At 42.2% G+C, this 144179-nt stretch overlaps 3 protein-coding genes across 21 annotated transcripts in view; 1 reads left to right on the forward strand and 2 right to left on the reverse strand.

Moving 5' to 3' along the window:
* The first annotated feature begins 232 nt into the window (after window positions 1-232).
* LOC112250186 (adhesion G-protein coupled receptor G6) lies at window positions 233-54613 on the forward strand. Of its 14 annotated transcripts, XM_042321692.1 has the most exons (31): window positions 233-538; window positions 4764-4852; window positions 18169-18519; window positions 20751-21353; window positions 22573-22620; window positions 24812-24877; window positions 26166-26234; window positions 28150-28215; window positions 28331-28399; window positions 28802-28870; window positions 29208-29285; window positions 39141-39229; window positions 39404-39456; window positions 39585-39623; window positions 39837-39979; window positions 40287-40398; window positions 40700-40788; window positions 41089-41290; window positions 41521-41686; window positions 43110-43256; window positions 43580-43696; window positions 45021-45066; window positions 45160-45266; window positions 45376-45503; window positions 45672-45940; window positions 46115-46217; window positions 46440-46741; window positions 47055-47156; window positions 47581-47736; window positions 48021-48058; window positions 52239-52375. In XM_042321692.1, coding segments are annotated over exons 1-30 (3897 nt in total). In that variant the 5' UTR covers window positions 233-536; the 3' UTR covers window positions 48038-48058; window positions 52239-52375. The 14 variants fall into 14 exon arrangements, with proteins under 14 accessions (XP_042177626.1, XP_024275879.2, XP_042177621.1 ...); XM_024420111.2 differs by lacking the exon at window positions 48021-48058 and having other exon boundaries at window positions 52239-54613; XM_042321687.1 differs by lacking the exon at window positions 48021-48058 and having other exon boundaries at window positions 46440-46723; window positions 52239-54613.
* A 17937-nt stretch (window positions 54614-72550) lies between these two features.
* Window positions 72551-84602, reverse strand: LOC112251717 (endothelin-1-like). Its single transcript, XM_024422670.1, has 4 exons — window positions 84359-84602; window positions 78071-78236; window positions 73641-73769; window positions 72551-73533 (listed from the first exon to the last, which is right to left on the reverse strand). The coding sequence occupies exons 1-4, from the start codon at window positions 84417-84419 to the stop codon at window positions 73404-73406; spliced, it is 486 nt and encodes a 161-aa protein (XP_024278438.1). The 5' UTR covers window positions 84420-84602; the 3' UTR covers window positions 72551-73403.
* Window positions 84603-110758: 26156 nt separating this feature from the next.
* The window catches only part of hivep2a (HIVEP zinc finger 2a), a 103534-nt gene continuing 70113 nt past the window's right edge, over window positions 110759-144179 (reverse strand). For all 6 annotated transcript variants that reach the window (XM_042321705.1, XM_042321702.1, XM_042321701.1 and 3 more), the window contains 8 exons: window positions 138161-138342; window positions 120922-120990; window positions 115689-120813; window positions 115274-115425; window positions 114262-114437; window positions 113913-114014; window positions 112525-113465; window positions 110759-111728 (listed from right to left, as the gene is read on the reverse strand). In XM_042321705.1, coding sequence (XP_042177639.1) covers window positions 110862-111728; window positions 112525-113465; window positions 113913-114014; window positions 114262-114437; window positions 115274-115425; window positions 115689-120572 — 7122 coding nt within the window. In that variant the 5' untranslated portion in view covers window positions 120573-120813; window positions 120922-120990; window positions 138161-138342 and the 3' untranslated portion in view covers window positions 110759-110861. The remainder of the gene's footprint in view (window positions 111729-112524; window positions 113466-113912; window positions 114015-114261; window positions 114438-115273; window positions 115426-115688; window positions 120814-120921; window positions 120991-138160; window positions 138343-144179) is intronic.

Below are 144179 nucleotides of genomic sequence, written 5' to 3' on the forward strand. Positions count from 1 at the left end.
GAAGTAAAAGTAAAAGTTGTCATAAATATAAAACAGATACCAAAAAAAAAGCTACTTTAGTAATACTTTCAAGTATTTTTTACTTAAGTACTTTACACCACTGGACTAATAAATGTAAATGTAAATGTAATTTGTCCATTTTCAGTGTGATGGAGAAGCAACGTAGAATTCTAGGTGATTCTGAGCACATGTTCTTAAATGTTCTTAACCCTCGGGACTTTGGGGTGGGGCGCCAGAGTGAGAGAGAACGTCCTCCAGCTGTGTGCAAGGACACGCTCCTTCAATGTTAAAACTACTTTGCTGCTGTTTCAAGCATCTTGCGTGACAGGAACAGGGTCAACAGTCGATTTGAGGTTTCGACTTTGTGATAAGCGCGTGTTTTGCGTTTATACACTGAATTAAGTTTTGAACCGTCGGCGTGGCACGAATTTGAAGAAGTTGCCAAAAGTTTTCAAAAACAGAAAAATCCAGTCGGAACGACAGCGGAGTAGATAATATGATCCTTCAATGAGACCAGCTCCCTCTCCAATAAGAGGATGTAAGTTATAAATGTTTTTGTTGTTGCTCATGAAGTTATTGTCAGACGCTTTACTTTTCGATTGTCTTGGAGATAATTGGCCTGAGTGTGACCAGAGGATCAATGAATGTCACATTGTTGTCAGTTTATGTGTTTATTTACAACATTAGCGGATTGACTTTGAGTTTAGCGGATTGACTCCTACAGTTTATGAATTAATCTTCTATAGCAGTATATCAAGACATGCTAAATTATTACATGCTAAATGTATGTATGATATGACATGAGGTAAACTCGACTACTTTTGAGGTAGGCCTAGTGAAAATAGTCTACATTATAGCCGAGGAACGCTAAACTCTCTTATCTCAAATCGAACGGAGTTGAGCGTTCCTCAGCAACCTACATTACAGAGAACAGTTTTTAAAAAAGTGATTTCCCCCCTAGCTCAATTATTGAAGACACTACTGAACACTCCATTTAGTGAATTGCTTGTTATTCCATCTCTTTGGCTGCTGTGTTGGTGTGGAGTAGCATATACCACATTTTTAAGTATCATTAAGCACTTTTAAACAATATTTTGTGTCTTCATGAAGACTATGCCATGACATGTATTATCTTCTGAAGTGCAGTCAGCATGTGAGAAATTGTTATCGAAAGAGTGGTCTTATTATGTGCTTACTTACTTGTTACACAACCTAGAACACATTCATCCAAAAGTTGAATGATTACAGACTAAATTTACAGCTGCCAGTCAGTTCCACCAGGTCCTAAATGTGAAACTTCTGACTGGACAGAACATTTTAGGAGATGTGAGATGAAGTCATAGAGAATCTGTTGAAAGGAAGATGAATAGTCTGTACCTGTCCAGGTGACTGACATCAGACACACCACTAAATTGGGGGATTTAATGATAAATGAAAGATCTAATGGCCCTCATATTCTGAGACCAGCAGCTCTGTGATGACACTATACCATGATAAGGTTGAGAAAGTCAGGCCTTTACATATCATCAAGAATGTGTCTGAAGATGGTTCATGACTCCAACCATCTTAACAACTAGATAGTTCTCTACAATGATTAATCAGTCTTGATCATTTTTGTAATCCTAGTTTGAATATTGGTAATGGTGTAACAGTTTTAAACTTTAGTCCGTCCCCTCGCCGGATTCGAACCAGGGACCCTCTGCACACATATACAACTGAAACTCACGAAGCATCGTTACCCATCGCGCCACAAAAGCGAGTGACGTCACCGATTGAAACTCTATTAGTGCACACCACCGCTAACTAGCTAGCCATTTCACATCGGTTACACTGGCATATTCATTTACAACTGGCCATTTGTTAGTATGGCATCAATGGGTTTGATGGATATGCAGTACAGTCCATCCATCCTCTCTACCTGATGATTAGAAGTCTTTATGTGGTCTCCAAGGGACGCAGAGAACTGACCTCAGCTTGTTTTGCGTTCACATTAACATATTTTGAGAGAAACAACTCAACAAAGACCAAATTTCTCTAATGTCAGAAATTGCATGAATATATGAATATGAATGTATGTAATAAGTGCGCAATTTATTGATTTTGTTCGCTCAGCCCTAATGCTATAAATGATGTATAAAGATGTAATTAACTTCCTTATGCAAAACAAGTTCTACATTGGGAAATACTGTTGTCTACTACACTGTTTAGGCTACTGGCAAATTAAAAGAAGCAATTGTTAGAAATTGAAAGTTTCAATGTAATCTGTCTGTCTGCATATTTCAAGACAAGGCATATGGGTATGTAGTGCCATAGTCAATGGGCTGGAGGATTCTCAAACAAAGAATGCAGGCACTGGGGATGGGGGTGGGAGCAAGTGAGTCTGGGCAGATGAGATGCAGTCATTGTTTGTGCGCATCTGTAAGTTGTTGTTCGTGTGTGTGTGTAAGTTTGTATCCAATGTGAAAAGAAATATGAAAGTTTATTTTTTAAGGTTTCCGTCGTCTGTAGAACACACAATCATTTCCAAAACCATATTAGTCATCTATTTGAATAGTCCAAGAAACAATAGATGAATTTACAGTTATGAGGAAGTATAGCCTATCTGTGTCTTTTTTGTGTGAAATGTGAATAGAATATATATTGCTGTATTTCCATTATTTATACTGTGTGTTTAGCAAGAATAATTACTTTGAGATAAGGTTGTGAGTCATTAGGTCGTGGAGTTGCAAACATGCCAGTTCTTCACTACAGAGTGTTGTTTTCTGAATGACTATAGGATACGATTTTCCTTCCTTATCTCCATGAAGACAATGTAAGCTGGACTCGGGTATCTCTCGATGAGAGCACCTCTCTTGATCTTTGTTTCCTGACAGCCATGATGAACATGATGAGCTAAAATCCTGCTGTTGTCTGAATAAAATATGACTAGTGATCATGGCCTTTGTGTGGGTGGCCTATTCATAGCTCCATATCACTTTTCTCAGTTCTCCTTGTGCTTGCGAGGAAGTTGACGTTGAATTGCGATACTCATCACCTTGTCTAAGTTCATGAACTTGGAAGGGCACACGGTGAACAAAACAGAACTGGGATCAGACATATAGACCTCTCATTATTTAATGGATGAAGTTTGGTGAATTGAATGATATTATTAAAAAGTCTGCATGGAGGATAGGGAGAAGGTCTGGTATTCTTCCATACTCTGACACTGTCACTGTGAAGATGCTCCGAGTCATCAGGTTCACATTGTTGTCAGCAAATGACCATCCCTTGAGTACAGTGATTGTTTCTCTTCAGGAATCATTCAATGTGGGAAACCTACTACCTTCTGAAAAAATGCAAATCAGATAGACTTGGAAGCATTGAAATGTTATTTTGAACCTTCCTCCAGTACCACCTACACCTCAGGCTCAGGCAACACCTAGAGTAATTGGTATCAATTAGGCCCAGACCAGATGTGGCTATTGGCTAATGAAGGTAGTGTTTGCTGAAGTGGAAAAGCCATCCATCCAGTTCACCGCAGTGTAGTGGAAATGAACAGAGGAGGCTAAGAGGCTCTATTCTCTAAGATGGAAGAGGAGAACAGGGCCTCTTGGCAGACTCTCCATCCAGTCCATATAGTTTGGGCCCACAGCAGCACAACCATATGATTTAACTAATAGTAGCTAAGCCAGCTCTGTGAAATGACTTGGGTTTGGAGTATACTGCAATTTCCTGACTAATAGGGTTGTTTATGTGTGTGGCCTTGAGTTGATTGGGAGACCACAATTACATTTTATACAGAAATGTTAGAACAAATTACTCTTTTGATTGAGAAGCAGATTCAGATGGGGGTCATGATCACGTATGAACTCAGAGGGAAATTACACCTAGAAACCAATGACAAGAAGTTGATGAGGTTGATTTTGTAGTATCTGTAATTACCCCACATAGATGCATCTGGACTGCAGAGACCCAGCTATAGAAATGTGTTGATATGAGTGGATTGACTCTGGCTGCTATTTTTGTCTTCTCTATTCCCATCACATTGAATTTGTAATTCCGTATTCTTGCTGTAAACCTGCTTTTATATTTGTACTGTTTGATTGTCTTGTAAGTGATTTATCCAATTCACTTGCGTACAGGTTAGATAAGATTACAGGGATCTTATCCTGACTGACTTCCATGTATCTATGCTGAACTCCTCCCAGACAGAATTGTATATCAGACAATGTGGATTTTTCATATCGTAGACAAGGCTTTTATCCAAGCCTAGTCATGTCATTAATCAAATTATATTCCTGGAATGTAAAGTCTACAGGCGATGGGGTTGTATATATTTTCCCAGTGATCAAAATGACCACATTGGCTATTATGGAGGCATGACTAATCGTGGTAATTGGTATATTTTCCTTCATTATAATTTACATTTTTATGTTAGATTCAAACAAGGAGCATCTCTTACGTTATTGTATGAACCACACTGATGTCGTCTGTCGGATACTCGCCACTGGTGCCCTCTAACTCTGGAAGTCATTACAACTGACATGAAAGAATGATTTATCATTATATAACAAAACTGCATTTGCTTCGCTGTGGTCCCTCTTTGTGCTGAAAATATGTTTCCATACCACAAATACATCATTCAAACTTTTAAAGTGGACCCAAATTGCAGACACATCAGTATGAATAAATGTACTGTATTTGTGTGCTTGTGTGTACTGCATGTGTAAGACTGCACTATCAGACGATGCCTAGTATGTCTCCATCTTAACTGTGATTGACAGGGAGTCTTACGTCTGTGGAGGATGGTGGCGATGGAAGTTCCGTAACGTCCTGCCAGTTGCCCTGCTGTGGATGTCCCTGCAAAGACAAGGTACACAGTCTGATTTAACTATTGGCATTGATTGTGTTTTCTTATGTTTAGAACAGTATGAATCGTGAAATAAAAAAGACAAATGGATATTAATTGATCATTTCATTGTTGTACTGTATGCCATTGCTTTCTATTCAACATTGCCCTTCTTTCGTACTTTCATTCGTGTCTTTTTTTCTGTTTCGTTGATTGTGCTTGTTGCAACCTCTGCTTTCTCATGTCTGTGTTTCAGTTAACACTAGCACTTATTGATTTACATATGCACATTCAGAATGATTGAACACCTGAAAGCGATTTGTTGTCCTTAAGTACAATAGTTTGATATCAAAGTAGACCTACTTGATCAGTCTTTGGCAAGTGGAACTACTGGTCAGAAATATTGGTGTTACCTTTTTATAATATGTGATTTTGTGATACCTGATGGTAGATATAATGAAGAACAAGACCATCTTGATATCTGCACAAGTGATGGCTTTACAGTCCATCAGAAATATATGTAGCAGTCAGTACCAGTGATGGATAAATGCATTCAGTGTGCAGAACTGGATAGAATCACTTAAACAGCGATGACCATCCATTTTCTATTTACCACTACCAGGTAATCACGAGAGGGGATTTCAAATGTGTTTCCTTACACCAACAGACTCTGAAAAAGGGTGAATGTTTCCCAAATTGCATCAACCAAATCATTTCTTACTGACTTTGCTTTAGTGAGTGCATTTCCATTTTTCGCCGTGTGCCATTTTTGACGTCAAAAAGACAAACACATTAAACAAGCACACGGAACCAGAAAACGTTCCATTTTTATAATGTCGCCCAAGGGTGCCATAGGATGTTCTGCTAAGAGAGTTTTTAGGCTCAGCATGTGTTGTATGTACTGGGCTAATGTGTTTACCACAGGGACTAGCCCTCTTGAAGCCAGGAAAAGGCCTCCACTCTGGTCCAGTTCATTCTTCATAAAGCTCACACCATTTCTCTCACCTAGGAGTTATAACATTGCACGTTTTGTGCATGTTCTATGCTTAACTTCATGTTGTGGTAAGCCTGACTGACTGACTGTTCTATTTTACACTGTTATGTAACTGATGTATGTTATGTTAGTTTATTTAGAAAGCATAGTCTTTTTTCAGTTTGTGACATGCCGTAGCTGGCTGTGTTGGTCGGTATTGGCAGGCAGACCTGAAGCAGAAACATTTATAGTTCTGGCTGGTGTTCAGATAAGGCTTGGATCATAGGAGATTCCGTGTTGGGAAACAGGGCATTTTTTAAGTGTATTTAGTGCCAGAGAGAGAATCAACAGAGTAATCTCACACTCTCATAAAAATGATTCTCATAAAATGCTGCCTCATTTTGACAATTAACAATAGAGCTTCTTATCACAAGAAAGAGGGCAGGTATGATTTATGAATCACTGAGTAGAAGATCGAGATTGCAGGAGTGTCAATACAGGACATTAGAAGGGGAATCCTCTTGACTCAGACATGTCAACATTTTCTGATTAAGTCCACTTGGGTATGTGGCACCACAGAGCAGAGAACTCACATTTCTGTTGTGTTTTTATTGTGATAGGACGCTTCTTCCAAACACAAATGAACAGAACGTCAATCTTGCCCCCCCCCATCAATTTTCATTCCACAAAAATATAATATAGGGGCAAGATTGACATTCTGTTCATTTGTGGTTGGAAGAAGTGTCCTATCACAATAAAAACACAACAGAAATGGGAGTTTTCTGCTCTGTGGTGCCACAGATTCCCCTTCTAATGCCCTGTATTGACACTCCTGCAATCTCAATCTTCTACTCAGTAATTCTGATTATGATCTAGTGTTACGCAGGGAGCAGCTTTGACACTGTCATAACATGTGTAGTTGGGTTCCTAGTGATGAGCCATGGTCTCAGCAGACCTTTTGGAAATAAATAAAAATACCTTGGCAGAGGTGTTCCGTCCTCCGCCATGTTCCAGCAGCATAACTAGGGCTGCTATGGTGACTGTATTACCACCACACTGGCGGTCCCGAGTCATGATGGCAGTCAAATTCGGCGTGACCATTTAGCCACAGTAATTAGGCTTCTCCAAGCTCTGATGCGGCTGATGGTCATTAGTACCCTACCAAACTTGCTAATTGCCTGGTACTCAGCACTCTATTGTCTCTCTACTCACTCTGACATCAATGCAAATGTAATCGAAAATCGAATCAAACACTTCATGAGAGCCAATGAGCTCATGTTGCGCAACATTTCTATAGGCTATGCAATTGCGTGAGAAAACAGAGTGATGGCCTCTATTAAAAAGAGGAGGATCCCATCAGCTTTCAATAGGCTAGGCCTACTATATTTATTTATCAACTTTCCTAATGTTAAACACATTGCTTTGCTTTGCAACAGGACTATAGCCTACCTGGCTGGCATGAAAATGAACCACAGAAAAAGCGTCTTTGTAAAGACAAGATTAAATCAAGGATAGTCTGATGGGGGACAATATTAGCCTATCGCTTGTGAATTATATATTATCACTTGTGAATGATGCCCAGTGTAAGGCAAGAACCAGCGCATGCCTTTTTTTGGGTCACTTTTTCAAATCACATTCGCACATCTCATGTAGCCTAGCCCACAGGCCTATATATTTTGATAAGGTTTGTATCACAACTAAAGTGGCCAAATAACTTCTTAAAATTAAGCACATTAATTAGCTTTACAAAGGGTGTAGAGCCTAACTGGCATACATACGAAGCGAGTGAGTTTCAAGTTTGGGGAAGATCATTTTCACCATAAAAATGCATTTGTGGTCACATTTGAGAATTGTGTTTTCCTGCTAATGGAACATTCGCTCCTATAGCCTACTGCCGTGTGCGCATTGCTGCGCTTATGTGAAGAAATAGCCAAATAGTTTATCAACATTTTAAGCAAAGAGTTCTGTTGTATCAGGCTCATTGCTCAAAACAGGGTTTTTTATGCTAATGGTTGTATTTATTTGGGATCTATCGCGTCCCACAACTGTCCCAGACTATGATTGGAATATTTATTTCTCACACAGAATAGAATAGGTCAACTTTTGTACTATGGGGGATAGTAGATTGACAGAGGCTAGTGCTTTTGCTGTTAGTAAGGCCTACTCATCTTGTTGGCTGACGGAAAGTAAATGTGGACAGTTATTCCAATATCTTCAATATTCGCCTCAGACTTGGATAAGGATGCATGCAATTGCATCCCAGATGTGTCTGTCTTCACTTAGCCTGTGAAAAAGACCCGATAATTTCATGGAGAGCCATGTGAGTGAGAGGTGCTTCAGCAAGCAGCTAGGAGAAGGTAATTCTAATTGTTATATTCAGCCCAAGGGCACAACGGCCACTGGCCACAAAAGGCATGGATTTTTTATGGGGCTTTACGGCAACACAAAGGGGATGCAGCCAGGAAATTGGAGGCATTATCAATTACTTGTCAAATTGTGAATGAGAAACTGATGAAGTGTGTACAGTCTGTGCAAAAAAAACAAAGCAGAGCTCATGCCATTCATACAGCTGTTTTCAAATCATCATTAGAGTCACATCGTGCAGCCTTAGAATGTATTAAAAATCTAAATATACAGCCCAACGTTTGTAGAACAACAAAAGTTACATATCTCTAAATGAAGCATCTAGGAGGATCTGTGTCTTTGTAAACCGCTCAACACAGAATAGCCACATGTGCACACTCCCTCAGATCGTTTGGAGAAAATATCCTTTCCATTTTATTCAGCTATGTTCAATTGTATTATTCATACTATAAAATAATGCCACCTCATTCTAAGCGAGTCTTGTCTGCTAAATGAACTAGTGCAGCCCACAGCCATATGGCATAGTTAGATCAGGGCCTAACATAAGGAAAACTCAGACTATGCTAATCTGATCTGAAATAGACTACATTTTCTTCACATTATGTTTCTTTAAAACTGTTTCAAATAAATCATGGATTTATTGTGATGGTGTAGGCTATATTATATGGATTTATTAGACTTTTTAAAATGTAGATGTTCTTACGGTCTGCATCAGTGGCTTGTAGGCTATGCGTGGAAGCCAGGAGATGCTAAATGTGTTTATGTTAAGACCAGCAGTTATTTGCTTGACAATCACCAGCTGACAACATTTTGACTGCCATAGCCCTAAGCAAAACTCCTGTCTGTTAAAAGATAGGGTCATATGCGATTAAACTGCATGGGTCATCACAAGCCCGCCCCTCCCTTGCCTTCCCTCCTCTCCCCTCTTGAGGTATAAGCACTTAATTAGCCCTCTCATTAAAACAGGGGTGGGGCAGATACCAGCTGAGATACAGCTAGCTGGTGAGCTGCCAAGAGACCAGGAGAGTAATCTGGAGGATTACACCTTCTCAGAGATCCTCTATCTGAAATAATCTGTTTTTAGGCGGTGGGGGTATCAGTTATTGTTTAAACCCCTTTCTTCCCCTGTTTTGTATCTGGCATTCCATCCCCTGGCACCATTCCACTGCTGCCCGCCCTGCCGCCTCTCAAAGGAGTTATCTGAACAAACCCTGTTTTTAAGGCACTCTCTTCCCTGGCACACTTCACATTTTCAGTCATGCTACAGTAACAACAACGTGCGAATTTCTTTACAAGTCGGCGTCTTGAGGTTTATACAGCAACAATGGGGTTTTGTGTTCTTACGTTAATGTGTCCTTCAAAACGTTTAATCACAGAAATGTATAGTTTTCCCTCTCTTTGACAGTTAAATGTATACACATGTTGCTCTTTTTCAACACTGTACTGTACACAATCACTTTTTGTAACCCACAATTATTGAACACTTCGCCAGTCAGATGGAAAAGTCTTTGAACATTTTTAAACAAAATATGTATTTTTATTTAACATCAAATAACTTCCCAGGAGTTGCTGAAGCCAGTTATTCAACATGTACTCTCACATGTAATTGTCAGAAATCAGTTGCAGTGATTATATGTATTAACTTAAAATGAGATACTCCGATGTGGGTCTAAGTGTGTGTGCGTGCGTGCGTGCGGCCGTACCAATGATGTATAAGTGAGCTCCAAATGTATTGTGACAGTGAAAGAACATGATTATGGATAATCCCCCCCTTATTGTAATGGTGAGAGGTTAGCATGTCTTAGGGGTATGATTATCAACATTATTATTCATTCAGGACTATCTGTAAAAATGGTAGCATCCACATTAGCTCCCGAGTGGTGCAGTGGTCTAAGGCACTGCATCTCAGTGCAAGAGGTGCCACTAAATTCCAGGCTGGGCAGAGACGCAAGAGATTAAACTTCAACAAATTCGCCCCATTAGTTTTCACGATATAGATCATCGTTTTTTCTGTGATTGAATCAACATTATATCCGCCCCTTTTCAATGCAACAAACTAAAAATAAATCAAGCTTTGTAAGATTGAGTCTGTGATTTTGTTGTCACCCAGTAAAAACCTATTTGAGATAAAGTTTTAAAGTATTTGGTTTTAAATGTAGTTAAGTATCAAAAGTAAATGTAATTTCTAAAATATACTTAAGTATCAAAAGTACAAGTAAAAGTATAAGTAGTTTCTAATTTCTTATATTAAGCAAACCAAGACAACACCATTTTCTTGTTTTTTATTTTATTTACGGATAGCCAGGGGCATGCTCCAACAAATCAGAGGCAGTAGGGATGACCAGGGATGTTCTCTTGATAAGTGTGTGAATTCAACCATTTTCCTTTCCTGCTAAGCAGTCAAAATGTAATGACCACTTTTGGGTATCAGGGAAAAAGTACACTATTTTCTTTAGGAATGTAGTGAAGTAAAAGTTGTCAAAAATATAAATAGTAAAGTACAGATACTCAAAAAAACAACTTAAGTAGTACTTTCAAGTATTTTTACTTAAGTACTTCACACCACTGATTCTCTGTTTGGTAATAATAATTAATTGTATTTTGCAAAGTGGTTTCTTGCATCATACAACACAATACAATGCAATTTACAGACACCTATTTGGCCCATGGTATTACAGACCACATAAAAAATCATGAATTAATGTCTAGCCCTTTATCATGTAAAAACTTTTTTTAAAGTCTCATTCAATGTAGGCCTTCATTGAACACGACATATAGGCTAATGTAGGCTATATCTTAAAAATCAAAAACTATTTCCATGTGAAAATGTTGGGATTTGCGCCATTGGTTTTGTTCGTAGGCCTACATTATGCTATAGCCACAATAGCCGCTGGCTGCTGTCTAAAACTGTAAGGGTACAGCCTCAGTGTTAACTGTAAACGCGTGCTGGAAGTTGCACAAAATTCTCACAACGTTCAAATTTCCACTCACAAGACCTAAAATTTGCTCAGTGCCCCAAAAAAGTTGAGGGAACATTGGTCACAAGCTTGATGTAATCATTACGTGCTAGGAATGTGGTACCAAATTCTAAACTTTTAACTCTTTCAATATCATATAAATTAATTTGTCCCAATACTTTTGGTCCACTAAAATGGAGGGACTATGTACAAAAAGTGCTGTAATTTCTAAATGGTTCACCTGATATGCATGAAAATACCCCCAAATTAAAGCTATCTGGAGTACAGAGACAGTGCTGGAGTACAGAGCCAAAACAACAAAAGATGTGTCTGTCCAAATGCTTTTGGAGCTCACCGTAAGTATATAAAGTGTGTGTGTGTGTGTCCGTCCTCTCTGGGCCATGTGAGTGCAGGGTGGTTCAGTACACAGGGGGCTGGTCAGGCCCATGGCAGCGGTCAGGGCTTAGTGGGTCTCAGAGGGATGTGAACAGGGACATACAAACTGAGTAAACATCATTTGGCATGTTGTTTTTCCTTTTGCGCACCACACACACCACACCAGTGGCTGACAGCATCACACACACACACACACACACACACACACACACACACACAAAACTGCAGGGTATTCCAGTAGCATGATTCCGTCCAATAGTGATTTCACTCTCCTTTGCAAAACAGACCCAGTCCAGTTGTCAAACGTTGATCCCATTACTTGTTTATTTAAATCCTGACCATGAAGGGAGTTTGTTCCTGCTGTTGTTTTTTCTCTGGACCCTGCCAAATATTATATGAAATTGCCACCATTTTGTTGGGAGGGATTCTAGTTGACTCCGCTAAATGGTAACCACAGCAGCACAACCACAGTTCTGTTGGTATGCAAATGCTGAGGCATCACCCTTGTTGTTGTCTAATGTATCTCAATGTTGTGGAAGTGAAACGGCGATGGACTGACTGTCTGGACATCCAGTCGCACTTTCCAACGTCTGTTCACATTTTCATTACCATGATTTAATAACATGGAGTGTCTGTTTTGCATTAGCTCTGTTAATTCCTTATAATTCATGTTCAGGGTCTATTCTCATAACATGGAAAAAGGGGGGAAAACATGTTCAAAGCAGAGTGGATCGAGGTAAAGTATTTTATGTAAAACCACTGTATTAGAATTCCTTACTGGTCACAGAGTCAGGAAAGATTCAGACTTTCCAATGTGCTAAGTAGTACATTTAGGAACAAAGGGTAATAAAACAAATGACCTTTATTCTCTGCAGTAGTGCAAAATCCGTCCAAAATCAGTATTTTCATTTTTACACACATTGCTTTTCTAATTCAGTCGTATTTTAATCTTATACAAGTGCCAGCATGACATGCTGAAATAAATCGAACTAATACTGCACGTCCAAATATATTATTACAGTGGGATGATTCTCATTGGCCGGGCTCCTATTGCATAGAAATGTATGGATACAAACTGTTTTTTAAAGTATTTAGACACTGACAAGTCCAACTGCTTTGTCCAATTGGAACCACAGCGAATGCCAACGCCTACATTCTGAGAGTACATTTGCTAGGATACATCATTGATAATTGTTGGATTAAATGCTTGTGGGAGGTAAGACAGACATTTACATTTGTTTGGTTTACCAAAGAGATTATGGAATTTCATAGGGTTTAGAAATTAGAATGGAGAACTAATACTTGTCATGACAATGGTGTTCCCTAAACAATTACCTGCAGACACGGAGCACACTTTTGTTATAGCAAGTAATAAAAAAAATACAGCTCTGCCACCAATGATGCTTAAAAACTCTGTTGTTTCTCCTTCGATCAATCTGGAAACCGGACCACAGCTCCTGAGCTCACAAGTGCGCACCATTGTAACCTTAATTCCCTTTTGACATGTCTCCTATCAATTGTTATCATGGTCATCATTTGCGGTGGTGTTACTTCCTCACCAGTGTTTGCTCAGAGCCTCTCACCGTTCCTTTTGTCTCTGTTTTTCTCATTGTAAAACCATACACATGTAGGATCTTAATTTGATCACCCTGTGGCAGGATAACTTTTCTGCAACGCAGGACATTTTAAAACGTGTAGTGTATTTGAGATTTTAAAAGGCTTCTAAAGTTTGTAATTTCCATTTAGAAATTTCAAACTTGATTTTCACTTACGAAAAATGTATCAACCGTTACAAAAATGTCCATTTAATTATAATCCACATAATAATTCAAATTTCCTCTTGTTGCAGGATTATTTTCCTGCTGTAGGAGACTGGCTCAGATTAAGATTCGACATCTGTATCGCATCACAACACCCAACGTCCTCCCTCGTATTTCTCTCTGTTTGCACATAGATGGTAAATCACTAGTGATTCTGACTGGTTAAAAGAAGATACCCAGTCTCTTTATTACACCACGTACCTTATATTTGACCACTTGTTGACCTGGGGTGTAGAAATGTTCTCTGTGTCTTTTATGGGACTGGACTATGGCCCTGATAAATCCTAGAGGCAAATGAGAGGGGCTGTCGCTCACTCTGCGTTTCATCCTCCACTTAGACACTCCAAATGAAACCAGCGCACAGCACCAGTATGCCACAGTCAATTATGTCTAGGCCATTAATTGGACTGTTTGGTAATCCCTTACATCAATAAGAGTTTAATAGCTTTAACTATAATTATATCAATCTATGTTTATTTTGAATAGAAGTGTGGCTGTTACTATTTGATGGATTTTAAAAAAGACAAGTGGATAATGTGTGCAGTTAGCTTAATATTTAGATGACAGGTGATTTGGCATGTGATTTAGTGCAGCCTGAATAGAAGACAGTGCTGGTGGGATGTTTGCAGTGGTGGAAAAATTACCCAATTATCATACTCTAGTAAAAGTAAATATATCTTAATGCAAAATTACTCAAGTAAAAGTGTAAGTCACCCAGTAAAATACTACTTAAATAGAAGTCTAAAAGTATTTGGTTTTAAATATACTAAAGTATCAAAAGTAAAAGTATAAATCATTTCAAATTCCTTATATTAAGCACATTTACCGATAGCCAGGGGCACACTCAGACATCATTTACAAACAAAGCATGTGTATTTAGTGAGTCCACCAGATCAGACGCAGTAGGGATGACCAGGGATGTTCTCTTGTTAAGTGTGTGAATTGGACCATTTTCCTGTCCTGCTAAGCATCGAAAATATAACGAGTACTTTGGGTGTTAAGGAAAATGTATAGAGTAAAAAGTACATCATTTTCTTTATGAATGTAGTGAAGTAAAAGTAAAATCTGTCTCAAAATATAAATGGTGAAGTACAGATACCCCCAAAAAACTGCTTAAGTAGTACTTAAGTAAAAAATACTTTAAGTACTTTACACCACTGGATGTTTGGATAGTTGACCTTTAAATTGTACACTGTCTCCTTATAAACGTTCAAGTTTGTGATGAGGACAGATCAGTCATTCATACATTGCTATGATCATTGATCTCCTGAAGAATATATCGCTTCTCCTTTCTTTCTGTTCCCCCAAATGTTTGGATATACTTGTAAAGTTACCAGGTTGTTAGCTAACTAGCCAATGAGGTAACATGACAGAACAAGGTGTAAACAAATGGTTAATGACATGTGAGTAGTTTTAGAACGGCCCATGACATGGTTTTTGAAAGTAAAATGCAGTCCTGGCTATCAGCTATAGGAATATAAAAATGTTGCGCTGGTAATATTGGTCAGATCGGTTGACCTGGTTGGGTTCGAAGCAAACCATTTTCGTTGTTATAATGGTGCAATCTTGACGCTATCAAATCTGCACTCTTTTTTTTCTTTAGGGCACAAGGAAACAAATGTACAGCGAACCTTATCATTACAACAATAATTATCTGAAAACTCCTGGTCACACAGCAATGTATTTCATTCATTCATCCCTGAATATGTATGATAATGCTTGAGACTCATGTTGCTGGCAGTAGTAGTTTTTTCTTTGACTGGGCCTCACAGTGCATTCGGAAAGTATTCAGACCCATTCACTTTTTCCACATTTTGTTACGTTACAGCCTTATTCTAAAATTGATTCAATTAATTTATTTCCTCATCTATCAACATAAAATACCCCATAATGGCAAAGCGAAAACAGTTTTTTAGAAATGTTTCCAATGTGTAAAAAAATTAAAAACAGAAAGGCCTTATTTACATAAGTATTCAGACCCTTTGCTATGAGACTTGAAATTGAGCTCAGGTGCATCCAGTTTCCATTGATCATCCTTTAGATGTTTCTACAACTTCTTTGGAGTCCAACTGTGGTAAATTCAATTGATTGGACATGATTTGTCTAGTCTAATATAAAGGCACATACCTGTCTATATAAGGCCCACAGTTGACAGTGCATGTCAGAGCAGAAACCAAGTCATGAGGTCGAATATATAGTCCGTAGAGCTCCGAGACAGGATTGTGTCGAGACACATCTGGGGAAGGGTAACAAAACATTTCTGCAGCATTGAAGGTCCCCAAGAACACAGTGGAAGAAGTTTGGAACCACCAAGACTCTTCCTAGAGCTGGCCACCCGGCCAAACTGAGCATTCGGGGGAGAAGGGCCTTGGTTAGGGAGGTGACCAAGAACCCGATAGTCACTCTGACAGAGCTCCAGATTTCCTCTCTGGAGATGGTTGTCTTTCTTAAAGGTTCTCCCATCTTTGCAACACTCCACCAATCAGACCTTTGTGGTAGAGTGGCCAGACGGTAGCCACTCCTCAGTAAAAGGCTCATGACAGCCCGCTTGGAGTTTGCCAAAAGGCACCTAAAGAACTCTCAGACCATGAGGAACAAGATTCTCTGGTCTAATGAAACCAAGATTGAACTCTTTGGCCTAAATGCCAAGCGTCATGTCTGGAGGAAACCAGGTACCGCTCATCACCTGGCCAATACATCCCTACGGTGAAGCATGGTGGTGGCAGCATCATGCTGTGGGGATGTTTTTCAGTGGCAGGGACTGGGAGACTAGTCAGGCTCGAGGGAAAGATGAATGTAACAAAGTACAGAGAGATCCTTGATGAAAACCTGCTCCAGAGGACTCAGGATGTCAGACTGGGGCGAAGGTTCACCTTCCAACAGGACAGAGACCTTAAGCACACAGCCAAGACAATGCAAGAATGGCTTTGGGACAAGTCTCTGAATGTCCCTGAGTGGCCCAGTCAGAGCTCGGAGTTGAAACCGATCTAACATTTCTGGAGAGACCTGAAAATAGCTGTGTAGCGACACTCACCATCAAACTGACAGAGTTTGAGAGGATCTGCAGAGAAGAATGGGAGAAACTCCCGAAATACAGGTGTGCCAAGCTTGTAGCGTCATACCCAAGAAGACTCAAGGGTGTAAATATTGCCAAAGGTGCTTCAACAAAGTACTGAGCCATGGGTCTGAATACTTATGTAAATGTGATATTTTATTTTATTTTAAATTTTTTGGCACAAAAAAAAATAAAAAACTGTTTTTGCTTTGTCATTATGGGGTATTGTGTGTAGATTGATGAGGGAGAAAAAAACTATTTAATTCATTTTAGAATAAGGCTGTAATGTAACAAAAGTGTGGAAAAAGTCAAGGGGTCTGAGTACTTTCCGAATGCACGTTAATAGGTGTTTGTGGACCAGGAAAAGGAACAGCCACTTAAAGCTGTAATGTGGTCGGCCTGAGTGAGTGGATTTAGTTTTTAGGACCCTCTTGACCCTCTCGGCTTAGAAGAGGGCACATGTTGGCAGGTATAACAGGGCCACAGTAGGACCAGGCTGTAATCTGACCCTGCATCAGCCATTCACTGCGGGGTACATAACACTTCTAATGAGTCATTTTTCTGAAGCAACGACAACTCTGGACTGGAATCAGGCGATAAACAAAAACGTGTGGTTTTGGTAGTATTTTCCAGTGGTTAATTTGCTCTTACTGTTCCCTCGACCCTCTCCAATGGTAGAATTCTCTGGATTGTTGCCTTCCAGGTTTCCTAATACCTGATTTGATTCAGTTTGTAGAGAAATCACACCTCAAAGGTAACATGGCTCCTTCCTGTAAGTCATCAGGATCCAGGATCAGAGAGTTAGGCAAGTAAACGAAAACACCCAACATAACAACTGCTGATTTCCATTGTATGGGTGTTATTGTATGGGTTTGGCTTTTGAATTGTAATATAAATGTTCCTGAAATTTCATAGAGAAAGACTTACAGAAGATACACTGTTGCTCACAATCAAGTTAAGTTAAAAAGTTGGATCAATAAGCTAATGGAGAAGAGACAAACACGATTACTGGCCATATTGAGATTGTTGTATTTAATTCTGTCTTATTACAGTTCTAGAAGACTGTATTACATAACCGTGTTAAATGACTTTGAACAATTCTGAAAGCGATCCCATCATTATGCCGACTTTGAGTGTCTTCTGACTGTACTAGCTACGTACAGTCCTTGTTTGAGTTGAGCCTATGTTTAGATGTCTGCAGACCACTCTCAACACATTTAATGTTTATTTATGCAAAATAAAATAGACGGTCTTGTAACTTGTGTTGAATGCCGATCAAGAATGGTACTTGATAAATTTGCCTTGCTTTTTGCAGTGGTATTTTGCTCAAATGTTTCTGCCAATAAACAGAAACATGGTTGAAGTGAAGGAGTGAAGGTTTTTTTCCAGCCCAATACATTTTTTATCCGTGCATAGTCTTTCGATGACCTTTAAATCATAGCTATGGTATTTTATTATCTCAACATATATTTTTCAACTGCATAAGTAGTATTAGTGTCTTTTTTCACTGACTGACTCTTGTCTCTTTGCTACTCCTAATCTAAATCTCCTGTAAGTCTAAACTTGAGATGGTCCCTGTTGTCTGACTCTATTGGTCCACTAACACAGTCTCTCTGACCTCTGACATTGGCCTTGCACTGGCCTTGCACTGTTGCACTACTGACCTGACTCCTCCTCCACTGCCTTACCTGTCCTGTCCTGGTGTCCCCTGGTGTCTTCCTGTACTCCCTGGTGTTGGGGTATAGTAGTGACAACATGTCCATGTTTTGCTTCAGCAGTGTTGAGCTGTAGTAACTCCAACTGCGTTGTGGTGCTCACGGACTCCCAGGGTACCTTTACCTCCCCCTGCTACCCCCAAGTGTACCCCAAAAGTCAGGCCTGCAAGTGGACTCTGCAGGCCCCGGCTGGATTCATTGTGCAAATAACCTTCTTCGACTTTGATCTCGAGGAGGCTCTGGGGTGCATCTATGACCGCGTCATTGTCAACACCGGAAACCAAGATGTGAAATTTTGTGGCTTGACAGCCAACGGACTGACGCTAAACTCCACCAGCAATGTGATGGAGATGTCATTTAACTCAGACTTTAGCGTCCAAAAGAAAGGATTCAATGTCAGTTACAGACAAGGTATGTTTTAAAGCAGGCACATTTTTACAGGTATATTTGAATGATTATGATTTTTATGGTTATTATTGTTATTATGATTCTTCTGTTTTATAGTTTGAATGTTTTTACATGACATTTTATTTTCTGTTTTGAACGTGGTAGTTTAGATGTTAGTGTTTAGCCATGCTCTATGACAGTAAGCTTGAGGTATTTATAAGTAATTCCCCACGTCATTTTAGAGGGATTTCACGTTACACAAACATCAAACATCTCCGCCATTATACTAACCAAACAGCAACAACATGGCTTAAGGACAAACATGTCTTCCATCCATTATGCTTAAAAAATTACCCTTTTTCTTTCTTATTTCTGACACACGGCAGTGCTTCGGCCTTTAACATACTCAGTTCCTTTTCCTCGAATACCAAAAGCTCTAATAACTCAAATGTTGTATTCTCAATGTAATAGTCAGAGAAACCTATGATTTCTAATAACATTGATTGTTTTATATTGTATAGCCTATAAATGGTGTATGTTCGGTCTATAGAATCCTAGTCCCAGCCTTTTATTTAGGCACCACATGTAAACCCTGCACATCAAAGAGTTACAGTAAGTGTAATATGCACATAGTTCCACCCCCCCCCCTTCCAGTAACCTTTTAAAGAGCACTAATCCATCAAATTCACTCCTAGCTTGAATAGAACCTCCGATATACATCGAGTCCAAGTGCGAATCAAGTGTCAGGGACTGGTGCCGTAGCTGTTCAATGCCTTCACATTATTAACATTTTCACAAAATTCTGGAGACCAATTTTACTGTGAGAGACCACAGGACAAAAAGTTTCAGCCAGTCAAGTTGGAACATGGTATGCTTTGCAATATGCAAGCAATCTTTCTGTTGCTGTGAAACACCAGGGAGGCCAAGGAAACCCTGCTTTGGGGGGTTTCCACAGTGCTTGGTTCTGGTTGGCTCCTTTGCTGTCCTCAAGCATTGGGTATCAATTTAACGCATGGCTGTCTGATGAGCTAGAGTTGTCAGCATCTATCATTTAAATTGAATAATTCATACAGTGCATCACGAGTCTTGTGGTCTAAGCTCCTATTGGGTTTAAACTCAAGGTGATATCCCAACCGGCAGGCAACCTATTGAACTTGGTTTTCAATCTGTTGGCAGTCCAACGTCCTGCCTGGAGCCCTGGAATCATATGACGGTGTCACAGTAAGCTCTGGCCTTTCCGTATGGCTTGCAAAGCAGATCGGAGATCAACAACACAAACAGAGCCCTGCAGGATCTATCAAAAGGGCCTCTCAACTGTGTCAAATCCTGATACCACATTCAAAGCTGAGTTTTTCCATTCCAAATTGGCTGTCACTCTGGCAGTGGGGATGGCCAACAGCAACAAACCAGAGCTTCATTAAAATGAAACGTGTCAGAAAGTATGGAATGAGCGTACAGTACATTTAAAAAGGAACAGAAAAAACGTTTTTCTTCCTTAACCTCATTTATTGGTGGGAACGGGGAATGTGGAGTGATAGTTGACATTTTCATCTTAGTGATAAGAGGAAGGCCTGAGATGTCACCTGCTGACTGACACTGTTCATCCTCTGGGCTGTGGAACACTCTGCAGTCATATAACGATGATGTGGAGATGGTGCCTCATTAAATTAAAAAATGTGAATAACGACAGACAGCAGGAGAGTGACATATGAAGATTATTCAATCGGTTAGCCTCATCATCTAGACGTGGTAATTTATGTAGTGCCTCACATTAACTTTTATTCTCCCACACTCATCAGTCAGTGAATTAGCCTTTTAAGCATTCAAAAGTCAGAGTATGACTGAATAGCAGTAATGGCCGGCATTAGTCAGGTAAATGGTGAGTTTACCAAGACATATGGATTATTAGTTGTGTAGTTATTCAGACAAGATGTTCTGTACAGTTTCATTTAGAGCCCCTGGTTCTACTGAACATCTGACAGTCATCTAATGCCGTGGTTCTCAACTTCAATCCAGGAGATCCACAGTGCTGGTTTTTGTTCCAGCCCAGTACTAACGCAACCGATTCAACTGATCAAAGGCTTAATGATTAGTTGATGACTTGATGAGACAGGTTGAATTTTTAAACTTTTGTATTGGAGGCAGCTCTGCCCCGCAGGAAGAATGATTGTGATCGGTTGATTCGGCAGTTTAATTAGGCCTGGAGGTGAAACACTTTGTTCTCTAATGCTCTTCTTTCTACTTGTGTGCTGTAGTTGCCGTGGCGCTGAGGAACCAGAAGGTCATGTTGCCGAACAGCAATGGCAAAGTGGTCAAGGTCTCCAATTCAGTGACCATACCGAACCTTCAGCAGTTCACCGTGTGCTTTGAGGTAGCCCGCTCCAACCAAAAGAACAAGGAAACCATCTTCTCTTACACCCGGCAAGAGGACAGCAGTGGTGATGAAGCCCTAAGTTTCGGAATGAACCAGGATGGAATGGCACTGGTCATGAGTAACGAGACATGTCTGGTAGACTCTATCCTCAATCCCTCGGACTTCACCTCCACCATGAAGCCGTTCTGTCTCACATGGGCCTCCACCACAGGCAAGGTGACCCTTTACTACAACAGCAACTACCGGACCAAGACCTGCCCTAACACAAGTGGGCGCTTGGTGGGGGCCGGGGGCCTCTTCAGGCTAGGGGGCAAGAATAGCTTCGATGGGACCATCTATAACTTCCGCCTCTGGGATAACGCCATGAGCATGACACAGTTGGCCGCCGTTACCTGTGACGCCGTCGGCAACATCATTGACTGGGACAACAGCTTCTGGGACATCCCCTCTTCGCTGGCACAGACAGACAGAACACTGAGCTGCAGTGAGTATCCAAATATAGTCATATCCTTTGCACACTGGTATGTTCTATTTATGATGACTTCTTTCCCGTCAGCAGAACTTCAAAGGTGTTTGACTGACAGAAGTCTATATATTGTTATCGGGACAATTTCCTGGTTCATTAGTAACAGTTCATGCAATATTATTCCAAGTGATACATTAGTTATGAGAGAACCTAAAATGGCATCTAAATCCTAAGTAACTCAAACAGTCCAGTGTTATCCAAACTGCTAAGGAAGATGAAAGCAGCAGCAGCAGGACAAAGATATGCTCCATGTCTCTACCTTTGAAAGTATTAGGAATCTGTTTGTAGCGATAGGAGCGTAGCCACAGCGAAAGGAGCCAGGGGTGTCGGGAAATGTCTGCCGATTGCCCGGTGCCCACTAGAGAATGGTGCTGTGTGTGGTTTAGCTGTGGAAAGTACGAAGTGCAGAATCATGCATTTCTCCTACCCGTTATGAGTCTCACAGAACACACACACAGGCCCCATGGCTGAGGAAACACTTTTTTTTAACTTAGCCCCATTCCCGAAACACTATCTGCTCGGCTACAGCTTGGGCCTGAGAGTCTGTGAAAGAGAGTTCAGCTCAGAGGACTTTTAAGATCAAAGTGTAGGAGTTCCCTTCCCCCACCCTAAGCTCTCCCTTTCACAGAGCTGCACAGAGAAAGATGTCAGTCTCTCGGAACATTCCCCTAACTCTTGTGTTAGCCTTGAAACTGCTCATGGGTGTGGATGATCTGGAACATCCAGCTCTCTCTTTTGTACTCCGAGCAATGTTTCTCAATTCCATAACCCACCACACCGCAGTCGGAGTTAAGATCTCTGCTGCTGCTCCAGTCCAGAATCACACATACCAGACGTGAAAGCAGATAGAATCTCGCGCTACTCTACTGTACACTATTTAGAAGAGGAGTAGGGTAGGCAATATACTGTTGTTCAGAAGTATATCAACTCTGGTGTATATTTAAATGTCCTTGTGTCCTTGTTCGTCTTTACATCAACACACCTCCATGTGGCATTGTGGTCCGTTAGATTATTACATGTTAATTCCCTTATTAATAAGTACATATGTTTGTCAAGACAAACAAATGCTTTGCTTTGCCCACAGGAGTTTGTTTCCATGTCACTGGCTCATGCAGCTGCTGCTAGTTAAATGGCTGACTGTTGTGATACCTACTCATGTCAAGTTCTCTCTTTACAGTCTGTTTCCCACATTGCATACACTTAACAACAGCTGTTCCATCTAGTGGTGAGTGTGCTGCTAACAACTTGATTGCTTTGTGAAAGTTGCTTGCTTGAGTGCTTAGTGCCATGGGAGATGATTGTGAAATACGGTGTTAACTAATGTAACGTTTAAACTAATGGTTCCAGGAAACGGAGGGTTGCGTTAGTTATATTATGTAGGAACTTTCTACCTCGACTCTGGACGTAACATGTCAATGATAAATCAGGTCCCAGTTAGAGTCATCTACAGTCAATATGCCAAATCTGTACACCGATAGATGATTATTAGTCTTGCGTCATACATCGAAAGCCTCAACTCAAGATCAACCAGGTGAAGTTCTAAGTTATTTCTCTGATCCCAGACTTTGTGTCGTGACAAAATGAGACTCTGCATGATGCGATTCTGTCCCTGCTTTGAATAACAGCAATGTATCTGCCAGCCTCGTCTGTCCAGGGCTTCTAATGCAGGAAGCACATTAAAGACCCCATGCTTACAGAGCAGACAGTGACTTCTTAGGAACTAAGATGTAACAACCAAACCCCATGTACACTGATCCACAGCTGAGCCAATGATGTTGTCAGGAGGCTGAGGGGCTCAAACCTTAGGTAGTCTGGTATGTAGTCTGGTATGTAGTCTGGTAGGTAATCTGATTGGTAGTCTGATTAGTAGTCTGATTAGTAGTCTGATTAGTAGTCTGATAGGTAGTCTGATTGGTAGTCTGATTGGTAGTCTGATTGGTAGTCTGATTGGTAGTCTGATTAGTAGTCTGATAGGTAGTCTGATTGGTAGTCTGATAGGTAGCCTGGTTGGTAGTCTGGTTGGTAGTCTGGTTGGTAGTATGGTTGGTAGTCTGGTATGTAGTCTGGTAGGTAGTCTGGTTGGTAGTCTGATTGGTAGGTATTCTGGTAGGTAGGTAGTCTGATTGGTATTCTGGTTGGTTGTCTGATTGGTAGCCTGGTTAGTAGTCTGATTGGTAGTCTGATTGGTATTCTGGTTGGTAGACTGATTGGTAGTCTGGGTAGTCTGGTAGGTAGTCTGGTAGGTAGTCTGATTGGTAGCCTGGTTGGTAGTCTGGTTGGTAGTCTGGTTGGCCAAAAGTGTATGGCACGCAAGGCTGTAGCTGTAGTCTGTCTGGTGTAAACTAGCTCTGGGCTAATTATCAGGCTTGTGAAAAGGACTGGCCCCAGTGAAGCTCTTTGGGCCTTCTTTCATCTCTCTGTAAGGTCAGTGGAGGAGTGAATGTCTGCATGGCTAAACTCTGTCAGAGATCCACTATTCACTGAGTCCTCACAGTCCTGACCCAGGCACGATGGGGTTGTTTACTCTTGTTGGTCTGCTAGTCTAGATATATGGAATAGCACTAGCCATTCATCCACATCACCTAAGGCAAAAGGCTTTTTGAGTGGGAATGATGGGTACTGGCCTGGGAGTGACAAGATAGTCATTTCTGATGTTTCACATCTATGTGGACTCAGCAGTGCATGAGGTAGTTGTTGAAGACTGATTATTGGAGTCCACCAGCCACCAGAACGATGGGTCAGTGGACCATAGAACAGTGTCAGTAATGACAACTCACATCCACTAACTGATATTAAACATGGCCTCTCTCTCCTCTGACATGTCATTACTTTTCATTACCAGTGATTATCAAATTGATTAGCCATGTCCATCAAGTCCAGGTGGGTCTGTCTCGCTGTGTTCTCCTCTGATCGCTCTTCTGTTTAAGAACATTAGAAAATATGCGAGGGGTGCACGCAAAGCAGCATCATCCCTGTATCACAAAGTGCTGCATATTTTATACAAGAGAGGAAGTGTTGGCGGTTGGACTGGGCACAGCTATAGACCAGTGAGGAAAATATCAAACTCCTCGCTCTTTTCAACAAGATGATATGTATTTAGGCTTATGAAATTCCAACATTTATATGGCAGATCATTCTGATTATTTATTGACATTTCTGGGTCCCATACCAGCCTGAGAGCATGTAGCTAGCTGAGCGGCTGCTGGGAAACTGTCAATCATTTTACAAGGGCGGTGCTTAATACCCAGCCCGAAGTCATGCCAAATATAAATGTTTGATGAATGTATAATGTGTGGGCCTGTACTGAAATTAACATAATAATGCATAAACTTGTTTGTGTTCTTTTTAATCACTCACCATGGGAAATATTGTTGATTAAGGTGATTTAACATGTTTATTTCCAATCCACTTTGAAGGTACCTCTGTACCCATCTACACATCACACACCACCAGCTGTTCCTCTCCTGGACTGAACTGCCCAGGTAGGAAACCAATGACTGTTACGCAGATCAATAATTTACAACAGACAGTACAATGATTATCAAACATCACACAATAATCAATTATTAAGTGTGATTGAATATTGATTAACATACTTACAGACATACCATTTGACCCTTCTTCCACATGTTTGTGTGTAAGCTCCCCGTTATGTTTTATTCATCTTGTTTTAGTTTTTTTAAACATATTTGACATATTTACATCCTGCCAGCATTTTAAAAGGCACACAGTGCTTCACTCTTTCTACGTCACTTTGCATTGATGGCCACGGTATCGAGTCAATGCAGATTATGACGTAATTTTATGGAGCCTCTGTGGAATCACATTGAAATGGGTCCAGTTTGACCCCATGTTCTGGATAAGATGATGCAGGGTTAATATGGCCTCTCCTTCCCATAGACATCAGCCAGAGCTAGATGTTGACATACAAGCGACACTTTCCAAAATGTCAGTTCTCTTGCTGTGAGTAAATCTATTAAGCTCTGTCTATGGTGCATTTATTCAGAGGTCAACTCTTATATACTTTGCTTATAAGAAACACCAGTAGCACTGTGCTGGAGATTCAACAAGGTGATGAAAATAAATGAGACAAGGATGAAGCCCATCAAAGAATGGCCTCTGAGGGTGATTTTATTATTTGGCCTGCCAAGTTTTTTGAAGAAAAAATATGGAAATATTTAGACATAAAAGACTGTAAAATCACCAGGAAATGATCTCAACGTGATTTTAATTTAGGAAATCTGTCCAAGAATTCACATGCATAAATAGAGACATATGCGATCGTATCCCAATGTAATCAAGGTTTGATGATATGATTCTGTTTTTCTCAAATACTATATCTGATTGAGATTCTTGTGGTCAATTTGCAGTGTACAAATGATTTATAACTATGTTCCAGCCCCCCGACCATCTGCTCAAGGAAAAATCGCCCTACGGCTGAATGTAATTGGGGACCCCTGACTTTGTGTATGTTTTACAGAAGAAATAAAGTTCAACTCTAAACCTGTTGATCCTATCCTAGTAGAAACCGTATGTTTACTGAGTAAATGTTAAAACTGTCTTTCATAGACGTGCTAATCATCGCTTCTAAAGCTACTGCATCACACAACTGGACAAGATTTCTCTGCATATTTGTATTTACATTCCTTATGCTATGCTTCATTGCGCTCTCAGTCATCTTTTGTGGCTGGTGGATGGTGCATTTGTGTTGTCTCACTTTACATCCAATTAATGCATATGTAACCTTTCTCCATACATCCCTGCAACCAGCAACATTAACTCCTACCAGCTCATCCATTATCACCACTAACATGATTTCTACTAATTCAACAACCCACGGTAAGCATCCATCCCTCCTTCACGTTGTTTGTAAAGATCACATGTTATTTTCAGCCTATCTGTTGTTATGAAGGTAAGCCAATACGATCTACTTAAAGCTAGAATCCTTAGTTTGGACTTTTTTGGACGTATAAATGAATGATACAGACCCATTGATTCTTGAAGAAAATAAGTTGGAAATGCATCAACTATCATACGCCATCAGAATCCAAAATGTAAGCTTATTTTACTCCAATGTTTGTAAACAACGTAAATGTAAACACTGTATAGCCCCAAAACATTGTTGAAACTATAATCTTGATATCATGGATAATCAGTCCTTGCATTCATAGCTCTGTCTATGAATTTGAGAGCGATTACATTTCTCCAGGCCCATCCCTCAGCTTTTTACCAAATCAGAGGCGGGTTGATGGCTTTGTTATCGTTTTAATTAGGGACTCTAGCTTTAATGCAGTTTGCAGCTGATGGATCACCCCTGTTTTAATCAATATGTAAAATGTCCACTGACTGACTTAGGGGATATTTACATGTGGCCCATTAAACTAGAGAGATTTAGGTCTTATCCCAAAGCCTCTGTGATTGCTCCGATGGTTCCCTCTGAAATACCACACAGCCAATTCCAATCTATTAAACCCACATAATACTGAATCCACTGTTTGAGGAATGGAGGTGCATTCACATTAACTTCTATCTAATCTAATCAAATGTGTTGATAAAGGAAGTTTATGATTTGATTAACTGTCAATGGCTCATATGAAACGCTTGGTTAATTTTTGAAATTAAATTAATTTCCCAGCCCAAATAAATAAAGATTTGTGAAAAGCAGCCACCTGTTTTATCAAGTAGGATTCTGTAATGAGGGAAGACTCTTATTAAACATGAAAGATGAAGACTTGAAGAACAGCTGTGTTTGAGTTATTTGGCAGTTTGGTGGGTTGCAGGCCATGCAGTAGGTAAACACCATGTCTCTGATACTGTACTTCAGTGGAGGCTTGTGGGAGGAGCTATAGGAGGGCAGGCTCATTGTAACAGCTGGAATGGAATAAATGGATGGTATCAAACACATCAAACATATGGAAACCACATGTTTGACTCCATTCCAAAAAATACCATTGCTGCCTTTACAATGAGCCTGTCCTCCTATAGCTCCTCCCACCAGCCTCTACTGCTGTACTTACAACCTAATGGGTTTAATGCAGGAGACATTTCATCATTTTCTTATCTGACCCATTTTTGAAGTAACGCAAACTAGGTCCTGGGTTTTCCCTTTTAAGTTTGAATCCACTATATATTGACTATATATATTTAGACATGACGTCAATTGGATGGTTGAACAAGATTGATTTAGCTCACTGTACACTCTTGGAAGATAAGGTGCTATTTAGAACCAAAAAGGGTTCTTCGGCTGTCCCCATAGGAGAACCCTTTGAATAACCCTTTTTTGGTTTCAGGTAGAACCCTTTTGGGTTACATGTAGAACCCTTGCCACAGATGGTTCTACATGGAACCTAAAAGAGTTCTACCTAGAACCAAAAATGGTTCTCCTCTAGGGACAGTCAAATAACCCTTTTGGAACCCTTTTTTCCAAGAGTTTTGACTGTCCCCTATCCAAAACAGAGTACAATGGTTCACTTGACAGTCAAATGTAACTGTCCTGTCCTCAGGCTGTATCACAACCAGCCGTGATTGGGAAATCCCATAGGGCGGCGCACAATTGGCCCAGCGTCGTCCTGGTTTGGCCGGTGTAGGCCGCCATTGTAAATATGAATTTGTTCTTAACTGACTTACCTAGTTAAATAAAGGTTATATGAAAAAAATTACCAACTCATACCCATCTACGTCTATGATCTCAACCTCAGCTCTCAATACTTCACCATCTTTTATTCATCTCATACTGTCTGCTGTCCATCACCAGTTCTCTCTGCTACCACTTCAACTGCCACCACTACTAGCATGCCTCTAACTACCAGCTCAACAACTGGTAAGACCATCTTTACTTCTCAACATTATTTTCCCTCTAGAGATGAATGCCTCAACCATTAACCACTTTGCTATTATACCCTCCTTTTGCTGTCTTGTGCTGTAAATGTCACCAGTTCAAACCACTACCCCGACCACTCCTGCAGCTACAACTAATGTTCCAACATTACCCAGCACAACCACTGGTAAGGTATCTCTCCCAATGGAACTGATCGCAGTTTATGCAAATTGTATCTGATTATAGTTATAGTGCGAATTGCATTTTTCTGAATGTGTTACTTATAAGGCCTTTATAAACACTTCAATTTTGGTACATCCATATAATATGTCTACGTAGTTTAGTCTGATTTCCCTCTCAGAACATTTAGCAAACACATGACATTTGGCAGTAACTACATTGTCATTTACTTTCAGGAAAAAAGGTAAAGATGAGAGATCTTGCCAGTGAGGTTGTTAATGGCATGGCCACGTGTTGACCCATATAACCCCATGCATACTCTCTAGTGCATTGCTTATTGTTTGTGTGTATGTGTGTTCATTTCACTCTTTCAAACAATTTAGTTCACATTTGCTGTCCTTGTCACCAGTTACTCAAACCGTTATCCCACCTGCAGCAGCCGCTACTAACACAACTCTATTCTACAGCACAACCAATGGTAAGATTTGTCTATTTGTTTTTTCTTGTTTTGTACTCGGCTTGTGGCAGGTGCCTTCATGTGTCGGGAATGGGTTTGAAAGCAGTGCTATCCTTGACCAACTTGTAACTTTCCACATGGATTAAGCTGGGAAAGCAATTGTCATGGCTTCTCAGTAGGAGTATGTTTTCCCATGTTACTTCCTTTTAACAATGGACTCAGCAGTGAATACTGTCGAAGTGGTTCTTGACATTTTGGAAACACCTCTAGTAGCCCTGTATTGTGTGTTTTGCCATTATTGCCTTCCATTTTATTTTTTAACAATTCTTTTGACAATTTTCCACCCATGTTCTACCAGCACCGACGGCTTCTGCTACTACTATTGTTTCAAACCCAGCTACGACTAACTCACCTACCACTAACAACACAGTGCATGGTAAGACAGCCCACTTTCCCTTTTGCCTGTTAGTGACTATGGACTGATTGGGGAGAATTCAATATCAACTGTCTATTTTGATCCCTTTTGTCTCAAATGTGTCTCTCTTAATTGTGAATTTCATTTTCTATCCCTTACTCTTACTAACAGTGACAAATCCTCCCCTATTATCCCTTACTACCACTAACACACCAGCTAACATCACTACTACCACTAACACACCAGCTAACATCACTACTACCACTAACACACCAGCTAACATCACTACTACCACTAACACACCAGCTAACATCACTACTACCACTAACACACCAGCTAACATCACTACTACCACTAACACACCAGCTAACATCACTACTACCACTAACACACCAGCTAACATCACTACTACCACTAACACACCAGCTAACATCACTACTACCACTAACACACCAGCTAACATCACTACTACCACTAACACACCAGCTAACATCACTACTACCACTAACACACCAGCTAACATCACTACTACCACTAACACACCAGCTAACATCACTACTACCACTAACACACCAGCTAACATCACTACTACCACTAACACACCAGCTAACATCACTACTACCACTAACACACCAGCTAACATCACTACTACCACTAACACACCAGCTAACATCACTACTACCACTAACACACCAGCTAACATCACTACTACCACTAACACACCAGCTAACATCACTACTACCACTAACACACCAGCTAACATCACTACTACCACTAACACACCAGCTAACATCACTACTACCACTAACACACCAGCTAACATCACTACTACCACTAACACACCAGCTAACATCACCACTACCACTAACACACCAGCTAACATCACCACTACCACTAACACACCAGCTAACATCACTACTACCACTAACACACCAGCTAACATCACTACTACCACTAACACACCAGCTAACATCACTACTACCACTAACACACCAGCTAACATCACTACTCACCACTAACACACCAGCTAACATCACTACTACCACTAACACACCAGCTAACATCACTACTACCACTAACACACCAGCTAACATCACCACTACCACTAACACACCAGCTAACATCACCACTACCACTAACACACCAGCTAACATCACTACTACCACTAACACACCAGCTAACATCACTACTACCACTAACACACCAGCTAACATCACTATCACCACTACCACTAACACACCAGCTAACATCACCACTACCACTAACACACCAGCTAACATCACTACTACCACTACCACTAACATCACCACTACCACTAACACACCAGCTAACATCACCACTACCACTAACACACCAGCTAACATCACCTACTACCACTAACACACCAGCTAACATCACTACTACCACTAACACACCAGCTAACATCACTACTACCACTAACACACCAGCTAACATCACTACTACCACTAACACACCAGCTAACATCACTACTACCACTAACACACCAGCTAACATCACTACTACCACTAACACACCAGCTAACATCACTACTACCACTAACACACCAGCTAACATCACCACTACCACTAACACACCAGCTAACATCACCACTACCACTAACACACCAGCTAACATCACTACTACCACTAACACACCAGCTAACATCACCACTACCACTAACACACCAGCTAACATCACCACTACCACTAACACACCAGCTAACATCACTACTACCACTAACACACCAGCTAACATCACTACTACCACTAACACACCAGCTAACATCACTACTACCACTAACACACCAGCTAACATCACCACTACCACTAACACACCAGCTCACTACTAACACACTCACTACCACTAACACACCAGCTAACATCACTACTACCACTAACACACCAGCTAACATCACCACTACCACTAACACACCAGCTAACATCACCACTACCACTAACACACCAGCTAACATCACCACTACCACTAACACACCAGCTAACATCACCACTACCACTAACACACCAGCTAACATCACCACTACCACTAACACACCAGCTAACATCACTACTACCACTAACACACCAGCTAACATCACCACTACCACTAACACACCAGCTAACATCACTACTACCACTAACACACCAGCTAACATCACTACTACTACCACTAACACACCAGCTAACATCACTACTACCACTAACACACCAGCTAACATCACTACTACCACTAACACACCAGCTAACATCACCACTACCACTAACACACCAGCTAACATCACCACTACCACTAACACACCAGCTAACATCACTACTACCACTAACACACCAGCTAACATCACTACTACCACTAACACACCAGCTAACATCACCACTACCACTAACACACCAGCTAACATCACTACTACCACTAACACACCAGCTAACATCACTACTACCACTAACACACCAGCTAACATCACTACTACCACTAACACACCAGCTAACATCACCACTACCACTAACACACCAGCTAACATCACCACTACCACTAACACACCAGCTAACATCACCACTACCACTAACACACCAGCTAACATCACTACTACCACTAACACACCAGCTAACATCACTACTACCACTAACACACCAGCTAACATCACCACTACCACTAACACACCAGCTAACATCACTACTACCACTAACACACCAGCTAACATCACTACTACCACTAACACACCAGCTAACATCACTACTACTCCGAGTAAGGCTTTACAGAAAAAAGTATACTGTATACCTTTGTTCAGTACACCTTGCCTCTATCACTGTAACTTTCAAGCACTTTGTGCAAAAAGACCTCAAAGTGTAGTCTGAAGACATGGGGCCTCTATTTTTCTATGTTTGGTATCCAAATGACTAATTACTAATATAATCAAGGTAGACTAGACGTCACAAGGTTTTAGGATGTGTTTATAACGGTTTCAGAAGTAGTTACTATACACAGCTTCAAAATGAGACACTTGACTAATCACATACTATTTCTAGCTTCCACTTCTTCAGTAGTTGAAGCTTTTACTTGGTTCTTGGTTTCTTCTACTATCATGTCCTCTGTCAATGCTCAGATTCTGCCCAGCTGGGTAAAACATACACATAGGAAATCTTGAGATACTCTCCTTGCTGACTTAGTTGTGCTGTCACTCTTGCTAACATTGTCTGAAGCCACTACTACACCACCGTCCTCGACTAACCTGTCTTCTACTGTCTTGTCCACCAACATCATTACCCTGGGTAAGACACACACATCTCCTTGACTTGTTTGTAGTGAGACGCAGCAGCTTCCTTTGGCAAACTGTTCTCTCTCTCAGCCTGCCTCCACCTGTCTGCTTGCCTCTCACTCTCACTCTATCCTGTCCTCAGCTAAAATGCATTTGACAATATCTGTATCTTTTCTGTCAACTCAAAATGAAGGTCTAGTTAACTGCCATAAATCTAGGTGATCCTAATATTGTATTCTTCCATACAGCGGCTACTATTTTGTATTTGTTTATTCAGCTACAGTATATGCTGGATGTCAGTCTGTATTTAAAATATGTAACCTGCTTTGACCCCTCTGTTTTTACATTGACTGGACTGGTGCGCCACAGACAAGGAGAGAACAGTGTATCTGTGGTCTTTGCTCTGGCTCACCCTCTGGCCAGTGGCCTCCTCCACCCCCCCCCACACCAGGCCACACGTCCTGCCTGGTCCCCACAGCTCTATAACCTCACTGGGTTACATCTCTACCCCCCTCTTCTGGCCAGTGAGGAAGAAACCTGAGGCCACCATCAGACCCATCCTCTAGCCGACCAAGCCTCCTCCTGTACCGAAGGTGATCACAACAACAACAGCGCTGGTGGCCAGTAAGACACGCCGTATCCAGGGCCACGACCAGTCCCCAGGGGTTGTTCCCAGGGCGACCGGTGGATGTTGGGAACAGTAGTGATGAGGAGGACCTGGAATCTTTCCCAGCAGCGGCATCAGCATCACTCAGCAACCGTAAGAAGAGTAAGCCCATGGCCCCCACCACTGGGTGCCACTGAGTCCCAGCAGAGAGAACAGCAGCAGCACTGTGAACTGGACTAAGCCCCTGGTGGAGGACACATCAGGCTTTGAGACATTCATTTACGACCTGGACCTAGGGGACAACCCCTTCAGCCTCTTCCAATATGACTCACCCTACTCCCTGGATGAAGGCCTGGCTCTGGCTGCCTCTGGCCCACACAACTTTTCCCACACTGGGGCTGGAGTCAGCACTGAGGGCCCAGACCGTGTGACTATGGGCGGCTCTGTTACTGCCGGGGAGGAGGGGAACATTTACACAATCAATCTGAGCCCAGTTTATCCTGGGAGGCGTTGGCAGGAGGCGTTGGCAGGAGGCACTCTGGCAGAGGCTGGAGGAGAGGCTGGGACTGGGGAGCAGGGTGGGGTGGTGGCAGCACACAGCAGCTGGACTCAAATCCCTCCTTTCAGCACGGCTCCAGACAAGACAGGTGTGCAAATGGATCAGGCCCCGCCAAGCAGCGGCTTCAGTGAGCAAAAAGCAGAGAGAATCACACAGGCCCACTCAAATATCGCCACACAGTCTCCCTCATTATTAACAATAGCAGAGCTCAGAGTCTCTATGAGGGTCAAGATGATCTCTGAAAGTGACCTCACAATGGAGATCTCCAGACCAACAGTCTACTACACCCTAACCTACTCCCATACCTACCGTGTCTACTACACTGCAGCAGCTCCAGCCTCCAGATAGCCTATGGGCAGTTGTGATTACAGATTTATCGGTCCCTAACTCCCTCCACTCCAACCATACCTCACCCCACCTCTCCCTACCCTGCGTTCTCCTCCTTACCCATCCGCAGGATGGAACAAGGTGATGTTAGTCATTCAGGACACGTCAGGCTAGCTGCCACTGAGACTGACCCGGTGCTCTTGGAGAGTTCACAGGCGAGTGTGCTGCAGCCTTCAATGGAGGTTCAAAGTGATTTATTGATGCGGGAGGGCACAAGGCCCAGTCCACTGTCTCTGTCAGTCCTTAAAACAGCTCTAACACCTGTCCTTGAGGAAACACACCTCTCTTCCTCTGACAAACACCACAGTGACCTGGTTTTACCCTCTTTAATATTATGTGTTTTATTTCACCTTTATTTAACCAGGTAGGCCAGTTGAGAACAAGTTCTCATTTACAACTGCGACCTGGCCAAGATAAAGCAAAGCAGTGTGACACAGACAACAACACAGAGTTATACATAAATAAACAATAAACAAAAATAAACAAGTCAATGACACAGTAGAAAAAAAGAAAGTCTATATACAGTGTGTGCAAAAGGCATGAGGAGGTAGGCAAGAAATAGGCCATAGGAGCGAATAATTACAATTTAGCAGATTAACACTGGAGTGATAAATGAGCAGATGATGTGCAAGTAGAGATACTGGTGTGCGAAAGAGCAGAAAAGTAAATAAAAACAGTATGGGGAGGAGGTAGGTAGATTGGATGGGCTATATACAGATGGACTATGTACAGCTGCAGCGATTGGTTAGCTGCTCAGATAGTTGATGTTTAAAGTTGGTGAGGGAAATAAAAGTCACCAGCTTCAGCGATTTTTGCAATTCGTTCCAGTCACTGGCATCAGAGAACTGGAAGGAAAGGCGGCCAAAACGACGTGTTGGCTTTGGGGATGATCAGTGAGATATACCTGCTGGAACGTGTGCTACGGGTGGGTGTTGTTATCGTGACCAGCTGAGATAAGGCGGAGCTTTACCTAGCATAGACTTATAGATGACCTGGAGCCAGTGGGTCTGGCGACGAATATGTAACGGGGGCCAGCCGACTAGAGCATACAGGTCGCAGTGGTGTGTGGTATAAGGGGATTTGAGGAATCAGTTGAGTTCCTTCTCAACTAACTCTCATCCTGTGGACAGTAGGGTAGCCAGTATGGTACTAAGTGAGAGTATTGCCAGTGAATGAGGGGATAAGGTTAGATTCACCTCTGGCTCTGGAGCAATCATCAAATTTATGAACAATGTGTCAGACAGCAGTATGTTGGGCTGCACAGACAGGAAAGAGGGCTTTTATCCACTCAGTGCTAATCTGAGAGGTTTGTCACGTACATCCCATCTATTTGTCACTCCTATCACAGAACAACTACACTACCAGGCGCTCCTCCCAGCCACCATGCCAGACGAATGGGCCTCCTCTCAGTCCTCAGCTCCTAATACAATCTCCCCAAGCAGACAGGAGTGGATGGATGTGTTGCCCACCACATTCAGCTTGGTCTCTCTCAGCTCTGACCCCCTGTCTGAGACAGCCTTGCCAGAGAAGCTTCATATCACCAATTTTACCGAATGGGAAAGTAAAGATGGGATGGAGAGACACTCGGCTCCAGAGTAAGGAGAGGAAGTCCACGTCACCCGTAAGTGGCTCTTCCTCCTCTCCATCTCCGATCTCTCTCTTCCGCCCCAGCACGCAGAGCAACCCATCTGTATCCCAGCTTGGACACCATGGGACCTTACACAACTATGATGATGGATCTGAATATGTCTCCCAGACCAGCCCTCTCCTCCTCCATGCTAGCTCCCTCTCCCTCTCCAGCCCTGCCAATGCCATACATCAGCAGCACATCGTCAGAATATGGCAACGTCGTTACCCATGAACCGCAGCGGCAGGCATATATGCATGAATTAGGCTGGTCACGGCCGGTCAGCGGTCTTGGTTGTGTGATTCACACAGACACACACTCTCCACCATGACCTCCAGGTCAGATCAGCTCATGTCAGATGCTTCTGAATCTCCCGTATTCCACAGACCGATGACAACAAACGCTCCTCGTATTGGAGAGCTAGCGCCTCACTGCCCACCAGACCAATGGCTGCATTCCGACAATCCTCTACACTCACTGGCAGCCAGTCAGAGCCCACTCAGCCTGCTGGAACTGATGGAACACTGGCCTGGCCTGAAGAGAGCAGAGAGAACACAGCATTGTCCACTTCCCCAGACACACTGCTCACTGCTGCTGCCTCTGTTAACCTCACCATTAGGCTGCAATTATACAGCCCACCACTGTTACCACAATTATGCAGCCTCCTTCTGCCACATACACACAACTCACCACTGCTAATAAACAGCCAACTGTTTCTCCAAATATCCAGTTCACCGATACCCTCACCAACCAGCCTCTTACGTCCCTAAACACCTACCAGGCTGGGGCTAGCCCTGTATCAGTCTCCTTCAGAGCCAACCACAGTGAGGACACACAGGGTAATAGACATGGACCGGCCCTCATCTAACACACACCCTCCACTGCTGCAAGCACATCAGTAAGCAGATTGGGCCCTGGCAACAATGTGACTGTGAATCAGAGCACCGTCACAGACAAAGAGACACAGACCACTCCCATGCCACTAGCCGTCATTGACGTGGATCATCAGTCTTTTGTTCCTACAGAGAGCCCCTACTTTCCTCTTACCACTCCACATGAAGTGCTGAATGCAGGCAGTGGCACGGTGTGTACCCCACACGCCATCGCACGTACCACAGCCTGCATCACGGGCACCCCTGTTCTCGCACCATGCCATTGTAAAACTCGATTTAATTTTTCATGTCTGTGTGGACTTGAACTGGGAACAGTATGTTTTGCAATAACAACTTATACAGTGCGAGAGTGTTTGACGAGTAACATTTTGTTATGTTACAGCGTTATTCCAAAATTGATTACACAAAAAAATATCCTCAGTAATCTACACACAATATACCATAATGACATAATGTAAACAGGTTTTTACACATTTTTGCAAATGTTTTACAAATAAAAAAACAGAAATACCTTATTTACATAAGTATGTATACACTTTGCTATGAGACTCGAAATTGAGCTCAGGTGCATCCTGTTGTTTCTACAACTTGATTGGAGTCCACCTGTGGTAAATTCAATTGGTTGGACATGATTTGGAAAAGTACACACCTGTCTATATAAGGTCCCTCAGTTGACAGTGCATGTCAGAGCAAAAACCAAGCCATGAGAAGAAGGAAGAAGGAATTGTCCGTAGAGCTCCGAGACAGGATTTTGTCGAGGCACAGTTCTGGAGAAGGGCACCAAAACATTTTCTGCAGCATTGAAGGTCCCCAAGAACACAGTAGCCTCTATCATTCTTAAATGGAAAAGGTTTGGAACCACCAAGACTCTTCCTAGAGCTGGCCACCCGGCCAAACTGAGCAATCGGGTGAGAAGGGCCTTGGTCAGGGAGGTGACCAAGAACCTGATGGTCACTCTGACAGAGCTCCAGAGTTCCTCTGTGGAGATGGAAGAACATTTCAGAAGGACAATCATCTCTGTAGCACTCCACCAATCAGGCCTTTATGGTAGAGTGGCCAGACCATGAGAAACAAGACTCTCTGGTCTGACGAAACCAAGATTTAACTATTTGGCCTGAATGCCAAGCATCACGTCTGAAAGAAACCTGGCACTATCCCTACGGTGAAGCATGGTGGTGGCATTATCATGCTGTGGGGATGTTTTTCAGCGGCAGGGACTGGGAGACTAGTCAGGTTACCGATCACTGCAGCAGTATACAGCCCATCTGTAAATAGCCCATCCAACCAACTACCTACCTCATCCCCATATTTGTTTTTGTTTTCTGCTCTTTTGCACACCAGTATTTTCTACTTTCACATTCTCATCTGCACATGTATCACTCCAGTGTAAATTGCTAAATTGTAATTACTTTGCCACTATTGGCCAATTTATTGCCTTACCTCCTTACTTCATTTTGCACACACTGTACACAGATTTTTCTATTGTGTTATTGTTTGTTTATCCCATGTGTAACTCTGTGTTGTTGTTTTTGTCTCACTGCTTTGCTTTATCTTGGCCAGGTCGCAGTTGTAAATGAGAACTTGTTCTCAACTGGCCTACCTGGTTAAATAAAGCTGAATAAAAAATCTCTGCTTTGAATGCTACTGTAGTAGTGGTGGGATGAGGTTGACATAGGAAAACTGGTGAAAATCAGGCTGATGATTGAGGTTGTGTTGTGATTTTGGATGGGCCGTAGAACATTAACATTGGCGTGTAGTGTAGGTGACAAATCACTGAACTCTAGAATGGCCTCTTCTCTGCTGATGGGGCCCAGCTCTCATCTTGTGATTTCAAGTTTTTAATAATACATGTTTTTTGGGAGACTTCCAATACTGTTATCATTTGATTTTAGAGCAAATAACTGCTCCTCTAAATGTAATCTGTTATTGCTCTACGATAGAAAATCGATGAAAAAAAGAACACTCTTGATCAACAAAGATAAATATATATATATATATATCTTTTGAATACTTCAGAACTTTCTGAGGTGACCTATCTACCGAATCTCTAATTACTGGAGTCTCCGAAGAAAAGTTTTGATATGGATTAGAAACAGCATTGTACTGTACTAAGATCAGCAGTAACAACAGAAGAGGCTTGGGAGCCATCTTGTGATGGCTGTGAGGCATAGCAGCAGATCACCAACACGGTCAAACAGAGTGATGTACTACACGGTACATGCGCTCATTTACAATCAATCATTTGGGCACTGAATACAGATCAGTCATATAATGGCGTGTACTATATCTATTAGTTCTATTTTGATTACTGTCATCTAGGATGATAACAGAGTATTTTAATTTAGCCTCTTCCTTATGAAAAACCCCCCAAGTTTTTTATTCCGTGGAGGAACAGCTTAGCAACATCATTTGTCGTATGAAATTGGATTTTACTTAACTCAATTGTGTCTCAACCCTTGCACTCCTGCTATGCAGCACAGACACGTGTTCCATCGAGAGTTGTAAAATGAACTGCGTCAAATATAGATTGATGTGTTTTCTTTTCAATTGCAGAGGGTCTTTTCTACAGGATCTTCTTTCTTGTCCGTGACAAGGAGGCCGACGTAAGAGAGTCTGATGTTGAGAAATCTGTTGCACAATGGGTAAGGCTTCTGATCATGTTCAATTCATCTTGTATCAAATCATCAATAGAATACAAGATGAACTGAATTCATTCCATTTACATTTAGCAGATGCTCTTATAGTGCATTACAATTAGTGCAGTCATCTTAAGATGGCTAGGTGAGAACTTCACTGTTTTACTGGTTCATTTACAGCTCAATCAAACATTCCAAAACTGGACACACGTGGTCTATGTCGCTAATGTCAGGTAAGCAATTAGATCTTTGTACCATCATAAAATGCAGCTCCATGTCCATTCTATGTAGTTTTCTTTAGAGCTGTATTACAGATCAATAATGTTGATCGCCCTCCATTTCCCTTTTATCTTGTTCCCAGTGTCCAGCCTTGCAGTGACTTACAGCTAGAGAGTAAAAGGTAAAGACAATGTTTAATATGGTATAGTAGGTAGGGAGTTGTTCCTGACCACATCACGTGACTCGGGAAAACTCTGTGCCCTTACAACCCTAATCCTTAAAGAAGAATGGTAATTCACTAGGTCTGCCTTTCCATGTGAATTAAGTATCCTGCTACTCTTCTTCCCTCTTCATTCTTCCCCACCCGTCTTCCTCTTCGTTCTCCACCCTCCAGATACACCTGCCGGGCCCTGCTGGTCTACAAGACCACCACCAACGTGACCCTGGGAGAAGCTGCCATCTCCACCAGGATGGGCCGAAGCGGCACCAGCATCAGCAACAGACTGGAGCTAGACACTGTCGCCGTGCAGTCTGTCGGTAGGACATGATCTCACCCAGACCCATTTAAATCACTTCAATGCCTCCCTTCTTACTGCAGGAAGTGACTGGGGCAGCGATCCTCACCAAGATCACAAAAACATGACCCTCACATAGCCCAGAGAAAGAACCCAATTTCACAGCGCACGGTTACACATCGACTCTAAAGCACCTCCTAATTAGATTAGGTTTGAAATGTGAATGCCTCGAAGGTTTCTGAACATCTTATTGTAGTCATTGGATCTTAATATATTGCTGGTGTGCAGTGTTAAAAATGTTCTGCTGCATGCTTTTCTCTGTCATTCAGAGAACTGCACGGGGGAAACTCCCCTCCATTACATCTGGCCAGAGAGCAGACCAACAGTCACTCAGTACATCCCCTGTTTCCCCAACAAAGACCAGACTGCATCCAGAACATGGTGAGACTGACACATTCACTGTATCAAATGATGTCCTATCTTTATACAAACAATTAGCAAGTTCATTTTCATTTCCAGGAATATTACATCACCCATTTCCAGGGATATCAGTGGGATATCAATGGGATGTCAATGGGATATCAGTGGGATGTCAATGGGATATCAATGGGATATCAGTCTGCTTTTAAAAGATCTAAGAACTTGACATTGCTGATATTCTGACAATGAACGCGTTCATTTGTTGAGGTAATTTATCTTTCCTCAAAATACCAGATTGCATTCTGTGTTTGTTTATCCCCAGTGTGATCAGCCCCCTGAATTACACAGCGTTTTGGTGCGCCCCAGACCTCAGGAATTGCATTGCTATCGATAACATCAAAGTGTCAGCAGGTAGGCCACAGACATCTTCACGCTCTCTCAAATCACTTTAATGACTCCACAGCAGACGAAATCAAAATGGCTGCCCGAATGAATACTTGAGATGTATTTGATCTCAACACACTGCTCTTAGAGACATAGAGGGACAGAGATGCCCACTGAGATGCAATTTTAGAGATAAAACGTGTGTAAACGCCCTCACCGTGGCAGACAGTGGGCAGTCATCAGACAGCTGATAATACGTGTCTATTGACAGCCCAAGGAGAGCTCTCTAGTTGTTTATCCGTCTCCCTTCTAACTGTCTCCGAACAGAGAATGCTGCCGAAGTCGCCCTCCAACTTGATAACATCACCAACAACGAGCTCTCCGCAGACGAGGTGTTCAAGGTGGTGGGAAAGGTTAAGGAGCTGGTCAAAGTGGCCAAGATCAACACCCATCTGGCCAAAACCATAGTTAGCATCCTCTCTAACGTGATGACCAGCTCCGTGTCAGCCCTGGTTACATCCTCAGCGTGGTAAGATACTCCTCTCTGCTCCCATTGCGATTGTCTTTCCTCTCCTCAGAACCCACCTCTTACTGAGTGTCCAGCATGCTGGGAGGGATACATACATGAGTGATGACTATATCTCGCAGGTAGATCTACTGTATGGGGTCTGTGTGGTCTCTTTGTACCAAAGTACTGTGATACACTAGTGAAAGTCCATTTTTGTGATAACCCCTAAATGTCTCTCTATCTATGTGTAGCACATTGAAGACGGTGGATGAGCTGGTTCAGAAGATAGAGTTTGATGGGCCTACAGAAAACATAACCTCTAAAAATCTGGCTCTGGGAATTTCAGCCCTCAACTACAGCAAGTTCAATGGGACCTCCTTCAGTGCCTTCATACACCCCAACTCCACAGACCTCCAGGTACTCACTAAACAGTTAGGGTCAGTGTTATACACTAGAGTTATAGAGATTAGTATTATCTGCTGCACTGTACTGTATTATGATAATGAACTCATTCCACATAGGTAAAACATGTTTTTTTCTGTTACCACCCAGTTGATGATATTTGATTCCTACTATATATATACTTCTCTGCTGTGCACAAAGCTCATAACATCCATACCTGGCAGTTGTTGTTTCATTCACAGTCAATGTGCCCTGAGAGTCAATAGGGGTTGTTATGCCCCACCACTACTCCTACTGTGTGTGTGAGCCAGTCAGGCAGTCCACCAGTCAGGCAGTCCACCAGTCAGCCAGTCCACCAGTCAGCCAGTCCACCAGTCAGCCAGTCCACCAGTCAGCCAGTCCACCAGTCAGCCAGTCCACCAGTCAGCCAGTCCACCAGTCAGCCAGTCAGCCAGTCAGCCAGTCAGCCAGTCCAGTCAGCCAGTCCACCAGTCAGCCAGTCCACCAGTCAGCCAGTCCACCAGTCAGCCAGTCCACCAGTCAGCCAGTCCACCAGTCCGCCAGTCAGCCAGTCCACCACTCCACCAGTCAGCCAGTCCACCACTCCACCAGTCCGCCAGTCAGTCAGCCAGTCCACCAGTCCGCCAGTCAGCCAGTCAGCCAGTCAGCCAGTCCACCACTCCGCCAGTCAGCCAGTCCACCAGTCAGCCAGTCAGCCAGTCCACCACTCCACCAGTCAGCCAGTCCACCAGTCAGCCAGTCCACCAGTCAGCCAGTCAACCAGTCAGCCAGTCAACCAGTCAGCTGGGGCTTCCAGGAAAGCCTTCCTGTGGAAACTCTCGTTCAGTGTTAAAGGTGACTCACAACCCATCAGACCTGTTGAGTCCATGTAACATAAATGGGAGGATGTATATTTGTTTAAGTCATTAACAGTATTTTCTGTACATTCATAACCTTGTGCTGCACATGGAGTCCTGTTATTCAGAATTATGCAAGGATCATAGAGTTAAGCAAATATGATTCAGCTGACTAACTAGCAAGCCGAGTCCACCACAGCCTTCCCTCTCTCTTGATTTCCTGTGTTGTCACTTTGGTTCACGTGTTTTACCCTATGCCTTTGCCTTACGTGTCAATGCTGTGTCAATGCTGTGCTAATGCTGTGCTGGTGTTGTGCTGTGCCAGCAGAAAGGGCACACTTTAATCATACTCCACCACATGTTGTGAATCATGTAAATGATGTGACAAGACACGTGTGGTGGCATGTCAGGGCACGGGGACGCCAGAGGTTTGGAAAGGACCTCCAGATGGTACAGCAGGGGACTCGTTATATAATCAGCATATTAGTCAGCAGGCACCTATCTACATTGGCAAGTCAAATACTGTCACATAGGATTGTCTATTGTAAAGCCAATGGTCTAACTAGCTTCTCTGCCACCAGATTGCCTTTAAGTCGGATCAGCTGAACCCCCTGGCTCAGGTCACACTGCCAGCTACACTGCTCAACAACCAGACCCTGACCAATGAAGAGATTGCTGCTGTCTCCAGGATCAACTTCATGTTCTTCCGCAAAACAGGACTATTCCAGGTTTATACGTCTTTTAGATGGAATGTATCTGATTTATGTGTCCTTTCAGCATATAACAGTATGTTTTCATTTCTCACGCATCCTTTTCATGGATGGTGACTCATTTGTCTGGTATGTAAATCTATAGTTATGAGTGACATGTCCAGGTTTATAGCTCTTTTTCATGCAACTCAACAAATTTGGTGTGTCTGTACAGTGTGTTGTACTTTATTTTATTGCTTCCTACTAATGCATGGTGATTCGTATGCCTGGTTTGTGAATTTACAGTTTTCAGTGGCATATTTTTATATTTCAAAATGGAACTTTTCTTTGATCATTCTCAGGATAAACAGGACGAGCTATCTCTTAACAGCTATGTTGTGGCCAGCAGTGTCGGCAATTACTCCATCAGTAACCTGCAGGATCCCGTGGAGATTGAGATAGCACACCTGAACTACCAGGTAGTCTACCCGCTCTCCTCACCTCTACTCTCCTCACCTCTACTCTCCTCACCTCTGCTCTCCTCACCTCTACTCTCCTCACCTCTGCTCTCCTCACCTCTGCTCTCCTCACCTCTGTTCTCCTCACCTCTGTTCTCCTCACCTCTGTTCTCCTCACCTCTGTTCTCCTCACCTCTGTTCTCCTCACCTCTGCTCTCCTCACCTCTGTTCTCCTCACCTCTGTTCTCCTCACCTCTGCTCTCCTCACCTCTACTCTCCTCACCTCTGCTCTCCTCACCTCTGCTCTCCTCACCTCTGTTCTCCTCACCTCACCTCTGTTCTCCTCACCTCACCTCTGTTCTCCTCCTCCCTCTGCTCTCCTCTCCTCTGCTCTCCTCTCCTCTGCTCTCCTCACCTCTGCTCTCCTCACCTCTACTCTCCTCACCTCTGCTCACCTCTACTCACCTCACCTCACCTCTCCTCTCCTCTACTCTCCTCACCTCTCCTCACCTCTGTTCTCATCACCTCACCTCTCCTCTCCTCTGCTCTCCTCTCCTCTGTTCACCTCACCTCTGCTCTCCTCTCCTCACCTCTGCTCTCCTCACCTCTGCTCTCCTCACCTCACCTCTGTTCTCCTCACCTCTGTTCTCCTCACCTCCCTCACCTCTCCTCACCTCTCCTCACCTCTGTTCTCCTCTCCTCACCTCTCCTCTCCTCTCCTCTCTGTTCACCTCACCTCACCTCACCTCTCCTCACCTCACCTCACCTCTCCTCTCCTCTCCTCTCCTCTCCTCACCTCACCTCTCCTCCTCTCCTCTCCTCACCTCTGTTCTCCTCTCCTCACCTCACCGCACCTCTCCTCTCCTCACCTCTCCTCACCTCTCCTCTCCTCTCCTCACCTCTCCTCTCCTCTCTCACCTCTGTTCTCCTCTCCTCACCTCACCGCACCTCTCCTCTCCTCACCTCTCCTCTCCTCTCCTCTCCTCACCTCCTCTCCTCTCCTCTCCTCTCCTCTCCTCTCCTCTCCTCTCCTCTCCTCTCCTCTCCTCTCCTCTCCTCTCCTCTCCTCTCCTCTCCCTCTCCTCTCCTCTCCTCTCCTCTCCTCTCCTCTCTATATGCTCTGTTCCTCCTCTGTTTCTTCTTTTTTTCTCCCTCGCTTATTTTTTTCCTCCCCTTATTTTGATAAGAAACTCATTCCTCAAAAATATCATTTCTGTTACCACCCAGTTGATGATATTTGATTCCTGATGGTACTTCCTCAGCTAAAGTAGTAGTACAATACAAGTTGCCACCTGGAACGTCTGCCTGTTGTCAGACGGTGATTAAGTGTGTCGGTGTCTTTCAGACAAAACCAAAGCCAACCTGCATGTTCTGGGATTTCACCATGAAGAGTAAGTCTGAACAAAATATTTTGATTTTATTTTAAAGAGAAGATATGTCTCCAAATACAATTGTAGAATGTACTGTATCTTTGTTTCCACAAGACGGTACAGGTGGCTGGAACAGTAAAGGCTGCAGGGTTAGTCCCATGTCCAATAGAAACAAGACTATCTGCCTTTGTGATCACCTCACACACTTTGGCATCCTAATGGTAAGACTAATAAAATCATGTAAATGTAACTCTGAATAATTTAAAACAGTAGTGTTTCCTTGTATAAAATGGGCTAGTGTGTCTAAGATTTTTTGTATACTCTGTGAAGGATATCTCTGGATCCGCTGCACAGATTGATGAGAAAAACACCAAGATTCTCACTTTCATCACCTACATCGGATGTGGCATATCAGCCATCTTCTCTGCTGCAACACTTCTGACTTATATTGCCTTTGAGTGAGTGTGTTTCCATCCATATTACATGTGACTAGGAAATACTCCTATAACTAGTCTTCTGAATCTACGTCACCTGGACTCTTGGTCCTAGTCATTGGCCATGATATTATAAGAAAGACAACCAGAGCTGTAGTCGTCACAGTGTTATTCAGTGTATGTCTTGTACAGGAAGTTACGTCGTGACTACCCCTCTAAGATCCTGATGAACCTGAGCACATCGCTGCTCTTCCTCAACATGGTGTTCCTATTGGATGGCTGGCTGGCTTCCTTCGATGTGGAGGGCCTGTGTGTAGCCGTGGCCGTCTTCCTCCACTTCTTCCTGCTCACATCCTTCACCTGGATGGGCCTCGAGTCCATCCACATGTACATCGCCCTGGTCAAAGTCTTCAACACCTACATCCGGAGGTACATCCTCAAGTTCTGCATCGTCGGCTGGGGTAAGTGTCACTAAAGTTGGATGAACTAATTGTTATACAGTATGCTGTATGTGTCATACTCTTGCTTCCTATTGAAATGCATGGTAGCATGAATTATCTACGCTCCACACGGCATTTTCACATTTGTTTGGATCGTGGTGTACCTGAATTGTTGTTACCATGTCTCACTTCCAGGTCTGCCTGCTGCGATAGTGGCCATAGTGGTAGCTTTTGACAAAAACTCCTATGGGAAAATGCAGTATGGAATGGGGGAGACTGGACAAGGCTCTTCTGAATTGTAAGTCCTGCATCAAGCTCAAGAGATAGGATAGAAAACATAACATAAGGTATGTAGATGGAGTCTTAGAGTTGAGTAATCCAAGTGTATGTTTCCCATATGGCCGTCATAGGACCAGGACTAATGTATGTATACAGTATGTTATATAGATCCAGCCTCCCAGCTAAAACATTTCAGTTAACCTATTGCATCCAATATTACTAATCTCCCCCCTCCTTCCAGCTGTTGGATCCGGAGACAGGTGGTGTTCTATGTGACGTGTGTGGGCTACTTCTCTGTCCTCTTCCTCCTGAACGTGGCCATGTTCATCGTGGTTATGATCCAGATCTGCGGTCGCAATGGGAAGCGCAGCAACCGCACTCTGCGTGAGGAGGTGCTGAGGAACCTGAGGAGCGTCATCAGTCTCACCTTCCTCCTGGGCATGACCTGGGGCTTCGCCTTCTTCGCCTGGGGACCCGTCAACCTGGCCTTCATGTACCTCTTCTCCATCTTCAACTCACTGCAGGGTACAGGGCCTCCCTATGGTGCGCTGTGCACCCTAAAGATAATACACAGTAGTGTTGGTTACTAATTAAGGATATGTGAATGTTTGTATTTTTGTGTGTGTATTTTTTAAATAAATATTTTACAAAGCAGGTCTGTATTGTATTATATGTTAAGAATTATAAGTAGTTTCTTCACTGTCATGTTATGTACTATTTGTTCCACCAGAGGGCTCCTTAGTACAACATCTGGTAGCTGAAAGCCGAACCAACCCAAACTCTTTTGTTTGTCATCTCTGTCATCTTCGTTGTTATTTAACAGCTTTTTCCTTTATTGTCCTTCTCTGGCCAACAGGTTTATTCATCTTCATATTCCACTGTGCACTGAAAGAGAATGTCCAGAAACAGTGGAGGAGATACTTGTGTTTTGGCAGATTCCGCCTGTCAGACAACTCAGGTAAAGATCTGACAGGAAACAGACAAGAAATAGACTCTTCTTACTCTCAGGAAAAGTATCTGGCCTGATATACAGAACTGTTATCATACTACCATCATATCAGGCTTTAGATGAGAGGAGGGAAATTACTGTACTTGTATATTGCTGATAAAGACAAGATAATAATATTTGATTTAATATTGTCCAATGTTAATAGAATTCCTATTGAAATTAAAGTCCTGTGAAACTCCTGTGCAGCAAGTTAGACTCCAGATTTCCAAAGTAACAAAGAACCGTGGTTATAAAACCTGAGAAGTCTTAGATTTATAGGCAATCAAATAAACAGAAACTCCATAAAACCCTGCCCTAATAAAATGTCACTTCACTCTTTATATGATTTTTTTCCCAAATAAGCATTTGTGAAATGTGTCTTGTTGAATGGCAGACTGGAGCAAGACAGCCACTAACAACACCAAGAAGGCCTGCTCGGACACCGTGAGGAAGTCCCTGTCCTCCTCCTCTTTTGTCTCCAGTACAGCAAACTGGACTTCCAAGGCCAAAGCAACTCTAAACCCCTTTGCAAAGTGCAGCAGGAATGCAGGTAAGACACTATGGGAGGGTCTAATATTGAGCCACACACAGCCGTTTGTCTACTTTCAGTTGGTCTTTTTCATTGACCCACATTTAATTTATACAAAAGTTTACATTTTGTAGTTATGAAAAGAAGGATACTTTACTTAACTCTGGACACTTTTCCTTTCTCCTCTATTTGTATTAGCTGGACTGTGTGAAACATTTATTTTCTTGCTTTTCTGTTTACAATATGTCATTCCTGGGCTCCGTGGTGGCTGATCTCCTGTATGTATTTATGTTTGTGGTGTGTAGATGTAGCCCACCAATAGCACGAAGGAGAACCTCCTGAGGTAAACTGAACTGCATCAAAGCCAGCCTGACTCCATGCTTTCTTACAGTGTGATGTAATGTTGTGTTATTGACCTTTCACCTTTAGAACATGAAGGCCTGGATTCAACCTAACAGCTGATGGTTGCACTTATCCTTAACACTGGTGTGTCTAACAGAACAATGAAGCATTTAATAGTTTGAAATATAAATATTGTGTGACATCTTGGATTTAACACAACATGTTGAGGATAAAAATTGGCATGTGTGCATTTGGTGTGTGCAAAATGCTACCTTTGATAGTTAGATTGAATCCAGATTGAATGGTGACATGAAGACTCTGTAACACAAGGAGCTCTATTCTGCCATTGTTCTCTCTAAAGTCATTGTAAAACATCTCAAGATTTGAATCAGACATAACATGCTATAACAACATTGATGTTTAATTTGGTTCTGTATAAATACAGATGTAGTTACATTTGACTGATTTGACCAATGAGAGAGTTTGGCAGGTGAGCTCCTTTGCCTTCTCAGCGGTTCTGGATGTCTCTCTCTCATACCACACTAATTCTGCTCCACTAGGATGCCTCTGTTTTCTGCTAGCAGCAATGATACCACAGTAAACACACAGCTTGCATTTGTAGCATTCCACCGTCACATGGGAAATTGTAGTTTGTGTGTGTGTGTGTGTGTGTGTGTGTGCATCCCTGACCCACGGAATGGAATGAAGATCACCGTCACGCACTGTACAACCAAATGCACAATTCAAGCATGATGTTTGTGCGTTATTACCTGCTTATACACAGACCCTGTGATGATTCGATGGTGAAGTACCTTGGCTACCTGATATTTAGCACATGTTTCAGATCTGGTATGTACCCAATGTACTCAGACACTCTAGAATAGCCAGTGAGGGACCGCCACTATTATAGTACATATGGAAATGGTAATGATGAAAGTACAATATGCAACGTGTTACAACAGGTTCTTATCATAAGGGTCTTCATTTCACAGGGATCTCAGATCATGTAAAAGGTCATTTGTCAGCATCCACATGCGTAGATACTCTCACTATTATTTGCCTCGCTGAGGTAGGCCACGGCTTCGAGAGAGAACCATTCATGTTAGGCTGCAGTGTGTTCTATTGCTTCCAGATGTGTTAGTGAGATAATCTGTAATTGTCATATGATGTTGTCATATTGGACTGATCCAACGATTAATGGCATCCCCCAGCTAATGGACTAATAGGGCACACAGTTGGCCCAGCATCGCCCGGGTTAGGATTTGGCTGGGGTAGGCTGTCATTGTAAATACGAGGTAAAAGAAATATTAACCAATTTGCCACCTGGTGATGTCACCAGACAGGCCGAAACTACCGCCCATGCAAACAGGCTGATTAGAAGCTCTCGTGTAGATTGTATTTTCAACCAGCAACTATCAGGAAATAACACAAATAAAATTGGTCACACTTTAACAGTGTTAGTTTCATCAGCTGTTGTACAATATGATACAAAACACATGACTGCACTGGGCCTTTAACGATGACCTTATATTACTTTACAATGGACACGTGCAATGGAGTGAGCAGTAATGACTCTATGAGACATGTTGGTTTGGTGAAAGAAACAGTTTTGTAGGATCAAAGTGAGGATGACATTTAATGAATAGCCAGTGATTAATATGTGACAGTGATTATAGCTGTTTATCTCTTGAACTGAAAGCAGACTAATATAGTCGCACGGGGCATTCAGAAAGTATTCAGACCCCTTCCTTTTTCCCACATTGTGTTATGTTACAGCCTTATTCTAAAATGTATTAAATAAAAACATTTCCTCCTTAATCTACACACAATACCCAATAATGACAAAGCAAAAAAAAATGTTTTGTAATTTTTGCAACTCTAAAAAACAGAAATACATTATTTGCATAACTATTCAGACCCTTTGCTATGAGACTCGAAATTGAGCTCAGGTGCATCCTGTTTCCATTGATCGTTCTACAACTTGATTGGAGTCCACCTGTGGTAAATTCAATTGATTGGACATGATTTGGAAAGGCTCACACCTGTCTATATAAGGCTAAACCCAAGCCATGAGGTCAAAGGAATTGTCTGTAGAGCTGAGAGACAGGATTGTGTCGAGGCACAGATCTGGGGAAGGGTAGCAAAACATTTATGCAGAATTGAAGGTCCCCAAGAGCACAGTGGACTCCATCATTCTTAAATGGAAGAAGTTAGGAACCAGCAAGACTCTTCCTAGACCTGGCCGCCCCGGTCAAACTGAGCAATCGGGGGAGAAGGGCCTTGGTCAGGGAGGTGACCAAAAATCCGATGGTCAGTCTGACAGAGCTCCAGAGATGTGACAGTTTCCCAGAAGGACAACCATCTCTACAGCACTCCACCAATCAGGCCTTTATGGTAGAGTGGCCAGACAGAAGCACTCCACCAATCAGGCCTTTATGGTAGAGTGGCCAGACAGAAGCCACTCCTCCAGTAAAAGGCACATGACTGCCCGCTTGGATTTTTCCAAAAGACACATAAAGACTCGCAGACCATGAGAAACAAGATTCTCTGAAACCAATATTGAACACAATATTGAACATATTTGGCCTGAATGCCAATAATATGTGACAGTGATTATAGCTGTTTGTCTCTCGAACTGAAAGCAGACATATATAGTCATACAGTGCATTCAGAAAGTATTAAAATTAAGACCCCTTCCCCTTTTCCACACGTCTGTAGGAAACCTGGCATCATCCCCACAGTGAATCATGGTGGTAGCAGCATCATGCTGTGGGGATGTTTTTCAGTGGCATGGACTGGGATCTAGTCAGGATCGAGGGAAAGATGAATGTAGCAAAGTACAGAGAGATCCTTGATGAAAACCTGCTCCAGAGTGCTCAGGACCTCAGACTGGGGCGAAGGTTCACCTTCCAACAGGACAATGACCCTAAGCACAGCCAAGACAACGCAAGAGTTGCTTCGGGACAAGTCTCTGAATGTCCTTGAGTGGCCCAGCCAGAGCCCGGACTTGAACCCGATCGAACATCTCTGGAGAGACCTGAAAAAAGCTGTGTAGCCACACTCCCCATCCAACCTGACAGAGTTTGAGAGGATCTGCAGAGAAGAATGGGAGAAACTCCCGAAATACAGGTGTGCCAAGCTTGTAGCGTCATACCCAAGAAGACTCGAGGGTGTAAATATTGCCAAAGGTGCTTCAACAAAGTACTGAGGAAAGGGTCTGAATACTTATGTTAATGTGATATTTCAGTTTATTTTATACATTTGCTAAAAATCTAAAAACCTGGTATTTTGTGTAGATTAATGAGGGGGAAACTTTTTAATCCATTTTATAACAAGGCTGTAATGTAACAAAATGTGGAAAAAGTCAAAGGGTCTGAATACTTTCCGAATGCACTGTATGTTTCTACTCTCGATAAGTCAAAATTGTTGGTCGCGTTTTTTCCCATACATGGTGAGTTGACAGTCTGGTGAGGAGGCAGCCAGATGTTCTGTCACTGAAGATGCCAAAGTATTTGCATTGCAAAGCCTGTGTTATTCCTGAGTTGACCCACTCAAATAATTGAGTTTTGATGGATGTTTTTGCCTTGACATTATCAAATGGAAAAGACCAACCAAAATATTTTATCACTTGGCAAACAAAACAAGAATAAGACAAAAACAGATGAAAACGGTTCAAACATTTTGGCAAGATACACAGAGTTATGCATAGTTGTCCGTTGTGGTAGAATTTGAAGGTGGTTTGAATGTGCATGCGTGTATAGGAATGATTTCCACAAGAATGCACAGATGCATGTGAACTTTTGCTCAGAAAATATTGGGACTCAATTTAAACAGTAACTAGACATAAACCTAAACCTCAAACATTTTTCAAGATTAAGAAACAAGCTGTTTTACACAGAAAACACAGGCGAATCATCTTGGCAAGCCTATGCATTAGAATTGTTTAAAATGAGTGCCACATATTCAACCTACAATCATATATATACACAATCATATATAGATTTATATCTACATTGTGTATGTGCTTAGTGATGTGTTTTTCACTTTGCTTATTTGTCAATTGTCTGGAGCCATTTGTTTTGTGTCATTGTGAGTTTAAGAAAAAAACAAAAATGTGCACTGCACAAAGATCATTGTGTTCTTTCTGAACCATGACCTTGTCTCTCCTTAATATTTAACAGGTAAAGGTTACTCCAACCAGACCAATGCTAAAACTGTCTCCTCGGAGGGTGAGGCCTCCTCCTCCATCATCCCCGTGCACCAGGTCATTGACAAGGTCAAAGGTTACTGCTCGGTGCGCTCCGACAACTTCTACAAGAACATTATCATGTCGGACAGCTTCAGCCACAGCACCAAGTTCTAGACCACCCAGCACTTCTTCTCTTCTTCCTCCTCCTCCTGCTGCTGCTAGCGCCTAACCCTTGGTGATCTCCCCAGTCCGCAATGTCACCCCAGGGTTATAGCCTCCAGAGCAGCAGGATGGTAGCTAGTAGTATGAATACGTGTATACTGTATAATATTTGACTCAATCAGCTGGTCCAGTCAGTACTGAAAAGAGAAATGGGGAAATGTATAGTTCTATAGAAAAGAAATGGTAGAAGCAGAGAATGGAGTTTGCAATGTACATACTGTGACGCTAATCTTCAACTGGCTATGTGTTGTGTAAATATTGATGGTATATCTGATATGCCCCCGTATAATTGCTTCTCAGTTGGTGTTGCACATGCCTAGGATTCTCAGCAGGGTCACCAGTCTGGTACAGAAATGTCATCCATTTTAGCTGTTCCGTTCTCATTATGCCGTCTGTAGAACTCCAGTATGGGCAGCAATGAAGGAAAAACGTCAAATCTGGACTAAATGTTCAGGCATAGGCCTGTATTTCAAACCCAAAGACTAACATGACGGAGTTTTTAAAAGCTGCAGCATTGTCAATGTGTGTTGAAAATGGATCAAGTTTAGGTGTAGTTCTAATTTGTAGTTGTCTATTTGTGAATCTTGTGTGTGCTTTTTTTGCTGGAAAGCAATGTTATGCTCCTTTACAGTGTCTTACATGAGGATGTTTTGCATAAAGTGCTTACTTTTATCTTGGTCAACCAATCAACATCATCATCAACACTATGATGAAATGATTTGGCATGTATATTTTTGAAACATTAAGCTTCAGATGCTCTACTACTGAATAACATATGCAGAAAGGAATGTATAGAATTGGTCCATTAATTTCTACTTCATTTTGGTAACTTGATCTGTGATCTGTGTGTCAAGTGTAATTTCTCTGACTGTTCTATGGATAGAGGTTGCCAAACCCCAGCCATTAAACCTGGATATGGTAAGGTAGGCCTAGATTCAATCCGTATCGCGGGAGATCCGCACTATAGCTCGAATGAAATTTCAAGGCAATGTTTTGGCATTCACAGAGACGGCGTTCATTGTAAACACAGCATATGTTGGTGCATTTGGAAATGTCCTTTTACGTTTTACTTGCGCTAAAACGTTTATCTTCTGCAATACGGATTGGATCCAGCTCATAGTTTCATAAACATTCCACATTGAATAATTTCACAAAAGAGCAACTCACAGCACAACGTATAATACAGTACTGATTGAAAAGGGACTACAAACACTGACATTATTTGTTCATCCAAGTTAATGCCAACATTTGTAAGCAGCTAAATGTTAATCTTCTCTTCATTGTTGCTTTACTTCACTTAGTCTTCTTTTCCCACCAATAGGGGAACTGAATATATTGCATTGTGTTAAATGTTGCTGTATGAGCTATTGTTTTGTGTTTGTGAAGCGATGGAACAATCTTGTTATTTTACTGTATCGTTATATTTATTTCTATAGAGCTTTTTACATTTGTTGTTCATCTTGGATAGATAGATTTGGAGAGATGCAGCTTGGTGGCAAAACAAAGCGTTGATCTTGACCTGGGCAGGCGAACAGGGACAGTTATATTTTGGAAGCAGTCAGAGCTCTCAATTGTTATTTTCCAGCATCAAGAAAATAATTGAAACATCGCTAACAAATTCCCTCGGGCCGAATTTGTTATGATAGAAACCTTGCTTGGAAAGGTTATCTCATGTTGAACATATTTAGGGTCTTCAATTCAAGATTGTGTGGGGAGCGATTATAAAGTGGTTTGAGCTAATACGATGGAGTTCTCAGCTTTACTATGAATTAGATCATGACTGCGCTGCCATCTTTATAGATATTTGCATAAAATATTCCAAATGATCCTCTAGGTTATATCTTATCTAGTTCTATCAATGTAGATGGAATCCAGACATGATTTGTTTCTGATTCAGTTGTACATGTCTCTATTAATATAATAGGGACACAGAGCTATAAAATCACTATGGCTACATCCAACCCAACACTGTACCTTAGATGTATCACTCTGATGAATATGACTGATCTGGTTCTATTCCCCAAAAAAATCCAGACCCTGTTTGTTTTTCCACAACCCCTGACAATAATATATTTTCATGAAGCTGTCTCTATGTCTCAACAGCATTGACGAGTTGTGTCTCACCAATAAAGGGAATGAAAAGTAGCTAATTCTATTAATCATAACCCTAATATTTGTCATGTCAGGTTCTATGTACCAGATGAATTTGCTGTAAGACATAACGGTTATCACTTTTTAATTCATTCTCAATTTACACTTACTGACTGTTCTTCTCTGCACAGTTGCCAAGTCTTCACAATGTGGTTTACTCAGAATATCCAATATGTGGTTTGGTGCATATGGGCTGGGAAGAGGTTGATATTCTAGTCATGCTTGCTGCCAGAAGTCAAAGAGGGAAACATCGGGTTTCAAAACATTTTTCACACTCAAACATTGAAATTATATGGTTTCCCCTTCTTGACTTCTGGAACTGTGTTTTAATGCCTCATAATCTGGGAAGCCACAGTGGTCCAGTCTTAGAGAGGTGATGCCTCATCCCTGCCAACATTCACATTTCTATTGTTGACAAACTACACTGTAATCATAACTGACCTGACAATTTTGACCAGAAGAGTTCTGGCTTCCCACCATTCTTGCTACATCTGCCTCTCACAAATGTAGATACCTCTGTATTGTATTACATCAGATTGACAGACCATAGCATTTACACACTATACCATTTACATAATCTCATAAGAAAGCAGAATCATCCTAAATATTTTATACTATCCTATTTACAGTACATGTGGTATTGATGCTTGTACAAAAGCTGAAGAACATACGCTCATCCAGGTGCTTTCCGCAACTCATGAAGGAAAAAGCTGCACACTGCTGCTCATGCTCCCAGGTGATTTTATTTAGAACAACGTTTCCACCCTCCGGCACCCTTGATGCTTGTTGTCCCTCAGACTTTTGTGTAGAGACATACTTCACAGAAAAGGATATTACTAGCATCATCAAATGCATAGATGTGGCGGTCACGAAATTTCGTCAGCGGGTGATTGTCAAGACAATAACTCGTAATTGGCTGTTAATCAACATAAACACATATAGCGTCTCCAGGCTCCCACACATATCCTACAAGCCATTTTAAAAGTATAATACAGCCATGTAATATAGCCTACACATTCACAACAAGTCCATTATTCATTTTAGACAGGCCTAAAAAGAATGATATGAAGCAAATGTTTTCTATTTCAGAAGAAAAATAATAGCATTGTCACGGCCGTCAAAAGAAGTAGACCAAAGTGCAGCGTGGGCAGCGTACATTTTCCTTTTTACTTAAAATGTCGCTAACGAAAAAACCAACAATGACGCTTACAGGGCTATAGTGCCACTAACAAAGTTAACTACCCACACTGAAGGATGGAAAAAGGGCTACCTAAGTATGATTCCCAATCAGAGACAACGATAGACAGCTGTCCCTGATTGAGAACCATACCCGGCCAAAACATAGAAATAAAGAAACATAGAATGCCTGCCCCACATCACACCCTGACCTAACCAAATAGAGAAATAAAACGCCTCTCTAAGGCCAGGACGTGACAGTACCCCTCCCCTCCCCTCCCCCCCAAAAGTACAAAAGTCTATCTATTCTATTCTGTGCAAGAAATAAATATTCCAAACATAGTCTGGGACAGTTGTGGGATGCGATAGATCCCAAATTAATACAACCACTAGCATGTTCCATTAGCGGAATACACCATTATCAAAAGTGACCGCAAATGCAATTATGCATGTAATGCTTTTATTATAAAGGTGCGTTTTTATGGTGAAAATTATCTTCCCCAATTCATGCTAACTGATGTTGTCGGTGTCATGTGTTGATAGGCGGTTGATGCGTCAGGTCTGCTCTCAGCAGATGTGTGTCTGTCTGGTCCGGGGTAACGGGTCAGGTAAGGTAACATGACCCCAGCGATAACCTCTCAGGATGTAAACAGACTTATTCTCGATAACATGGCTCAGATCCTTGCATAACAACAGGTGGATCAGAGAAAGACAACTTCTGGAGAGATATTGAAACTGCTCATAACCTGTAGTGGCTACATTCATTTAGTTTTCTTAAAATTTAGACATAATCAAATATTGTGGCACAGGCAGAATCTTAAACAGGGTTTGCTCGATGGGCATTGCTGCAGTTGAAAATACCAGTGTACTATTCACTATTATGTTGTTATTTGTTTGTTCGGTTTGAGTTCCCAATGGAATCTATTATGAATAATTAAGAACAGATTCACTCAACTATCCATTGACACTGCTTTAGGAATGATCTGGCATGGAATTAACAGTTGATCTGATGATATATGACTTCTTCTGAGCACAAAAATGTCAAATATGAAGTTTCAATAAGCAAAACAGATAAATATTTTTTTATCATCCGGAAAAGATTACTCAGCATCTGGTGCCTTCGTGATGTGTGTCGTGAAGAAATATACACACTTTTATTCTGGAGATATTGTATGAATGAACTCGATGCTCTAAAGAATTCCATCTAAAGTAAATCATCATATACTGTATGTCGGGAAGAGATGAGACCTACAAGGACTTCAAAACACATCCCTCTGGCTCCTACTCTATCATATACATTTTCCTGACATTATTCCATGAAGGTGAGGTTTCCCTTCCCTTGTTAGATTGACTTGACAAGCCACACTCTTAATTACAGTAAACGGGACTTCAAGAGGGTTATTTGGCTGTCCCCAAAAGAGGGCCCTTTTTAGTCACAGGTAGAACCGTTTTTGGTTACAGGTAAGAACCCTTAGGGTAGCATATAGAACCATCTGAGGAAAGGGTTCTACTTGGAACAAAAATTGTTCTTCAAAGGGTTCTCCTATAGGGACCCCGAAGAATGCTTTTAGGTTCTAGACAGCAATATATTTTCTAAGAGTGCATGTTTAACGTTTACAAGCTCAGTGACAGTCTTTACAGGGCCCTGTGTAGGCCTGATGGGGAAGTCTGTGGGCTGTTCACTTCACCACTGAGGAGAAGGTAGAGGCAGAGAGAGAGTATTTGTTCTTCCCCCTCTCTGGGTAAATGAAAACCCCACACATTCCTCCCAGAGGTTTCCTGTAGAAACCTTCCTGTGAGGTAAACCAAACACGTTCCTGGGGACGCTGGAAATGGAGTAAGAGAGGGAGGGAGGCACAGGCAGCCACACAATGATAAGGGGGGAAGCCATAGCAGCAGTCAGATACTAAACATTCTAAATGAAGGTGTAGATATGAGTAACATACACTACTAAACGTACATACATGTAGAGGAGTATGGGTGGCCTATTTCTCTCCAGTTATCTCTGCCTGTTGACCAGACTGTTTTTAGACTACCTTAGACTGGAGGATGGCACATGGAGAATAAACAACAACAAAAACAAAAGGCAGAGTCAACATTATTGGGTTTTAAAATAGCTACCTAGAGCTGTGGAAACAAGCCTTCCCCATTAATCTCGACGACAATCACGCTCCTGTTTGATGCCAGGGCGCCTTGGCACAGACACTTTCATCGGCCTGCCTCCCCTCTCCTCCTCTCCTACAGGAGACTAACAATGATGTGGAGACAGGGTACACTCACAACAATTATCTGGAATGAATTCATTTCCCCACATCTTCCAGTGGCAGGGTGTATGTATGACAGTGTCTGTTGTCTGTTCTTCCCCAGACATGGCACTGACGTGGTAGGTGCAGTCAGTCAACAAAGTATCAGTAGTCAGAAAACACCCTGCAAGAAAGGAACTCTTCAGAGAAATAGAAGGGGAATTACACAACCAGACGATTGGGCCATTTAGAAACTCTGTCTGGCTAGACAGGCAACTTAAGTGGTTAGATTGATCTGCAGGTCACATGTGCAACTCACCTGGGTTACTACAATTGTATTTACCAGTTATAATATTCTTGTGCTATTTAACTATAAATAGCTTAGCTGTTTCGAGAGGACATGGCCTTAGCTTCACCTAGCTCCCTGGGCACACTAGATCTGACCCTCAAGACCCATCTGTAAAACATATGCCCCCTCAAAATTCTGAGCAAAGCCCCCTAATGAGTGAGCATAATATACAGGGAATTTCTCAGAGCTGCTAATGAGAACCTTGATGACCTTGCATCTAGCTGGTGGGGTCCCCCCACCCAGTTAGTGGCAGTGCTGGCACACTAGCTACAGTAACACATGGGGGTCACACTTGGACAATCAGAGAGGGGGCTAACTACTGTGGCGCTGGTGGCACGGAATGATCAAAGGTCTGACTGCACAGAGATGCTTGGGTAAATAGTCACAACGGGGGACCAGCTTTTGTGTGTTACAGGGGAAGGAGGTGTATCTGATCTCCATCAGTTAGGACTTGACATTGGTTAATCAAATTTCCCAATTTTTGCCCTTTTTTTTGTTGCTCAATTTTGCATGCCTTCTCAAACAGCTGCATCTGCATTCATACATCAAATCCTGTCTTGAGTTGGGCTCGGGGATGGAACAACTGTTGAACATCTGAGATTGTGGTTGTTTCTGGGGGAGAGGGGTCGAGTGTGTGTGTGTGTGTGTCCCACATATATTGCTATGGGATTATGATGTTTGGGATAATATAGGACAAATCGCAATAAATGTTTACGAAAATAATCATTTATTTCCAAAAATGTAATCTTTGTGATGGCAGTACTGGTTATAGGTAACAATCCTTCACATTAACTGCCTACATTATTACGCATATTTTTTGTGAATTGTGGAAATTAAGATACACAAGATTTTGTATATATTTATGTTTTGTTAACTATATATTATATACTACTAACTATATATTGGCAGTTGATCTGTTTCTGTTCTGTGGGTGGATGGGTCCTGGTCTCTCAGTGGCCTTGGAATCCGGAGGGCCAGAGGTGGTGCGCCGGTCACTGGGCTGACAACCCAAAATAGTGGAGGACAATTGGTGGTTTACTTAGTAGCAATGCAAAATATCATGAAACAGCTATATGGACACTCAATTACTATTTCACTTTTTAAGGATAAGTTGACAAACATATATTATGATAAATAGATTTGAAACGTGTGTCTCATTATGGTAAATGGTGAAATAAGTATAGCCAGCTATAATTGTAATGGCTTAGCAGATAATAAGAAAAGACGATCAGTATTTACCTGGCTAAAAGAGAAGGAATACAATATCTATGAGGAAACTCATTCAACAATTTTAGATGTTGTGTGGAAAAAGGACTGGGGGGGCCAAGTATATTTCTCCCATGGGGAAAGAAACTCAAAAGGGGTGATGATAATAATTAGCCATTATTTTGATCCAAATGTGCACATTGTCCAAAAAGATCTGCAAGGTAGATGGGTGATTTTAAGTATGTTATTTGACTATAAACAGATATGTCGTATTAATCTATGCGGTTCAAATAATGATGATCCAAGCTTCTTTGAAGATATATAAGGGACTCCAGAGTGGCGAAGTGGTCTAAGTAGCTGTGCCACTAGAGATTCTGGGTTCGAGTCCAGGCTCTGTGGTGCATGCGTTTGTATTCACTAAATAAGATCTGGTGCAACCAATTACCTTCAGAAGTCATATAATTAGTTAAATAAAGTCCACCTGTGTGCAATCTGTGTCACATGATCTGTCACATGATCTCAGTATGTTCTGAAAGTCCCCAGAGTCTGCAACACCACCAAGCAAGCAGCATGAAGAAGATCAAGGAGCTATGATCAGGGTTTGGTTATAAAAAAAAATATCTGAAACTTTGAACATCCCACTGAGCACCATTAAATCCATTATTAAAAAATTGAAAGATTATGGCACCACAACAAACCTGCCAAGAGAGGACCGCCCACCAAAACTCACGGACCAGGCAAGGAAGACATTAATTAGAGAGGCAACAAAGAGACCAAAGATAACCCTGAAGGAGCTGCAAAGCTCTACAGTGGAGATTGGAGTATCTGTCCCATAGGACCACTTTAAGCCATACATTCCACAGAGCTGGGCATTATGCCAGAGTGGCCAGAAAAAAGCCATTGCTTAAAGAAAAAAATATGTTTGGTGTTCGCCAAAAGGCATGTTGGGATACTCCCCAAACATATGGAAGAAAGTACTCTGGTCAGATGAGACTAAAATTGTGCTCTTTTGGCCATCAAGGAAAACGCTATGTCTGGACACTTTTAAATGTGCCTTTAGAGGCCATACAATTCAGTACTCATCTTTAAAACAAATGCAATTTAGAGTTTATATTAACAAAGGAAATGGAAGGACTAATAGTACAGATAGAGTGCAATAAAAACTGTACTGTAGAGGCACAAGATAAGTAAAAAATATAAAAAATAAATGGAGAAAAAATAAAAATAAATGGAGGAACTTATTCAAGAAAGATCAAGTGTAATATATTATTTAAAAAATGAAACTAATTGGACTGAACATGAGGAAAAATCTAAACATTTTTTTAATATATATATTCAACATAAAAATGCTACAAAAAATAATTGACTGAAACTTGTGACAAATGATTGAGTCACCCATGATTCACCAAGCAATATTTTTAAAGAGAAAGAAAAGTACTTTAAGAACATGTTTTCGTTTGTCTCCTCCATCTCCACAACCCGGAGATAGTTGCATGGATTTATTTCTATAAAAATAAAAAAATGAACAGCTGTACAGAAAGACTAATGTGAAGGCCAAATTACAGAGGAGGAACTTCTTGATGCAATTAAACCATTTAAGTTCAGGAAAACTCCAGGGTTGGATGGCATACTAGTGGAGGTATACCAAACCTTTTTTATATACTCAGAGGACCGTTATCAGCATGTTTTACCACTCCTACAAAAAATGGTTTATCAGATGCTCAACAAGAAGGTCTAATTTCATTATTACTGAAACAGGATCCAAGTGATAAATATAAAGATCCAGTTCATGTAAAAAATTGAAGGCCACTTACACTTTAGTGTTGTCATGCAAAAATTCCAGCGAAATGCATAGCGCCTATAATTAAAAAGGTATTGTTGGCTATTATTCATCCTAATCAGAAAGTTTTTTTTACATAAATGATACATTGGAGATAATATAAGGCAAGAACTGGAAACAATAGAACACACTATGAAAAATCTGGGAAATCAGGCCTGGTATTCATAGCTGACTTTGAAAAGGATTTTGATATAGTAAGGAATTTGGAATTTATATATAAATGCCTAGAATATATCAATTTTGAAGAATCTCTTATAAAATGGGTTAAAGTTATTTTTTTATAGTAACCCTAGGTATAAAATAGTAAATAATGGCTACTTCTCTGTAAGTATTAAATTGTCAAGAGGAGTAAAACAAGGTTGTCCACTAACTGCATATCTATTTATTATGGCCATCAAAATATTAGCCACTGTTGTAACTCCCCATCCCGTGTCCGGGATCGTTGTCATCATCTGACACTAATTAGCATAACGCAACGGACATAAATATTACTAGAAAATATTCCTATTCATGAAATCACAAGTGAGATATATTGAAACACAGCTTAGCCTTTTGTTAATCACCCTGTCATCTCAGATTTTGAAAATATGCTTTACAGCCAAAGCAAGACAAGCATTTGTGTAAGTTTATTGATAGCCTAGCATAGCATTATGTCCAGCTAGCAGTAGGCAACTTGGTCACGAGAATCAGAAAAGCAATCAAATTAAATTGTTTACCTTTGATGAGCTTCGGATGTTTTCACTCACGAGACTCCCAGTTAGATTGCAAATGTTCCTTTTTTCCAAAAATATTATTTTTGTAGGCGAAATAGCTCCGTTTGTTCTTCACGTTTGGCTGAGAATATCGACAGAAACATGGCAAACGTTGTTTATACTCAATCCTCAAGGTGTTTTTAAAATATCTATTCGATAATATATCAACTGGGACAGTTGGCTTTTCAATAGGACTGAGAGGAAAAATGGCTACCTCTGTATTTTACGCAAGAATCACTCTGAGAGCCATCAGGTGACCACTTACGCAATACAATATAGTCGCTTACGCTCATTCTTCAACATAAATGCGTGAAACTACGTCAAAATGCTGTAGACACCTTGGGGAATACGTAGAAAAAGGAATCTGGTTGATAGCCCATTCACTGCTCAATAGGGACGCATCGGAACGCAGAACTTTCAAAATATGAGTCACTTCCGGATTGGATTTTTCTCAGGCTTTCACCTGCAATATCAGTTCTGTTATACTCACAGACAATATTTTTACAGTTTTGGAAACTTTAGAGTGTTTTCTATCCTAAGCTGTCAATCATATGCATATTCTAGCATCTTGTCCTGACAAAATAGCCCGTTTACTCTGGGAATGTTATTTTTCCAAAAATGAAAATACTGCCCCCTAGTTACAAGAAGTTGTTTAAAATCCGATCCAACAATAATATCAAAGGGTTAGAAATCAATGGCTTAAAAACAACGATGTTATGCTTTCTTTTAAATCTACAATTTGGCTCCCTCCACAGCCTCATAGAGGATCTAGATATTTTCTAACCTCTAAGGATATATATTACATATTCAATCATGAAAACATGATACTTTGACTTTACCATGTAGTTTACCAATAAAATGGTCTGACGGTGATGTGGACATACACAGTACACATACAGTTGAAGTCGGACGTTTACATACAGCTTAGCCAAATACATTTAAAATCAGTTTTTCACAATTCCTGACATTTAATCCTAGTAAAAATCCCTGTCTTGGGTCAGATAGGATCACCACTTTATTTTAAGAATGTGAAATGTCAGAATAATAGTAGAAATAATTATTTATTTCAGCTTTTATTTATTTCATCACGTTCCCAGTGGGTCAGAAGTTTACATACACTCAATTAGTATTTGGTAGCATTGCCTTTAAATTGTTTAAATTGTGTCAAACGGCAGGGTAGTCTAGTGGTTAGAGTGTTTGACTAGAGACTGGAAGGTTGCAAGTTCAAATCTGCGAGCTTACAAGGTACAAATCTGTCATTCTGCCCCTGAACAGGCAGTTAACCCACTGTTCCTAGGCTGTCATTGAAAATAAGAATTTGTTCTTAACTGACTTGCCTGGTTAAAAAAAAAAACATTTTGGGTGGCTTCCCACAATATGTTCGGTGAATTTTGGCCCATTCCTCCTGACAGAGCTGGTGTAACTGAGTCAGGTTTGTAGGCCTCCTTGCTCACACATGCTTTTTCAGTTCTGCCCACAAATTTTCTATAGGATTGAGGTCAAGGCTTTGTTATGGCCAATTCAACACCTTGACTTTGTTGTCCTTAAGCCATTTGCCACAACTTTGGAAGTACGCTTGGGGTCATTGTCCATTTGGAAGACCCATTTGCTACCAAGCTTTAACTTCCTGACTGATGTCTTGAGATGTTGCTTCAATATATCCACGTAATTTTCCTCCCTCATGTTGCCATCTATTTTGTGAAGTGCACCAGTCCCTCCTGCAGCAAAGCACCCCCACAACATGCTGCTGCCACCCCCGTGCTTCAAGGTTGAGATGGTGTTCTTCGGCTTGCAAGTCTCCCCCAAATATAACGATGATCATTATGGCCAAACAGTTCTATTTTTGTTTCATGAGACCAGAGGACATTTCTCCAAAAAGTACGATCTTTGTCCCCAAGTGCAGTTGCAAACTGTAGTCTGGCTTTTTTATGGTGGTTTTTGAGCAGTGGCTTCTTCCTTGCTGAGCGGCCTTTCAGGTTATGTCGATATAGGACTCATTTTACTATGGATATAGATACTTTTGTATCTGTTTCCTCCAGCATCTTAACAAGGTCCTTTGCTGTTGTTCTGGGATTGATTTGCACTTTTCGCACCAAAGTACGTTCATCTCTAGGAGACAGAACACGTCTCCTTCCTGAGCGATATGATGGCTGTGTGGTCCCATGGTGTTTATACTTGCGTACTATTGTTTGTACAGATGAACATGGTACCTTCAAAGATTTGGAAATTGCTCCAAAGGATGAACCAGACTTGTGGAGGCCTACAATTTTTTTTTCTGAGGTCTTGGCTGATTTCATTTGATTTCCCCATAATGTTAAGCAAAGAGGCACTGAGTTTGAAGGTAGGCCTTGAAATACATCCACAGGTGCACCTCTAATTGACTCAAATTATGTTAATTAGACTATCAGAAGCTTCTAAAGCATATGTGTATGTGAACTTCTGCCCCACTGGTATTGTAATACAGTGAATTATAAGTTAAATAATCTGTCAGTAAACAATTGTTGGAAAAATTATTTGTGTCATGCACAAAGTGGATGTCCTAACCGACTTTCCAAAACTATAGTTTGTTAACAAGACATTTGTGGAGTGATTGAAAAACTAGTTTTAATGACTCGAACCTAAGTGTTTGTAAACTTCCGACTTCAACTGTATCTCGAAGAAAACATTATCTTACTACATTTTAATAGAAAGTCAGCAAATATAGATACGATTTTGCTACCATGGAAAATACCTGTCTTTTTGCTGGAGAAATCACCCAGATTAACGCTTTAGTCATATCCCAGTTTACCTATTTACTTATGGTCTTGCCTACTTCTAGCAACCTGTTATTAAAATTATATGAGCAAGAAATATTCAATTTCACTTAAGCATTTATGACCAAAATTTGTTAAAGAAAATTGTAATAAATAAAAAGTATACTAGTTTCATTTAAGGACCAAAAAATGGTCAGCTGTGCCATATAGATTGCTAAATAGCTGGGAAGAGATTTTCGAAGTTCTGATTTCATGACACATTGTTTATGAACTGTTATGAAACAACACCGAATTTAAAACTCTAAATTGTTTTATTTAAATTATTATACATAATTTTGCAACCAATAGAATGTTATATAAATATATACAACCATCCCAGCTCTCCAGATTTTGCTGCGAAGAGACAGAATCAGTAGATCGTGGCCTAGGGTGGTCTAGCGGTCTATGCCGCAGCCTCCAGTGCACAAATACTGCTGCAGCCTGGTTTCAAATCCTGCCCACTGCTAATTTGAACACACTCTTTATCCAATAGAAAAGAATGGAAAGCTTCTGAACTTTTGAGAAAAATCCCAGCACAGTTGAAAAATATATGGAAAATATAAATAAAAATGTAATGGTGTTGGGGGATAGATGGGACAGGTTGTGTGGAGCTGAAGAGTGGGATTAAAAACAACAAGAAAGATCATGTAAATTAGGCTGTGTCCATAAAATGTATATGGGTTCAGAACACTTGTGAAACAGCACAGTTAAAATAATGTATGGCAAAGTAGAAGAGATGGATGGGAGGGCTTGATGGTAGCTGAAGGATGGGATTAAAAACAATCAAAAGATAACTGTTGTAAGCTGCATTGTGTCCATATGTATATAGTATGTATACACTGCAAGTAGAACCTAGGTGTTGTTGTCCATTAGTTTACTCCAATTAGGAGAGGGGTGGGTAGGGTTAGGGGAAAATAATGAATGAATATATATATATTTCCTTCTAAAAATGAAATAAATAAATACAAATCCTCATAAATCTACACACAATACCCCATAATGACAAAGCGAAAACTGTTTTTTGGAATGTTTGCAAATAAAATAGGATCAGAAATACCTTATTTATATAGGTATTCAGACCCTTTGCTATGAGACTCGAAATTGAGCTCAGGTGAATCCTGTTTCCATTGATCATCCTTAAGATCTTTCTACAACTTGATTGGAGTCCACCTGTGGTAAATTCAATTGATTGGACATTAGTTGGAAAGGAACACACCTGTCTATACTAGGTCCCACAGTTGACAGTGCATGTCAGAGCAAAAATCAAGCCATGAGGTCGAAGGAATTGTCCATAGAGCTCCGAGACAGGATTGTGTCGAGGCACCGTCTGGCCACTGGGGAAGGGTACCAACATATTTCTGCAGCATTGAAGGTCCCCAAGAACACAGTGAACTCTATCATTCTTAACTTCTTGGATATAGGGGGAGCTCTTTTAATTTATGGATAACAAAACGTTCCCATTTTAAACAAGATATTTTGTCACGAAAAGATGCTCAACTATGCATATAATTGACAGCTTTGGAAAGAAAACACTCTGACTTTTCCAAAACTGCAAAGATATTGTCTGTGAGTGCCACAGAGCTAATGTTACAGGCGAAACAAGATGAAACTTCAAACAGGAAGTGAGCCAGATTTTTGAGGCGCTGTGTTCCAATGTGTCCTTATATGGCTGTGAATGCGCCAGGAACGAGCCTACACTTTCTGTCGTTTCCCCAAGGTGTCTGCAGCATTGTGACGTATTTGTAGGCATATCATTGGAAGATTGACCATAAAAGACTACATTTACCAGGTGTCCGCCTGGTGTCCTCCGTCGAAATTGGTGCGTAATCTCCAGCTGCATGTATTTTCCCATGTGATTCAGAGGAGAAACAAAACTGCCACGAATGACTTATCATCGAATAGATATGTGAAAAACACCTTGAGGATTGATTCTAAACAACGTTTGCCATGTTTCTGTCGATATTATGGAGTTAATTTGGAAAAATGTTCGGCGTTTTGATGACTGAATTTTTTGGGGTTTTTCTCAGCCAAAAGTGATGAACAAAACAGAACGATTTCTCCTACACAAATAATCTTTTTGGAAAAACTGAACATTTGCTATCTAACTGAGAGTCTCCTCATTGAAAACATCCAAAGTTCTTCAAAGGTAAATGATTTTATTTGAATGCTTTTCTTGTTTTTGTGAAAATGTTGCCTGCTGAATGCTAGGCTTAATGCTATGCTAGCTATCAATACTCTTACACAATTGCTTGTTTTGCTATGGTTGAAAAGCATATTTTGAAAATCTGAGATGACAGTGTTGTTAACAAAAGGCTAAGCTTGAGAGCCAATATATTTATTTCATTTCATTTGCGATTTTCATGAATAGTTAACGTTGCGTTATGGTAATGAGCTTGAGGCTATAATTACACTCCCGGATACGGGTTTTTTTCTTAGCCAAACGTGATGAACAAAACGGAGCGATTTCTCCTACACAAATAATCTTTTTGGAAAAACTGAACATTTGCTATCTAACTGAGAGTCTCCTCATTGAAAACATCCAAAGTTCTTCAAAGGTAAATGATTTTATTTGAATGCTTTTCTTGTTTTTGTGAAAATGTTGCCTGCTGAATGCTAGGCTTAATGCTATGCTAGCTATCAATACTCTTACACAAATGCTTGTTTTGCTATGGTTGAAAAGCATATTTTGAAAATCTGAGATGACAGTGTTGTTAACAAAAGGCTAAGCTTGAGAGCCAATATATTTATTTCATTTCATTTGCGATTTTCATGAATAGTTAACTTTGCGTTATGGTAATGAGCTTGAGGCTATAATTACGATCCCGGATACGGGATTGCTCGTCGCAACAGGTTAAATGGAAGAGGTTTGGAACCAGCAAGACTCTTCCTAGAGCTGGCCGCCCGGGTCAAACTGAGCAATTGGGGGAAAGGGGCCTTGGTCAGGAAGTTGACCAAGAACCCGATGGTCACTCTGACAGAGCTCCAGAGATCTGTGGAGATGGAAGAAACTTCGTGAAGGACAACCATCTCTGCAGCACTCCACCAAACAGGCCTTTATGGTAGAGTGACCAGATGGAAGCCACTCCTCATCAAAAGGCACATGACAGGCCGCTTGGAGTTTGCAAAAAAAAGTATCTAAAGATTTTCAGACCATGAGAAACAAGATTCTCTGGTCTGATGAAACCCAGATTGAACTCTTTGGTCTGAATACCAAGCGTCACATCTGGAGAAAACCTGGCACCATCCCTAAGGTGAATCATGGTGGTGGCAGCATCATGCTGTGGGGATCTTTTTCAGCCGCAGGGACTGAAAGACTAGTCAGGATGGAGGGAAAGATGAATGAAGCAAAGTACAGAAAGAGGTCCTTGATGAAAACCTGCTCCAGAGTGATCAGGACATCAGACTGGGGCGAATGTTCACCTTCCAACAGGACAACGACCCTAAGCACACAACCAAGACAAGTGGCTTCCAAGCAGGAGTGGCTTCTGGACAAGTCTCTGAATGTCCTTGAGTGGCCCAGCCAGAGCCTGGACTTGAACCCGATCTAACATGAAAATAGCTGTGCAGCGACACTCCCCATCCAGCCTGACAGAGTTTGAGAGGATCTGCAGAAAATAATGGAAAAAACTCCCCAAGTGTGTGTGTGTATGTATGTACAGTGCCTTGCGAAAGTATTCGGCCCCCTTGAACTTTGCGACCTTTTGCCACATTTCAGGTTTCAAACATAAAGATATAAAACCGTATTTTTTTGTGAAGAATCAACAACAAGTGGGACACAATCATGAAGTGGAACGACATTTATTGGATATTTCAAACTTTTTTAACAAATCAAAAACTAAAAAATTGGGTGTGCATAATTATTCAGCCCCCTTAAGTTAATACTTTGTAGTGCCACCCTTTGCTGTGAGTACAGCTGTAAGTCGCTTGGGGTATGTCTCTATCAGTTTTGCACATCGAGAGACTGACATTTTTTCCCATTCCTCCTTGCAAAACAGCTCGAGCTCAGTGAGGTTGGATGGAGAGCATTTGTGAACAGCAGTTTTCAGTTCTTTCCACAGATTCTCGATTGGATTCAGGTCTGGACTTTGACTTGGCCATTCTAACACCTGGATATGTTTATTTTTGAACCATTCCATTGTAGATTTTGCTTTGTGTTTTGGATCATTGTCTTGTTGGAAGACAAATCTCCGTCCCAGTCTCAGGTCTTTTGCAGACTCCATCAGGTTTTCTTCCAGAATGGTCCTGTATTTGGCTTCACCCATCTTCCCATCAATTTTAACCATCTTCCCTGTCCCTGCTGAAGAAAAGCAGGCCCAAACCATGATGCTGCCACCACCATGTTTGACAGTGGGGATGGTGTGTTCAGGGTGATGAGCTGTGTTGCTTTTACGCCAAACATAACGTTTTGCATTGTTGTCAAAAAGTTCAATTTTGGTTTCATCTGACCAGAGCACCTTCTTCCACATGTTTTGTGTGTCTCCCAGGTGGCTTGTGGCAAACTTTAAACAACACTTTTTATGGATATCTTTAAGAAATGGCTTTCTTCTTGCCACTATTCCATAAAGGCCAGATTTGTGCAATATACGACTGATTGTTGTCCTATGGACAGAGTCTCCCACCTCAGCTGTAGATCTCTGCAGTTCATCCAGAGTGATCATGGGCCTCTTGGCTGCATCTCTGATCAGTCTTCTCCTTGTATGAGCTGAAAGTTTAGAGGGACGGCCAGGTCTTGGTAGATTTGCAGTGGTCTGATACTCCTTCCATTTCAATATTATCGCTTGCACAGTGCTCCTTGGGATGTTTAAAGCTTGGGAAATCTTTTTGTATCCAAATCCGGCTTTAAACTTTTTCACAACAGTATCTCGGACCTGCCTGGTGTGTTCCTTGTTCTTCATGATGCTCTCTGCGCTTTTAACGGACCTCTGAGACTATCACAGTGCAGGTGCATTTATACAGAGACTTGATTACACACAGGTGGATTGTATTTATCATCATTAGTCATTTAGGTCAACATTGGATAATTCAGAGATCCTCACTGAACTTCTGGAGAGAGTTTGCTGCACTGAAAGTAAAGGGGCTGAATAATTTTGCACGCCCAATTTTTCAGTTTTTGTTTAGTTAAAAAAGTTTGAAATATCCAATAAATGTTGTTCCACTTCATGATTGTGTCCCACTTGTTGTTGAGTCTTCACAAAAAAATACAGTTTTATATCTTTATGTTTGAAGCCTGAAATGTGGCAAAAGGTCGCAAAGTTCAAGGGGGCCGAATACTTTCGCAAGGCACTGTATGTATGTATGTACTGTATGTACTGTATGTATGTATGTATGTATGTATGTATGTATGTATGTATGTATGTATGTATGTATGTATGTATGTATGTATGTATGTATGTATGTATGTATGTATGTGTTTACATATATATATACACACAGTATTACCAGTGAATATTTTGGACTCACCTACTCATTCAAGGGTTTTTCTTTATTTGTAATATTTTCCACATTGTAGAATATTAATGAAAACTTCAAAACTATGAAATAACACATATGGAATCAAGTAGTAACCAAACAAATATTAAACAAAGTAGCCACCCTTTGCATTGATGACAGCTTTGCACACTCGTGACATTCTCTCAACCAGCTTCACCTGGAATGCTTTTCCAACAGCCTTGAAGGAGATCCCACATATGCTGAGCAGTGGTTAGCTGCTCAGTGGTTAGATTTTCCTTCCCTCTGCAGTCCAACTCATCCCAAACCATCTCAATTGGGTTGAGGTCAGGTGATTGTGGAGGCCAGGTCATCTGATGCAGCACTCCAAAGGACAGATTTCCACCGGTGTAATTTTCATTGCTCGTGTCTCTTGGTCCAAGCAAGTCTCTTCTTCTTATTGGTGTCCTTTAGTAGTGGTTTCTTTGCAGCAATTCGACCATGAATGCCTGATTCCCACAGTCTCCTCTAAACAGTTGATGTTGAGATGTGTCTGTTACTTGAACTCTGTGAAGCATTTATTTGGACTGCAATTTCTGAGGCTGGTAACTCTAATGAAAGTATCCTCTGCAGCAGATGTAACTCTAGGTCTTCCTTTCCTGTGGCGGTCCTCATGAGAGCCAGTTTCATCATAGCACTTGATGATTTTTGCGACTGCTCTTGAAGAAACTTAAAAGGTTCTTGAAATGTTCCATATTGACTGATCTTCATGTCTTAAAGTAATGATGGACTGTCATTTCTTTTTGCTTATTTGAGCTGTTCTTGCCATAATATGGACTTGGTATTTGACCAAACAGGGCTATCTTCTGTATACCCCCTCTTCCTTGTCACAACACAACTGGTTGGCTCATATGCATTAAGAAGGAAAGAAATTTTTAAGAAGGCACACATGTTAATTGAAATGCATTACAGGTGACTACCTCGTGAATCAGGAGAGAATGCCAAGAGTTGCTGTCATCAAGGCCAAGGGTATCTACTTTGTATAATCTCAAATATAAAATATATTTGTTTGGGTTACTATAGGATTCCATATGTGTTATTTCATAATTTTCATGTCTTCACTATTATTCTATAATGTAGAAAATATTTAAAAATTAAGAAAAACCCTTGAATGAGTAGGTAAACTTTTGACCGTTACTGTTTATATGTACAACATTTTTTATGGGTGATTGGAAATGATGCAGACAATTACATTGATGAAATCTACAATCTGTCTGCATTATTATAGCTGATACATCCCCTATACCCCCTAAGTATAAAAAGCAAATAAAATAAACATTTGCCCCTGTGCGAACTGTCTACGGGAGACATTTGTTTCCACCTCTGTATTTGTTAGATTTATTTGCCAACTGATGGCTTTAAATGCAATATCTATTTTTTTCACAAAATTGTTCAAAAGAAGACTAATTATCATGGTGCGTTCAGAAAAAATTCAAAGGCTTCAGCTTTACTATATCAAGTTGAAATGATATTGTGTTGTGTGTGTAGAATTGGTCCATTTAGATTTTCCCCATGGGACGGTTGGATGTGCCACAGTAATCTAAAGGAAAACCTTGCAAACAACCCTGTTAACAATAATAGAGCATAGTCAAGGAAATTGCAGCAACAGAAAGCCACAAGTCATGCAGCGAGAAGCTGAGTTATTTTCCTCTGAGTGGTGAGAACAGCTTTGTGGGAGAAGATTAGATAGGGTTGAGGCTGTAATCATGTTTAATCCAGCGGTCCTATGGGCTTCTTCATGCTGGCAGAACGACGCTCCGCAGGGAGCACAGAGAGGACACTGATCCCCAGAGCAACGCTTGACCTGACCGCAAGGTGACCAGAGAAGAGAAGAGGTATGATGATTGGCTGACAGCCACTATCCTTTTGATCCATAAATGCGGGACAGCCTAGGGCGTTCGGCCAATGAATGTTCCTTCATTGTAAGTGATACATAATGTACTGTACATACCACACACACTTCTTAGTCTGTGCCTATACGGAACATTTCACAGGCAGATCTAGACTCAAGGGGTTGATGGAAGATCACTGTAACAAACAAGGGACTATTGTAATAAAACCACACTGTGAGAAGGATGTTGTTTAGATTTGAATGTATTAGCTATAAAATCAACTCACAAACAAAATAAATAGTCATTTGATCATCTTTTAAACAATACTGGTGCTCAAACAAACCTGCATAGCTAGTTATCAGATACTATGTCAATACAGACTAGCTTTGTACCCTGTAGAGATAGTAATACTGTATGGAATGGGTTTTTCTTCAGCGGTCTGGTAGCCTTGCAGGTTTGCTTGAATACCAGCCCTAGTCTGGAATCCATGTCTTGGTAGCAATGCAATTTTAATTGTAACACTGGTATTCAAACTTTTTCAGCGGGGACTATTTTGGCAACCCCGACGTTGAATACCACTGCCGTGACATGTAAACTCTACTTGAATACCTTTTTGGATATATGATGCGTTAAATGACCCACCTGTCCTAGATCACACAGATGATTCCCTGTCTAGTTTGATACATACTGTAACTCACTTTTAAGACCCGTGAACTGCATTGCTTTCCATTTCTAGCATGTCTTTCACATTCTAACTCCATGACAGCAAAAGGATGTCGAGGCCAAAACAGTGTAACATGCAGAAACAACATTGACAGAGATACAAGACATTTTTACATTTAACATCTTAAATACTGCTCATTTATGCATTACTGTAACTATATAACTTCATTTGATTTGAAAATGACGTATGTACTGTATGTTGTAAAGTAAAAAATATTTATGTACAGCATTAAAACATTTGAGAATGAGTCACAATCACAAAAAGACTGCAAAGTTACAACATTTCATAAATACGTTTCAGAAGTGCCCCACCACTGTACAATGTCCTTTTGCGTCATATTGTAAAAGAGACCAATCAGATGACATGAAACTAGGGTGATGAAACTAGTGTCCATTCTCTTCTTTCAGGTTTCTTGCGTTAAGTGTTTGTTGGATCCTTTTATTTGACATTTCAGCCTTATATCTCTTCTTCAACTTTGTCGCAAATGTCCTCTTGACCAAATAATTTTGACCTCTATAAAAACAAAGAAATCATGACAGTGTTAACTCTTTTCCTCTCAATATTTGATATGGGATAGCAATGATATTAACACATTTAAAGTGTGATTCAAGAACACTTACTCTTTAAGTGTACGCAAGGCAGAGCAGAAGTAAAGACACTCAAAGTCCTTTCTCTTCAGGCAGATGCATCGTCCCACCTCTCTCCTCAGTCGAACAGGGAAGGAGCCCACTCCATATGGCACCACCTGACTGGAGAAAGAGTTCAGGGAATGATGAGATCACTATGTACATGCACTGATAAACACAACAGCTTTGAATTTTGAGTATGTCTTTTTCAACTTACAAAGGGAACTCAGTGTTTTATTTTACCACCGCACAGAATGTCAGGAATTCATTTTTCATGTGCTCCTAACATTCTAGAGTCCAAGCCCTGTCTAAACCGGGGGGGGCTATTTGATGGCTATTTGATGTTGTGTTTTGAGACCCCTTAAGGTATCAAAAAATTATATTAAACAATTATTGGATGACACATTGAATTTGGCATTGCTGTTATTAGTCAATAGAAATGCATTGAATTACAGATTCACAACATGGAAAAACAGTCCCACCAAAAATCGAAACGAAGTTTGTTCTGAAGTGTCTGTCCTATATCTGAGAGATATAAGATCAGGAAACATGTTTTGTTTTATTTACATTGTTTAGTACCTAAAATAAAGGGATAAAGATATCTCCATATATACAGTTGAAGTCGGAATTTGTTTTTTAACCACTCCACAAATTTCTTGTTGACAGACTACAGTTTTGGCAAGTCGGTTAGGACATCTACTTTGTGCATGACACAAGTAATTTTTACAACAATTATTTACTGACAGATTATTTCACTTATAATTCACTGTATCGCAATTCCAGTGGGTCAGAAGTTTACATACACTAATTTGACTGTGCCTTTAAACAGCTTGGAAAATTCCAGAAAATTATGTCATGGCTTTAGAAGCTACTGATAGGCTAATTGACATCATTTGAGTCAATTGGAGGTATACCTGTGGATGTATTTCAAGGCCTACATTCAAACCCAGTGCCTCTTTGCTTGACATCATGGGAAAATCAAAAGAAATCAGCCAAGACCTCAGAAAACAAATTGTAGACCTCCACAAGTCTGGTTCAACTCCATGGGACCACGCAGCCGTCATACCGTTCAGGAAGGAGACCTGTTCTGTCTCCTAGAGATGAACGTACTTTGGTGTGAAAAGTGATCAATCCCAGAACAACAGCAAAGGACCTTGTGAAGATGATGGAGGAAACCAGTGCAAAGTATCTATATCCACAGTAAAACAAGTCCTATATTGACATAACCTGAAAGGCCGCTCAGCAAGGAAGAAGCCACTGCTCCAAAACTGCATAAAAAAGCCAGACTACTGTTTGCAACTGCACATGGGGACAAAGATTGTACTTTTTGGAGAAATGTCCTCTGGTCTGATGAAACAAAAATAAAACTGTTTGGCCATAATGACCATCGTTATGTTTGGATGAAAAGGGGGGAAGGCTTGCAAGCCGAAGAACACCATCCCAACCGTGAAGCACAGGGTGGCAGCATCATATTGTGGAGGTGCTTTGCTGTGGGAGGGACTGGTGCCCTTCTCAAAATAGATGGCATCATGAGGGAGGAAAATTTTGTGGATATATTGAAGCAACATCTCAAGTTAAAGCTTGGTCGCAAATGGGTCTTCCAAATGGACAATGACCCCAAGCATACTTCCAAAGTTGTGGAAAAAATGCCTTAAGGACAACAAAGTCAAGGTATTGGAGTGGCCATCACAAAGCCCTGACCTCAATCCTATAGATAATTTGTGGGCAGAACTGAAAAAGTGTCTGCGAGCAAAGAGGCCTACACACCTGACTCAGTTACACCAGCTCTGTCAGGAGGAATGGACCACAATTCACCCAACTTATTGTGGGAAGCTTGAGGAAGGCTACCCAAATCATTCGACCCAAGTTAAACAATTTAAAGGCAATGCTACCAAATACTAATTGAGCGTATGTTAACTTCTGACCCACTGGGAATGTGATGAAAGTAATGAAAGCTGAAATAAGTAATTCTCTCTACTATTATTCTGACATTTCACATTCTTAAAATGAAGTGGTGATCCTAACTGACATCAAACAGGGAATTTTTACTTGGATTGAATGTTAGGAATTGTGAAAAACTGAGGTTAAATGTATTTGGCTAAGGTGTATGTAAACTTTGGACTTCAACTGTACTTCCATTCACTTTTTTAACTAGTACCAGGACCTCATAGCCCAAACCATTTGGATGCTACAGACAGAAGCCATCATGTTCTTGAGAGTCTTCAACTTTCAACAGAGTGGTCATAAAACAGACAGGTTTTGGGAGGATTTTCTTTGTTGTATGTTAATTAGATTTCCGCGGGGACACAGAAATTGTGGGCCAAGGGGCTCTTAATTGCTCAATATCCTATATTATATCTCTATTGGCACCCACAAAATGCTTTTATAGAACCAATGAGGCAGATCACGTAAATAAAGCTGCATGGCCCTGAAAAGCTGGGCAAACACTGGTGTCTAGTGAGTCTCGAGGGTATAATGTATTAAACCTGTCTTACAGGACACAGAGAGGATGCCAGTCCTCCATAACACATTTATATATCCTAAAGCTGCTGCTTCATTGCTCTGGATATTAACCTGATCCTGAACCAGAGCCAGTCTGCCTGCCCGCCATGATGTCCCATCTTACAGCCTGGGACATGTTAACAAGACCACACAGTGAACTGATTCCAGATGCCATGCACGACTCAAAGCAACCCCATCAAACAGGGTCACCTCCTCCCTGTGTTCTCCACACACCGTCACACACATGCACACACACACACACACGCATACACATGCACCCATCTGTCTGCCTGCCTGCCTGCCTGCCTGTCTGTCTGACTGTCTGTCTACCTGTCTGTCTGAGCAGCCAAAACATCTGCATTCCATAAGGTGTTTTTGGCAGCTGTTGAAAGGTGACCCTTTCATTTCCCCCCTTCGTCTCTTTCTCTCTGTTGTAGTTTAACCTCAGTATTTTTGGATGGTGAAAGCCTGTCTCTTCTCTTTATAAACTGTGAACTGTCTTAGTTTCTTGAGTTGAAAGTAGATAGCTTGAGTCAACAGAATTGAGTAGAAACCATGCGAGAGTCTCAGAAAATTCTATGCTCAGTTTGTAAATGAATGATCATTTGTGAACATTCATGTGAAATGTAATATCAGTTCCTAACTACTGATTTCCATTCTTATGTTTAAGTGTGTTTGGTAGGAGGAAATGTGGTATTACCAATGATCACATAATTGCATACTACTACTGTGATTCCATGTTTAAACATAGCACAGTACCTACACTGTATAGGTCTTGGTCTTTAGTAGCTGGTTTTAGGCTGACCATTGGAAAGGATATTGGAAAACTTATAGAAACCTGGGACTTTTCGAACACATGAGGAAACAAGGAATTCAGAAGAGAGGGCAGATGCCCTAACCGCTCCTCTAACTAATTGGATGTGGGATATTTGGATCAGGAAGTACTGTATGTTCAGATCCAACTGTAATGTTGAAGTTCACTGGTATTCACCTTTACTCGTGTTAAACAAGAAGATTCAGCAGGAAAGAGTTGAGAGAGAAAGTCTGAGTTGATGATAGACAGTAACTGTCTCTTATTTTAAATTAAATCCTTGACACTGTGGTTTTGAGTTTTACGAAGAACCACAAATCATCCAGCTCATTACACTCTGATGTGATAATAAATCACACACAAAAAACCTGTGGCTTCTCAGAACACTGTCACAACATTTTTTAAATGTAACCTTTATTTAACTAGGCAAGTCAGTTTAGAACAAATTCTTATTTACAATGACGGCTTACCGGGGAACAGTGGCTTAACTGCCTTGTTCAGGGGCAGAACTACAGATTTTTACATTGTCAGCTCAGGGATTCGATCCAGCAACCTTTCGGTACTGGCCCAACACTCTAACTACTAGGCTACCTGCCATCCCATATCATGGCTTAATTTGCAATTATAAACTGGGTGGTTTGATCCCTGAATGTTGATTGGCTGACAGCCATGGTATACGGTCTGATATACCATGGCTGTCAGCCAATTGGCTGTCAGCCAATCACCATTTATTTTTACTGCTCTAATTATGTTGGCAACCAAGTTTATAATAACAATAAGGTACCTCGGGGGTTTGTGATTATGGTCAATATACCACAGCTAAAGCAACTCCTCGTTGCGTCGTGCTTAACTACAGCCTTTAGCCCCCACCGAGCCTTATTTCTAAAATATACTCTACAATATGGCTCAATATGCAAATATGATACAGCGTGAGAAATGATAATTAAAATGTTATGTATCTCCACCTTTGCAATATGTCCAACTAAACAAAGTACAGACAAACCTCTTTGTTTTCACAACACAGATATCTCTGTCGTAGATATCTTTCTACCTACGTTTTGTTTATGAGAGGGTGAGTTGTGCTGTGAGATGTTGTTCTTGATGAACTCACCTAGGAGTGTTGACCCAGACGATGCCAATGTGGCAGAAGTACACACATTCTTTATCATTCAGGTTCTCACAGGAACAACGCTTCTCCCGCCGTAGGGGTCTGTAGTTGAGCTGCATCACGGGGCCCTCCTCTGGACCAAGCCCAGGGGCAGTGGAGTCTGAGTATGCTAGGAGAGAAGGAACAACCCCATGAATAAAGCATTATATAAAAAATAATACTGTAAGCTGATGAAACTTTTACAAGGACAGACAGTACAGAACTGGGAGATTGCAGTCACTCCATTTTCATTTGTTTCTGAAGTATGCACTGTAGATCATTTGGCACTGCTAATGCTGTTCTAATCTCTACACATCAGCCCCATCTTACTGTACGCTTCTCAAAAGGGCCAACAGTCTATAGAACAATCCACTTATTGTCTGTCCTCTAGCCCATCTCACTGTCTATAGCCCATCTCACTGTCCTCCAGCCCATCTCACTGTCTATAGCCCATCTCGCTGTCTATAGCCATTCTCGCTGTCTATAGCCCATCTCACTGTCTATAGCCCATCTCACTGTCTATAGCCAGTCTCACTGTCTATAGCCCATCTCCCTGTCTATAGCCCATCTCGCTGTCTATAGCCCATCTCACTGTCTATAGCCCATCTCGCTGTCTATAGCCCATCTCACTGTCTATAGCCCATCTCACTGTCTATAGCCCATCTCACTGTCTATAGCCCATCTCACTGTCTATAGCCCATCTCGCTGTCTATAGCCCATCTCACTGTCTATAGCCCATCTCACTGTCTATAGCCAGTCTCACTGTCTATAGCCCATCTCACTGTCTATAGCCCATCTCACTGTCTATAGCCTCGCTGTCTATAGCCCATCTCACTGTCTATAGCCCATCTCACTGTCTATAGCCCATCTCACTGTCTATAGCCCATCTCACTGTCTATAGCCCATCTCACTGTCTATAGCCCATCTCGCTGTCTATAGCCCATCTCACTGTCTATAGCCCATCTCACTGTCTATAGCCAGTCTCACTGTCTATAGCCCATCTCACTGTCTATAGCCCATCTCACTGTCTATAGCCCATCTCCCTGTCTATAGCCCATCTCACTGTCTATAGTCCATCTCCCTGTCTATAGCCCATCTCCCTGTCTATAGCCCATCTCTCCCATCTCACTGCTCTCACTGTCTATAGCCCATCTCACTGTCTATAGCCCATCTCACTGTCTATAGCCCATCTCACTGTCTATAGCCCATCTCACTGTCTATAGCCCATCTCACTGTCTATAGCCCATCTCACTGTCTATAGCCCATCTCACTGTCTATAGCCCATCTCACTGTCTATAGCCCATCTCACTGTCTATAGCCCATCTCTCACTGTCTATAGCCCATCTCACTGTCTATAGCCCATCTCACTGTCTATAGCCCATCTCACTGTCTATAGCCCATCTCACTGTCTATAGCCCATCTCACTGTCTATAGCCCATCTCACTGTCTATAGCCCATCTCACTGTCTATAGCCCATCTCACTGTCTGCCCATCTCACTGTCTAGCCCATCTCACTGTCTATAGCCCATCTCACTGTCTATAGCCCATCTCACTGTCTATAGCCCATCTCACTGTCTATAGCCCATCTCACTGTCTATAGCTCGCTGTCTATAGCCCATCTCACTGTCTATAGCCCATCTCACTGTCTATAGCCCATCTCACTGTCTATAGCCCATCTCACTGTCTATAGCCCATCTCACTGTCTATAGCCCATCTCACTGTCTATAGCCCATCTCACTGTCTATAGCCCATCTCACTGTCTATAGCCCATCTCACTGTCTATAGCCCATCTCACTGTCTATAGCCCATCTCACTGTCTATAGCCCATCTCACTGTCTATAGCCCATCTCACTGTCTATAGCCCATCTCACTGTCTATAGCCCATCTCACTGTCTATAGCCCATCTCACTGTCTATAGCCCATCTCACTGTCTATAGCCCATCTCACTGTCTATAGCCCATCTCACTGTCTATAGCCCATCTCACTGTCTATAGCCCATCTCACTGTCTATAGCCCATCTCACCCCATCTCACTGTCTATAGCCCATCTCACTGTCTATAGCCCATCTCACTGTCTATAGCCCATCTCACTGTCTATAGCCCATCTCACTGTCTATAGCCCATCTCACTGTCTATAGCCCATCTCACTGTCTATAGCCCATCTCACTGTCTATAGCCCATCTCACTGTCTATAGCCCATCTCACTGTCTATAGCCCATCTCACTGTCTATAGCCCATCTCACTGTCTATAGCCCATCTCACTGTCTATAGCCCATCTCACTGTCTATAGCCCATCTCACTGTCTATAGCCCATCTCACTGTCTATAGCCCATCTCACTGTCTATAGCCCATCTCACTGTCTATAGCCCATCTCGCTGTCTCATCTCACTGTCTATAGCCCATCTCACTGTCTATAGCCCATCTCACTGTCTATAGCCCATCTCACTGTCTATAGCCCATCTCACTGTCTATAGCCCATCTCACTGTCTATAGCCCATCTCACTGTCTATAGCCCATCTCACTGTCTATAGCCCATCTCACTGTCTATAGCTCTCTCACTGTCTATAGCCCATCTCACTGTCTATAGCCCATCTCACTGTCTATAGCCCATCTCACTGTCTATAGCCCATCTCACTGTCTATAGCCCATCTCACTGTCTATAGCCCATCTCACTGTCTATAGCCCATCTCACTGTCTATAGCCCATCTCACTGTCTATAGCCCATCTCACTGTCTATAGCCCATCTCACTGTCTATAGCCCATCTCACTGTCTATAGCCCATCTCACTGTCTATAGCCCATCTCACTGTCTATAGCCCATCTCACTGTCTATAGCCCATCTCACTGTCTATAGCCCATCTCGCTGTCTATAGCCCATCTCACTGTCTATAGCCCATCTCACTGTCTATAGCCCATCTCACTGTCTATAGCCCATCTCACTGTCTATAGCCAGTCTCACTGCCACTGGGCTGCACTTGCAACATACATTTTATTTGTATTTGTATTTTTTCTTCTTTTTCTTTATGGGATGCGCACTGCAGAAAACACCGGAAGGCTAATTATCACCGTGAATTATTGTAATGTTTGTTTGTGTGTGAATTTATGGGTTGCCAACTTGTGATTTGACACCAAAAAATGAAACTCATTAATTCGATAGCTTTCATCCAGCCCTCCGAAAGATACTGATTATCACTGGTTATTAATTTGATGTCAGTCAGACACAGTAGTACTCTCTGATAGCCCAGGTGAAGTCTAGATTATGTTGCCACTCTATGTGCGCTCTAATAGATACAGGGGATTTTTTTTTCTGATATTGCGACTGTCTACCCTGATAGTGGTACTGTCTACACTGATAGAGCTACTGTCTACCCTGATAGAAGCACATTCTCCTCTGATAGTGGCACTGTCTACCCTGATAGAGCTACTGTCTAACCTGATAGAGCTACTGTCTACCCTGATAGTGTTACTGTCTACCCTGATAGAGCTACTGTATACCCAGATAGTGGCACTGTCTACCCTGATAGAGCTACTGTCTACCCTGATAGAGCTACTGTCTAGCTATGTGACACTGTCTAGCTATTATTTTTTCCACATCTAACCCTAATATATTTCTCACAGCTTTGCATTTTCTTATGTCAATTGTATCAAACTGTTACACCCTGTAAAGGACTATAGTTCAATAAATGTGTTATAAAACTAAAGTGGTGGAGAATCCCAAATGCCATGTGGATTTGGGTTCACCCCAATGAGTCAGTGGCGAACCACATTGTACCCTGCACAAGTTCCTCTAGTGCATTCAGGAGTCTGCTGGTGCAAGCCACGAGCGCAGCTTCCAATAGCTGGGCCTGCCTCTGGCTTTTTATCACTTGAATGAAAACAGATTTCCCTTGTACACCCAAACGGTGCTCTCAGCTCTTCATAAACAAGTCTCATTGAAAATCCCCTAATAGAGAGTCTGATCCTACAGGTGTTCAGGGATTTACGTAAATTAGATTTGATTGGCGTAAATAGCTGAGGTAAATCATCTCCTGATCAGGAAACTGTTTTTTTTATAGTGGATTTGTTACTTTAGACTCCTTGGCGTCGAACAGACGCCCGGCCCATGGATTGTATTGTATTGGCACTTAGCATGGAAATGTTACGCTTACAAGCCTTGCGTGCCTCCTGAGATGCCATGTGATTGCCAAGCAAAATTTAATTTAGCGACCTGTTTGGAGAAGTGAGCGTTCACTGCTTTAGAGGTTCAGGAGTTGATTGCCAAATACGTCCATGAGATTACTATTTAATCCATTCCATTTAGTCCAAAAAACATCTCTGGCCGAATTTTGAGGCAATATTGTCAGAGACCCTGGCCCTGTGCTTTTACAAGATTAGTTCTGGATATAACAGGATAACCTACCACAGATTCTATCCCTGGTAATCCTGTATATACACATGGTCTTCTTTTTGGGTGGCACAAGCAACAGTGGTGCTGTGTATAACAGGGTTTATGGATTCCAGAGATTGCTGAACTAACCAATGTTAATCTATTATTATCATGTATAAGAAACAATAAACCAAAGAGTGTACTTTAACAGCGCCTAGTCAACCATGACAGTATCTGTCTTATAATAAGGACCCATGTTAACCAATGCTCCTGGATTCCCCGACTCATCTAATTTTTTAAAATTTTTTTTAAATTTATCCGTTATTTTACCAGGTAAGTTGACTGAGAACACGTTCTCATTTGCAGCAACGACCTGGGGAATAGTTACAGGGGAGAGGAGGGGGATGAATGAGCCAATTGTAAACTGGGGATTATTAGGTGACCGTGATGGTTTGAGGGTCAGATTGGGAATTTAGCCAGGACACTGGGGTTAACACCCCTACTCTTACGATAAGTGCCATGGGATCTTTAATGACCTCAGAGAGTCAGGACACCCGTTTAACGTCCCATCCGAGAGACGGCACCCTACACAGGGCAGTGTCCCCAATCACTGCAATGAGAGAGAGGACTTTTTTTCCCCCCCTTCATAAAGTCTTGACTTTGACATATTATCTACAAGCTGTCTATCCATGTGACTTGGATCGACATTTATGGTGAATGTCTTTCCTGGTTCAGATCAAGGGGGTGCTGTGGAATGTTAGTCCACCACCATAGCTGGTGGAAAGCCTTCTACGGAAGTGAGGGGGGTTGCCTGGAGAGCCCGGGTATAGAACTAACTTCTGTTCTGTGATTCCTAAGGGAATGTGCAGCACACATGGACAGCAGCACATAATGTAGAAATATTCAGACCAAAAGAGCAGTATATTCTTTTGAATATGCTAAAGGCGTTGTTCAAATTCCTCAAAAGTGCTGCATGATATAACAAAAACCCCACTGTGAACACCTGTTGCATTCTATCGTCTGATCTAGAGATCTGACCTGCTGTATCTCAAGGTACAGTATCTATAGAGAGGACTTATCTCTAGATAGTTACCTTTTTACTTTTGTTTGTGTCCTAACATAAGACTTTCAGTTTTCTCCTTCTTCAATCACGGAGTCTGTAGGTGCTTTGGGACTTTTCCCTCTGATGAATATATGGCATTTAGGTGTCCCTGGTAGTTGAAGTGCCCGGTTGGGTATTTAATCAAAACACTGTGGTTTAGATTAGCTCGCACATAAATCCTATGGTCAATCAGTCTCAAGCATAGATAAGAAGTTTGGGTGGTCAGTATCTGCACATTTCTCCTATCCATTTCCCTTTACCTGTACATATATGATATCATCCAAAGTTGTACAGTACAGGTATGTTTTATCGTTTGAGTTCAGATGGAATTTTTCCCTTTGTTTTGAAACGTGAACTACATAACACTGTCCTCATTCGACATAAAGCACAAAAATGATATCAGTTCACAACATTACATCAGCAGCAAAGATCATATCAGAGGTTAGTTATGCTTATGCAAACTCATACAGAATATTGTAACTCTTGTGGGCAACAGTTGTCAAAATAATTTAAAACAGGCTGTACAGTTCCCAGTAGACAAAATAAATCCAATTGAACCAGCTTTTGAACAACAGATAAAAGCAGACAGTAAAAGCAGACAGGCATCTGCTCACAGGCATGGCCAACATGAGGGCTCACTTACCTACTACATGTTGTCTCTATTAAACCACAGCTTAGGTGCAACAATTACACCCCACATGAGAGTAAAAAACACTTTATTCCAATTTAAACAAAAAGCGCTCAATAATAATGTAAACATCTGTAATATCAGGAGAAAGTCTTTACCTTCATGCTCCAGTATCAAAACCAAAGTTGTGGTCAGGAAGTAAAAAGTGGTGAGATCCATTATTCTGTTCCAATGAGTACAAACAGTTCCAAATTCAAAAAAAAGATAGTGACAATTTCTCCTTGAGACACACAACAGGCAGATAGATCCAGAAGCAGGGATCAGTAAGAAGTGGAGCTCAGAGAAGCTCTGGAGTCAGTCCCAGGCTCTGGTCTGGTCTTAAGCAGCAGTACCTCAGACACCTCAAGCACCACCACACCCTCCCTCCTCCTTCCCAGACTCTGTCTCTGTCACCACTGATGCCTCTTCTCTCCCAGGGCTACCCCCACAGAGTCCCACACATGTACAACAGCCTTACGTGTGTGTGTGTGTGTGTGTGTGTGTGTGTGTGTGTGTGTGTGTGTGTGTGTGTGTGTGTGTGTGTGTGTGTGTGTGTGTGTGTGTGTGTGTGTGTGTGTGTGTGTGTGTGTGTGTGTGTGTGTATGTGTGTGTGTGTGTGTGTGTGTGTGTGTGTGTGTGTGTGTGTGTGTGTGTGTGTATGTGTATGTGCATGTGTATGTGTATGTGTGTGTGTATGTGTATGTGTGTGTATGTGTGTGTGTGTGTGTGTGTGTGTGTGTGTGTGTGTGTTGTACACCTGCCATGTGCTACAGGCCTGCCAGTTACTGAGAACATACAGCAGGAAAGAGCTACCTTGTGAGAAGAGAGTTCTGGTCCTGTAAAGTGTTCTCCCACTGACCAAAAGGTGTGCTGAAGATGTTGTCACAGTCCAAGCCAGGTAGGACTAGATTAGAGCCCTGCTATGAGTTCAGAACTAGAGAACTAGGGAAGCAGATGTTTTAGTGGGAAGGTAACTGGGGAATAATGGGTTGTCAGACTCCCAGCAGGCAGTGGATTTGGAGGCTATGTTGGGCATAGAAAGGTCTAAATAACAAAGTCCATAGAGCTAGGGGGGAAAAGTATTTGGGAGGAAACCCCTCAACTTCAACTTCATACAGGGAAGCTGTCTAGCACCATGTCTTTTAGCCAAACCAAGGGAAGCCCTTTGTGGTAAACCAACATTTTAATTAAAACAAAGAGTCAATTGAAACATCTCAATTGACACATCTGCGTTCCAGACATGTTGATAATTGCTCTAAGCCGGGGTATTGGGTAAAGTTTTGCTGCCTTCAAAATAGTTGACAGTACTCACATATTCCACATATTCCTGTGCTTTTGTGTGTTAGATTGTTTATTTATTTTGTACATCGCATTTTGATCCTATCAAAGCCTAATATCATTGTTGGGGGTTGTGTGTGATCTATAGAAACTGTGAAGATGACCCTGGTGAGTAACCTAATCCTTAGAGACCCTCTGCGTGAAAGTTTCCTTGAGCACTCTTCAATGGGGCCTGTAACATGATCACAGTAGGTGTATACTGATGTATTCTGAGTCACACCACAGGGGCTATTTCTTCCCACCCTCACTCCCATTTAGCAGAGTTTTAGACTTCTCATTAGTTGAGATTAGGCTTAGCTTTACAGTCAGGAGAGATAATTAAAGGCATGGCGAAACACAAAACAACATCTTTGCTCAGTGTGCCCCTGGTTACAGCAATTAGATACTTGAGGTGAAATGAGGTGGGAGTGGATGAAAGGGGGGAGGGAGCAAAAACACATCCGAGACATTTCAGCCCAACTTTTCTTCCCCAAAGGCTGTGGAAGGGATTTAATGAACAGTATTTCATCGACTGTCAGTACATATGGCCACTCACTCACTTAGGCTCCCAGGGTTAGCTCTGCAGGGATATCTCAACAGTGCATGCAGAATGCAAAAAATACATTTACCCTAAAACTTAAGTAAAGGGCTTCGATTACTGTTATGTTTTGATCAAAGGAGAGGCAGACAGAAACGTTTAATTTATTTTTAAGGTGTGGGTAAGGGACAGTTTTATGTTGTGACTCATAGGTGTGATCCCTTGGTGTTGTGACATCTACAGTATCTACTGGCTCAGGGGACTTCACCGTCATTTCTCATCATTTCAGGAATTGTTTTATACAAGACAGATTTTTGGGAAGATGTTTTTGTCTTTCTCTCCTTCTTTGTTGAATGTTTTCGATCAAATCTATAAAATCCCAAATGCCGTCTAGTAAAATGTCTAATAGAACGTAGATGTGTTGGAAGTCAAGAAAAAACTGGATCATCTCTTGAAGATTTTGTGGATGATCAACTCCTTGCAATTAGAGTAGCTTGATGACTCCCTCCATTTCACTCAGATCATGACAACCACCTGTGATAAATTATTATTGGGTGATTTAGTAAATGGCAGCTTTGGGCTTAGGAGGACATTCTCAAATTTCCCAAGGAACAATTACTCCATTGACCTCCAACCACAATTAGACTGTCTACACATTCAATCACTCCAGGGCAGTCACACAACCACAGGGCCGTTCCACCAATTATGTGTCTTTTGAGTAGTGTAACTTCGTGGGGGAAAAAAACGTTTTATTGCACCTAATTGTAACATTCTGTCATAAAGAGCACATGTTCAACTTAATAAAAAACATGTTTTCATATCTCAAGAGGTTAAAAAAATGTATCCTATAATAAGTACCTAGTAAGTGCCAAATAAAGTACCAGGGTTGACAACTTCATCTTAAATCAGCCATAAATCCCCTTGTGACAGCAGGACTGAAAGCTTCTTGTTGTGTGCAACATGGAGCGATAATTGAATGCAGTTTTACATTGTTAAAACATTTCTAGCCTGTCTATCTATGGGTAACAGGGTTGATGTTTTACGCTCGACTAGCTCAGTTTTCCACCACAAAACACAAGAAAATGGAGAAAAGGAGTAGAACCAGTTCACCTGCTTTTACACTATTATTTGTCTCAGGGCTGCCAACTTTTGAAGAAAGGTTGGAGTGAGATTTGGTATTTGAATTTCATTTCTGCCTGGCACAACCCTTAAATGAAACATTTAACTTTGTAAAGATAATTTCCTGAAATTCTACATATTTTGACATGGCTTAGGCCAATGACCAGGGTCGAAAATATAACAAATAAAATCCTGTATTCAGGATGCTTTGAACAGTAAATGAACACTCAAAATTGTAATATTAGTGGTTTATGGCAGTGGGTAACCAAATCATAGATTGCAGTGTCCTTGTCCATAGACTGTTTTCAAGGTAAGGACACAAACAAAATATGATGTGTTTATGAGTCATGAGTGCCCCTACCATCTCTGCCTAGCATGTGCACAATACTAAAATGTCAAAAATTATATTTTGAATCGCGGAGCATTTAATATCCAATGCTTATTTGTATGACTTATTCAATTGTCCATGAATGTCTGCAAAAATACATAGTCTCATACAATTAATTTTTTAAAGACACAAGTAGCCATATCTGATTTAACACACGTGATTGTACTGGCAAAAAATGGAAAAATAAAAAAAGCGGGGGGAATAACAGTAGTGTTCTTGCTGACAAGCACAGTAATTACCCTATAGTTTAGTCCATTGTTAAGAATGAGAATTGTTCCACTGATCAGACTAAATAAAGTAAGTAAATAATCAAATCTGCTGAAGACAAGATTACATATCTGCCCCTACACCCTAACCAACTTATTTGTCTATTTATTTACCCCCTATAGAATCAAACTTACACTTTTAGGTTCACAATCTGTCTGACAAAATTATTTTCATAGTTACAAATCAGGTCACCCTATCAAACCTGCTAAACATACTGTACAGAAGGTCTGTCTGCTGCCTTTTTGTTTTCACAGCCTAGACGCCAATCACCAAATGAGGAGACTAATGCAAGTGTGGATTAAATGGACTTTAGTACATGCTGACAAAAGGCTGCATTCTGCAATAAGGACTGGAGTAACATCAACCTAATTTTGTTGACAACATTGTACGTAAAACAACACTAACGTGCTACTCTTTTTAGAGTTTTATAAACTCAGCAAAGAACGTTCTTTCTCCATAGAGCCCCACAGTGGTGTCATAATACCCATAAAGCCTTGTGGTCAAACAGGAAAATGGTTCCAATCGTTTTTCCACCATCCATTTTCCCCATAGGGGATTTTAGAAACACTTCAAATAAGGGCTGTGTTTTGTGTAGGCTTACCCTGGCATGATGTTTTGATAACTGTGTACATTTCTATAAAATGCTAATGAGCTACTAATGTGGCTAACATAAAGAACTACAAATGCCATGATGATCTGGACGAGACTGCCAAATCCAGGTAAAGGTAAGGATCTCTGGATTAACTACAGTTGAAGTCGGAAGTTTACATACACCTTAGCCAAATACATTTAAACTCAGTTTTTCACAATTCCTGACATTTAATCCTAGTAAAAATCCCTGTCTTAGGTCATATAGGATCACCACTTTATTTTAAGAATGTGAAATGTCAGAATAATAGTAGAGAGAATTATTTATTTCAGCTTTTATTTCTTTCATCACATTCCCAGTGGGTCAGAAGTTTAGATACACTCATTTATTATTTAGTAGCATTGCCTTTAAATTGTTTAACTTGGGTCGAATGATTTGGGTAGCCTTCCTCAAGCTTCCCACAATAAGTTGGGTGAATTGTGGCCCATTCCTCCTGAAAGAGCTGGTGTAACTGAGTCAGGTTTGTAGGCCTCCTTGCTCATACATGCTTTTTCAGTTCTGCCCACAAATTATCAGAGCTTTGTGATGACCACTCCAATACATTGACTTTGTTGTCCTTAAGGCATTTTAAAACAACTTTGGAAGTATGCTTGGGGTCATTGTCCATTTGGAGGACCCATTTGCAACCAAGCTTTAACTTCCTGACTAATGTCTTGAGATGTTGCTTCAATATATCCACATATTTTCCTCCCTCATGTTGCCATCTATTTTGTGAAGTGCACCAGACCCTCCTGCAGCAATGCACCCCCACAACATGATGGAATTGTGAAATTGTGATTCAGTGAATTATAAGTGAAATAATCTGTCTGTAAACAATTGTTGTAAAAATTACTTGTGTCATGCACAAAGTAGATATCCTAACCGATTTTCTAAAACTATAGTTTGTTAACAAGAAATTTGTGGAGTTGTTGAAAAACTAGTTTTAATGACTCCAACCTAAGTGTATGTAAACTTCCAACTTCAACTGTGTTTAATGTTAGCTATGTGTAGTAATGAATAAATTACATGCATTTCTTTAAATTGACAATTTTATGACCTGTTGTGCAAGTTTTAAATTGACACAATACCTGTTAGCAAAGGTATCAGCTAGAGATGACGTACAGGAGCTTGCAGGGATTTGTAGTCTTGCATGATGTCTACTTTGATGCTAATTAGCATTTTCGAATCTGAAAGTAAATATAGCCGAATATATTGATAAAAGTCACCTTGTCTGAGAGAGATTTACATGGTTATCAAAACGTCACGCCAGGATAAGCCTACACAGAACACAGCTCTTATTTTAAGTGTTTCTAATAACCCCTATGGGAAAAATTAATGGTGGAGAAACGATTGGAACTATTTCCCTGTTTGACCGTTAGGTTTTATGGGTATTATGACACCTCTGCTGTGGGGCTCTATTCAGCTCCACTCTAATCTTGAGGGGCATTTCTTTAAAACATACATCCAATCCCGTTGATTGCCACTGTTCCCAGTGCTGTGGCAAGACAGGACAATGATAGAGTTTCAGTTCATGATCATAAATTGCATGCGCAGATGCTCCGATTTCAAAATGATTAGGAGCACAGTATAAAAGGTAACGCACTCACTATACAATGGATTGATTAGAAAAATAAAAGCAGTACTTTTCAATGCGTGACATATAAGAGGTGTGCCGTGAGAGCGTGAGAAGATGGTCAAATGCATGTGTCTCATGGCCAATATGTGAGAGTTTCCTGTTCTGTTTGACTACTACTGTATATGTTCTGTGTTTCTTTTGAAAAAAATATTTTAAAAGGAATAGTTTCACCATCTTAAAACAAGAGTCTAGTGCACATAACAAGGTTGACCTTAAATGAGGGACAGTATTTTTTTAGATAAATAATCACCTTCAGAAATGACTTTTTGTCAAAGCAACAAAATAACTAGGGCTTTACAATGATTGTGAAAACTTCGATAAACGTTACCTTAAGTGGGTCTTTAATCATATATTGATTGGTACTTCATTTACTACAGTATAACAGGCTTTTAAAATTCAGTATTTGTGCAACATATTTATTTAAAATGTCAAAGGGAGGCAAAAGGCACTTATTTCAAGGAAAGACCCCACACCAAATTTGGAAAATGTCCATTGACATCCGATCCTATCAGGGCTGCACAATGTGCATTATGAACCCTCACCCTACCTTCATCTCCACACCCCGGCTCAAACCTAATCCTAGCCATAACTCTAAGCCTGATCACACCCTGATCTGTTTCACCTGTCCTTGTAATTGTTTCCACCCCCCTCCAGGTGTCACCCATCTTCCCAATTATACCCTGTGTATTTATACCTGTGTTCTCTGTTTATACCTTTGCCAGTTCGTCTTGTTTGTCAAGTCAACCAGCGTTTTTCTCAGATACTGCTTTTTCAACAGTCTTTTTCTCACCCCCCTGGTTTTGACCCTTGCTTGTCCTGTCTCTGAGCCCGCCTACCTGACTACTCCAGCTGTCCTGACCCTGAGCACGCCTGCCATCCTATACCTTTGCCCTACCTCTGGATTACCGACCTCTGCCTGACCTGACCCTGAGCCTGCCTGCCGTCCTGTACTTTAGCCCCTATACTCTGGATTATCGACCCCTGCCTTCCGGAGAGTGCTTGGAACCAAGAGGCACTTTTTGATATGTTCCTGCATGGCATCTCGGAGGAGGTCAAGGACGAGCTTGCAGCCCAGGAGTTCGGAGCTCGAGTCCCTCATTGCTTTCACCATCCGTATCGATGGGCGATTACAGGAACGACGGAGGGAGAGGGAATTGGATTTCGCTTGTACGCCCAGGGATCCCGCCTAGCCTCCTAGTCATCCCGGAAACTCTCGTTGCCGAGAGAACCCGAGGCTTCCCAACCTGCCATGAGGGCTGCAAAGACGGCCGAGTCACCACTTCCAGAGCCTATGCCACTAGGCAGAGCTGGGCTGTCGCCAGTGGAACGGCAATACAGGATCGACACGAAGAGTTGTCTGTATTGTGGGTCTCTTGGTCATTTCGTGTCCTTTAAAAGAACCAGGCTCTGGTGGGCCATATGGAGAACGTTCCTGATTCCCTTGCTCGCACCCCTTTTCATGCCATTCGACTGTAGGGAGACCAGTCCAAATCTCTTCGGGTTCTCATTGACTCTGGGGCCGACAAAAGCTTTTTGGACGCTACCCTGTTGTCTGAACTGAACCTCCCCAATCAGCCCCTCTCCATTCCCATGGATGTTAGAGTGCTGGACGGGTGCTCTACAGGCGGAGTCACCCACAACACCACTTCCATCAACCTACGTGTGTCAGGGAACCACAGCGAGGCTATCCAGTTCCTGCTCATCAAGTCCCCTCAGATTCCCGTGGTATTGGCATTCTCCTGGTTCCAGCGACACAATCCCCTCATTAACTGGTCTACTGGTGCCATCATGGGCTGGAGCCCGTTCTGCCACGTCCATTGCCTGAAATCAGCACAACCTGCCCCGGGACGTCTTCCTGGAGGCTCGGAAGGTGCCTCTGACCTCTCCGCTGGTCCTGCGGAGTACCAGGACCTTTGGGAGGTGTTCAGCAAGGCCCGGGCCACTTCGCTCCTGCCGCACCGACCTAATGACTGCGGGATTGACTTTCTCTCTAGCACGACTCCGCCCTGGGGACGACTGTACTCTCTGCCGGGACCAGAAACCAAGGAGATGGAGACATACATTGGGGAATCCCTTGCTGCAGGATTCATCCGTTCTTCTTCTCCCGCCAGTGCTGGGTTCTTCTTTGTGGAGAAGAAGGACAAGACCCTGTGCCCGTGCATCGACTACCGGGGTCTCAACAACATAACGGTGAAGAACCGCTACCCGCTACCACTCATCTCCTCTACTTTTGAGACGCTCCAGGTGGGCACCTTGTTTTCCAAGCTGGAACTATGGAACACCTGCCACCTGGTGCGGATACGGGAAGGGGACGAGTGGAAGACCGCCTTCAACGCGTTCACTACGAATATATGGTCATGCCATTTGGCCTACAACGCCCCTGCTGTGTTCCAGGCTCTGGCCAATGATGTTCACTGCGACATGTTGAACCGGTTCGTCTTTGACTACCTAGATGACATCCTCATCTTCTCCCGTTCCACCCAAGAACATGTACTCCACGTCCGACAGGTTCTCCAACTCCTCCTGGAGAACCAGCTGTTTGTAAAAGCAGAGAAGTGTGAGTTCCATCATTCTACCATCCCTTTTCTGGGTTTCATCGTCGCCGCAGAAAGTGTGCAAATGGTTCTTGGGAAGGTGAAATCAGTGGTGGATTGGCCCCAGCCTACTTCCAGGGTGGAGCTGCAATGCTTCCTGGGGTTAGCCAACTTCTATTGTCGCTTTATCCGGGGTTACAGCACGTCACAGTTCTGGAAAGCGTTCTGTGCCCTCATTGGGTCGTCGGGCCAGCCTGTCCTCTGGGTTCCACCCCTAGTCCAAAGGACCAGTTGGAGCCAACCAGGATCTTGAGACTACAGGCCTATCTACGTTTGTGTTCCCTGGGGTATCAGCCCCCGCTCTTCCCTGAGCAGGAGGAAGAGGTCAGCATACCCTCTGCCCAGATGTTTGTCCGACGCAGTCGTGGTACCTGGAGGAGAGCCCGGTCGGCCCTCCTCAAGACAACCTCCAGGTATCAACGACAAGCGGATCGCCATCGGACCCCGATACTGTCACACCCTGATCTGTTTCACATGTCATTGTGATTTTCTCCACCCCTTCCAGGAGTCGCCCATCTTCCCCATTATCCCCTGTGTATTTATACCCATGTTCTCTGTTTGTCCGTTGCCAATTTGTCTTCTTTGTCAAGTCAATCAGCGTTTTCATCAGCTCCTGCTTTTCCCCATCTCTCTTTTTCTTGCCCCCCCTGGTTTTGACCCTTGCCTGCCCAACTACTCTGCCTGTCCTGACTCTGAGCCCACCTGCCGTCCTGTACCTTTGCCCTACCTCTGGATTACCGATTTCTGCCAGACCTGACCCTGAGCCTGCCTGCTGTCCTGTACCTTTGCCCCTATACTGTGGATTATCGACCCCTGCCTGCCTTGACCTGTCGTTGCCTGCCCCTGTTGCTATAATAAACATTGTCACTTCAACAATCTGGGTCTTACCTTGATTCCTGATAGCATGACGCTAACTTTAACCCTAGCTTCATGTCCACACAATGGTCATAACCCTAACCCTAGCCATAACCCTAACCCTAGTCCACACCCTGGCTCAACCCCAACCTAACCCAATAACTATCTAATTCTAATGACGCTTGCAGTAAGTGCGTTCCCAATACAGATGGTTCCAACTGAATTATTCTAGCACAGGTGGTACATCTGGAGCAACATGCTTTCTGCATTGATGCCTAGATAACAGGAGCCAGTGACTATGACTGTAATGTCATATTTTCATCAATCTCTTACTTCCTTAACTGGTGGCAGATAGGCAGCTAAGCATTTACATATGCAGTGGAAAGTTGAGATGTATGATCTCCTGAACTGAAAACATGTGTCACCACTACAGCAATAGACACAACAGTCCAAAGAATGTACTTCTACTACCTGGAGAGCACAAAAGGACACTATTGGACATTGATAAAAGGCAAATAAAAAGGGAACGACTAATCCTTAAATATATGACATGTCAGTAGGGCAGGACAGCCGTTGCAGAGTTTGTTAGTAGTTTAGACAGAGTGTTGTCTGGTGGCCCAGCAAATGGTAACCTTTTGTCTATGAGCGTGTGTGTTTGTGTGTGCATATATTTGTTTGTTTGCCAGTCTCAATGTAGGATTATTTAAAAAATCCACAGCTTTGACTGTGTCTACTAAGAATGTTCAAGGATAGAAATAGTTTATCATATATTTCTTTGACACCTTCTCCCTGGCACACAGGTCTGTTTCTAGAATATAAGCCAAAGGGAGATATTTCATCAATTGTATTGGTTTCTACAATTACCTCTTTCTTTTGACACTCTTGCAGGTGTGACATGTGTCATGTATATGTTATTATCTCCAGGTGCTACCTGTCAGTAGGGGAGCAGGTTTTTTTTTTTTACAGTATATACCCAGTCTTTCCCTGTGTCCAGCAGATCTCTTTTTTCCCGTGCACAGGTTGGCATGCGCTGGGAGGACGAGAGCAGGGATGGTGTGGCTTGGTCCAAATTCAGTGGAACCGGATTGTAAGTGTGCTTGCTCTGTGAGTCCCCTATCTCCCTTCAGATCTTCTCTGCTTCTCCCAGAGCACTCCCTCCTCTGGTGTTTTTACTTGTAATTGTTGATATGTATAGTAAAGCTAATGTTTAATATTGCTATTGAGGAGGGCATGTCCTGGGGGAAGGAGAACGGATCTGGAGGGAGATGGGCTCTCACACCGCAAGCACACTTACAATCTAGTTTCACTAAATTTGGACTATGGGTGGCAGGTATGCTAGTGGTTAAGAGCGTTGGGCCAGTAACCAAAAGATCACTGGTTTGAATCCCTGTGTTGACTAGGTGAAAACTCTGTTGATGTGCCCTTGAGTAAGGCACATACTCTAATTTGCCCTGTCAAATGGACTAAAGCAGGGCTCTCCAACCCTGTTCCTGGAGAGCTACTGTCTTGGAGGTTTGAGTGCCAACCTTACTCTATCACACCTGATTCTAACAATTGTCTGGTTGATAAGCTGAATCAGGTTGATTACAACTGGGGTTGGAGTAAAACCTACAGGATGGTAGCTTTCCAGGAACAGGGATTGACTAATGCTTCCCAGTTGAAACAGTTTGCACATACATATTGTGAAGTTTTTGTTAGTTTTGGTCTTTGGCAGGGGTTTTATCAGTTGTTTGAACACACATTTTTTTCTTGAGGCAAGTCCGAAGTTCGGAAGGAAGCCGTAGTCTACGAACCTTTCGTCAGTGATTCGTCAACAGTACTCCTCCTAGTAGGAGTGGAAACATTAAGTGTTTTGTCCCTCAACAAAAGATCACTAGTCTTCATGCAAATTTTCAATTGATAAATACTGCAATAAACATTGTAGATCTAAAATTATGCTCCTAAGACCTCCTTGGCAAAAACATCTAAATTAATTATTTGTCTTAATCAATTCAGCCTATTTTGAGGAAGTGTATGTTGTTGCTACGGGGGCTCAAAAGGATGAAACAACAGTAATATTGCCACTTTTTTCTCATTTTTCAAGTGAAGGTCTTTAGGGAGTAATGTATGCTAGTACAGACGTTTGTTTTGCTGAGCCTAGTGCTGCTAGAAGCAAAGGGAACCTATGTAAGTGACCGCCTTTAGCCACACCTAGTTCTGCTAGAAGCAAAGGGAACCTATGTAAGTGACCGCCTTTAGCCACACCTAGTTCTGCTAGAAGCAAAGGGAACCTATGTAAGTGAATGCCTTTAGCCACACCGTCCTCCCAGCGACCGCCAACCTCTACATGGATGAAAATAAAAAGGGATCTGCTGGACTCAGGGCACTGGGCCCTGAGTCCAGTCCTAAATACAAAACCCAGCCCCACTCTAACAGGTGGCACCTGGAATGAATTACAATACACGTCAGACAGGGTTCACATGCTTCATATTGAGAGATTGAACAGTACTCACCTCCTGGTCGCCACAGGGTTGGCATACTGTACAACACATCACAATAGAGAAGAGTTAAAACTATCAGAGCATTTGCAATGATCTGATTTGCTGATTTTTATTTTGTTTTCTTTATTAATGAATATGTATTTATTTGTACGTTTATGCTCAAAAGGTTGTGTTCCTCATAAGTCGTTCAAGAGCAGAGATAACCTATGGCCAACAGGAATTTGTGCCACTTTTATTTTCTGGCTTTAGTGGAAAGTTACTCACTCCCTTTGAGACAGCGCCACCTAGCACACAATCCTTGTAAGTGCATCGTTTAGTTTTTCTCTCCAAGCGCTACAGTTCCAGTTCATAAGATTTAAAAGATCAGTTAAAGACCATGTGACCCTTTAGATTCAAATTTGCTGCTTTTGGTGAGACTGATGTAAGCTGACACACCCCCTGACCATTATGGCAATATATGTTTATTGGGGGAAATGGAGTGTTTTTTATTTTTTATATCTCTACTAAAAATTCAATTTTTAGTCCAAAATAGAGATTCGTTATGGGATTCAGCCAAGATTATAATTGATTCAAATGTAGTTTATGCTAAAAATATGTTCCTTACCTTTTGATGGATCCAATGTTCTCCCTTCCTTTCCAACACCCACATACTACCCTGTCCCCTGTGTAACGTGAACCTATGATTACAGAACAGAAAACAGAGGAGTTAGACTTGAAATGGGCTCTTTGTGCCTATCTGTCTTCTGGAACTGCCAGGCCCATCATGTTGAAGGTTTTAAAGTAATGGGGTTCCCAAAGCCAGTGGCCCTTCTTGCCACAATCAGACACAGCACTGGGAGAGAGACCACATTATAATGTGTCTCAGTGGCCATATCTACAGGAGCCTCACCACATCCTGCTTTTCGTGGTCCACTTTGGGGTTTGGAAGCCATGTGTGGAGAGAAATCAAATGGGATTATTACTGATTAGCCCCTCTGGAAAGCACCGGGAGGAGAGAGAAGGGAAGTGGAATTGCCAGTAAATGTTTTTTTTGGTTTAATAAGCATAAAAGTCCCCTTTGAGTAAAAACACAGTTTTGAACTCGTCCTGTTGAATGCATTTGAAAGCAGACAACTCAGCAGTATCTGTGAATACCTGAGGAGATATGGATGTATCTAGACTTGACTCCTGATAGACTCGATAGAGATCTCAGCAGCAAATCTTCCAATATCAACTGAAGAGGGGCAATCTTCCAATATCTTTTGATTTATTGAACTCTAACCTTATCACAGAAATGATCCCCAATACTACTATTTCGAAACAGTTTTGAAAAGCATTGTTATTGCAATGGCATATCTACACGTTCTTTTCCAGGCGCAACAAAACAACAAAGAAGTGTGTGTATGCTGAAACAAATGATCCACTGTCTGTGGTGAATTGCTTTCCTGGCGTCACCACAGCAGAAGGCTTTGCGGTGACATGGGATGAGCTTGTTTGGGACCTTTGCTCATCCAATTTTTTTTTACCTATCCACATTTTCCCAGTAACCATAATCAACTTACCACATCCACCGTTTATGAATGAAGTAAAATAACAGTACTTAGCATAGGTTAAGAAAAGAATCCCCGATGTTGTTCCTTTGTAGAATCATGTAATTATGCAACCAGAAAAAACATACATTTTTAGGTTGCTACTTCAAATGTTTTATAACGTTTGTGCCTATATCTAGAGGTTTAGTTTCATGGAGAGAACTTGGGAGTTCTTGGATGATTGCTTTGAGGCTAAATTGTATAATTCACCAAAAATGTACAGAAATACTTGTATTTGGTTGTTCTGATGATCATTTAGGATCATTTTCTTTTATAAATAAAAAAAATCTATAATTGCCGCCACTGGTTTGGCCTTGAAATTCAAATGTCAATTAAGTCTTCAATATTTTCATAAGCAGTCTTCGCCCATGCGGTTAAAGTAAATATGTAGTAGTTACAATGATATTGCCACAAGTGTGTAAAAGATTGTGTTTTTATTTCACCCAGTTTCACTGATGTGTCAGAATGAGCAAACACTTGTGAATGTTGCGTTATTGATAATAATCATCATTCCTCACTCCCAATGTATTAAACACTCTGATTCTTGTTTTTGTCCAGTTCTCTCATGTTTGGGTGGAGGCATCAGTCAGTATGCTGACGGTCTGCATTTTGCAACACAGTGTGACATTTTCAAACGCCACCAACGCGGAGCGGATGACGACAACGTAGCTCTAAGAATAACAAAAAGACAGACGGAGCCAAGTCCACCCTGTACCCCAGCCCAAACACACATCAATGAGATTAGACCTGCTCTCTCTCTCTATCCCTCCTTCCCTCTCTCCCTGACACCACCTCCCTCCTCCATCCCTGGGCATACCTCAACCAAATGTGGCCTGAGAGTGTGGTGATGTAATCAGGAACAGATTTTCCAACCATATGTCCTCTCTGTCTCACTGAGCTCCATCTTCCCCGCTGCTTCTCCCTCCCCCTAATTTGTCCATCCCCCCATCCATTCCTCCATCTCTCCCGCTCCTCTCCTTTTTCTCCTACCCACTTTGGGAAGCTCACATTGTATGCACATCTCTGTGTTGGCTCTGTTGTTTCCTCTGTGTTATGTCTATCTCAAAATCAAATCTAATCCAATCTAATTTTATTTGTCATTTGTCACAAATACAACAGGTGTAAACCTTACAGTGAAATGCTTACTTACAAGCCCTTAACCAACAATGGAGTTTTAAGAAAATAACCACCAAAAAGTAAGAGATAAGAATAACAAATAACTAAAGAGCAGCAGTAAGTAACAATAGCAGGGCTATATTCAGAAGGTACCGGTACAGAGTCAATGTGCGGGGGCACCGGTGTTGAGCTAATTGAGGTAATATGTACATGTAGGTAGAGTTATTAAAGTGACTATGCAGAGATAATAACAGAGAGTAGCAGTGGAAAATGGAAAAAGTCTGGGTAGCCATTTCATTAGCTGTTCAGGAGTCTAGGAAGTAGAAGCTGTTAAGAAGCCTCTTGGACCTAGACTTGGCGCTCCGGTACCACTTGCCATGCTGTAGTAGAGAGAACAGTCTATGACTACGGTGGCTGGAGTCTCTGACAATTTTTAGGGCCTTCGTCTGACACCGCCTGGTATAGAGGTCCTGGATGGCAGGAAGCTTGGCCCCGGTGATGTACTGGGCAGTACGCACTACCCTCTGTAGTACCTTGCGGTCAGAGGCTGAGCAGTTGCCATACCAGGCAGTGATGCAACCCAGTCAGGATGCTTTCGATGGTGCAGCTGTAAAACCTTCTGAGGATCTGAGGACCCATGACAAATCTTTTCAGTCTCCTGAGGGGGAATATGTTTTGTCGTGCCCTCTTCACGACTGTCTTGGTGGGCCTTGTTAGTTTGTTGCTGACGTGGACACCAAGGAACTTGAAGCTCTCAACCTGCTCCACTACAGCCCCACCGATGAGAATGGGGGCATGCTCGGTCCTCCTTTTCCTGTAGTCCACAATTATCTCCAGAGATGTTGGGCATTCTAGCCACATCTCTGAAGTTGACAGCTGGGCTGTTCTCCCCTCCTTTGCTCCTGACTGAAACTAACATGGCTCCAGGATTCCCATCTCAATGTACTGTAACATACTACAGAGTAGAAGACAAGACCTTGGAATGTGTTGCTGCAACACCTTCTTCACTTTTTCAACACATTCCCTTTTTTCCCATAAACACCCCAGCGAGGACCTGTCGCAGGAGAGAAGAAAAGTTTTTACTATCCAGATTTCTGCTGAGGCGTGTCATTAATGTGTGACCTGGAGCGGTGTCTGTGGGAAGACAGAGACACGGCGTGGTGATGGTGTGATGCTGCTGACTGATTTAGAGGGCTGGATTAATGGAGAGAGGGTTGTCCCGGTGTGAAGCAGACAGCACTGCTCTGTCCTCCACAAGCTCCCTCCATCTGATTGAAAGTAACCTGCCAGTATGTTCAGCACACCCTTGCCCTTTTTCAAGCCCATCACAGCAGAATGGATGTTGTTCTTTCCCCCGATGTTTCCAAATAAATCTTAACGGTGGCAGCTGTGAGTGTGATCACAATTCAGCAGGGCCTGACTCAAACGGAAGGCATTCTGGGCCATCTTGTTCTCCTTAGATACATTTCACACACACTCAGTCAGTGCGGAGAGTTAGGGTGAAAAGCCAGCCTGGCAGAGTACAAGCCAAGGACTCTTCCCAGGACCAAGGTGGGGGGGGGGAGCATCATCTGTAGTGACTGGATGCTATCAGGGTATGGAGAGGCCATCCCTCCAAACCCGCTATTGTGCTGTTCTACAATTTCCTAATTACAGAGCAATTAACTCATTACCACACAGTGTTCTCTCTAGGACGGTGCCGCGATGCATTGTGGATAATGCAAAAACACCAAAAACAGCTCTCCTTCTCAGAAAGAGCCCTTCAAAATCTCGTTCCCATATCCAAATTAACCTAAAATACTTATTATGGGATTGCATTTGGAGAGAGCGAGAGAGAGGGAGAAAGGTGAAGAGGTGTGTATGTGGGGGGGTTACTCTGTGAGGGTTTACAAAACATTTAAATAATGTTCAAGATGTAAAGCAAAGGAACATAGAGGATCCTAAATGGAAAACATTGGCTAGCATGTACAGACCATAAACAGTAAATGAACCAGGATTTGACACAGTATATGACATGTAGAACCAAGGACACCTGGCGTAAATACATGCAGAGGACCACATTTTTAGGAAACCCTGTTTCCATAAAATAAATGTAGTGTTAAAAGAATATTCAGGTCAGGTCGCAGATATTACAATAATTCTCCCAAACTGCTCTCTTACATATTGTGATTGTGTATCTGTTTCATTGAAGTCTCATATCACCACCAATGTGAGAGATTACAGTAAACAATAACATTAGTCTGGCTCAGATACTGTTGTTTTCTGCCCTACATCTGGTTCCGTTTATGTGGACCACATGTGGCTCTAGTCCCCTATCAGCTTGCCTGGAGCTCAGGGCGAGAGAGAAGAAGCTTCATCCATCTGGGAGGCAGCCAAACAGCCTGGACAATAAAAATACCTCTCTCCCTTGTGGAAAAAGAGCTGCTCCCAATCAGAGTCAGACTCAGTCAATACTGTACATAACATTGGAAAGTGCAGTGGCTGGGATCTTATGAGGGACATTGGAGTGATTTTTCTCCAAGGAACATAGACACAGACAGTTTCCTCATGTTGTGTGATTGTGAGATAGTCAGTAACTGGGACAGATGTTTGGCATTTTCTTGCCTTGGGAAACATTATTGATGCATTGTTTACGTATATAATTGCATAAATTGTTTGGGTATTATAATCTAATTGCTGTGATGCTAAATGATTCAAAGCATTTCTCATGAAATAAAAACGATTAAAGTGTCATGTAAGGGGATAAGACGAAATACATGAGAGGTACTGACTAATAGATGACAGTCATCCGTCTACTTATGTGCAGTCCGATAATTTTCCCTCCACATTTTGACCAGGTTTTCTACACAGCTGTATTACTTTGTTTTACCTACAGATGGCAGTATATCTCTATGACATGAATGTTCTCAAAGCAGTTTAGCCTTGAGTCGACAAAACAGTTTCTACATTCATATATTCTATTCTATGTCAGTGCTGACTTTTATTTAGGGTACAGTGTACCCAGCCTTTATGTAGTGCAGATATTCTGAATAAACCTATGTGTCTATGTCTCGCACTGACATTCATTGAAGGACAGTTTCTGAACACCAATTGGGAAACATGTTGTTGTGGTTCATATTCCAATGGCGCTGACACACACCTACCTCATTATTATCTCCTCTTTGGTCAAGCCATCACACATAGGTACAGTAAAGTTACAGTACAGTGCCTTCGGGAAAGCATTCAGACCCCTTGACTTTTTCCACATTTTCATACGTTCCAGCCTTATTCTAAAATTGATTTAATTGTTTATTTCCCTCGTCAATCTGCACACAATACTCCATAACGACAAAGCAAAAACAGTTTTTTAGAAATGTTTGCTAATTTATAAAAAATTTAAAAAAACTTGAATAACACATTTACATGAGCAGTCAGACCATTTACTCAGTACCTTGTTGAAGCACCTTTGGCAGCAATTACAGTCTCAAGTCTTTTTGGGTATGATGCTGCAAGCTTGACACACCTGTATTTGTGGAGTTTTTCCCATTCTTCTCTGCAGATCCTCTCAGAATCTGTCAGGTTGGATGGGGAGTGTTGCTGCAAAGCTATTTTCAGGTCTCTCCAGAGATGTTTGATTGAGTTCAAGTGCGGGCTCTGGCCTGGCCACTCAAGGGCATTCAGAGACTTGTCCCCAAGCCACTCTTGCGTTGTTTTGGCTGTGTGCTTAGGGTCGTTGTCCTGTTGGACGGTGAACCAATGCCCCAGTCTGAGGACCTGAGCTCTCTGGAGCAGGTTTTCATCAAGGATCTCTCTGTACTTTGCTTCGTTAATCTTTGCCTTGATCCTGACTAGTCCCCCTGCCACAGAAAAACATCTCCAAAGCATGATGCTGCCACCACCATGCTTCACAGTAGGGATGGTGCCAGGTTTTCTCCAGACCTGACGCTTGGTATTCAGGCCAAAGAGCTCAAATTTGGTTTCATCTGACCAGAGAATCTTGCTTCTCATGGTCTGAGTGTCTTTAGGTGCCTTTTGGCAAACTCCAAGGGGATTGTCATAAGCCTTTTACTGAGGCATAGCTTCCGTCTGGCCACTGTACCATAAAGGCCTGTTTGGTGGAGTGCTGCAGAGATGTTTGTCCTTGTGGAAGGTTCTCCCATCTCCACAGAGGATCTCTGGAGCTCTGTCAGAGTGACCACCAGGTTCTTGGTCACCTCCCTGACCAAGGCCCTTCTCCCCCGATTGCTCAGTTTGGCCAGGCGGCCAGCTCTAGGAAGAGTCTTGGTGGTTCCAAACTTCTTCCATTTAAGAATGATGGAGGCAACTGTGTTCTTGGGGACCTTCAATGTTGCAGACATTTTTTGGTACCCTTCCTCAGATCTGTGCCTCGACACAATCCTGTCTCTGAGCTCTACGGACAATTCCTTCGACCCCATGGCTTGGTTTTTGCTCTGACATACACTGTCAACTGTTGGACCTTAAATAGACAAGTGGGTGCCTTTCAAAATCATGTCCAATAAATTGAATTTACCACAGGTGGACTCCAATCAAGTTGTAGAAACATCTCAAGGATGATCAATGGAAACAGGATGCACCTGGGCTCAATTTAGAGTCTCATAACAAAGGGTCTGAATATTTTGGTATAAAACTTTTTTTTCTTCTATTTAATACATTTGCAAAAATTTCTAAAAACTGTTTTTGCTTTGTCACTGTGTAGTATTGTGTGTAGATTGCTGAGATTTTTTAAATATTTCATCCAAATATTTAATCCATTATAGAATAGGGCTGTAAAATGTGGAAAAAGTCAAGGGGTCTGAATACTTTCCGAAGGCAAGTGGTTTCTATCTGAGGTTGTTAATGACACCAGTTTTTCCTGTCAAGTGCTCAGATGAACTTTCCCGATCCTTGAAAAATGGAAATGAGAGGGGAAAATTTGAGAGGCTATGGTTTTAATTTGTTTCTTTTTTTCCTGGCACTTAAAATTGGAAAGCTGTTTACTCCTCCAACCAGATGCCTCTCCAGGAAAACAGGCACCACTTCTTTGGAACACATCTTGATGACAAATTGCAGTCTTCCATGTAGTACTACATGATGGTGATTGCAAAGGGCAAATTTAAAATGAGATAAGTGACTAGTTTGGCTAAATATGACAGCTTTTAGACAGCTTGTTTACCAGCACGAAACAATTGCATGGCTTGACGATTCAACAATTCTAAATAGAAGGCTTTGGTTTTATCCAGGAAAGTCCAGCTTAGGGTCAGAAGACCTCATTTACACAGGAGACCTTTATAAATCATACATTGTAAAAAATACATTGATCATACAGTGTACACTTCACTGCATACACAGTACATTAAAAGATAAGAACAACAAAATAATTAAAGAGCAGCAGGAAATAACAATAGCAGGGCTATATACAGAGGTACAGATTCAATGTGCGGGGGCACCGGTGTTGAGGTCATTCAGGTAATATGTACATGTAGATAGAGCTATTAAAGTAACAATGCAGCAGCTTAGAAGGGGGGCAATGGAAAAAGTCTGGGTAGCCATTTCATTAGATGTTCAGGTATCTTTTGGCTTGGGGGTAGAAGCTGTTTAAGAAGCCTCTTGGACCTAGGCTTGGCGCTCCGGTAGCCGCTTTCTGTGCTGTAGCAGAGAGAACAGTCTATGACTAGGGTGGCTGGAGTCTTTGACCATTTTTAGGGCCTTCCTCTGACACCGCCTGGTATAGAGGTCCTGGATGGCAGGAAGCTTGGCCCCGGTGATGTATTGGGCCGCACGTACTACCCTTTGTAGTGCCTTGCAGTCGGAGGCCGAGCAGTTGCCATACCAGGCAGTGATGCAACCCGTCAGGATGCTCTCGATGGTGCAGCTGTAAAGCCTTCTGAGGATCTGAGGACCCATGCTAAATCTTTTCAGTCTCCTGAGGGGGAATATGTTTTGTCGTGCCCTCTTTACAACTGTCTTGGTGTGCTTGGACCATGTTAGTTTGTTGGTGATGTGGACGCCAAGGAGCTTGAAGCTCTCAACCTGCTCCACTACAGCCCCGGCGATGAGAATGGGGGCATGCTCGGTCCTCTTTTTCCTATAGTCCACAATCATCTCCTTTGTCTTGATCATGTTGAGGGAGAGGTTGTTGTCCTTGCACCACATGGTCAGGTCTCTGACCTCCTCCCTAAAGACTGTCTCATCATAGTCAGTGATCAGACCACTGTTGTGTCATCAGTAAACTTAATGATGGTGTTGAAGTCGTGCCTGGCCGTGCAGTCATGGGTGAACAGGGAGTACAGGAGGGGACTGAGCACGCACGCCTGAGGGGCCCCGGTGTTGAGGATCAGCATGGCAGATGTGTTGTTACCTACCCTTACCACCTGGGGGCGGCCCGTCAGGAAGTGCAGGAGCCAGTTGCAGAGGGAGGTGTTTAGTCCCAGGGTCCCTTGGTTAGTGATGAGCTTTGAGGGCACTATGGTGTTGAACGCTGAGCTGTTGTCAATGAATAGCATTCTCACATAGGTGTTCCTTTTGTCCAGGTGGGATAGGGCAGTGTGGAGTGCAATAGAGATTGCATCATCTGTGGATCTGTTGGGGCGGTATGCGAATTGGAGTGGGTCTAGGGTTTCTGGGATAATGGTGATGATGTGAGCCATGACCAGCATTTCAAAGCATTTCATGGCTACAGACGTGAATGCTATGGGTCAGTAGTCATTTAGGCAGGTTACCTTAGTGTTCTTGTGCACAGGGATTATGGTGGTCTGCTTGAAACATGTTGGTATTACAGACTCAGACAGGGAGAGGTTGAAAATGTCAGTGAAAACACTTGCCAGTTGGGCAGCGCATGCTCAGAGCACACGTCCTGGTAATACGTCTGGCCCTGCGGCCTTGTGAATGTTGACCTGTTTAAAGGTCTTACTCACATTGGCTGCGGAGAGCGTGATCACACAGTCATCTGGAACAGCTGATGCTCTCAAGCATGTTTCAGTATTACTTGCCTCGAAGCGAGCATAGAAGTTATTTAGCTCGTCTGGTAGGCACGTGTCACTGGGCAGCTCTCAGCTGTGCTTCCCTTTGTAGTCTGTAATACTGTAGTTTGCAAGCCCTGCCACATCTGACGAGTGTCAAAGCCGGTGTAGTACGATTCAATCTTAGTGCTGTATTGATGCTTTGCCATTTTGATGGTTCATCGGAGGGCATAGCGGGATTTCTTATAAGCTTCCGGGTTAGATTCCTGCTCCTTGAAAGCGGCAGCTCTACTCTTTAGTTCAGTGCGAATGTTGCCTGTAATCCATGGCTTCTGGTTGGGGTATGTACGTATAGTCACTGTGGGGACGACGTCATCAATGCACTTATTGATGAAGCTAGTGACTGATGTGGTGTATTCCTCAATGCCATCCGGAAGAATCCCGGAACATATTCGGAACATATTCGGAACATATTCCATATTTTAGCATCTGCTTCATCTGACCACTTTTTTATAGACCTAGTCACTGGTGCTTCCTGCTTTAATTTTTGCTTGTAAGCAGGAATCAGGAGGATAGATTTGTGGTCAGATTTGCCAAATGGAGGGCAAGGGAGAGCTTTGTACGCGTCTCTGTGTGTGGAGTACGGGTGGTTTAGCATTTTCTTCCCTTCTGGTTGCACATTTATCATGCTGATAGAAATTAGTAAAACTGATTTAAGTTTCCCTGAATTAAAGTCACTAGGAGCACCATCTCTGGATGAGCGTTTTCCTGTTTGCTTATGGCGGTATACAGCTCATTGAGTTTGGTTTTAGTGCCAGCATTGGTCTGTGGTGGTATGTAGACAGCTATGAAAAATACAGAGGAAAACTCTCTAGGTAGATAGTGTGGTCTACAGCTTATCATGAGATACTCATTCTCAGGTGTGCAAAACCTTGAGACTTCCTTAGATATCGTGCACCAGCTGTTGTTTACAAATATGCAAATATGCAATATGCAAATATGCGATTGAACGTTAGCTAGCAGTATGGATGGCAAAGGCAGATTAGCCACTCGTCACCTGATCCTCACAAGGCACCCCGATCTCTTTCCGCAAAATCTCTGTTTCTTTCTCCAGCTAATGAGGGGATGATGGCCTGTTTGGGTGTTTGGAGTATATCCTTCCGGTGCAGACTCATTAATGAAAAATTATTTGTCCAATTCGAGGTGAGTAATCGCTGTTCTGATGTCCAGAAGTTATTTTCGGTCATAAGAGACGGTAGCAGCAACATTATGTACAAAATAAGTTACAAACTATGCAAAAAAAAAAAAACATAATAGCACGGTTGGTTAAAAGCAAATAAAACGACAGCCATCCCCTCCGGTGCCATCAATAACCACTCAATACAAAGGGTGAAGTGGGTGATTGTGGCACTAGGGAGGGGCAGTGGATTTCTCAAACAAATCAAAATATGTATTTACAGTAACCGCCTCACCCATTAAATCAATGACGACTGTAAACGGCTGTAAAAGAACAATAGGGAGTAGGTAGCCTTTCTTTAGGACCATGAGTTTTCCCTGAGCAGGGTCACGCTTAGTTATATTAAGAGGCTGGCTCCAGCGGCCATCCTGCAGTCCTGATCTGTCTGTTGTAGCCGTTCATCAGAGAGGGTTGGACATGAAGAGACAGAACACGGGCAGATGGATGGCCGGTGTCTGAGTGACACAGCCATGTCCTTGGGGCGGACGCTCAACGGAAACACCTGCACGCCACCGTGTGAGGACTAGAATACCTATAACGTTCTCACATACAACTGTCACAGCAGCATGCCACTGCATCCGCTCGCCTGGATAGGAAACAACCAATAGCCATTTGGTGGCTGGTTAAAATGTATTGTGTGTAATGGATTCCTATTTAAACATTCTACCTGAATACCAATATGTATTACATGTTAATCTCTACATGATCTGTGTAACACCATTAGAGGACATTTTTACAATGATACCCATTTAGTGTTGTAGCACTTGATCTCTTGAATATGACTATGTATTATTGAGTAAATAAGATTTTCTTTTCAGTTGCAATATTCATGAGGATGACAATCTGACAATCCAAAATAGGTTTGAGTTACTGATCATCTATGGTGAGAATTCCCATGACAATTTCCGTAAACAGAATTGCTTTCAAAGTAAAGAAATCAAAACTAATCAAGACTAAAATACCCCTAAGATCAAAGTATCTTTCGAAATGATCTGAGAGACAAACACGTTAGTGAGAATAACCAACCTAGTTGTGTCAGAGTGGATTAAACCAAAGGGAAGTAACTATGTGTTCTACGCAGTATGACAGTGATAGCCTAAGATTAGCAACTGGAGAGCTCTTTCAGGTTTTACAGAAGAGCTATAACTGAGTTAAGTTTACCAAAGGCCTACACTTATTTTGTGTGCAGACTCCTATTGTGCCTATGGTACTGTAAAGTAGGACATGTACTGTAGGCCTACGTGATATTGCAAGTGTGCCCACATACAGTGAGGCCCAAGGGTATTTGGAAGGAATTAAAGCATCGAGGACATTTTATTGTAGTGGTATTTATTTGAAAACAACAATCCGTTTTATTTCCACCTGCACTGTGATTAATTGTTGAAACTGGGGTCTTCCATGATATTGCACTTTCCACTGAACATCACAATGTTAATCTTTGTATGTGTTTAACACCTTTCTTTTTCTTCTCTCTATACTATGATTTGTGCTTTGATACCTTAGATTTTAAAGACATGTTGATACAGTTAGGTGAATACCAAGGACTAGTGACAAAAATGTCCAAAGAGTAAATTACACAGATCTTATACACACCATACAAAATACAGATATACACACATGAGTGACGGGCTGAATGCTCCTGTTCGTTTAGGTTGTTTATTCGCAAACAGGTTTTTAAAAGCAACTGGTTTCCAAATCCCAGTTCCAAAATTGAGATACAGCATTATTGGATAGTACCCCCCCAAATTTAGGAAACATAAGGTGCATTTTTCAGAGTTCTGGATATCTGTGTGTACAAGCATTTAATATGTTTTGTTTTGTTGATGAACTAACGTCATTGCCCAGAATGAACTCTTTCCATGTATAAATGTGTATGACTGTGTGTGTGTAAGCCGCTGGGGTCTCCTCGTAGGTAACACACTGGTGTCTCACTAATCTCTGTGTGTGTGTGTGTGTGCGTGTGTGTGTGTGTGTGTGTGTGTGTAGGTGTGTCTGCATGTGTGTGTGTGTGTGTGTGTGCGTGTGTGCATGCGTGTGTGCATGCGTGTGTGCGTGTGTGTGTGTGTGTGTGTGTGTGTGTGTGTGTGTGTGTGTGTGTGTGTGTATACAAATTCATGGGCATTCAATATTTACATCAGCTGGAATGTTCCCCATACTAATCAATAAATCAAGTACTTCAAGCAACGCGATTCACAGAAGATCAAACTATCTTTAATATTCCACTACTACTTCAGTAAGCGTTGAATGAAAAGAAAAAATAGAAGCACATTGATTCACTTAATGCTGAACAGTTCTACTTTTTGTAAAAAATGTAAAATCACAACTAGTATAGCCAATCCAGCGAACAGGAGAGAAAAAGGTCCAAGCATTTAGAACTAACTACCATACTGTATGTGGGTGTCAATCTAAAACCTAAGTGCACATATATATTCTATATATATATATATATATATATACTAGATATATATTCTGGTAAATTGTATCATATGTATATACCTCCAAGTAAAGTGCATTCACTTAGGTGTATATAAATACTTCTAACATATAAAGCCATTTTACAGTGTACATATTGTTTGCTCTAATTATGCCATAGCAAAACCCATGCTTTTACATAGAAAAGGCATCCACAACATTAAGAAAAATGTACATTTTATGAAACATGATACAATAAATAGTATTATAGAATTGCTGCTGTACACAAAAGCCATTTAATTTCACTCATATAAAAATATGTTTTAGTGCAACCTTACATATATTGATACTTCACATCATTCAGACTCAAGTGTCTAAAAAAGACGAGAAATTGCATTTATTACAAAGCTGATACACAAACGTGATATATTAACATATCTTCCTGCTTAATATGCTTATAAGAATATAAGCAAAAAGTAAAGAAAAGGCACACACATCTGTACATTTAAAAGTACCAGACTGGAGTCCATCATCAATTTGGTCAGGCTCATATATAAGTTAACATACTGTATGTATATTCTCTGAAAATTTAAATAAGAAAGAAATTGTTAAAATAGCAAACCAGGTTATAAAAGGCATGCTATACATTGAAACTACAGAGTATCTACTTAATTTGCTTGTTTAAAGACTTGTTTGTGTGTGTGTGTTTAAATGTCTGTCTCTCTGTGTGCGCGTCGTGTGTGTGTGTGTTTAAATGTCTGTCTCTCTGTGTGCGCGTCGTGTGTGTGTGTGTTTAAATGTCTGTCTCTCTGTGTGCGCGTCGTGTGTGTGTGTGATTAAATGTCTGTCTCTCTGTGTGCGCGTCGTGTGTGTGATTAAATGTCTGTCTCTCTGTGTGCGCGTCGTGTGTGTGTGTGTTTAAATGTCTGTCTCTCTGTGTGCGCGTCGTGTGTGTGTGTGTTTAAATGTCTGTCTCTCTGTGTGCGCGTCGTGTGTGTGTGTGTTTAAATGTCTGTCTCTCTGTGTGCGCGTCGTGTGTGTGTGTGTTTAAATGTCTGTCTCTCTGTGTGCGCGTCGTGTGTGTGTGTGTTTAAATGTCTGTCTCTCTGTGTGCGCGTCGTGTGTGTGTGTGTTTAAATGTCTGTCTCTCTGTGTGCGCGTCGTGTGTGTGTTTAAATGTCTGTCTCTCTGTGTGCGCGTCGTGTGTGTGTTTAAATGTCTGTCTCTCTGTGTGCGCGTCGTGTGTGTGTGTGTTTAAATGTCTGTCTCTCTGTGTGCGCGTCGTGTGTGTGTGTGATTAAATGTCTGTCTCTCTGTGTGCGCGTCGTGTGTGTGTGTGTTTAAATGTCTGTCTCTCTGTGTGCGCGTCGTGTGTGTGTGTGTGTTAAATGTCTGTCTCTCTGTGTGCGCGTCGTGTGTGTGTGTGATTAAATGTCTGTCTCTCTGTGTGCGCGTCGTGTGTGTGTGTGTGTGTGCAATTGTCCGGGTTGATGTCTTTGCGTTGCACGTCCTTCCCTTTTTAACAATGTTCACCTGTTCTCGGTGGCATCCTTTAATATATTTTTGCCTCTCTTTGTGCTTTCTGGTCTTTCCCCTGGGCTTTGTTGACCTGGTGACCTCTCCTTGGCACAATGGCCTGGGCCTGCCGTGGAACCCGCCGGGCCCTTTGATGTGGCTGGCAGGGAGGTCTCTGAGCTGGAGCTGGAGTGTAGGGGGAGAGGGGAGGCAGAGTGGCCGTCCGGGGACTGCCTAACCTCTAGGCCACTAAAGTGCTGAATCCTGCTGGAGGCTCTCTCCTGAGGGCTGGGGTAAGGGGGGTGAGAGGAGTGAGGCAGTGGGGGGGGGTGTCTCTGATGGGCGTCTGAAGAGCACACCAACATGCCCTTCTCCAGAGTGTCATGTTCTGTAGCGATGCGGAGCGAGGCGATAGCATTGGTACAAGTCTGTATGCTTTCCTCCTGCTGCTTAATGTCCTTGCTGTCTGACATGTCTGCGCTGTCCTGGCGACTTCCTGACCAGGGTAAGGACGGGCCAGGGGAGGGGACCGGCGTCCCCCGAGAGGAAAAGGATGATGACACCATCCTCTCCTGGCGCTGGGGTGAGTCGGACGACCCGGTGGAACCCCTGGACCCTCCTCCTCCCTCGGCCAGGTGGAAGGAGACCTCGCTGGTGCTGGACTCCTCAGACGTGCTCTTCTGCAGGGGGAGGCGGGCGGGGTGGGTCAGGCCGGTGACTGAGGTGGGCACGGAGTGCACCATCTGGATGCCACCGATGGGGATCATGGGGAAGGAGGTGCGGACCTGTTGCTGGGAGTGCAGGGGGAGGTGGCTGAACAGGCCCTGGTGGGGCAGAGGGGACTCCTGGCTGCTGTGGGGAGGGGAACCCTTATTCTGCTCCTGAAACAATACAAGGTGAATTCAGTACAAAGTATAGTGGCCGTAGATCAATAGGGTCTGTAGATCTTAGTATGCAGATGATCTCTGAAAGTTCTAAGTACTAAGTAAATGTTACAACTATATGCAGCAAAACATCTACACTGTGGTACACCTAATGATGTATAAAATGCTAACACTTAAAAAATGTGGGTTCGTACTGACTGAGAAATTGTGAATGAGGAAAAGAGGGATTGTAATGGATTTTGAGAAGATAGGAAAAATCTGCTCCCACACGACAAAACTATTACCAGCTAAAAATAAGTCAAATATGAATATTTGAAAATGATACAGCTGAAGCGGGCTCCATGTCATGCTTTATTTAAACTGGGGTTCCTGGAAAGTTGGGTTTAACAAGACTCGTAAGAACAAAAACAGCAGTTATTAACCACTGAGTGATGAGCCAAGCTATGGCAGCCTTATCTGTATATCACTCAGTTCCATGGAAACAAGCCAGATGGCATGGAGAAGAGAAGAATAACTGCACAGCACATGCACACTGTACCTATTTTACCTATTTCCCCAGGGATTCTTAATTAGAAATAGAAATAAAAATGTCTGCAGATAGAGTAGCACTATATGGTGGTCCTTCATGGGTCCATTGTACTTTAACTTTAAGTTAGACTATCTAAGACGGTTGAAGGCAGAGACCATTCATTAGTTAACATACCGTCAGTAAGGAGCGGTTTATGACGGCTCAAGTGTAGTGTGAATAGAATAAAATAGAAGAGAACAGTTTAATATGTTCTGGAACACTTACTGTCTCCATCTCTGAGTGGCTCCTACTGCGCTGGCCCAGTGACACCATCTCTGAGTCTAGGTGCTGACTTAGACTCCAAGGGGCACTGTGATGGTGCATTCCCCTCCTGGGGGAGACAGGTCTGATCATGCCCCGGTGGTGACTGCGCGGAGACAGCTCCCTCCTGCCCGCAAGGTCCCTGCCCGGTGACGTGGGGCGTCCGGTGTGGGACAGGGGCGAGAGGTGACCTCTGGCAGACAGGTCCCTCCGAGGCGAGAGGTCCCTCCTGAAGGAGATGTCTCTCTTGGGGGAGATGTGCCTAAGAGGGGACACCTCTCTGTGGGGTGACAGGCGGCCACGGGGGGACAGGTCCCGTCGGGGGGAGAGGTACTTGCGTGAGGAGGTGGTGGGGGAGGGCTCTCGGAGAGGGGAGGACCCCAGGCCTGGAGAGGAGAGGCGAGACGGGGACAGGTCAAAGGAGGAGGAGCTGTGATCTGTGGACAGGCCAAAGTCCTTGTCCATGGAGCTGGGTATGTCTAGCCTGTTCTTATAGTCCTCGCCCAGGGCGCCCTGCAGCAGACGCTGATACTCTGCCATCTGGCCCTGGCCTGCACGCTCGCTGGGCACCATGAGCTGGGTGATCTGGATGCTGGGCAGGCTGGTGAAGTAGCTGAAGATGGGAGGTTTGGGGCCGTGGCCCAGCAGGTCTGAGGAGCAGGCACTCTGAGAGGCCGCCACAGCTGTGATGGAGAGAGACGGTATGCCATAGGGCTGAGGGCTAGTGCTTCTGGAGCGTGTTTTCGGCGTGGAGTCGCCATCGTAATCATCCTCATCGTCTTCATCATCATCCACCTCATCCCCGTCATCCTCGCCACCATCAGAATCATCAGCGTCTGAGAACTGGTGGTCCGCCATAATGCCTGACATCTTCCCAGACTCCCTCTGGCCATCCTCGCCATTGTCTGAAAAGAAACATATTGGTTAATCAACCGTTGATCCAGTCGCTATGCAAATGCAATAACAGTAGCCTACTTTATTCTGCAAGACAAATAAACGGCATTTAGTGCAGTCTTAACAAGGAAATGGGATATAAAAACACAGTAGGACTTTTTATATTTATGCGTTTTACAGATATTTTACAGCAACCGCAATTTATTTCAGTTGGATTGAATAGGTCACTCGAGTTCTTTTATACTCTATGCAGAATGATGGGATTCAAGCAGGGAAAATGTGAACTGTGTATCTTAAAGTTGGATATTTTACATAAACCTGGCAGAGAGGTGGCTCCTGTTTTTCATTATGATAATTGTCCCTCATGAACCGCACCAGTGCAACTTACAGGGCTCAGCATTTATGAAATATTGGCTCATCTCTACACAATGTGCTCAGTCAGTCTGTCTGATTCATACCAGCTTCCTCGGCGTCAGGATCCTCCACAGATGTCACTGACACCCCGAGTTCCAAGCACTTCTTCATGTGGGCTTTCGACTTCATGTGCTTTGTCAGGTTTCCTGAAACAAGAGTTTACACCTTTTAAAAAGTCTTACTGGAAGCAGCATAGGATGTTACTGAAGCAGAGAGAAAGAACCTTGCCACTCTCCTAATGCAATGTAAACCGAAGTCTGTATTTGCAGTTCTACATAAATCATTTTCCAGTGTGAACACTGTTTATGTTTGAACTATCAGGTTAAATTACTTGAGAGGAAAGGTGTACATTCGTATATATCTGGTTATATGAAGTGGAAGAAGGAAACCCACCTTTGGTTTTAAAAGCAAAGTTGCAGAACTTGCAGACATACGGCCGGACATCGGTGTGTGTGCGGATATGTTTCTTCAGCATGCTTGGCTTCTTACAGCGGATCCCACACTCTTCACAGATGTACTTCCCTCTTCCTCTGCCCCGCACGTAAACATAGTCTTCATTGGATTTGTACCTGAAATCGTAAGAAGACCAGATTTTTCAACGTTATTGGAGGATATTGAGTATATCGAAGCATGTGTTAAGGGGGCAAATATCAAGTACACCAAACAGACCACTTTACATTGGGAAGGTTTGCCTTATACTGCTTAGAGAACATTATTCTGGTGCCAAATTCAACTGGGTATTGGTCAGAGATATTTTTACAGCTGTTCCCATTTATGAAATGGAATTCTTATACATTTTTCTCACTGTACATGGTAATATCATAAAAGAGACATTACAGATATGTGATTTTGAAAACATTTCAGATGATTGAAAAACTCATTTGGAAATCTATTTTTTGCTTGCACCGAAGCAAAATGTTACAGTAGCCTCATGCACAGTAGTCATTAATACCCTTGGCTGTTAAAACAACAAAACTTTGCTCTACTATATTTCTATAAAAACAGAAGCCTATACTAGTAACTCCTTTCAACCACATTTAAAATACACCTGAAAAATACATCCCGTTTTTTTTATCTATCAAATTTCTACAGAAAACACCCTCAAGTCCATAAATGTGAAGTAATAAAAAATGTGAAGTAATTTTAAAATATCCGGTAATACTTCATTTCCAGTTATCACAGTCATTGTATTACCATTCTCAAATAATATAATCTCTGAAGAAGTGGTTTCAGCCACCAGGCAATAAATAAAGTGCTGTTCATCTTCTGCATTTCACAAAACTGTACATTTTGTGTAAAAGTCACAACAATATACAAATTTAGGCAGCCTCCTCGAAAAGGTGCCACACTGATATTAAAAAGCTTTCAATTTTTTTAATGGCTTATGGCAGCCATCTTCACATACCCTCCTTCAAAGATTTTGATGCGAGTGGGCTCAGCCTGTTTTGAGGAGGCCTCCTTCTCTCCGTGGTCCTCCTTGACTCGATCCCTGGAGCTCAGCCCCTTGATTTTCTTCCCATATTTGCTCACATCTAGCTGCATGAGCTCTGGCTTCATCTGCAAGTGAAAAACATGCATAACACTCAGTTAAATCCTCACAAACACACAAAAACACTTGATGGCAGATGTACTGGAATGTTGGCTTCAAAATAGACTTTTATCCCAGATTGGATTCTAATACTGTAGGAGATTTCAAACTCTCTAAAGCATGCAAATTCTAAACCTTGAATACTTATTTAGTAACAAACCGTTAACCACCCTTAAACCAATAAATACATTAACTATGAATAGATGGCATGCTGTATGTGACGTGTGATTACCTGTTCAAACTTCTGCTTCCAAGCAAGAGAGGACACAAGTTTTCCAGTCATGGGTTGATACATAGCAGCCATCGTGTAGGTTTCTGTGTTCTTCCTCTGCTTGGAGCAGAGCAAGGCCAGAGTAGCCTTGGTGCTGAGGCTGAGAGGGTTGGGGTTGTAGGAGCTGACGCACCAGGAGCCATAGACAGAAGTCACGGGAGTCGTCTGAGCGTTGTTTGGTTTGGTGTAATTCAGGAAGCACCAGCTGACACTGGTTGTCGTGCGAAGACTGGGGAACTGAAAGAACTGCTGAACGTCGGCCAGATCTGTGAGCATTAGAGTGCTTCCGGCAGCACCCCCACTCTGATTGGCAGCCAGCTGCACCAGCATGTTGACAGGTATCTTGCTGCCTATGAGTGGCTTGGCTTCCTCTGGAGTGTCACTGGAGGAGACCATGAACTGTGGGCTGCAGCTAGCCTCTGGGGTGGAGTCATCTACGTCCAGCTCCTCTGGGGACTCTCTGCCACCAGGGAAGTCCGTCACGATTTGCAGAGGGGGAGTGAAGCTGTCAGCTGGTGGCACATCAGTTATGTGAGGTGCGTTGGAACGCACTGGGATTTTGGTGGAGGGGAAGTCTGCTGGTGGGGAGGAGGACATCCTCTCCTGATCGTCCATTGAACCCTCGCTCTTCAGAGGGGCACACTTTGATAACTTAACGCTGTCTTTCGAAGCACTCAGCTCGACAGCGCTCAGCTCCTTTACAATCTGACCGTACATCTTCTCCTCCTTGACCCGTTTCTGCTGTTTGGTCTCTATAAAGAGTTCCAGGCTACTGGCAGGTGATAGCATCCGCTTGCTTCCCCCAATACTGGAGGACGCATCCGTGGTGGAGATGGTTCCTGATGTCAACGACAGCGGAATTCCCGTGTTCAGTCTCCCGTGTTCAGTGTTCAGATCCGGAATATTCCACAGTGGATAACGTAGAGCTCCCTCAGACTGACCAAGGATCTGAGATAAATTGAAGCCAACGCCTTGCTTTGAAACAGTGCAACCTGTGGGTGAACTAGATGATACACTCTCTGAGCATATGACTCTTGCTGAATAAGTGCTCTGGCCATGGTTAGCTAAGAGTTGTGAAACACTTGTGTACATAACACTTCCGTAAGATGGCACTTGAGTCTGTATCCTAACGGGGACTAGCATACCTGGGAGAGATGACTGTGAACCTGCATTCTGAGTGGCGAAGATTGGCTGGACCTGTTGCAGGAGCACCGTGCTCTCGGTGAGGGCCACTTTAGACGGTAGAGATCCATAATGCTGGGCCTGGGGGGAGGCTCTGGAGGGATACTGATAGCTCTGACTGATAGCACCGTCAGCTTTTGCATCGCATTGCTTCTGAATCTGCTGTAGCTGATTAAGAGGTGGGTTGGATTTCTGGATCATGTGTGGTAGACTAGGCTGTCTGATATGTAGTTTCTGTAACTGGTGTGGCTGGAAAGCCAGATGCTGCTTGTGTCTCTGTGTGGACTCGGGATGCCAGAACAGACCCGGCTGACATGGCAGGAAAGGCAGTGAAGCCAAGCTGTTCTGGAGTGAGGAGTATTGCATCGTTTCCTTGCTCATGAGCTCGTGACCTGGATGCTCTCCCTCAGATGACTGTTGACTTGGCAGACGAGATGACTTCTGGAACAGTGGTGAGTCGTCCTGGCTGTCCTCACTAATGCTCTGTTGCAGAAGATGATGATGTGACCCTCTCTTGGGTCTTGCTACTTCGCTGGCTGATGCACCGAGAGAACTTTGAGAGGATGGGGGGCTCTGCCAAGATGAGGGTCCATGGTCCGAGTGCTCTTGCTTGACAGTAATTTCGAGACCACCATGCTCATGCACCGCAGTCTCAGGGTAAACGCTGAGGGATGCCTGCCTTACTAGGTAACCCCGTCTCCGATCTTTCATGGCTGATGCACTGGAGTAAACCTCTCCCTGTCTGGATGATGTTGAGAGGCTACCATAGTCGAAGGACTTGCTACGGATCTCTGGGATCTCGGTGGGCAGAGCGCTGGGAGCCTGTTCTGATGAGGAGCGTCGCATCTCCCTCTGCTGGTGATGGCCGGGGATAGTGAGAGAGTTTCCGCTGTACTCAGACTGTTTGCCAAAGTCCTCCTGCTTGGACGGTGACACAGACTTTAGGCTCTCTTCCCTGTCAAAGGACATAGAGAAGCTGGAGCTGTGGGACAGGTTGCTCTCCTGGCTGGGGCTCCTGGACAGGCTGGTGCAAGACTCAAAGCTGGACTCCCCAGAGGAGTGCTCCAGGTCTGCCAGACGCAGACGCTTCTTCTTAGGAGGCAGCTTCTCCGCAGGGAGCTGGGACAGTGTCTCACTCCTCTGGGGCCACTGGAACTCTTCAACGTGCTTCTCCGGCTCCTTGGTCAGTACATCAGGCTCTTTCTCTGGTTTGTCTGGCTCCTCTGTCACCCTGATTTCAGGCACTTGGATATTAGGCTGACGTACCAGTTTGGGGGGCATGTGACAGGGCTGGTTGGATGAAACTAAATCACTGTTGCTTTGCTGCTGCAGCTCCATGCTCTCAGACCTCAGGATAAACTCTGGGCTCTGCACATCCTCTATGTTCTCTGTATCTGACTGCTCTGAATATTGGCTGGAGGGTTTTTCTTGCAGGTAGGCTGGGTGCTCGAAGGACTCTGACTTCTCAAAGGAGTTTGGCCTACTGAGTGAGTTGGTGTGCTGAATGACAGATATAACATTGCCAGCTGCCTTTCTGTCAGAGTCTGGGACTAGCACTACGTCCTCTGAGCACATGCTACTACAGCATGTTTCAAAACTGTCTGATTGGCTATGTGCACTGTACATAGATCCCATGGATCCCTTTCCAGTAGGTGTCCCCCTTGAACCCTCTTGACTACCTTGTTTTGAATCATAATCTCTGACCATATCTACTGAGCCACTACAACTACTGTCGTACTGGACAGGGCCATCCTCCTCATCTCCTACACTCTTTTCCTTCCTGCGTTTACGAGTGGCAATCTCTGTCATTTTAGTACCGTATGGGCTGTATGCTGTATGCTCTGGCACCACAGGACTGCGCTCCCCTAGCTTTAATGCCACGGATGGGGCTGCGTTCTTGGGAACATGTCCATAGGTTTCATAGTCGCCATGCCCTTCATGTGCTGAATGCTCAAAAGCTGCCTGTCTCCTAAGCCTCCTCAGACCGGCAGCACCCGGGTAGAAGACATCATCAGTGGTCATCATCTCGTCAAAGGAGTGGCTCACTCTTATCCCCGGTGGGACGTTGAGGTTGGTCGGGGATGATGTTGGCATTGAGTTACTCCTAATGAGTGTCCCTGAATCAGAAGGAGTCTCTAGTAGACCTGTGTTGCTTTGGCAAGGGCCTGTGGGATACTGCTTAGGGTCAACACCTGCTAATAGTTGCACTTCACCGCTATCATTTCGGAAAAAAATATGATCCTCAGATATCTTCCCCATTACTATGTTAGTGTCTTGGCCAACAGTGGCCATGCCTACTGCAATGGATTGTCTAGATCTAGCAGAGTTAGGTTTGTAATACCAAGTCCGACCAAACATGATCTCCTCATAGGACTTTGCGTTTGTGTTGGGAGGGCTGATCTGTTGCTCTGCACTCTCTGAACGGGAGAAGTAGCCCGAGTCTGTGCTGCCTTTGCTGTGTGGACTCAGAAGGTTCAGGGACTGCTGGGACTGCTGGTCTGAGTCCTGTGATCCCTTCTTCTCTGTCAGTCTTAGAGCCAGTCTCTGTTTGATAGTGGGAGAGTCATCCACGTGGCCAACCTGGGAGCTGATGTGAGAAGCCTTGAGGTCCGTGAATGGGGGGCACTCCAATGCTGTTGGTGGGACCCCTTGTTTTGGGACAATTAGGATAGGCACTTTCATGGAAGCCATAGCTAGCTCCTCAGCTGAGTCAGCATATGCCGGCTCCCTACCCTTCTCCATTGTGCTTTTGTCCATCTCAAATGATATCTGGGGAATAGGGCTGCCTTTGTCCATAAACATGGAGGCCTCTGCAGTTTCCTCGTCGGTGTCTGTGCTCTGTTCACCGTCTGAGTGTACTTCCGTCTCTCCCACTGAGGATGCCTGATCCATGTCTGTGCGTGAAACTGCCAGTTCGGAGAATGGGACTAGTCCTGCTTTGATGGCATGGGCATGAGATTTCCTGTGTTTATACAAATTACTCTTGGTTTTAAATGAGAACCCACAGGGGACACAAGGGTAGGGGCGTTCCCCAGTGTGTGAACGAATGTGCTTCTTCAGCACGCTGGGTTTAGCACAAGCCCTTCCACAGTAGTGGCAGATATACTTCCCTGGCTTCTTGGGTTTCTGCTCCTTCTTGTATCCCTCCTCTGGTGGCTCCGGCCCTGACTGGGAATACTGGCCAAAAGAACTTGGTAAACTGGGAGATTTCTGACGAGGGAAAACTCCATGGGCACGGGAGTGTCCAGGGAATATGTCGTCGGATGGGAGCTGTCCAGCGAAGGGCCAGGCATGGGCCTCCAGACCAGGCTGTGGCTTGGCTCCGGACAGGAAGCGCTCTTGCATGGGCTGTTGTGGGTACGGTTGTGGTAGCTGGTAGGAGTAAGTACGAGGGAAAGCCTGTGCGTACTGACTATCTTGAGACGACTGACCCATTGCAGTTGATAGCAGCTTCCCAGAGCCATACTTTCGTGCTGAGCCAGTAATATTGCTGCCACTGGCACCACTTTGAAGGATTTCGCGATGCGAGTGCCTCTTTTCCTCCGGGTCAGCAAAAGTGCTTCTTTTTGTACCAGCTGAGGGCTCAGAGACCCACTTCCTTTGTAGCTTCTCCCGGGGATCCTTGGTGCATTTTGGTCCAGCAGCAGATTCACGTGGCTCCATTGTCCCGCTAGACGTCAGTTGGGTTTCTCAAAGGTCAAATGTCAGATGCTGTCACACCTGGAGATCTTAAACAAAGGGGCCTTCCATTGCTGAAGTTGTTGGGTTGTTCCACATTTGAGTCACGAAGATCCTCTATAGTCTGCATCAGAACACTTTCTTTCTGTCAATCATACTGTAGACTTGCTAACATCCTTCCAATTTTCTGTCCAATTCATTAAATGTATGAAGATCTTTTCGTGATCTGAAAACGTAAACAGAATATATATATATATATAAATGCCATGTACTGTAAAATAAGACATCATCTTAAAAATCCTGATTGGGTACATATTTATTATTGAACACTTACCGGTCTTAAAAAAAAGTGCTTCTTGATTTCTCTCTTTTTACAACTTCCAAAAGAATCTTCACTTAAGACCTGGAGAGAGGAGAGAGAAATAATTCAGTGATTGAAACAAAACACTCACTGAGAAGTCACTGTTAATAACTTATGTCTCTAGGATTTTCCTCCATTTTCAAATAAATGAATCCCAGTTCGGTCATCTATATTCTCATGTATAGTGGCATGTAGTACAAAGAGTACAGTGCTAAACTAAACTGAAGTTGACTGAGTGTAGTTTCAAACTGAACCACCCCCTCTTGCTAACAGTGAGTCATCAGTACCAAATAAGCCCACGTAGTTCCTAAAAGACACAGAAACTATAAATAAACATTTGTGGTTCTATTTCCGAGTGTTAACGTACAGAAACCACACCAACACCTGAATACAGAATGAACTCCAGTTTCTGAGGCTAACATGCTGAACCTGCAAGTCTATGCTGTGTATTTCCTGATTTCAGTTTTTTTTCTCTGATTGCGACAGACACACACACACAAGGCCCCTTTGCTCTGGCGCTGCTGGGGTAAGAGCACGAAAGCTGTGTGACGCGGGTGTCTGGAGGCCAACGTGAGAACTAAAAATAGCCCGGCAGAAAACCACTGGTATTTTTAGCACCGGAAATATTTACTTTTGGTCTGTTTTTGTTTTCATTCTCTTCAATGCTGTTACACAAAAGGAATGTGTGCAAACACCAGAGGGGTATACTACAAAGCAGGTTCAAGAAGCTAGCCAGCTAACTTTAGATTAATTTTTTTAAAGAAGCTTGAAAATCGGCATGGTCTAATTGATTCAACAAACAAAAAAGCATATCTAACTTTAACTTTTTTTAATGAACCACAAAATCAATAGTTATTTCTGGTTGCTTATCAAAGTTAGCTGACTAACTTTGATCCAAGCTTTCTAGTATACCCCTCTGGACATCCCATAAGCCCTCTGTGGAAGCCTGAGTTTCGCAACTACAGTATAAGTGGTTGGATGGAGGTTTGTTACAGGCCAGAGCCCCTTTCTGTAAATACCACCAACAATATCGTAAAACACCCATATATGTTTCAATTAAATCAAAAGCCAAATGTGTATGTTTCAAAACAGCCATGTTTTGCTACCTTTAAAAATAGGAAAATACAGAAAGCAGTCTCAATTGAAACACACCTGCATGAACAGTTGTTGATACCAACTTAATGAAATGCGCTTGATTGACAGCTTTGTAAAGATAACGTAGATATAGATACATTCTGAGAGAGATATTCAGAGAGGAATAATAAATAACAAAGATGTCTAAACCTAAAGTACTTGTACCTGCCTCTTAACTCCTCCTAGCTTATTTTCACAAAATATATTCTCAATTGCTAGTATTTTGTAAAATAAGGGTCAACTGACGCAATTCAGCTTCATGATACCAGAGCAAACCTATCACTGAGTGGAAAAGAGCAATCTGTCTAAGCTGGAGTCAGTTTCATATATCACACTTAATGGCGGCCACGTTGGCACACCCCTCTCCCCCTCTCCCCTCTCCACAATTGGGAGCATCTCCTTCCTTTAATGAATCTTTCTAGCTCTGCTGCTGGGCACCAGGGATGTGGATGCAATGCTGATAAACAGAAAAGTATCTCTTGTTAATCTATACAGATCTGCTACCATGGTGCCGAAGCAGAAGCTTACCATTTTGTAAATCAAAGAAAAAGTATTGAATGGCTTATATAAAGTGCTATCCATCCCAACTAAAACCCTGTCCTATTTTCTGATTGAGTGTGGGTGAGAATATTCATTGGCATCCGTTTCAAGTGGAGTACCTGGAGGAAGTGTGCGTGGGACAGTGACAGAGGCAGTGTGTCAGGGACACTTCGCTCTATAGAAACGGAACATCCTCAAAGATATAAACAGAAACACTCCACTGGATGATTCAAGCATTTTATGTAACATCTCCATAGTCCAACAGTACATCATCTGATATGATGGCCCTCTGCCAACAACTGATGCCCCTGATAAGGCAGACATTATTATTATACAGTACACCGGCCCCTACAGTAAGTTTCTGCACGCACACACACACATCACGCCATGCACTACATATACCTCCATCAACCCCTCCTCCCCCTGAGAGAGAGCCTCTGCCCACCTTCGGCCCAGTTCTGGTTTCTGACTGGGGATCTACGGGGAGTGTAGGAGGCTGCTAGCCTGGGGCAGTGCCATGCCCTATACACTGACGCACATCTCCATTGTGAAAAGATCAAACCTTACAGAGGCCTTTTAACTCTAGCAAAATATGTCCTCTTTCCAAAGCAGGGATTAGGTATTGAGCGTTTTTTGGGCAGGCAGATTCAGGAGAGAGGATTATAGAATGTTGTGCTATTTTGTGTGTCAATCACTTATGTGTGGCAGCCATAGTCATCCTTAAACCATTTGGCCAGCCAAGATGCCACATACCAATTTGAAGTGCTTGAAATTCCTTTCAACACTGAAATAGAGAATAGAGTGAATCCCGTTTTATTTTTCCTTCCCTCAAATACCAACATCTGAAGTTAAAATGAACCATGACGCCATATTTCTCCCTGTCCAACCAAAAGTTCAATGCAGGACAAGAGCACTGTAAATAAATACACAAACAAAATAGTGTAAATAAACGTCTTTAACACTGTTATTATCGACTGCTCTGCTGTTTTAGACCTGCCAGCATTACATGTTATAACACAAATAGAGACAATTCAATCAACCTCAAGCTTCCAGTCCCATCTCTCTTACAGAGTTTGGCAATTCAAAAATGTGTGTAATTCCTCTAGAAACAAAGGTTAGTCACATGGGCAGACGCCTGTGTTTTGGTTATCGCTTCAACCAGAGGGCCATTCGATAAGCACAGTGGCCTAATTCAGTGGCCCGTCTGTGGGGTTGACCGTGACACACCCACCAGCGTGCGGTCGCGGTGGCGTGTTTTTAGGGATCCGGTTACCCCCTTTTGTTTGTCCTCCTGGTGACATCACATTCACAACAGCCATGTAGGCAGGCACACACACACAGGCCGTTTCTGATTTCCCTGAGCAGAAACAGGCACAGTTTCTTGTACTTTCCAGGGCAGACTCTGAATAATTCAAGGCATTGCTAATTGTTTCCATTCAGTAATTACAGAGTTTATGGTAGTCCTGCCTAGAAGTGTATCATGGTCAGTACCTCAGCCTCAGGAGGCCTAATGAGACCCCCAACTGAAACATCTTATTTATTTATCTGTGTGTTGGCTTGTTTAATTTTCTTTCTTTGTTTTCTCCCCTCTGGCTTTTATGGGAAGATGGAACTGGCATAGAAACACATACATATCTGCATGCTATCGTTTCTTTATCTTTCCTTACAGTGGGAATGAGAGGGGAGCTGGGTCGGTGTGCTGTGGTCTTTGTTCCAGCTATCCAGCTCATTAGGGATGGAGGCAACTTTAACAGCTCCAACTGGCTTTATCAACTGCTAGCTGTGGGAAAATTTGAAAGGGCTCTGAAAATAGATTGAGGCAAGGCTCGTACAAATAAAGTATTGTGTGTTTTAGGCGCATCTGTCTCAACGTTGCCTTTCACCTGAACGGGTTCAGGGAATTCTTCACAATGTGCTGTATTCAGAATCACTTGGTTCTCAAATGGACTGCATGTACATCATTGACAGAGCACACATTTGTGTGACTATAGAAAGGACTGAATCAGCTGTATTAATGATGCGGTCTTGGACACACTTCTCGGTTCTGTTCATTTGTGGCTCTAAAGGTGAACAAAAAGTAGCTTCTTCACCAGTCTGTATCGTGTATCAACATATTTCATATTGACCATGACTAAAACAGAATGGAATACAAACATCAGCAAAACAAAGCACTATAAATAAAGGCCCCTCGGCCCGCCACGGGAAAAACAATCTTTGAAACAGAAAATATCCCTGAATCTTATTGAAATCCCAGCAATAACTATTTTCACACTTAAACTTAACTCCCAGCAGCTTGGGTTTTGACAGCATGTGACAGCACCATTTGCACAGCCAGCAGGTTTGGGGTGTGATTTTATCCCCTGTAAGCAGGTTCTGTGGATGTATCACCCAGGCTGTTTGCAAGTCAGCCCCCGGGAGTGTCATATTGACTCCTCATTAGGAGCCCAAAGATGAAGCACAGCCTGGAGCCGGGAGAGACTGCAGCTGGGAGATACTGCAGTCTGAGACTGTGAAGAGGCAGAACGCAACAGGCTGAAAAACCAGGGGAGAGAGAGAGACCATCCATCGCTCAAACAGGTCCAGATGATCAGCAGAGCCAGTTTGGCCTCACAGAGCAATATTAAAATTACAACTACAGTGTACAGTGTATTATAGAAATGTATAAGATGGTATGTGTGAATGGGCAATGTCTATAGCATGATGGGATGGATATTTTGTTTCGGGACAAACTCTCTACTGATTAAACTACTAGGTACAGGATTCAGACAAGAATCCTATCCAAACAGGCATCCATCCTGTCATATCCAGGTCTATATTTCCAGCAGCAAGTAGGAGGTTTAGCTAGGCAGTTGAATAGGATGGGAGGGGATATTTTTAACGTAGAGGATGTGTGTGTGTGAGTGGTGAAAAGAGAGAGCTGCACTCTGCGTAGGTGAGAGGTGTCGGCTATTGTCATTCAGACTGGCTGAGGTGAGGAGTGTGGGTGACACTTCCTGTTTGAGGAACAAGCCTGAATGCTATGCAGCAGGGTGACCAAACTTATGAATTGGCGTTACGAAAGAGGCTGGTTACACAAGCTGGCTAGGCGGCTGGTCGCTCGCTCCGCTCGGGTCACCTCGACTCTCCGTCTGTGTGGGATGAGAGTAGGAAGATGGCCGTTCAATAGGCATAGCAAACCACAGCTTAAATTGATGTGTGAACTGTGCGCAGCCCTGCAAAAGGTACAAACAATATGATAGTTGTTCCACCTTTACCTCTGACAGGCCAGGTGGAAATTCTTGCTTCTATTTGCCTTTGTTGTGTTGAGATACCGCAAACATATTTGGCATTGAACAAGTAAACGTCATCCAGCAACAAATTCTAAACATATCGACATTACAAAAATCTGGGCGCTGGGTTGTCTCTTAACAAATCGCTGTGTGCCAAATCTTCACTGGGCCATGACACCGGCCATTAAATAAGACATGGATATCAGCCCCCATGCCTGATGATGTTACTGCTGATTGTGATGAATGTTATCTGCTCATCCAAGAATGCTGGGCCATTATGAACAAGTCATCTACAGTAGGAGCACTGGCTATAAACACTATCTCTGTCCATGGTGCGGAGCTAGTCAGACACTCAGGCCAACAGCACACACCTCACCTCACAGACACTTGCCCCAAAGACACCGTTTGCTCATTTGTTTATGAGCTTTTGATTGGTGCATCCATCCGGTGTCTGATCTGACCTCTCCCTGGCTCTCTCCCAGAGGACATTAGTCAGTTCTAGAGACCAGGAGCAGAGCTGTCTGTTGGTGTTGGGTAAAGGACTACAATACCGAGCTGTCTGTTGGTGTTGAGTAAAGGACTACAACAGAGCTGTCTGTAGGTGTTGGGTAAAGGACTACAACAGAGCTGTCTGTGTCTGTAGGTGTTGGGTGAAGGACTACAACAGAGCTGTCTGTTGGTGTTGAGTAAAGGACTACAACAGAGCTGTATGTAGGTGTTGGGTAAAGGACTACAACAGAGCTGTCTGTGTCTGTAGGTGTTGGGTGAAGGACTACAACAGAGCTGTCTGTAGGTGTTGGGTAAAGGACTACAACAGAGCTGTATGTAGGTGTTGGGTAAAGGACTACAACAGAGCTGTCTGTTGGTGTTGGGTAAAGGACTAAAAGACAGAGAAGATGCTGTTCATACTCTGAGAGTCCAGTATTATGTGTTTGGTTGTATGTGCAGATGAAGCTAAAGGGGTATATGTACAGTGCAACCGGTTTGGCCATGCCACCAACCCAAGGCCTCATCTTGAAGATGAATTAGCCCAGAATCATCTGTGGACTTTGGACAGGCTTGATAGGGAACAGAGCGTGACATCATTTCCCCAGACAAGCCAGTCCATGAGCCTGAGCCTGAGTAGACACAACACACACACACACACACACACACACACACACACACACACACACACACACACACACACACACACACACACACACACACACACACACAGACACACACACAACCGCATACACACACACACAATATCACACCAGCACACAATTGTCCTCCTTCTCACTCTCTTTCTCTCCCTCCCTCTCTTTCTCTCCTCATCCTCCTCTATCAGTGAGAGGCCTAATATGGGGTGCTGGGAGAGTTCAGTGGTCTGAGCATAGTGATTGGGGTGTCGAGCCAAAAGGCCGGGCCGGGCCCCCGCAGGCTGAGAGCCATTTAGAGAGAGAAAATCAGCTCCTTTCAACATGAGGTCATGCTTAATGCAACGGGAACTCTGGCGGCCTCGCCAGTGTCCCCAGCCTGATATACAGTTACCAATCAAACAAGTGGCCAGACGGACACAGACAAAAGGGAGAGGCGGTAAGTGTCGCCATGCTAAGGTCCTGGGGAGGCTAGGTTGAGGGAAGGAGGGGAAGGGAGGGACTGTGGGACACTCTGGGAGACCAACTGTGGGACAGGGCATAGAGGAAAACACCTCTCGCTGTGTCTGTGTACCGGCCCTCTGCTCTGAGATGCTCCAACAGGCATTTCTGCAGACTGCTGCAATGCTAGAAAGAGCAACAACAAAAAGTAAGCAGCATGCAGCCAGGTTTGAGGATTTTTCTCCTGGAGGTGGTAACGGCTAAACATGCATGCTGAGTGCATTGTGGGATAAACCATGTGACCCAGCGTTGACTCTCTATGTTGTTGGAGGTGCAATTATGGGATTTCTCCAGCTAAGCAGCAGAACCAAGTATCCCTAGTTAATTCATGCTCCACAGCTGTAGACGTTTAATGTACATGTTTCCATTTAGCCCTGGATGAAACACATCACATCCTTTCTCTGGAAGGAAAAAGAAGGAGAATGAAGAAAAAAGTCCAGGATAAAAAAAGAAAAGGGCTTCATGTCGGTCTTAATTGTCTATGGAAAGACGGTCATATTTTCCACCGGGTAAGTTCCACCGGGTAAGCTTGAAACCATTACCGAGCCAGCCTTCATTACATTTTCCACAACATTTTGCAGAAATGACAGGAAGCAGCTGGAATGGTACTGATTAATTGTCTTCCTTACTTACAACACCATGCTTCATTGAAAGCCCACCGTCTTTTCACCTACAGTAGAACATCATGAGGTAGTCTGAACTTTAAATCACCATAAAATGGGCGACCAGCAGTTAACCTTTAAAACCATGTAACCGTAGGAAAGAAGGGCGCTTCCTTATGGACATTTCAGCTGTGACTATCTTGGATGGAGGATTAACACAGGTTTAATTAAGCCTGGAAGCTCCTCACGTGACATTGAACAAGTAAGCTTTCACTACCCTCCATGTCCCCCCTTCCTCCCCATCAACATACCCCTCCTCCCCCACACAGAACCCTCCTCCCCCACACAGATCCCCCAGCTCTCAAAGTTGAGGTATTCTATTACTAATATATACTGCACACCATGGGGACCCCAAGATATCAAACAGGGCATTGTACTATATATCAAACAGGGTGTTGTACTATATATCAAACAGGGTGTTGTACTATATATCAAACAGGGTGTTGTACTATATATATATCAAACAGGGTGTTGTAATATATATATATATCAAACAGGGTGTTGTACTATATATCAAACAGGGCGTTGTACTATATATCAAACAGGGTGTTGTACTATATATATATATATATCAAACAGGGTGTTGTAATATATATCAAACAGGGTGTTGTACTATATATATATATATCAAACAGGGTGTTGTACTATATATCAAACAGGGCGTTGTACTATATATCAAACAGGGTGTTGTACTATATATATATCAAACAGGGTGTTGTAATATATATATATATCAAACAGGGTGTTGTACTATATATCAAACAGGGCGTTGTACTATATATCAAACAGGGTGTTGTACTATATATATATATATATATCAAACAGGGTGTTGTAATATATATCAAACAGGGTGTTGTACTATATATATATATATATATCAAACAGGGTGTTGTAATATATATCAAACAGGGTGTTGTACTATATATCAAACAGGGTGTTGTACTATATATCAAACAGGGTGTTGTACTATATATATATCAAACAGGGTGTTGTACTATATATATATATCAAACAGGGTGTTGTACTATATATCAAACAGGGCGTTGTACTATATATCAAACAGGGTGTTGTACTATATATCAAACAGGGTGTTGTACTATATATATATCAAACAGGGTGTTGTACTATATATATATATATATATATATATATCAAACAGGGTGTTGTACTATATATCAAACAGGGCGTTGTACTATATATCAAACAGGGTGTTGTACTATATATCAAACAGGGTGTTGTACTATATATATATCAAACAGGGTGTTGTACTATATATATATATATATCAAACAGGGTGTTGTACTATATATCAAACAGGGCGTTGTACTATATATCAAACAGGGCGTTGTACTATATATCAAACAGGGTGTTGTACTATATAACAAACAGGGTGTTGTACTATATATCAAACAGGGTGTTGTACTATATATCAAACAGGGTGTTGTACTATATATCAAACAGGGTGTTGTACTATACATCAAACAGGGTGTTGTACTATATATGAAACAGGGTGTTGTACTATATATCAAACAGGGTGTTGTACTATATATCAGACAGGGTGTTGTACTATATATCAAACAGGGTCTTGTACTATATATCAAACAGGGTGTTGTACTATATATCAAACAGGGTATTGTAATATATATCAAACAGGGTGTTGTACTATATATATCAAACAGGGTGTTGTACTATATATCAAACAGGGTGTTGTACTATATATATCAAACAGGGTGTTGTACTATATATATCAAACAGGGTGTTGTACTATATATCAAACAGGGTGTTGTACTATATATATCAAACAGGGTGTTGTACTATATATCAAACAGGGTGTTGTACTATATATCAAACAGGGTGTTGTACTATATATATCAAACAGGGTGTTGTACTATATATCAAACAGGGTGTTGTACTATATAACAAACAGGGTGTTGTACTATATATATATCAAACAGGGTGTTGTACTATATATATATATATCAAACAGGGTGTTGTACTATATATCAAACAGGGCGTTGTACTATATATCAAACAGGGTGTTGTACTATATATCAAACAGGGTGTTGTACTATATATATATCAAACAGGGTGTTGTACTATATATATATATATCAAACAGGGTGTTGTACTATATATCAAACAGGGCGTTGTACTATATATCAAACAGGGCGTTGTACTATATATCAAACAGGGCGTTGTACTATATATCAAACAGGGTGTTGTACTATATAACAAACATGGTGTTGTACTATATATCAAACAGGGTGTTGTACTACATATCAAACAGGGTGTTGTACTATATATCAAACAGGGTGTTGTACTATACATCAAACAGGGTGTTGTACTATATATGAAACAGGGTGTTGTACTATATATCAAACAGGGTGTTGTACTATATATCAGACAGGGTGTTGTACTATATATCAAACAGGGTGTTGTACTATATATCAAACAGGGTGTTGTACTATATATCAAACAGGGTATTGTAATATATATCAAACAGGGTGTTGTACTATATATATCAAACAGGGTGTTGTACTATATATCAAACAGGGTGTTGTACTATATATATCAAACAGGGTGTTGTACTAAACAGGGTGTTGTACTATATATCAAACAGGGTGTTGTACTATATATATCAAACAGGGTGTTGTACTATATATCAAACAGGGTGTTGTACTATATATATCAAACAGGGTGTTGTACTATATATCAACCAGGGTGTTGTACTATATATATATATATATCAAACAGGGTATTGTACTATATATCAAACAGGGTGTTGTACTATATATCAAACAGGGTGTTGTACTATATATCAAACAGGGTGTTGTACTATATATCAAACAGGGCGTACTATATATCAAACAGGGTGTTGTACTATATATCAAACAGGGTGTTGTACTATATATATCAAACAGGGTATTGTACTATATATATATATATATATATATATCAAACAGGGTGTTGTACTATATATCAAACAGGGCGTTGTACTATATATCAAACAGGGTGTTGTACTATATATCAAACAGGGTGTTGTACTATATATATATCAAACAGGGTGTTGTACTATATATATATATATATATCAAACAGGGTGTTGTACTATATATCAAACAGGGCGTTGTACTATATATCAAACAGGGCGTTGTACTATATATCAAACAGGGTGTTGTACTATATAACAAACAGGGTGTTGTACTATATATCAAACAGGGTGTTGTACTATATATCAAACAGGGTGTTGTACTATATATCAAACAGGGTGTTGTACTATACATCAAACAGGGTGTTGTACTATATATGAAACAGGGTGTTGTACTATATATCAAACAGGGTGTTGTACTATATATCAGACAGGGTGTTGTACTATATATCAAACAGGGTGTTGTACTATATATCAAACAGGGTGTTGTACTATATATCAAACAGGGTGTTGTACTATATATCAAACAGGGTATTGTAATATATATCAAACAGGGTGTTGTGCTATATATATCAAACAGGGTGTTGTACTATATATATCAAACAGGGTGTTGTACTATATATATCAAACAGGGTGTTGTACTATATATATCAAACAGGGTGTTGTACTATATATCAAACAGGGTGTTGTACTATATATATCAAACAGGGTGTTGTACTATATATCAAACAGGGTGTTGTACTATATATCAAACAGGGTGTTGTACTATATATATCAAACAGGGTGTTGTACTATATATCAAACAGGGTGTTGTACTATATAACAAACAGGGTGTTGTACTATATATATATCAAACAGGGTGTTGTACTATATATATATATATATATATATATCAAACAGGGTGTTGTACTATATATCAAACAGGGTGTTGTACTATATATCAAACAGGGTGTTGTACTATATAACAAACAGGGTGTTGTACTATATATATATCAAACAGGGTGTTGTACTATATATATATATATCAAACAGGGTGTTGTACTATATATCAAACAGGGCGTTGTACTATATATCAAACAGGGTGTTGTACTATATATCAAACAGGGTGTTGTACTATATATATATCAAACAGGGTGTTGTACTATATATATATATATCAAACAGGGTGTTGTACTATATATCAAACAGGGCGTTGTACTATATATCAAACAGGGCGTTGTACTATATATCAAACAGGGCGTTGTACTATATATCAAACAGGGTGTTGTACTATATAACAAACATGGTGTTGTACTATATATCAAACAGGGTGTTGTACTACATATCAAACAGGGTGTTGTACTATATATCAAACAGGGTGTTGTACTATACATCAAACAGGGTGTTGTACTATATATGAAACAGGGTGTTGTACTATATATCAAACAGGGTGTTGTACTATATATCAGACAGGGTGTTGTACTATATATCAAACAGGGTGTTGTACTATATATCAAACAGGGTGTTGTACTATATATCAAACAGGGTATTGTAATATATATCAAACAGGGTGTTGTACTATATATATCAAACAGGGTGTTGTACTATATATCAAACAGGGTGTTGTACTATATATATCAAACAGGGTGTTGTACTATATATCAAACAGGGTGTTGTACTATATATCAAACAGGGTGTTGTACTATATATATCAAACAGGGTGTTGTACTATATATCAAACAGGGTGTTGTACTATATAACAAACAGGGTGTTGTACTATATATCAACCAGGGTGTTGTACTATATATATATATATATCAAACAGGGTATTGTACTATATATCAAACAGGGCGTTGTACTATATATCAAACAGGGTATTGTACTATATATCAAACAGGGTGTTGTACTATATATCAAACAGGGCGTTGTACTATATATCAAACAGGGTGTTGTACTATATATCAAACAGGGTGTTGTACTATATATATATCAAACAGGGTGTTGTACTATATATATATATATATATATATATCAAACAGGGTGTTGTACTATATATCAAACAGGGCGTTGTACTATATATCAAACAGGGTGTTGTACTATATATCAAACAGGGTGTTGTACTATATATATATCAAACAGGGTGTTGTACTATATATATATATATATCAAACAGGGTGTTGTACTATATATCAAACAGGGCGTTGTACTATATATCAAACAGGGCGTTGTACTATATATCAAACAGGGTGTTGTACTATATAACAAACAGGGTGTTGTACTATATATCAAACAGGGTGTTGTACTATATATCAAACAGGGTGTTGTACTATATATCAAACAGGGTGTTGTACTATACATCAAACAGGGTGTTGTACTATATATGAAACAGGGTGTTGTACTATATATCAAACAGGGTGTTGTACTATATATCAGACAGGGTGTTGTACTATATATCAAACAGGGTGTTGTACTATATATCAAACAGGGTGTTGTACTATATATCAAACAGGGTGTTGTACTATATATCAAACAGGGTATTGTAATATATATCAAACAGGGTGTTGTGCTATATATATCAAACAGGGTGTTGTACTATATATATCAAACAGGGTGTTGTACTATATATATCAAACAGGGTGTTGTACTATATATATCAAACAGGGTGTTGTACTATATATCAAACAGGGTGTTGTACTATATATATCAAACAGGGTGTTGTACTATATATCAAACAGGGTGTTGTACTATATATCAAACAGGGTGTTGTACTATATATATCAAACAGGGTGTTGTACTATATATCAAACAGGGTGTTGTACTATATAACAAACAGGGTGTTGTACTATATATATATCAAACAGGGTGTTGTACTATATATATATATATATATATATATCAAACAGGGTGTTGTACTATATATCAAACAGGGCGTTGTACTATATATCAAACAGGGTGTTGTACTATATATCAAACAGGGTGTTGTACTATATATATATCAAACAGGGTGTTGTACTATATATATATATATCAAACAGGGTGTTGTACTATATATCAAACAGGGCATTGTACTATATATCAAACAGGGCGTTGTACTATATATCAAACAGGGCGTTGTACTATATATCAAACAGGGTGTTGTACTATATAACAAACATGGTGTTGTACTATATATCAAACAGGGTGTTGTACTATATATCAAACAGGGTGTTGTACTATATATCAAACAGGGTGTTGTACTATACATCAAACAGGGTGTTGTACTATATATGAAACAGGGTGTTGTACTATATATCAAACAGGGTGTTGTACTATATATCAGACAGGGTGTTGTACTATATATCAAACAGGGTGTTGTACTATATATCAAACAGGGTGTTGTACTATATATCAAACAGGGTATTGTAATATATATCAAACAGGGTGTTGTACTATATATATCAAACAGGGTGTTGTACTATATATCAAACAGGGTGTTGTACTATATATATCAAACAGGGTGTTGTACTATATATCAAACAGGGTGTTGTACTATATATCAAACAGGGTGTTGTACTATATATATCAAACAGGGTGTTGTACTATATATCAAACAGGGTGTTGTACTATATAACAAACAGGGTGTTGTACTATATATCAACCAGGGTGTTGTACTATATATATATATATCAAACAGGGTATTGTACTATATATCAAACAGGGCGCTGTACTATATATCAAACAGGGTGTTGTACTATATATATACAGTGCCTTGCGAAAGTATTCGGCCCCCTTGAACTTTGCGACCTTTTGCCACATTTCAGGCTTCAAACATAAAGATATAAAACCGTGTTTTTTTGTGAAGAATCAACAACAAGTGGGACACAATCATGAAGTGGAACGACATTTATTGGATATTTCAAACTTTTTTAACAAATCAAAAACTAAAAAATTGGGCGTGCAAAATTATTCAGCCCCCTTAAGTTAATACTTTGTAGTGCCACCTTTTGCTGCGAGTACAGCTGTAAGTCGCTTGGGGTATGTCTCTATCAGTTTTGCACATCGAGAGACTGACATTTTTTCCCATTCCTCCTTGCAAAACAGCTCGAGCTCAGTGAGGTTGGATGGAGAGCATTTGTGAACAGCAGTTTTCAGTTCTTTCCACAGATTCTCGATTGGATTCAGGTCTGGACTTTGACTTGGCCATTCTAACACCTGGATATGTTTATTTTTGAACCATTCCATTGTAGATTTTGCTTTACGTTTTGGATCAGTCTTGTTGGAAGACAAATCTCTGTCCCAGTCTCAGGTCTTTTGCAGACTCCATCAGGTTTTCTTCCAGAATGGTCCTGTATTTGGCTCCATCCATCTTCCCATCAATTTTAACCATCTTCCCTGTCCCTGCTGAAGAAAAGCAGGCCCAAACCATGATGCTGCCACCACCATGTTTGACAGTGGGGATGGTGTGTTCAGGGTGATGAGCTGTGTTGCTTTTACGCCAAACATAACATTTTGCATTGTTGCCAAAAAGTTCAATTTTGGTTTCATCTGACCAGAGCACCTTCTTCCACATGTTTTGTGTGTCTCCCAGGTGGCTTGTGGCAAACTTTAAACAACACTTTTTATGGATATCTTTAAGAAATGGCTTTCTTCTTGCCACTCTTCCATAAAGGCCAGATTTGTGCAATATACGACTGATTGTTGTCCTATGGACAGAGTCTCCCACCTCAGCTGTAGATCTCTGCAGTTCATCCAGAGTGATCATGGGCCTCTTGGCTGCATCTCTGATCAGTCTTCTCCTTGTATGAGCTGAAAGTTTAGAGGGACGGCCAGGTCTTGGTAAATTTGCAGTGGTCTGATACTCCTTCCATTTCAATATTATCGCTTGCACAGTGCTCCTTGGGATGTTTAAAGCTTGGGAAATCTTTTTGTATCCAAATCCGGCTTTAAACTTCTTCACAACAGTATCTCGGACCTGCCTGGTGTGTTCCTTGTTCTTCATGATGCTCTCTGCGCTTTTAACGGACCTCTGAGACTATCACAGTGCAGGTGCATTTATACAGAGACTTGATTACACACAGGTGGATTGTATTTATCATCATTAGTCATTTAGGTCAACATTGGATAATTCAGAGATCCTCACTGAACTTCTGGAGAGAGTTTGCTGCACTGAAAGTAAAGGGGCTGAATAATTTTGCACGCCCAATTTTTCAGTTTTTGATTTGTTAAAAAAGTTTGAAATATCCAATAAATGTCGTTCCACTTCATGATTGTGTCCCACTTGTTGTTGAGTCTTCACAAAAAAATACAGTTTTATATCTTTATGTTTGAAGCCTGAAATGTGGCAAAAGGTCGCAAAGTTCAAGGGGGCCGAATACTTTCGCAAGGCACTGTATATCAAACAGGGTATTGTACAATATAGTCAAACAGGGTGTTGTACTATATATCAAACAGGGTATTGTAATATATATCAAACAGGGTATTGTACTATATATCAAACAGGGTGTTGTACTATATATCAAACAGGGTATTGTAATATATATCAAACAGGGTATTGTACTATATATCAAACAGGGTGTTGTACTATATATCAAACAGGGCGTTGTACTATATATCAAACAGGGTGTTGTACTATATATCAAACAGGGTGTTGTACTATATATCAAACAGGGTGTTGTACTATATATCAAACAGGGTGTTGTACTATATATCAAACAGGGTGTTGTACTATATATATATCAAACAGGGTATTGTAATATATATCAAACAGGGTATTGTACTATGCCGCTGGGTAAATCCAGTGGAACAGTATACCTCATAACCTCCAAGTATTTAAACTGCTGCGAGCTCTATAAAGACAAGTCGAAGGCAAAACAAGAAGGGGAGGCCGTGATCCTGGTGGATGAGACTGGTGGATGAGAGGAGGACAAACTCAAACATCTGCCACCGATGTGCCTCCCTGCCTGGTCCAACCAGGGTCGCACCCTAGACCAAATCATTTACTCTAGTCACTGTCCAAAGTTAACAGCCCTGCTTATGGTGAGTATACCATCATGAGCCGGGTGTCTAACCCACTGACAATGCCTACCATAGACAACACTGTAAAGGGATACTACTTGCACACAGCAAGGATCCGTAGTTCAGAGTCCTGGCAATGTACACATCGGGATATCTAGCACAAATGTTACCAAGTGTATGGGAGTGAATGGGCTAGTCGAATGGGTTTCCCTTCCCTGAATAAACAGCTAGCTACACCACAAAGTTCATTCAGATTAACCAACATAGTAACAAACAGAGGAGCTCCTGTCAGAAAAGGGAGAGGGGAGAGGAGGGAGAGGAGAGAGGAGGGAGAGGAGAGAGAAGGGAGAGGAGAGAGGAGGGAGAGGAGAGAGAAGGGAGAGGAGAGAGGAGGGAGAGGAGAGAGGAGAGAGAAGGGAGAGGAGAGAGGAGGGAGAGGAGAGAGGAGAGAGAGGAGGTATGACAGGTGGAATATGATCTAGATGAAAGGAGACAGAATAATTCAGGGCATTAGATGGGGAGTCAGTGGGGAGTAGAGCAGAGAGGACCACTGACTAGATAAACACACGGCCATAACCAATTGTGCATAAACACATAATTGAGAAATAAACAAAACACATTGTCTGCTTCCTGGTGGTACTGCAAAGTCCCAAATGTCCTTCTGTACTTATACTCACCTATTGAACAGCCTGACACTGAGGTGTCATGAGCAATATTTGTATCACCTTTATCATGAGTCAACCACAGCCCGTAGATCAGATAGCATCAGGCCTGTCCTTTTATCTCCCATCTGCTAGCACGCAGCTAAAGCTAACACACACCCCTTCCAGATGTGAGGCTCACTGAGACAAGGTGTCTATTCCTAACATTCCCCTTATTTCCATTCTAAACACATGCACTCCTGACTCCTGTGTGTGTGTGTGTGTGTGTGTTAAGAGTGAGTGTGAGTGTGTGTGTGTATGTGTGTGTGTGTATGTGTATGAGTGTGTGTGTGTAAGTGTTATGAGTGAGCATGTGTGAGCATGTGTGTGTATGTGTGCGAGTGTGTGTGTGTACAGTTACCTGCGTGATCTCAGAGGACTTGAGGTGGTGATTGAGCCTGGCACTGTTTAAGGGTCTTCGGTCCGCTTGGTTGGGTGCAAGGTGGGGTGGTCGCTGGGTCAGGCTGGTGGGAGGAGGGTGAGGAGTGGGGGTTCAGAGATCAGGATGACCCCTTGGCCAGGGGGCGGAGATGACACAGACCACTGGAGAGAAACAGCAAAAAGAGAACCATTTATACACCTGCTGATGTCATAAAAATAAAAACCTGCCATAGAAAATCCAATAGACTGGTTCAGAATGGGCCAATGAATCAAACCAATTTTATCGTCGCTCTATCAATCTGCTTTTATTATTTAACAAAGTTTCAGCACTTTGGTCGGGCTCCATATGGTTAATGGAACACCACCTGCCAAAACGGTCCCAGAGGGGGCCTCAGACAATTGAGGCATACTGCCGAGTCATAGGGATAAGTTCATTATCCCAGATATACTACTGGGAAGAGAAGTATGGTCTCATACTGACAACACCCTCTTGGATTCAAGCAAACACAAGGACAGACACCTTGTATTATGTCCCTCTCTCCCGCACACTGTTGTGTGTATTGACGTCAAGTATAGAAGAGAAAAAGCACGTGTCATTTTACAGGAGGTCCACGTCAGCCTCTCCCATTAGAAGGACGACAGCTTTGGACATTTGGTATGGCGCTGTCACCGTGATGGTGTTGTATGGTACAATGAGCTCATATGTCATGGGATATCTAAGGTATGACGCAAAATGGAGAAATTGCCTGATAGAGCTAAGCTGTAACAATAGGCCTGAGCTCTTTCTACCATACATATCTCCCTCTGTTAGGAGAGGGTCGAATTGATGCTCTCTTTTCCAACCTGACAGCACCTGACAAATAAGACAAATGTTATCGGCGTAAAAGAGGAGCGGGCATAATTAGGTTGGTTGTTAATCTAAAGGACGGTGAGAGAGAGCGAGAGAACTTTCTTTCATCATCCTCCATGAAAATGCCAGCGTGAAACTCTGCTCGATCCATCCATTACCTCCTCGGCCTCGCTGACAAATCACAGATATTAAATTACCAGAGACCCAGGGAGCCAAGGCAACTGAAATATGGGAGAGGAGACACTATCTTTGTCTAATTCTCTTCCCCTCATCCTTTCCCTTTCTCTCATCCTCTTCCTTTCTTTCTTTCTCCTTCTCTCCTTTTCCCTCTCGCACTCTTTTCCTTTCTTTCTCGCTATCTGTAGTTTTCTCTCTCCCCTCTTTCTCTCTCACCCCATTTCTCTCTCTGACCACAGACTCGGCCCACCCTTCAGGGAGAGGGAAGATGTAATCCCATTGCTATGGTAAGGCCCCAGCCCTCGGCCCACTGGCTGGGTCTGATGCATGGACACATTTCAATGTGGTTTCGCAATAAAAGGGACCCCTCCCTGATTAAATACAGTATGGAGAGAGGCCTAACAAAGAACACTGGCCATAGTAAACTGAACTCAACCGCTCTGTGTTCCTCCATTTGATGTGTGTTTTTATCCAGGACAGGGGTGTTATACTGGGCTGTTCATCTATTTTTACCCCAGAACCTCTTTCCACTGCACTGGATAATACATGATTCATAGATGCAGGCATTCTGAGAGGAAGCTGTGAAGTGGTCTATTCCTGATGGCAGGTAAGGTTGTTTTTTGAGATGTCCTCCTGGTCTTTATTTCGCTCTCTCTCTGACTCAGGATGCTGTGACTCAGACTTATGTAAGCTATGCCAGGCCAGAGGGCAGAGAGCAGGGGGCCAGGTTGCCCATCTCTGTATGTCTCTATGAGTCTACCTCCTCTAGTAAGGTAGAATATTACCTCAGTTCGTCTGACCTAAGCCTGCTGGGCAGGGGTCCTTTGAGGCAAGAGGCACGATAACCCTTAACCTTTCCATGGGGATATACAACTCTCTCAGCAACAAAAGAGCATAGGTTAGCTAGCTTAAATCTAGCTATGTCAAATTCCATGCACTGCTCCAATGCATGATTCCACCAGAAACAAAAATAAAGACATACTATCCTCTCTTTCACACAATGTAAATCGATGTCCAAAAACGACAGTACAGTACAGCTAACCGGATCGATATGCCTAATGTACCACCCTGAACTGTTGCAGAGTGTCTCAGAACACCAATAGATGACTTCAAGTTCATCACCCATAATTAAACAGTGTTTCATGAATGTTTCTTATCCTCTTGGTAATAAGTCAAATCATGATCTATGACAGTTTATGGCACATTACGGAACTTGCCATGACTCAAAAGTAAAACAGTTGGCTAGCAACCAAGTACAGTATGCTATTGAGACACCAATGCATGTATCATAACACTAATGTCATTAGTCATAATTATAAATATCTATCATGGGTGTTATGTCAGGGTAATAAAACTGATAGTGTAGGGGTTGGGACTCTAATTTGTCCCACAGAACTCACTCAGAGATTGCTGCTCAGCCTAGAGGATTAGGCCTTATCTGCCTCCATAAAACTTAGATAAAAATATGTTTGATGAGGTCCCTGAAATGATTCTACAATTCCATCAAGTTTAGGAACATCAAAACAGAACTATAGAAATAGCAGAATAACTATTCTGGATCTCTCTCTGCTATTTACCAGAAGATGAGCATCTTGCCAAGTCTGAGCTAGCCGAGCACTTGCGCCCAAACCAAACCCACGGGCTGTAGTCATACAGAATAGAGATGGATCCTCTTCTGAGAAGAAGTGAGCCATTTGTTTCAATGTGGGCCTGTTGGCAGCCTGTTTGCAGCCAGAGAGCAGGAGTTCCTCAGAGATTTGAGTAAGTGCTGTGATCATTGACTCCTAGTGGGAGAGCACTGCTCTGCTCCGGCAGCATAGGGGGCTATTCTTATCTCTAAAAATCACTATGTGGGCCTGTGAAAGATGCGCAGTTCCAAGGACGAACTTCCATGAAAAATACTAGAACTGTTACATACACTCATCACTGCAACATCTCCAGTAATCTCTGAAACATCTGAACAGCATTTGTTAAAATAATTAGTCCTGAAAGAGTCACAGGAAACGTCCTCTTACCTGTCCTGAAGTCCAACTAAAAAGGGAGCAATAACTGGAAAATGGAAACGAAAAAAATCTGTCCTTTATTAAAAATAGCAAACTTCCAGTTTCATACATTCTTTCCAATCCATTGGCTGTGGTTAGATATTCACTAAAAACAAGTTCCATGTTTACACTGTATGTTCTGTGGTGCAAAAATACCCCCAGTATTATTTGTGCAATAATTCATCCTCCCTCCTGCCTACTGCAGTGGCGCAGTCAGGAAGAAGCTGTCACAGCTACACTCGTTATTATTGTCTCAATCTCAATTGGATTACAGTGCAGGAGAATTGAATACCATACACATTATGGTACTTTCTAATCCTGATCCGGGCCCTGCATTTCTCTGAAACACCAACATCTTCCTGAGGAAGAACAAATCCAGTCACGCTTGTCTGACAGCAGGACTGTAGCTGCAGTGGCGTCGACGCATGGCAAGGATGAATGCACCAGAAAGACCCCAGCACTCTGAACGTAACAACCCTCTTATGTAATCACTAAATTCTTAAACACTTGTTTCCATTTAAGTGCCGCTTTAACTCAATAGAAGATACAAGTGCATTGTTTGGCTAAGGTATAAGACGGGACACGTACGAGACAAACTGAAGAAAGCAGAGCCTGAAAAAACACTTTTGTAAAACTTTTTAAAAAATCTACCGCAACCATCACAATTGCGGTACATTGGACAATTTATTGTGATGGCCTCAAAAAACAGTGGCTGACAACCACTGTCTCGGTTTGAACTGAACTAAACTGAACTGGGGGTTGGAGATGACCCTCCTGCTCTTCTCCACTTCCACAACATTATTCAGCTGATAAAATGTTTATGCGTAGTAATACAGGAGAGTTAGTGGGATCATTGGAAGTGGCATTAAGAAGCTAAATGTATCACAGTGTGAGGTGCCCTGAGGCCACCGGGCCTGTCATCACCTCCTGCCCTGCTCCCCCTACTCACCACCACCCCCACCAACGGGGCTGAAACCATGGGAACAGACGAGCGCCCTGTCAGGTGCACCTGCATCGGCCTGACACCTCCTCTACCCTAGACGACAAACGTCCCCTTCTCTCTCACTCCATGCCTCTCTCTCTCTTCTCCTGTCCTCCTCTCACTTTCTCTCCCCTCTCCTTTTCGCTCCTCTCTTCAGCCCAGAAACAGTCAGCCCTCCACAGCACATGTTGTTTTAAGTCCTATTCACCAGGAAAACCATGGCTGTCAACCTCCCTAACACAATCCCATAATGTAGGAGCCAATTAGGCTATATAATGGTCTGGAGTGGCAGGGAGGCAGGGTTGACAAAGCTCCCGCTGCCCGTCCTCGCCACGTGCTCTCTGACACATTTCTTTGGCATCAGTCACGGCCTCACGTCTGCCCTGTGGCCTTTTGCTCGGAGAGAGAACAGCGGAACTCACTGCACACATACATGCTGCTGGGGGAACAAAGCCCCCTGTGTGTTTCGGTACCCTCTCTCTCTGTGGCTATGTCTCTCTCTTTCCCCCTTCTCTCTCACTCCATGCCTATCTCTCTCTTTCCCCTTCTCTCTCACTCCATGCCTCTCTCTTTCCCCTTCTCTCTCACTCCATGCCTCTCTCTTTCTCCTTCTCTCTCACTCCATGCCTCTCTCTCTTTCCCCTTCTCTCTCACTCCATGCTTCTCTCTCCTTCTCCTTCTCTTACTCCATGCCTCTCTCTCCTTCTCCTTCTCTCACTCCAAGCCTCTCTCTCCTCCTTCTCTCACTTCATGCCTCTCTCTCCTTCTCCTTTTCTCTCACTCCATGCCTATTTCTCTTTCTCCTTCTCTCACTCCATGCCTATTTCTCTCTTTCTCCTTCTCTCACTCCATGCCTATTTCTCTCTTTCTCCTTCTCTCACTCCATGCCTATTTCTCTCTTTCTCCTTCTCTCACTCCATGCCTATTTCTCTCTTTCTCCTTCTCTCACTCCATGCCTATTTCTCTTTCTCCTTCTCTCACTCCATGCCTATTTCTCTCTTTCTCCTTCTCTCACTCCATGCCTATTTCTCTCTTTCTCCTTCTCTCACTCCATGCCTATTTCTCTCTTTCTCCTTCTCTCACTCCATGCCTATTTCTCTCTTTCTCCTTCTCTCTCATGCCATGCCTCTCTCTCCTTCTCCTTCTCTCTCACTCCATGCCTCTCTCTCTTTCTCCTTCTCTCACTCCATGCCTATTTCTCTCCTTCTCCTTCTCTCACGCCATGCCTCTCTCTCCTTCTCCTTCTCTCACGCCATGCCTCTCTCTCCTTCTCCTTCTCTCACGCCATGCCTCTCTCTCCTTCTCCTTCTCTCACTCCATGCCTCTCTCTCTTTCTCCTTCTCTCTCCCTCCCAGCCTTCGGCTGTCTATAAGGGTCTGGGTGCTGGAGGATGAGGATCATCTCTCTCTTAATATCTCTCATTTAAAGTCACACGTCTGTCTTCCATAATTAATCGAAGTCTTCTTAATAAATATGCCTAAACTCCTGTTTCTGCTTTAATTAGTCTCGTAGCTCGGGGCGTTATATAGAGCCAATGCAATTACCTTATACTTAATGGGGATGCTAAAAAATTTATGGGCGGAAACCGAAAAGTACATTTGAAGAATGGCACAATCGACAATGTGGACAGGATCCAGCACTGCTCCTGTGATGGGGGGAGAATGGGGGGCGAAAAGAGAGAGAGAGGCTCCATGTTCCAACACACAAACACACACATCAGAGGGTTCTGTTATTCTTCACTTCTCTCTTGCTCCAGCTGTACATCCCCCCCCTCCCCTCCCTCCAATCCCCATGTCTGTTCCTGACAGGGCGGCCTGATGGAAAGCACAGCACTGAAGGATGAGTGCATCAGCGTGGAATTCAGAGAATAACTGCGGTCGTGACATCAGAATCACACCTTTTTTTTTAAAAAGTGGGGGCCCTGAGCGCTCCACTGACAGCTAAGGTC

Source organism: Oncorhynchus tshawytscha, linkage group LG05 (genome assembly GCF_018296145.1).
Source record: "Oncorhynchus tshawytscha isolate Ot180627B linkage group LG05, Otsh_v2.0, whole genome shotgun sequence".
NCBI classification, from domain to species: domain Eukaryota; kingdom Metazoa; phylum Chordata; class Actinopteri; order Salmoniformes; family Salmonidae; genus Oncorhynchus; species Oncorhynchus tshawytscha.

Excerpts from the sequence above, each read along its gene's own strand:
- LOC112251717 (XM_024422670.1), bottom strand. The coding sequence starts at position 84,419 with ATGGATCTCACCACTTTTTACTTCCTGACCACAACTTTGGTTTTGATA. Across the intron at positions 78,237-84,358 it reads TTTGATACTGGAGCATGAAG|CATACTCAGACTCCACTGCC; the intron begins GTAAAGACTTTC and ends CTTCTCTCCTAG. Across the intron at positions 73,534-73,640 it reads GCCTTGCGTACACTTAAAGA|AGGTCAAAATTATTTGGTCA; the intron begins GTAAGTGTTCTT and ends TTGTTTTTATAG.
- LOC112250186 (XM_024420111.2), top strand. Across the intron at positions 28,400-28,801 it reads ATTACCCAGCACAACCACTG|TTACTCAAACCGTTATCCCA; the intron begins GTAAGGTATCTC and ends CCTTGTCACCAG. Across the intron at positions 39,230-39,403 it reads AGAAATCTGTTGCACAATGG|CTCAATCAAACATTCCAAAA; the intron begins GTAAGGCTTCTG and ends GTTCATTTACAG.